Source organism: Clarias gariepinus, chromosome 5 (genome assembly GCF_024256425.1).
Source record: "Clarias gariepinus isolate MV-2021 ecotype Netherlands chromosome 5, CGAR_prim_01v2, whole genome shotgun sequence".
Classification (NCBI taxonomy): domain Eukaryota; kingdom Metazoa; phylum Chordata; class Actinopteri; order Siluriformes; family Clariidae; genus Clarias; species Clarias gariepinus.
In genome coordinates, this window is record NC_071104.1 from 34,124,773 (window position 1) to 34,268,951 (window position 144,179).

The window sequence follows — 144,179 nt, forward strand, 5'->3', positions numbered from 1 at the left end:
AAAAATTCATTCGGGATTTAAACACTGACTGCTACGCTCTGTGTGCTGGACTATTTGTCTAGCAGGAAGTGGTTTGGGGATCGTAAATGACTTCATACCCTGTGCAGTGTCCTTAAGTATGAAGTATGAAATAGGGAGTTGTTTAGGATTGAACCAGTGACTTCTGGACTCTAGACTTCTATAATACTTATATTGTGCATTTTATAGGAAGCTGTTCAGCATACAACCCATGTCTTCTAGACTCTATGAAATGCATGTATATTCCTAAAAAGGAGCTATACGGGATGCCCCAGGATGCATAGTTTATGTCTAATAGGAAGCTATTTAAAATGAAGAAGATTGAAGATGTAGTGCACTATGAGTAAGCAGAAGTAGCTACTATATATTTTGTAGAGTAGTTACTATATACTCACGGGTTCAACAAGTGTTTGTTAGACTCTATTAAATGCATTATATTTTTAATAATAAAAGGAAATGTCCTAAATGCAATAAAAGGCCCCCACTAAAAACATTGTCACCCAGACCAGATCTGGCATCCCCTTATTAGTAAAGTCAGTCAACGAAATGACGACATCTGAAATAGTAGGTACAAACATATAATAATAGGCGGTAAGTCCCAGGATGGGCTCAACCACTTTTGGCCTAAGGTCTCAGGTAAGCCACAATTGCTGCTTTTATTAGTTAATGCCATCCCTTAGGGGATGCATTTGCTCTTAGGCCACATGGACACTTATACTGTATACAGTACTTCATCCTTTTCAATAGGAATTGTTTGGGTTTGCTGTGAGTCCCAGTCATGTCAAAAAAAATTGGGACAGCCCTCAGACTTTGCAAATGCTGCTGCCTATGATTGGTATAAATCATGATCTAATTATTAAGTGGCATAGGCATTGTGGGAGAGCAAGATTTTGATTGTTGGATATTAAAATGTCACTGGGGTTCCAAACAACTTTTGATTGACAGAAGGCTGTTTTTGCTTGGATGGAATTAATTTGCAAACACCCTTGGTGGAATCTAGTAACAAATAAAATCGAGATGAACCTCACCAAGCATCAGACACATAGCATTGACTTTTTTTTAAAAGTCCACACAGAACCGGACTGTCCGGCCAGTCTTGGGCACCAAGACCACAGGCCTGATCCAATCATTGTGGGACTCGCCAATTATAACCATATTAAGCATTGCCTTAAATTCTTGCCAAAATACATTTACTTTTCAGATAACTGTTATTTACAGCTGTGTACGACAACCCCTGAAGGGTTCTCAGTGGCATGCCTTGTGAATTTTGTGTGACCAGGTAGAGCCAAATTTCTAAATAAACTCATCCTTCAATTTGGCAACCTGTGTTTGGTGAGAGGTGGTCTCCACAGGGCACTGGGATAAATTGGGCCACGTTTTTTCAATTTACCTCTTGTCCAAGCTCCTGTCACTCTAAAACCACCTCTTGGCACCACAGTAGGTTGACGTGATAAATCTGAAGTGGACTGCCTCTATCCATTTGCCTAACATTAAACTCAACATCTCATTTGACGTGTGACCTTAAAGGGCCCAAGCCTCTTCCCAAGGAATTTACAGCCTGATGTCAGTAGCAAAAAAAAAAAAACACTTTAGTTCTCAGGTTTCCCAATGCATCTGCAAACCTCCCTGGGCTTTTGTGACATTCTTGGTAGGAATGGAATGTTCTACCCATGTAGAGAGAAAGAAGGCTAAAGGAAAAATCTGTGATATATAAGAAAATTGAGAAGGCAATACCAAGGGTTAGGGAACCAGTTTTGGCAGGATAGACTCCTGTTTCAGTGTTGAAGGGTCAGGGGAAGGCTGGGGTTAAGGGAAAGGATGCCAGGGGGGGAGAGAAAAACAGAGAGAGAGAGAACATAAAGGGGGTTTGCCTGCCTTTGGATTTGCCCAATTTGGTCCTCTTAATCAGCTTGATCACCATGTCACCTTATTCGACTAGACCCATTGTACCAAGCACAACGTTGACAACCACTTGTAACCACTTGTAACCACTTGTAACCACTTGTAGCAGGCATCGGGGAGCTGCTTATTTACAGCAAAATCACTCACTTAATTTGTTGGTGCTACAGCACCTAGTCACAGGAAACTGTTAGGCTGAGGTCCTTTTACCCTACCAGGGGCAGGTGGTCAGTTCTATTCCTTGCAGCATGCTTGAAGAGCTTTACAAAGGCTTGAAAACCCATGTTTGGAAGCAGTATGTTATCCATCTGGAATATCCGCTGCCTTGAGTAGGTTCTGAGGCACCTGCCAGCCCTCTGCATAAGCTTTAGCAAAGGCCTGGAAGCATCACTGCACATATCTCTAAGTGGGCCTTGTTGTGCCTGGTGGATGATCTCTATGAGCAGCAAGGGCACAGTTATGAATCTTCTTCTTCAATTGCCAAGTTATTGGTTGCCAGCAATATAACTCCCTCTCAAATCTGAGAAAATAAGAAAGACGGAGGCAGGCTTATGGCAACTCACATTTTTTAATAGTCATTTTTACAGTTTTAAATTATGCCTTTTCTGCAAGTTCTCTTTATTTAAATCTACAAACACATTCAGCTCTACTGTAGGTATCTCTACTGTCTCTCTGGTTACCAGGTCTCTGGAAACCCAAAGAGGTACAAATGACTAACCTTGCAGTGATCGAACACAGGTGAGAATCATTACGTTCTTCATCCACATGCAATGCATGTCCACACCTTTGTTACCACAGTGACAATTTAAGTATTTTAACTGGTTTTGAGCAATTAAAAAACTTCCGATCTTCTGGGATTTCGATGTTTTCACACAGTCTACATTTCCGCAGCATGTGCAAAAAAAAAAAAAAAAAGGCAAAAAATGTCCAGCAGGTGTTAATGAGAGCTATGAGGAGAGTAAACGCAAACTTTTTTTAACCTGTCAGAAAGGCAATTGAAATAACCAGTCGTTACTATTATGGTGGTCAGAAAAGCATCTCAGAACACACAATATGTTTAAAGGTGAGGTGGGTTGGTAACAGGAATGCGGAAAAGCTGTACAGCAGGAAAACTGATCATCTGGATGTTCCTATTAAAGTGGCCAGTTAGTGGAGATAAAATACTATAGTACAATAGAAGCCAGAATTCCTGATATGCTCCGCTAAGTGCCTACAAAGAGCCATTTGGGAGTCTAGTACACTTTAAGCGGTGCACTAACAAGAACATTGTCCATAAAGGACTCATTAGACCAATTAAGTCATGATGCTTTAAAGGATTTTAGAGCATGTGTGTGATCCAGAGCACATTTTTCTGTGTGCGAAGCAAAGTGTGTATGTGTGTAGAATGTAGTTCTAGTCTCCTGCCGTGCATGTATGGCCTTCACAGCTCAGTCTGTTAATAATCACCCTCAGTACGCTCACCGGCTCACACTCACACTCTGTCTCTCTCCTTCTCACACACACAAAGTGAAATTTATCATATTTTACACTCATAGCCAGACACAAACTCTTATCATCGCTGCTTAACACAAACCCCCACTCTATCGCACAGCACAACGCACGCACACACACATGCACGAACAAACACAGCATCCTGACAAGGCAGCAGGAAGTGACAGGCCTGAGAAAATCCTTCCTCAGTCACGTATCACCAAAGGGACATCTGAGTGGTGAAGTAATCAAGCGACAGCTGTCAGTGAACGTCGGAAAGCATATTGATGAGAGAGACAGGTGTTGCTGTGAATGAGAATGGGAATGGTACAACGTGTGTGTTATATATGTGTGTGTGTGTGTTAATGGTAGTCGGGGGGGCAATGTGAGATATGACGACACCAACTGGTTCATGCCAATTTGTCAAACCCAACCTACCCACCCGGGCCAAAAAGGTGCCAAGGTTTACACCTCGTCTCATCTCATCTTGTCTCGTCTCCTCTTTGCAAAAGACGCTCCGGCACTTTCACATCGCAGACTCCCACATGCTCGTTCTCGGCGCGTGATTTTTCACGGGAAGGTGTCAAGGTTCCCGCCGACACTCGAGCACGTTTTGCCATTAAACGCAGGCACGACGATCAGGGCGAGATCCAGTCGGAGGTGGTAATTAATGTACCAGAGCAGTTATTTATACCGTAATATGCAGAGTTTTGCTTGTCAGTCGTTTTGCATGCCTCGCTTGGCTCGAGCAAGGGGAGGAAGAACGCACGCGGGTGCCTTAAATGGATTCCGCTCTTTTGTTAATTGCACGGAGAAGCGCATTAAACGAGCTATACTACTACTACTACTACACACACACAACATCTGAAATAAAAAGGTTAGATTTTAAATGATTCCTCACCACACGTATCTGTTGGTATATAACAATTTTTCACATCCTATACCGTACACTAGATCTTCCTGAAACAAAACTGCTGAAGTTCCTACAAATGGACACATTATTCATAATGAACGGATAATATGTTGTAATACATATACAAATAACCAGATTAAATCAATAAAAAATCAACAACATCATTTTCAAATCATGATTTAATGTATTATGGGGAAAAAAGCTGTCCAAACCTACCTGGTCTTATGTGTAAAATGAAACGTAATCGCTCGATTGAAGACGTTGCTGCCAAGGGTGGCACCACCAGGTTTGAATAATCTGACTGTTCATATTTTAGCAACCTACTTAATTTAGTACAAATGTAATAGAAAGGTACAAGGTTCAGGTTTAAACCGAATGCAAGAAAACAGATACAGATGCAAAAAAAACAACAAAAAAAAAAAAAACAGCATTGCATCATACTCAAGTTTCGCATACATTGGAACCAGATGTTGTTTCTTTAGGACTGTGGAGTGCAACCCAGCTATATATCAGTACAGTATACAGAATCACACTAAAGCACAAATACATAAAAGTGCAGGAAGAGTGCAAATGTGTACAATAAATAAAAAAGGCAAATAAATGACAAGACCAGTACACGCAGAACAAATTGTCTGAAAACTGTAACCTTTTTTTTTTAACCATAATGCATTGTGACAGAGAAAAGAAAAAGTGGACGATCAGTACAGTAAAAAGTGTCCCATTATAACAGTCCATCTGTGCCACAATGTGCATAATTATATACATATTGTAGGGCATTTTGCACCCCACATGGAGCCATCTGAGATACAACTAATGACTTGGATGCCCTTTATTAGTGCACTTTATTTCTAATATGAAGCTCTCATGGATGTGACCGCCTACTTTCATTGTATTAAGAAATAACATTGAATATAAGATGTGAAACAGTACATATCATTTGCAGTGAGCATGTTTAATGGGAAGCCAGTTAGCAATAAAGTTAACTATGCAACTCTGTACAAGTATTTGCCCCTTTCTACCATTTACAGGTAGACTTTAGTATTTACTAGGGTTATCTTTGTGCAATATTAAAATTTGATTGATGTGTAACAAACGTGGCAAAAATAAATAAAATAAATACCATAAATAAAATACCTTTTTCACGGCACTGTAGTATGAGCCCTATTTGGTCATTGGGGGAAATCTATTTGGAGTGTTTAAGGGCCCTTTATGTTTTTTTTTTTATTCATAAAGACACACTGCGGATCCATCTGAATATCTAAAAATGACTAAACAGTGTTATTTTTCCTTAAAGAAAATAGGTTATTTTTTCTCTACCATGCTCTATTAACTTCTACAGCATAGTGATGCTTCATAATTAAACATACAAGCCTCTATTCAAATTTTTAATTGTATGACTCTGATCTGGTATAACATATGCTCTATGCAGGATATGCAATACTTTTTTTTGTTTGTTTGCTTAAGTGCACTACATAGGGTTTAAAAAACTAGTATAGTCAAGTGTACAGTATATTCTATGCAGGATGTTTTGCACAACAGAACAACAGCATGTTGGGTTTTGGTTGATTATCTAATCCGATGGTGTGCACTTTTATACATATTAGACAACAACAGGCCTTAAAGTACAGTACATACCCAAGAGAGTGCACCATAGTATTTTTAAAAGGATGCTGTTTGGGACTAAGATCCTATTACATTCAGTATTGCTTATTGAATAAGCTATAAAGGGTTGTTCTGTTATAGCAAGTAAAATATTAGCGTAGGGCAGCAAAGCTAGATTTGAAGCAAAACTAGCAATCACTCAAGTGCTTAGCAGCTATTAATAGTTGTTACTCCAGTTTCCCTTAACTTGAGGTTAATAGGGTCCCACCACAGTCGTAAAATGGGAATAAATACAATGCTAATCACAACTGGCCTCCACGGTCCCTAGTTGGACCACAAAGATTCCTAGATGGATGATTGGAGGCTAATAGAATAGCATAAAGTACAGTAATGTTTTTAGTGTTGTAGCAGGCAATTCAAGAATGTGCCCCAAAAAAAAAAGAGTAATTACAAGATGACTAAAATGGAATGGTGTTCAATTTTATGTGTGTTTGTGCACGTGTGCTTGACCAGTCCAGTCCCTGGATGTGGAGGAGTCTGGTGCACTTCCGTACGTGGGAAGAAAGAGTCACACAATCTGGTTGTGTGGGCCTGAATGCTTCGGTACCCTTTTCCAGATGGCAGAAGGGTAAAAAAGTGTGTTGGTGTGTCACCAATGCAGCCAATGCTGGTGGCTTTACAGATGCAATATGTGGTGCAAAAGTCTGTGATGGAAAAAAAAAAATCCAATGGTCTTCTCAGCTGTCCTCACTACATGCACTACACATGTATACCGTCTCTAAGTTCTCCAGTGTGCACGACTTTGTCCTGTACACCTACGCCTTTGCGGAGCCCCACATAAAAAATCACATGGAGTGAGATCTGGACTTCTTGGAGGCCATTCATGAGGTCTGCGTTGTCCCGGCCAACATCCTGAAAAATGCTGCAGGACGCATGAGAGGACTTGAAGGCACCGATTCAGGAGGTTCTCAGCGATATCGCTAACAACTTTCTTCAGAAGTGTGGGTATTCCATGCACGACCACTTGAGGAAACTGGTTTGAATTTAAAGATCTGCTTTGGTTTTCCTACGTAATTAAGTAAATGTACAATTTGTTTTACTAAATTTGTATTAGAAATATGGACTTTATTACCGACTTTTAATGCCTAGGTACTTTTCACCCACCCCGTACATTAGCATTTTGGCTAAATTTTGTCTGTGTGTACCAATCAGATTTGAGAATTCAATGCACTGTAAAGTAAAAAAGCAGGATTGCTACATCATATGTAATGCACTATTTAGTTAACTGAAGCGAATTGGAATTGAGACAAAGCTTGAAAAATGGGAAAGACCAAGGTTAGGAATGCACTGAGTAAGCTACAATTAAACAAAACACCAAGGAGCTAGTATATAGAAAGCTCTCCAACATAAGCAACTGATTTAGCATTAGGTAATGATATTCCCGAACTCCCTCATGTCTCAGTGCTGCTCGACAATATTCGTATGTTCTAGTTAATTCCAGCTGTGGAGAAGAGCTCTAGCTCCAGGCTCCTTCAGACTCTGAGGTCTAGTCTTTTCTCTTAGATCACATGATTATTAAAGCTGTATTAGGTAGACCACTAATTACAGAGATAATCAGCAGGACATCTAACACTGATCTTCATTTCATGTGGTCAGAAAGAAAGTTTCTGGAAGTCATCTGGAATAGTTTTCATGACTGAGCAGTTGTATCTTTAAGTCGCTTTGATTGCTAAGTGTTTACCTGCATCATCAGTGTAAGTCATTTGGCAAGAATGTTAGGAGTAAATAATACTGGAAAAATGGGACTTTTGTGTGAAACCCACAATGCAATTTCCAGCAACGAAGTGTAGAATAGTTGTGTGTGTGTGTGTGTTCCAGTTCCCTGCTGTGCTCACATGACATAATGACACATACACCATATGTAGTGCATTTTCTGTCCAAAAGGTAGGTTGGGATTTGTCCATTGCGTCATACCCAATGTAGTGCATTTATGAAAGCATTTATCATTTCAAACTGTATGTAGGGTCTAATACAAGTTCATTCGGAATTTACTATTAGCTTTGTAACCCAGGCCTACAAGAACCACAGTTTAATTCACATTGAGATTTTTGCTGCACTTCATACTCCATGTTTTAACCCTAGAGTGGATAATTATTTGTGTTTCATCCTCTGAAGTGCACTTCATTCATCACTTCATTCACATTTACAGTATATTAGGGCTTATCCACTATTAAACTGAGCTTACACTATATGTAGTGCACTACATGGTCAATATTCTTCTAATTGTTTATTATATCAAGTGGAAGACTATTTGAAATTAGCCATTTTTTCTACCCTACTTAGTGCACAACATTCCAAGTGGTTCTCTAGTGATCATGTAAAACCCTACATTGGATGGATGGATGGATGGATGGATGGATGGATGGATGGATGGATCTTATGAATCCCAAACGGAAATTGTATCGAATATCCTATATAGGGATCCTGTATACAGGGTACATACACAAAAAGTCATATGTACTGTAAGTAGTGGTATATATAAATACGCATGAAGTGTATTTTATATAAACCACCTGAATTCCCAATAGCACTGTACTCTTACAACAAGCCAATATCCTAGTCTCTCCCCATTGGCCATGTATAGTGTAAAAGACGTTGGTCTAATTTCATATAGTGCACAGCATGAACCATGGAGATCCCTGTGGATATTTCTATGTTGTGTGTGGGACATACCAAGATATTTGGGATTCAGCCAGATTCTATTTTACACCTTATATAATACACTATAGCGAAAGTGGCTCCCTATTGTCCATTTAATGCACCATATCTCCAGTGTTGAGGGTTTGATTCCTACCTCTGGTCATTGTCCATGAACTTCTCAGGTTCTTACCAGGATAGGTGGGTTTCCTCAAGGTGCAAGGACCTGCAGGTTGGTCGAATTGGCATTGCCTGTCATGTGTGAGTGAGTGTGTGCCTGCTTGTTCCCTACAATAAGCCCTGTCCAGGGATGGGAATGCAAACCAAGTGCCTTGAGTCCCCTATGGTAGGCTGCAATATCAGTATAGACATTACATTTACATTATGGCATTTGTCAGACATGTTGCCCATAAAGATTTATGGCATTGGGCAGAAGTTCTCCAAAGTGACTTTTCATTATTTATTATCTATGAGCAGTTGAGGGGTGAAGGCCTTGTTCAAGGGTCATATACATGGCAGCTTGGTGGTGTTGGGGTTTGAGCCCATAACCTTCTGATCAGTAGTTCAATGTTTCAACCACTGAGCTACCCCTGAATAGAAAATCTGTAAGAGTAAGTGAGTGAGTGAATAATTTTAATGTTTAATGATATTTCACCTTAAGACTCATTTACTCACTCATCGTCTATACCGCTTTATTCTGTATTTAGGGTCCCGTGGGGCCTGGAGCCTATCCATCTTAGGGTACACACACTACGGGCAATTTGAGAACGCCAATTAGCCTAATCTGCAGGTCTTTGGACTGTAGGAGAAAACTGGAGTACCTGGAGGGAAACCCGCCAAGCACAGGGAGACCATGCCAACTCTATACACCCAGAGACGGGAAACGACCCCGTTTAGTCAGTCTAATCACTACACCACCGTGCCGGCCACTTTAGACTATATATTTATATCATTACATTATTATAGCAAGCTGGAATTTTTAAAAATTAGTTAATATAAAAGAATATAAAGTTGGAGGGGCAAGCAGAATTTATTTGTGTTTATAGTGAACTGTATTCACTATTTTTTTATTTAACTGTTTTCACTAGTTTTTTGCATTGTGCAAATACAGTATAAAACAGAATGCCTTCAGCATAGCATTCAATTACATCAGCATTAAAAAGTACTGACATAATAACCTGCATGTGCTTAGAATAAAAAATAACAGGACTGAAGGTCAGCCAGTAGACATTATAAGAGGCTGTGTGTAATTTTTCAATTATATTTTAAAGTGAAAAATTCTGTTTGGAGACGACTTAATACGTTGCAAGTCTTGCAATTTAGATTCTACAGATTATGTTTACAGTAACTTATTAAAATAAATAAATTAATTACATTTTATCTTGATAGGTATAAAATGATTGAGTTTATCTGGATTTTATAGTCATTTGCTAAGGAGTAAATTATGGAGTTGTTTTTAATAAAAAAAACAAAGAGGTGGACACAATTCATACATGAGAACAGCATATTCACTAAAGATAAAAGGACACGTGATGATTAAGACAAACTTGCTTCTGGAAGGGATTATGTTCTGGTGCGGTGTGAATTTAAAAACCTTAGACTTGTGAGCCATTTAATTACAAGTGGGTAAGACTGTGGTGTGTTTGGTGAGGGAAATTGGCTAGGCTCTTCAGGGTGGAAGAGATGACATAATTTCTTTGGTCTGTCAATCACACTGACATCATCCAGTCATGGGTGAGTTCATGTACAGTGGTACCTTTGCATACAAATTTAATCCATTCCGGAGGATTTTTTAAGATAAAATTTCATATTGTGAAACGCATTTTCCCATAGAAAATAGTGTAAATGCAAATAATCTGTTCCAGCCACCCAAAATTATTACAGATATTACCCATTTCCAACACTATAACTATATTTTTGCAAATAGAAACAATAAAAACATTTAGAAAATATGTGTTAATGTTTTTATTTTTTTATATGAAATAAATAAACATTAAATCTCACTTAACCTTAATTTATGATTCCTCTTTAAAAAAAACTAAAAGTGGCTCCTTTTCCTTTTTGCTACCATCCTTGTTAACATTCTTGGGGCCCAGGGTACTAAGTATACACTAAATGCAGCTAAAAAAAAACAAAAAAATATGTAAACTTGGATTGCTTGGCTTTCCACTGACACAAACACATTTAAACAGCTCACTTCACACAGGCAGAGTTTGTAGGAATCAAACTTAGATCTTCTACATGGGCATGCGAATCAGTTCATTAAACCCATGAGAATGTAGCGGTTTTTATAATGTGGGTTCGTTTCATCTAGAACGTTTGTCAAATGAATGCATCATGGACTCTGACGTCGCAATCCACCGAGTCCCATGAAGCTAAGCAAGTGGACTTTATTTTCTATACATGCCACAGCCGTATGGACCCATTCTTGGAGTTCAGAGGGAGAGCATGGGGCCTGAGAGGATCTGGATGTGATATTAGTACTATGAGTTACTGGTGAAATAAAACAGGACCAGGCTGAAGTCCATGTGGCAGCCATCAGGCAGTGAGGCCTGTAATAAACTGATCAATGCTTTTTCATAGGACCCTGTGCAGTCACTCTATTTTATATTTCAGGCAGGGGATAAAATCTCAAAGTCAGTTTTGCATGAACAGCGTGACCTTGGAGTTCAAGGCAAGTCCAGGTTGCTTAAAAGCAAGCACTTCCTGTTTGTCTTTGGTTCTATTGTTTGACCTCCTTTTCCTTGTGCATTGATGTCTGTACAACCTCTATCATTGTGTTTTGATATGAGGTTGAACAATGTGCTCTGCTGCTATTGTACCCTACTTCCTGCTTCGTTCATCTTTATATAACATAGCTGATAGCTAAAAGGCTAAAATAGGACCAAAGCTTTTTGTGCCTGCTCTCGTTTTAAGCAGCTTTTTATATACAGTGCTGAAAATCGTTTTCAACATAAAAAGATTTACAGAAATATGTTCAATAAAATAGTACATAACTTTCCCTATTCACTACGGGCAATGTGAGAACACCAATCAGCGTAACCTGCATGGACTTTGCTTTGGACTGTGGAAGGAAACACACCAAGCATGGGGAAAACATGTAAATTCCATGCATACAGACCCAAGGTGGGAGTCGACCCTGAACCTGGAGGTGCAAGCCGACAGCGGTAATCACTAAGCCACCTGCACATAATGTATAATTCATCAATAAAGTCGTGAATATTGGTTCCTGGATCAATATTGAAACCTTTAAGATCCCTACTTTATCTACAGTATATACTTCTCATCCATTGTATGAAGGGGTTATTGAGGATTCAGCCTGCACACGTCTTCCCTGCTGAGCTGCTGAGACTGAAATGGAGAAAAAAGTTTGTTTCAGGCGACGCACTGCGGTTTCTTTCACAGTATAAATGTTCGACACAAAATAAATCCCATATTCTACTTTATTAATCACATCTGAAGCTATGTGGCACTCCACAAGCAGCCTGGGTCTATCAACTGTGGAGAGAGATAGAGAGAGAGAAGTATTAGTATGACGACAAGAAAAAAGTGAGAAAAGAGATAAATCGCAAAGATAAATCAAAACTCATCTTTCAGCACTGTGTGTATGTATTAAAGAGAGAGAGAGAGAGAGAGAGAGAGAGAGAGAGGAAAAGACTCAAACCACTACTTGTAAGTATGAATGCAGTCATACAGTATGACAGTCATTGCAGTGTACTGGATGTTACATAAAATATTAAAATGCATTTATAATGCATTAGGAATAATTGCGTCATACAGTTGGTGCAAGTGATGTTTCATGTTCATAAATAAATGGAAAAAGAAGAAAGCGTTGGAATAAGTGCTGAAAAAAACCTATATCAAATTATCCATCAATGTAAGCTTACTCAAATTTTAATCTTATACATCTTTTACATAAAATATAAGTTTCTCTATATTATATTTTTATTCTATTCCATAATTTATTCCTTATTGTTATCTTGATTTTAAGGTCATGAGCGGTCATACAAGCATTTCACTTCATATTGTACTGTATATGTGACAAATAAAATTTGAATTTGAATTTAAAAATATAGAATTTTAGGTATAGCCTCTCTAGAAGGGGTATGAATTCAAACTCAATGTTCTAAACTGATACAAACCCACGCATTGACTTAAATGTTTCAGAATGCTTAAGAGAAAGTTTCTGGATCTGGTAAGAAATAAAGAAACTCATGAAACTAATAAAGATGGCAGGGTCAAATTAAAATAACAACTAAATGAATAATGAAGACATTGGCCACGCCAACTTCAGATTTAATGTTTTTTCATGTCCTCATCAGAAGTTCTTTCATATAGTATGAGTTTGATGGTGGTACTTAGAATATGGTGGGTTTTCGAGTCTTACTTATTCTGCTTATCCTGTACAGGGTTGTGGGTCAGGGGATATATAATACAGTAAGTCGCCTACAAACAATCATTCGAGGTACGAATCGCTAAAGTTAGATCACATGTCCAGCATGCATTCCAGGATGTCTGGAAGCAAGCGTAAAAGCAGCCGTGATAAAGCTGGTACTGCTAAGAAGCGCCAAGCAATGCCGATATTGACAAAAGTGAAACTAATTTGGAGAATGGAGCATGGTGTAAAGATGTCAGATATTGCTTGTTCTTTTAACATGAATCGTTTAAACATCGGCACGATTTTAAAGAACACTGTACTGTAATATACTGTGTATAGGCAATTGTGTTAGCATTCTAGTACCTATATAATGTTTGTTGGACTTACAAACAAATTCGACTTAAAAACGGCCTCTTGGAATGGTACATGTTCATATATAGGGGACTTACTGTAAGCCTAATCTACATGTCTTTGGGCTGTGGGAGGCAAGAACAGAACATGCAAACTCCACGAACACAGACCCAACGGTGGGACTTGAACCCTTGACTGTGCTACCGTCTATGCCACTGTTCCCCTTCTATTTAATTTTTCTTGTTTTTGACACACTCCTGAATCAGGAAGTATGGGCTTATTGAGAAAAATCTGAGATACCAAGAGATTAACATTTTGGTGATGTTGATTATGATATTCCTAACAGGACATGAAGGCGGGATGAATGTGAATACAGATGCAGGGATTTAGAGCGGTAAACAGATACAGATGGAATTTTCGTCCACCAGACATTTCGAGCATCTGAAAGCGACAAGAAACAAAATAAACACTTTAGACAAATTACTCAAGTAAATTTGTCCCTCATGGGCCAAAAGCAACATCAGAGGCTTCGAGAAAACTCAAAGTAAACCCTAAAGATCGAGTCAGCGGCGCCTTTTTCACGAAAACCAGGCCTATGGTGTCACTGTGATATTTGAGATCAAATTAAAACAATACACACTGACAAATTACTCAAGCAGAGGCTTCACTAACACACCACGTTAAACCTCAAGACTCAGTGAAATCAGGCCGACGATGCCAGTAAGACATCGCAGTGAGGCGTCAAGGCACATCTGCTTTCATTCAGGCTGGAGTTCGTTTCCCAGTGTCACACGCCGGGTTAATGGGCTCTAAAAGTTTCCAGGGTTAGGGAAACCCCCATGGCTCGGGACAAAAGCTTGGGAGGAACACACTCCTGCCCTTATAAGGACAAGGAAAAGATTCCTCTTCCTGCAGCTCACAGAGACTTGTGGGATCCACTGGGATATGACACACTGCCTAAGCTTAGTGTGTGATTGGGGTGGGGGAGGGGGGGGTCAAGTATCCCATGAAAACGGATTTCACACTGAGGGGAAACATGATCTCTGTAAGGGAAGGCAGACACGTGGGCATGACAGTGGAATGAGTGTCTGCTCTCAAACCTCGGATGGACCAAACATGGTCACAAAAACACTCATTTAATGTATTTATTAGCACTGTTTATCATCATTTTCTCAAAGAGACTCAGGTTTAAAACACTCATGTCATGCTGTTGCTGGCCCTCTGCCTTGACAACTTTCTCATGATTTGCAAATTGACATGTAATTGTGTTGTAGAGGTGTTCGGAAAAGATCAGCGGGGTCATCATTATGCACAGCAGCAGCTCGTGACCGGAGAGTTTATTGTAGCAAACAGCATCGCTTCAAAGTAAATTGAGCAGATACAGTACTACAAGTTTATCGCTCACTACCTCGTCATCGCAGCTTTATACAGAGATTCGGGAAGCCTGGAGCCTATCCCGGGAGATTTAGGGCACGAGATGGGGGTACACCCTGGATGGGGTGCAAATCCATCGCAGGGCACACACACAGCCACTACAGGACAATTTGGGAATGCCAATTCATCTAATCTGCATGTCTTTGGACTGTGTGAGAAAACTAGAGTACCCACAGGAAACCCAACAAGCATGGGGAGAACATGCAAACTCCATGCACACGGTGGGAATCGAACTCTCAACTCTGGAGGTGCAAGGTGTCACTACGCCACGTGCCGTCTGCTACAAATTTCTATGAAGTGACAGTTATTCTTCAGAACTACCTTATTATTTATGGTGATTTAGAATCAAACAGCACACACTCAGGTCACTTTGAACAGTTTTAAACATTTAACTAGGTTTCATCTAATATCTATTATATTTTCTTATTATTTTTCAGTGTGAGATATACACCAGGCAGCACGGTCATGTAGTATTTAGCACTGTGGCCATGTACCTCCAAGGTCAAGGGTATAAGTCCTGCCTTCTGGTCTATGTTTTCGTGGAGTTTCCTCCATGTCCTCTGGATTCGTCCCACAGTCCAAAGCCATGCAGATTGGGTTATTTGGGATTCCAGTAGTGTGTGTGTGTGTGTGTGTGTGTCCTGCAGTGGATTGGCACCCCGTCCAGGGCGTACCCTGCCTCTTGTCTGAAATCTCCTGGGATAAGCTCGAGGCTTCCCGAGACCTTGTACAGGATAAGCGGAATAGACAATAAATGAGTGTTTTTTTCCTTTTAGTTTCCTTCTGCAGGATGGCTGGAATGTCTCTGGATGTCTTGAGAGATGATGAGTCCTGAATTTGCTGTAGCATAAGACAAAATGAAGAGAGAGATAGAAATAGAGAGGCTGTGCTGACACTCTGGAGACACTAATTAGGAGATAAAATAATTAGGTCCGTCCGCCGACTGACTGTATGTTTGAAGCCCTGACGAGTTGTTTCACTGTCCTTCACAGCAAGCCACTGATGGGGATCATTGTACTGTAAATCCCTCTGTGTAAACAGCGAACACCTCCATCCGAATCCAAAAGGCAAATTTAGTTGATGTCACAATATCGTTCTCAACATTTCTGCACTTTGGAGGAACATTACTTGGACTGTGGGAGGAAACCAGAGAACCCCAAGGAAACTCACCAATCACATGAAGAACATGTAAACTCCATGTACACAGACCCAAGGTAGGAATCGAATCTAGACCCTGGAGGTGCGAGGCCACAGTGCCAACTAGTCTTCCAACGTGCACTCATTCGGATGCATATGTAGCATAATTGTGTAACTTTAAGTATACAAATGACGGCATAGAAACACATATATATATATATATATATATATATATATATATATATATATATATATATATATATATAAAAACATGTGGCTTTAACATGCGTGCCGGTTGAACGGATCATACGTGGACAGAGTACATGCAGTTGTTCACAGCTGGAGTTATAAATCCATCTTCATTGGCCACTTGTGATTGGATTTCATACATCGTTTCCAGAGAAGAAAAGCTGTCATGCACATTTATTGCATCAATCTTCGACTGCTTTAATGTTAGGCAGAACTGTCCTGTAAATCATATCACATTTATCCACATGCATGGTATCAAAAGTTTTAATTGGATGGTCTGGGAAACGAGACAACGAATGATGCTAGGTAAAGCTACAGTATGTAGAGCTTTCATCTCTGCTCATATACAGTAACTTCACCATTAACTTCCATAAGCCTAACCCTAGTAGCAGAAAGCTCAACCGTTCAGCCTGATTTCCAAACAGTCTCTCAATGGTTATATATCTTCCAGCAAGGGTAATGATGCAGAAGGACAGGAAGTCCTTTACTGCTCTGTCCGGAGCACATCAAGACACATTCATGCCACGAATGTCCATATGGGTCTCACAGAACCTCTGAATTCATCACTACTCATCATTTCCATCATCCAGTTGTATTTTCTATACTCACACTTTAAGAGGCAAAGTCTAAGTTAACGAATCAGATAAATTTCACATATTCTGAACAGAAATTTAACAAATTTGATCTGAAACACATCCAAAAGTGGTTCAAAATCGGATTGAAGTGAGATTTCTGAAGCTGTATTGCAGGCTGGATGCTCTAGATTGGTCACTCGCAACCCAATGCAGAACGTCAAGTGCCCATGATCACATGGAATGGTTCATGGATCCATGACAAAAATGTATTACTATGCTTTAGGAGGTTATATGTAGAGGATCTTTTGGTGCTGTTACTGCACCATTTTTTCACAGTACTCTAGATTTAGGAACATACATGACTTATGTGAATCATAAGTAAATACACATAAGAACACCTTTCACCAATATTTGCACAAGAAGTGATCATTTTGTCTCAAAATTGGTAGTCCTGGAAAGTCCTGACCTCAACCTGATAGAACACCTTTGAGATGAATGAGAGCGGAGACTGCGAGACAGACCTTCTCACCCAACATCAGTGTCTGACCTCACAAAGTGCTTAAGGGAAGAATGATCAAAAATTCCCATAAACACACTCCTAAACTATAGGGAAAGCCGTTGGAGAAGAGTTGAAGCTGTTATAGCTGTAAAGGGGGCGGGGGCCAACATTCTATTAATAAACACTATGGATTAGTAATTACTCAAGTTCATATGCATGTGACGGCAGGCGAGCGAATACTTTTGGTGATATTGTGTGTGCACCCACAATATACAATATATAAACCTCCATATTTTACTTTGGCCTTAATTTAAATATGTTGATTTTTATCAGTGCAGTTGTGTGTGATGTTAATTAATTCAATTTAATTAATTAAATGTAACATTGTGCATTTTATTCATACATTAATTAATCCTTAGTTGACTATGTTTACATTTATTAATTCAATTAATGTGTTATCATCATTCTTCTTTTTCTTCTTCTTCTACTTATTATTATTATTATTATTATTATTATTATTGTGTTTGTGTACATTACTCACACTCCAAAACATACAGAAAAGGATGTCATTATTGTCTGATTCTAACCATGTTACAAGAGATTTTTTCATTACAAAACCATTTCATTACAAATGTGGGAGTGTTGTACTGCACCAACTGAACTTTTAGGGTGAGTGTGAACTGCCTATGCACTTATGCCTTCGTCTGGAAGTAGCTAAAACCGCCCAATAACTCACACTACTCAAACTCCTGAACTCATAACGACTGTCTTACTGAACAGAATCATGTGTTTCAGCGAAAACAGTAAGAGCCTGTTATCCAAATGCAAAAACTAATAGTGTCATCATTTCTAATAACACTGGATAAAAAAAAGAAAAATCCCAAGAAAATATGGATTCTACATTACGTTACTATGTAGTCAGAGCTCTAGGAGAAACATACAATAATACAATAAAATAACAGCTATTAAGTACTATGATCTTATATACTGTTAAAAAAACCTAACTGAAGCTTCATGCTTCATTGTTGCCAAGAGCGATATAAATTACTGTAAAAATGTACAGTGTCATTTTGCTGATAAGCAAATAATCAACCCAAGACCTACCGTAAGAGCCTAGTTTTACACAGAATGACACAAAAGTAAGTTAAATCATGGCAATTTATAAATCTTGGCCTTCCTTTGCAGCGTGCGAGGAGCTGTGGACGGGGTCCCAATACGTCGCAGGGCATACACATACACACACTCATTTACATACCGCTGAAAAATTGGAAACACCAATTAACCTAATCTGCATGTCTTTGGACTGTGGGAGGAAACCGGAGTACCCAGGGGAAACCCATGGCGTACAGGAAGAAGAAGGAATTTGTTTTGTGTTAGCTACTCAGCTAATAGGTGTCTTTAGTTAGCTAATTAGTTTCGTTAATTTATATTGTTAAATTTATGTTGTATGTATGTAGCACCTTGGTTCTGGAGGAATGTTGTTTTGTTTCACGGTGGACAAAACTGTATAGGGTTGAAATGGCAGTAAAAGCCCACTTAACTTAAAAAAAATCAATGCACACAGACCCCGAAGCGAGAATCGAACCTGGACCCTGGAGGTGCAAGGCAACGGTGCTAACCACTAAATCACCGTGCCGTCACTCTTTGTTTAATTTGTCTGAAATACAGTACTCATATAGAAGTAAAATGGAATGCTGTTATAGATAAATAATCAACAACCAGCATATGTGATGTTACTTAATGTGACATATACTCACTCTTCCAGTAACAAGATGTTTGTTCTACTTACCACAACAATTAGCAAATACAGTAGCTTAGTGTTCAACTTGTTTATAATAACATTAAACATTGCAGAATGTTTGTGAAACAAGTTCTTGTTCCTGTTCCTCACAATTACATCATAACAGCTATACAGAGTTGTTCCTTTACCAGCATCTCTTTTTTCCTCTTTCTTGTCAAAAACACAGTTTGTTGTTATCCTGGGTCACTGCAAGGTTTCTTTAGACCTTCCCATGTCAAAACACTGAGACTCTAATGTTAGTGCTTCTAAATGTTAGTGCTGACATTGGAGACTCCTTCCAAAAATACTAAATAAACGTCATCCCATAGGAAACCTCATTATAAAAGTGATATGGATAAAAGTGAGTGGATATTAATATCTTTTTAATTTGCTGGATGAACTCACACATCCAGGGTCGAGGGTTCAATTCCCATGTTCTCCTCCAGGGTTTCCTCAAGGTACTCCGGTTTCCTCCCACAATCCAAAAACATGCAGATTAGTTTGTGTGCCCTTGTGCCCATAGTCTACTGGGATAGGCTCCAGGCCTGTATCAGTATAAGTGGGTCAAAATAGGAATGAATGAATGTTAAGTGTGCACAACCATTTTTGCCATTTTTGGTTGTTTTGAAGCATAAAGTCTTTATTTGGAACATAAAAAGAATTTCATGTTTGCAATGTGAAAAGATGTGTTTCAATTTACATTTGGACAGTGGGAGGGAACCCACCAAGCACATGAATACTCAGACTGGAAGGGATGATTCAATCTCCCAATAAGGAATTGCGAGGAGACAGAGCTAAACACTAAGCCACCATTCTGGCACAAACTTAATCAAGAGGTGAAAGTTACTGTATATTGACACATTAGGCAAAAAGCCAATAGCAGGGCAGCTACAGAAACAAGACATGAACCAAAACAATATGCACATGGCAATATAAACACACAGCATCTCTTGCACCATCTAAAATTACAACAATGTTTTGTTTAAAGAGCAAAATATTGCTACAAATAGTGTTTTGTAGATAGATATTGCATAGTTGCAGTCGTAGAGATCAAATGGCACTCAGATTGCCAGGAGCAAGTTGCAGTATTCCAATCTCACAATGACAACAGATTAAACGATCATCTGAGTGGTCTGTATGCATAGAAATGAATGAATGAATGCTTTTGATGTTGTAAAGTAGAAACCAACATGAACAAGGCAGATTAGCAGTGTGAGAGGAAAAGCACACAGGCGATTACCCACAGTCAACCCAAGGTAGTGTGTAATGACCGAAGGTGAGATCATCGTGTTGTCCAGGGGAGATCAAAAAATCCTGAGAGGAGGATGAATAACCTGGGATTAAAACAGTTCCGTTCCAGCTGATGAGATGTCTGCCTGACGTGCTGAGTTCTAAGAATCTAACCTCACTTGCTCAAGCATAGAGAAAGAACAGAAGACGAACAAGTACTGAGCCTTGTGGGATACCAGTGGAGAGTCTGCATGGAATAGATGTGGATCACCTCCACATGACCTCATTGTGTCCTCATGTCTTCTAAGACTCATGAGGATAAACAAGAAAGTCTTTGGGTTGACTGTGTCAAATTCTGCTGAAAGGTCAACGAGGACAAGGACTGACTTAGCAGCATGGAGCTTCTCCATAACTTCCAAAAGAACAGACTTTGGATCTTGAAGACTTTAGGATCTTGGAGGGTGCCGCATGAGAGATAGAGTGACAGTGTATTTGAGGATTATAAAGGACAGGTAGAAGGGATACCTTACTGTAGGTCCAAATGTCTGTGGGATCTAGATTGGGTTTCTTTAGGATGGGAATAACCCTTGCTCTCTTAAATGCAGTTGGTAAATAACCAGATGTTATGAAGCTATTGATGATAGCAGTAATGAAGCAGATGATGGTCTGGAGCATTGTGGAATGGGTGGGATCCAATGGGCAGGTGTTAGAATTGCAGGATCGCAGGTAACATAACTTGAAAGACCTATTTTGTTTATAGATTCCAAAAATGTTCTGGTGAAAGTAAAGTTGAATCTTTCTTAAAGTTTGGAATGGGTTGCCAGGTTTCAGCAAAATGTGTACTAATTATCTCAAAAACTGCACAAAAAGTTTTTTGAGATAAAATCTGCTCACAATATCTGGTCAGTGGACAAGAAAGATGACGATGAGAATGTAACCATCACACAAAAGCATTTGTGTATTAAATAAATGTACACTATACAGTATACTGTCATGTACTGATGGCCAGCTTTATCTGTGGTGTGATCAGATGAGATTGAGAGGAAGGTGGAGGGATCAGAGGCTGTATTTAAAGCTGACAGGTTAAAGCAGAGAAGCAGTGTTACTCCCAGAAGCAGCTGCACTCTGTGCAAGCTTCTCGTGTCGGGCCGTGACGGCTAAACTGCCATTACAATAAACCTCCCGGAGGAGTCACTTAGCACGCCATCTGAGCTTCATCATTAAAGATAAGGTGCCGTCTGGGATGCCAATGAGCCATGGAGTGTGGAGAGAGCGCCATCTGTAGATGAAAGTTAACACAGTTGAAGTATCTTTTTTTTTTTTTATTATATCAAATGCTCTTTGATGTACAGAACATTTGCCCTGACTTTTTGAAGAGCACACAAATAAAGAAACGAAAATGTAAAGGCTTTTCCCCTACAGTATCAATTAATCACTGTAGTTAACACATTTAATGAATGTGTACAGTACAACATAATCATAATATTATTGAAATATGAAATGGACTTATTTGTCTCTTGTATTTTATACTAACCCTGTGTAAAATTAATATAATCCTATAAAAGATTTCTGAAATGTTCTAAACCAGCCTGCCTAACACTAACACCCATGTCACAGCCAAAGCCCCGTTCAAAGCCAAGGCTCTTGATCTATATCTGCATTATTTTTTGGATTGCATATGCAAGTGTAGAAATATGCATTTAAATCACGTTATTGATTTAAAGGAAAACACCATGTTATACACATCTGCTCTTGGGACATTAATATAATCTGTAGCCTTCATGGTTTTATTTATACAAAGGCATTATAGATTAATGGTGTGCTTTTCATTTATCGACTCACAATAGCACATGGTCTGATTTTTTCCATCTCAGGACTGTTTATAGCAGGGCTTTGTTTGGGGAACAGGAAATCCTGAATTTTAATAGCCAATAAAACATCCAGTACCAATAATGGCTCTGTTTTTATTAATGTACATGAACAGTGGGCTTTTCGAGTAGAAATGATAATTATAAAGTGAACAATGTCCACATGAGCAGGAAAATAAACTTGTTAAAACATCAGAAAACATAGTGTGTGATATAGTTATAATATATATAACCATTTTATACAATTGTAGTACTATACAGTAGTCTAGTGCAGTGTATATTTTAGGAAAAAATATTATAACATAAATATGTGCATTTTTATCTCATTTTCTTAAGAAAAGTCTTTGCTGGAAAAAAAAAGTGTCTGAATACCTCAGGAGCCTCTTGAAAACAAAAGTAAGCGCCTTGTAATTGAGTATATATCATGATTCATGGCACTCACCAACACACACAAACACACACTCTCACATGGCTCACTTCATCTCAATTAAGTCATTGTGCTCACCACTTGTAACAGCTTTACCGGCATGGAGACACACACACACACACACACACACACACACACTTGAACACCGCACTGAATGGTGTTCAAGTGTGTGTGTGTGTGTGTGTGTGTGTGTGTGTGGCTTTTGTCCTATTAAAGGAGGGGTTAATAGACAGAATCTCTCATGAAAAACTAACGAGAACTTAATAAAATGAGGGTAATGAGGTTAATACTGTAGATTAACAGAGAGAAAAAAAACATTAATTATTGTAAAATAACTATGAGCTTTTGGTACAGTAATTGAAACCATTTCTAAATCTTATTTACCACAAATGTATATTAAGTATCTCCTGCACTCATCCAGTTTTTACACATAAAACCTATTAAATAATAAAATGTAAGTAAGGTTAGGACTTTGGGCTTGGAAATGTTGGCTCAAAAATTTCCCCCAAGGAAGTTAAATTAAAGAGCATAAGGAGTTTAAATTTCCTCCAGGACTACAAATTTCAAATAAGTTATTTTGACCCAGAAATGTTATCTCAATTTTGATCTAAGGAACGTCTCAGGAACAACTCAGGAACAAATCAGCCCAGATACTATAGTTTAGAATTAGTTTAAAATCAGTAAGTTTACATTGAAAACTTCAGACTAGAAACTTCAGCTTTAAAAGTTAATGTCTAATCTCTAGCCAAAAGAACTTGCTGTATGAGAACTTCACATTTTCTCTAACGGAATCTTTTATAGAATCTTCATGAGTTGTGTTTCCTTCCAACTTTTTCTGTGTAAGACCCTCAACAGAGGACCAGTGTGTTTTACTCTTTTGTCGAAAGTCTTCTTGTTTAAAGCCATTGTTTAAGTTCATAGCTTTCAGGTGAAAATGAACAGAAACTCTAAGGAGAAGAAATTACAAAGGCATTAACACAGTACAACATTACAGTTTAGGTCTGATAAGGTTTATAACCACAGTCCTCAATCTATACATACTGTATAAGACCAGGAGATGAAACATACAGTACAAATTGTGGGTCAGGAACATTAAAACCAAAACTTTAGCTCAGTAGCTTAAACCCATGAACTTTACCTTAGAAACATTACGTAGTCTGGGACAGGGGTCGGCAACCTTCAACACTCAAAGAGCAGTTTGGACCTATTTCCAACAGAAAAGAAAACACCGGGAGCCTTTTGTACGGAGCGCCCCAGGGGTCATGCGGTAGAAAAATTAATACAAACCGTGCGCACTGAATACTAAACCGAGCATGCGCTTTAATTAACCGTGCCTTTCTCTGAATACGCCGTTTTCACAGGGGTGACAAGGGGGGCTAGGAAAAAAATCTCGATGGGGCAGCAAACCAAAAATGCCGTCTATGTCCGTGTGCCATCATCATTTTATCGCATGTACTGGAGCGTGATATCAGCTGTGAACCTGAATAAAACTCAAGCTCAAAAAGCTCAATAAATCGCTTGCCGGCAGGTTTTGCAAGAACCTGCAAACAAAAAACAACAAAAAAATTAGACACGTTTTATTTTAATGTCATAAGCTCACCATAATATTCAAATTTAGAATTGCATTTATACTAAAATAAAATACATTTTAATGAAATACGCATTATTTATTTTCCAAAGTTAGAGAGACCCGCAGCAGCGGGATGAAAGAGACACATGCAAGTCTGGAGCCGGAGGTTGCCGACCGCTGGTCTAGGAGATTCATTCCAAAAATATTATCCCAAGACCTTTACCTCAGGGTCATAGGCCTAGGTACTTTACTTCAGGAACTTACTGTACAGTAAGTCCAAGAACATTAACCCTTAATCTTCACATCAGTAACTTAAGCACACAAACTTCAGTCCATGAAATGATATCCAGGAACTTCAACCCAATAAACTAAGTCTAGGAACATACTTAGCTCATCAAAGTTTGCCCTGCTGTTTGTTACTATACAGAAGTTTATGTTTCTGGACCTTATCTTACGTATTTGGCTCATCTGCTGTCTTGAAGGCCAAATATAAACTTTTGCAGAACAGTCAGTCTGTTTGCCTGAGGTAACCAAATGCAACTGAAAAATGACAGAAGTGAACACAGAACACAGGGAACAGTGCCTCGATGTGTCTAATATCTCTGCTAATTAGAGAAAAATGTGAGAAGTTTAACCGAGCTGTCAGTCATGCCTCTTTGGACACTGATACAAAATGATAATTGGAATAACAGTACGTTTTGGAATCATTTTCTGTTCTGCTGCATTGGAACTGTGTTAGATCCAGATGTCTTGATGGACTGGAAGGCAGCTGGAAATATCTTTTTGAAACTTTACTGCCATCATTTACTTAATAAGAACCTTTAATACAAACCTGGTTGGTGGACTGTTATAGCTATAATCTGTGACCAAGGTGCTCATGGTTATATTTTGTACCACAACTGTTTAACATATTGTAGGTTGCAAACTAATTGCCGTTCCAAAGTGTCTGTGCATTAGTTTCCAAACAGTATGACACAGTTAGATTTCTGGAGCAGCATACGGTATAGTCGCCGGGCTAAAATATGTACAGAATCCAATAATTAAAAAGTTTTTAGGAAAGTTTTGTTTAAAGCAATACTTTATGGATTATATTCAATTGGAATGACATTATACATGGATCCATCCATTCATCTAGGAACCGTTGTAGTCCAACTAGGGACATGGTGACCATTGTATTTATTCCCATTTTTGCGATCGTGGTAGGGCCTCCGGTCAACATTACAATACACACTATATTGCCAAAAGTTTGTAAACACCTTTCCATCAGATCCATATGTTCTATTTGTACAGTGCATTCTATTCCAGATTTATTTCCTTTAGCTGTGTAATAAGCTCCATTCTTAAAATTTTGATCAATGGATATGGGGTTTTGTAAGCATTAGTGAGGTCAGGGTGAAGAGCTCTGGGGTGCAAATGATGTCCCAGGGCATTCCTATGGTGTTCAATAGGGTTTAAACCAGGGTTTTTATTTGGGACACTTCCACTGTCCCAAATAATATCTAGTTAGTTATGGTCCCTTTCTTTTAGGGGCCAGTGGTGGCTCAGTGTGTTAAGGCTCTGAGTTACGGATCAGAAGATCTGCAGTTCGAGCCCCAGCTCCGCCAGGTTGCCGCTGTTGGGCCCTTGAGCAAGGCCCTTAACCCTGTCTGCTCCAGGGGCGCCGTAAAAATGGCTGACCCTGCGCTCTGACCCCTGCCTACTAACAAGAAGCTGGGATATGTGAAGAATAAAGAATTTCACTGTGCAGTAATGTATGTGTGACAAATAAAGGCTTAACTTTTATTCATTCACCCTGGTCAGGGTCAGGAGATCCAGATCCTATCCTAAGCCCAGCAATTAGGGGGGAGTACAGCTTGTAAGTGGCACCAGACCTACAAATTATTCAAGCATTAAAAATAAATTAAGCCATGAACCAGTGAGAAACAGATGCAGATGATGACAGATGATCCGCCAATGATTAGTATAGTGGTGATGCTGAGTTGGTTGGAACAGACGAGAGGGGAAATGTGGTTGCTGCTGAGGTTGTTACACGAAAACATGTAAAAATCCACACAGACAGTAACTCAAAACTCAGCCTGGCAGTTGGGACGTGATGATACCCAATGCATCACTGTGCGTCCACATCTTTCTTGGGAAGTTTATGGTGTCTTCCCATAAAAGTCATATCTCTGTCACAGCCCTGTCCTGTCCGTTTAACCTTAGAACCTTAGAACCTTCTGCCATTTATGTGAAAGTACAACTGCTGAGTTGTAACTGCTGACAGAAGGAATGGGGCAACTCAAAAGTGAAGCAATAATAGCAACTTCCATCAAGATGTAAGATAGTCTTTGCAGAACCTTGTGTCCAAGTCAGCAGTAATGACAGTAAAAGTATAAGAGGAAGAACAGTTGTCACATACTGAGTGTGTGGAAGTGTGTGGGTGGGGAAGTTTGATAAAGTGGCTTTCAAGAAGAAACAGAATGATTTGTACTTTTTTCCTGACCTCTTAGCCAGTCAAGTCTCTTTAAGGCACTGCGTTTATTAGTGTGTGTGTGTTTGAATAAGTTATTCACGGTTGCAAGTGATAATTTGCTTGAGTCACTCATAAGCGCTAACTATCCAGAGTTTTCATTTTTCGTTCTAAAAAAAAGTAGTAACATACAAAATATAAATTGTATAACTATAAGTTTAAACTATATAACTAGAACTATATAACAGTACATTTGATGTTTATACACATCACTTATGTTTAACCGGTATTTACGTTTGATTATGTGAAGGCTTCGTACTAGCAGTGTTAATAAAGTGAGTTAACTGTACTAGCTACATACACTCTCCAGAGATGATGATTATTATTATTATTATTATTATTATTATTATTATTACTATTATTATTATTATTATTATTATCGAGTATTAATCCAAGTAATAAGGTAGTGATATATATACAGTTTATATATATATATATATCCAAGTAATTCTAATTAGTTGGATTAATACTTAATAATAATAATAATAATAATAATAATAATAATAATAATAATAATAATAGTAAGAATCATCATCAGGGGTGCTGTAAGCTTCCTGACCCTGTGCTCTGACTCCAGTTCCTTAACTGGGATTTGTGATTCCTAACTGGGATTTGCTGGGGTACACTCTGGATAAGGTGGCAACCTATTGTAGAGCATAAACACACACACACACACTCATGACCCAATCAGATATTGCTGGCAATTTGAAATTATTGGATCATACACACTGAACATCCTTGGACTGTGGCAGGGAAGCGGAGGACCTGGAGAAAACCAAGCCATGGGAAGAACATTGAAACTCCACTCACACAGGACCAGAGAGACAGGATCTGAAAGTGATATATTATAATGGTAATATGAATAATTATAATAGGAAGAATAAGAAGAATAAGCAGAAAACTATTATTATTATTATTATTATTATTATTATTATTATTATTATTATTATTATTATTATCTAGTAGTGAGGCAGAGTCCTACCTAAATACAGGGCTGTTACTGGACTGAAAGTGCTAAATGAACGTGCTGACCAGTTGATCAGGAACATGGGTGAAGCAAGAACAAAGAGAGATGGGTTTCAACATAATCAGTTAAAAATATCATGAGGAACAGAATACACTGTATGGCAGCACTTTCCTCGACCCCTCCATCATATGACTGTCATAACTTTGACAGGGCTGATGTCTCTCTCTCTCTCTCTCTCTCTCTCTCTCTCTCTCTTTCTAAACCTCATACATCTTCACCAGATGAGAAACTGGACTCCAGAAACTGGAGTCTGGCCAGTTCTGCAAAATATAAAACCATATTAACTGATTAAAGCAATAAAGCAGAACAGGTGACATTCAGATTAGGTTAATTGGTGTTACCAAATTGCCCGTAGTGTATGAGTGTGTGTAAGTGCTTTTGTGCCGTGTGATGGATTGCCACCCGTCCAGGGTGTACCTGCCTTGTCCCCCGAGTCCCCTAGGAAAGGCTCCAGACCTCTCACCTCCCTGAACAGGATAAGCAGTATAGAGAATGGGTGAGAGAGGGGCGTGTACCGGTACACCTGAGCCGAAGCTAGAGTTAAGCCGATTACACTCAATGCTTTGTCTCCCTCATGTGGTGATCCACATAGTCACTCACGTTATCCTGAGCACTTTAGAACAGTGATTCTGTCAAGAGAGAGAGTGAGAGAGAGAGAGAGTGTGTGTGTGTGTGTTTGTGTGTGTGTAATTAAATTTCTTTCGCCATGTGGTGACTGATGACTACATTTCTCATGCTTGTTTAAAGTTATTACCAGCTATACTACATCCCAGTCCAAATTCTCAGTTCTGATTGGTCAGAAGCAGTTAATTCATTTTTTGTTTGCACAAAAAAATTTTAATTCTAGGAGTCTCGCAGCTAAGATAGCAGGTCAGGTGAAGCCTAAAAAACTCAGCATAAGTTTAAATTCAAGTTGAAATTATTTTTTTTTTATGTTGAGATTACTATAAGATTAGCGAAGTCGTGAAATTCCTTATAACAAAATACTTTGAAAAATGTTACTTTATTCATTTGTTCCTTCCTTCCTCCTCTCCTTTCTTTCTTACCTGTGCTTGCTTTCTTTCTTCCTTCCTTCCTTCTTTCAGCTCCTTCTTTCCTTCATTTATATCTTGTGCTCATTTCCTTTCTTCCTTTCATGTGCCCCCCTTTTCCTTCCTTCCTTCCTTCCTTCCATGTGCACCTTTCTTTCCTTCCTTCTTTCTTTATATCTTGTGCTCCTTTCTTTCCTTTTTTCCTTGCTTGTGCCTCTCTATCTCTCTCTCTCTTTTTCTTTCTTTCCTGTGCCTCTTCCCTTCTTCCTTTCATGTACCCCTTTATTTCCTTCCTTTCTTTCTTTTTTTCTTTCTTGTGCCCCTTTCCTGTCTTCCTTCTTTGAACACTTGGAATCACGAAAAGCAGTTTGTTAGTAAGCTTTTTGACTAGTTGCTTAAATTAGATGAGTTTAATCCAAACCCCAATAACATAAAAAAAATAATACGAATAATACAAACTTAACCATAATGTGACATATCTGTTGATGGTATTATATTTCAAGAATAAGCCTGAGATTGTGGGAGAGATTGATCATAATCCTGAAAACACCAATCAGCCCGAAGATTAAAACCACCTGCCTAATGTTGTGTATGTCCCCAGTGTGCCACCAAAACAGCTCTGGGTCACCGAGGCATGGACTTCACAAGACCTCTGAAGATGTGCATGCCTGGATTGAGATCTGGAGAATTTAAAGGCCGAATCAACACCTTTTCCTCAAGCTGTTCTTGAACCATGTGTATCAGGGTCCATTATCCTGCGGAAAGAGGCCACTGCCACCAGGGAATACCGTTCAGATGAAGGGATGGAACTTGGTAAGAACAATGTTTGGGTAGGTTGTAGGTTTCAGACTAACATCCACATGAATGACAGGTCGTGAGGTTAATCAGCAAAGCATCACACTGCTGATGCCAGCTCGCCTTCTTCCTATAGTGCATCTTGGTGGCATCTCTTCCCCAAGTGATGCACACAATTAAACTCAATTACATTTTATTTGTATTTGTTTTTAACAATTGTCAGCAGAAATTATGGAAGTTTGTATGAAATGTGAATGTGTGTGAATCAAAATGATCAGATAGTTTCTGATGAACAAGTCGAGGGCGACAGCAACAGTGGCAAGGAAAAACTCCCTGAGATGGCAATGGGAAGGAACCTTGAGAGGAACCAGACTCAACAGGGAACCCATCCTCATCTGGGTAAAACAGAGAGCAGGGATTGATCTGCAGTCATACTGTGTGTTAGGAGGCTAGAAGTTGAGTATAACAGGAGATGTCTTTAAGTTAATATGGAGTCCAGTTTGTTATTGGAGGCTCAGGTAGAAAATTCCAGTCCTGAACTATCGAGCGACTGCAGTCACAGTTCCACAGAGAAGATGAGCATCAGTCAAGGCCAGGAGCATCTTTGTGGTAAAGTGGAACCATAACTAAAAGGAAGAGCCAGAAGGAAAAACAGACAAAAGCGACCAATCATTTCACCGTCAACGAACCAGAGTGATCAATGAGAGTGGGGAAGACAGCATCTAAACATATTAGTTTACCATAATACTCCATGAGTCCCCAAGATCTGCTCCTTTACCTAAGGCAAATCTATTTACAAAAATATGTGGCTAAATAAATAGGTTTTTAGACTAGACTTAAACACACGCCTGGCCATCCACACGATCAGGCCACTTTCTTCCATTGCTCCAGTTCTGATCCTCACATAGCTATTGCAGGTGGATTTGGTGGTGTATGGACATCCTGACTGGTCTGCAGCTACGCAGCTTCATACAGGCATTGCTTATTCTGACACCTTTCCATCAGAGCCAGCATTGATGTTTTTGGGTTCAGTAATTCATGCTACAGAAGCTCTTCTCTGGGATTGAACTAGACAGGCTAGCCAAGTATCAATAAGCACTGGGCAACCATGAACACAAGACCTGCTTTGGAGATTTTCTGACCCAGACATCAATCGGTCTCAATTTGGCCCTGGCGGTAAAAAACATAACAAAACAAAAACCCCATTCAGATGCTTGCTCACCTGCCCATTTGTCCTGCTTACAGCGCGTCAAGATTGAGATCTGACCGTTCACTTGCTGCCTAATACTGTATATCTCCTCCTTGACAGGTGCCACTGTAATATGATAACCAATGTTATTCACTTCACCCCTCAGTGGTTTTAATGTTCTGACTGATCAGCGTAAATCTGAACCGAATTATTTTACAGATAAAAAAAAAAAAGGTCACTGATGTTAAAAAAAAAAAAAAAAGGTAACAGAGGACAAATATCATCCCGGTTTAAGCTACTCTTCAGTGAGTTGTTTAAGCATGAGGTTTCTGTTTAAAAAGCTCAATTTAGCTGGATTCTATTCCTTCAGCACGTAATCTCAACAAGAGAGCTTCGCAATCAAACGTGACCCGTCACCTAGAGGATTTTCATCTTCAGCTGGTGTTCAGCTGTTCCGAGAAAGAAAAGAAAAATGTCACATCCATTGAGCAGAGATTGGCGATGAATCCGGGGCCGTTTCATTCCTCTGAAATGACAGCAAGGGGAAACATGAGTCTCTATATTCACAGCCAAAGGGCAAACGTCATTAAACCACGGGCCACTAGGGGGCTGTAGATATCACTCAGCAGTTACTTCTTCTCCAAGGTGTGAATGTGAGACGCACACACATACGCACACACGTTCAGGGATAATCCTGTTCTGCACAAAGGGACCAGAGACCTAGAGAGAGTGTGTGTGTGTGTGTGTGTGTGTGTGTGTTGGCAGTGACAGTCATCCAAGAAATTTGCAGAATTGTAACACAAATACATGAGAGTAACACACACACACACACACACACACACACACACACACACACACACACACACACACACACAATCCTTATTAGGGATGCAATTCAGTGCTCAGTATCAGATTGTCACGTCTCCTAATCCGTATGTTTGATTTAATTAGCTGACCGAGGATCACAGCAACCCGAAACCGCGCACGCTCACCTCACGCTGACTTTGATTGATGGCTGCTGATGTCAGTCAGGCATGCCCATGCATAAACATAAACACCCCCCTCCCCCCGCCTCACACACACACACACACCATATTCCAGAGTTGTCTTACAAAATACATAAACAACACAGAGTAGGGCAGCACGGTAGTGTATTGGTTCGCGCACTGTGGCTTTGCACCTCCAGGGTCAAGGGTTCGATTTAGGTCTGTGTGTGTATGGAGCTTGCCTTTTCTCCTTATGTCTGGTGGGTTTCCCCCAGGTACTCTGGTCTAAAGACATGCAGTTTAGGCAAACTGACGTTCCCAAATTGCCCATAGTGTGTGAGTGAGTGTGGTGGTGTGTGTACTTTATGTGTGCCATGACATGGATTGGCATTCTTTCCAGGGTGTTCCCGCGCTCGTGTCCTGGGGAAGTCTCCTGGGATAGGCTCCAGGCTTCCTGCAACCTAGTACAGGATAAACAGTGTGAAAAAAAAATGGATGGATAAACACACAGTAGTTTATTTGTAATGGTTATATGCAATGATTTTCAGCTATGAGCCTACACGGGCAATTTAAAATGGCAAAATGTGCCACCAGTGGCATAATTAAAAAAGAAAAAGTACAAACAGTCCAGAAAAGTGGGAGATTAAACTGGAATCGCACCCACAAGCAAGGAAAAGCTCCCACATGTACTGTTTTGCATCTGGCGTATGAAGGGTTTTTAAGAACGTTAAAACGTTTTTAAAAAAACGAATGGCACAATAGATTCTGCTCAGAATGTTTCAGCTCTTTGCCTCTGCAAAGAGGTTAAGCCTTGGACCTCGGATGGATATTCACTTGGCCACGGATGGATATTGTTAATAAAATAATAACCCCGAACTGTCATCCAAATTCACATGGAAATGTTTCGAGGTAAGAATAAAATGTTTTGCAATGCTTTAATGCTTCATGACAAGGTGAAACACATACTGTCAGAATTTAAGTGGACCATCCACACACAACTCAAGAAGAAAACGTGCACAGTGCCGTTATTATCTCCCCGGAGGTCACATCATTTACGTTATTTCAACGAATTTTGAAAGCAGCATTCTGTGAAAGAAACTCGATGTGTTAAATATACAGATCAGTGACAGCGATTTATCGGATTTGTTTTGAATAAAGGTGCCAAAACTTAAGGAGTTGGACAAGAGATCCATATGTCTTATGGAAGACGTCAATTCTAGCCTGGACACTGTAAAGCTGGGGTCTTTAATAGAGCCGTGTGAAGAAGCAAAACATTGTTGGACGATGCCAAATTTGATCTTTTGGACTGAGTGGCTTTATCGTGGATGCGTTTCGTCATCAAGGACTGGGAAACTGGGGAAAACTAGGGTCATTAGGAATGTGGAGTCAAACATATGGCGAACCTAGAGGAAAACCTCTTGCAGTTCAGTGAAGTGGTCCAAAACCAAGAACCTGATTGTCTTAGACTTGCTGAGTGTAAGCCCAATTCTTTATTTAATTGAAAAAAAGGTCAATGGTAAACCAAGAGTTTACCATTGAAAGAGACCATTTAATTAGGATCAGCTTCATTTTATAGAAATGTAGCAAGCCATGCTGTATGAATCACTGGGAAAAGGTCTGGCAAGAATTTTCAAATTTTTTAAAGAAAACGAAACACTGTTGATCAGCCTAAGAACAGCTTGCATACATACAGTGAAGCGTGGTGGCGGTAGCACCATGTTGGTGTATTTAACATTAGACTCTTGGTTGCTTCTCTGACTAAATCTCTCTTTACCTGGTCACTGACTTTGGTCATGGTTCTGCCAAATGCTTTTCATTCTTACTTTTAACGGATGTAACTGGGTTTTGTGAAACGTTTAAAGTTCGAAATGATGACTAAAGCCCGGATTTCTTGTTTTAAAAGCTCTTGGACTTCTTCCCTTTGTTCAGCTTTGGTATGTTCTCTAACTAACTCTACAAGTCTTCGACTGTTTACTGAGTTTAGAATATACTGGAGAAATCACATACTGTATGTATCTTCCCTGAAATCTGATATTGTCAGCTACATTTACATATGACTTAAGTGACTTGATTTTTTTCTTTAACATGACACAGATCCGATTTTTGTTTATGCCTGATGTTTTTCAGTTGGAACTGAGTCACTTTTATACACATTCATACAGGTGAAACTCAAAAAATTTGAATATAATGCAAAAGTTCATTTATTTAAGTAATGCGACTTAAAAGGTGAAACTAATATACAGTGAGGCAAAAAAGTATTTACACAGCCACCAATTGTGTTGGTTCTCCCATTTAAAATAATGAGAGGCCTGTAATTTTCATCATAGGTATACCTTAACTATAAGAGACGAAATAAGAAACAAATAAATCCAAAAAATCACATTGTAGGATTTTTTATGAATTCATTGGTAAATTCCTTGGTAAAATAAGTATTTGTTCACCTACAAAAAAAAAAACAAGATTTCTGGCTCTCACAGACCTGTAACTTCTCCTTTGAGAGACTCCTCTATCCTTCACTTGTTACCTGTATTAACGGCATATGTTTGAACTCGTTATCAGTATAAAAGACACCTGTCCACAACCTCAAACAGTCACATTCCAAACTCCACTATGGCCGCCAAGATAAAAAAGCTGTCAAAGGACACCAGAAACAAAGTTGTAGACCTGCACCAGGCTGGGAAGACTGAATCTGCAATAAGTAATCAGCTTGGTGTGAAGAAATCTACTGTGGAAGCAATTATTAGAAAATGGATGACATACAAGACGACTGATAATCTCCCTCCATCTGGGGCTTCACGGAAGATCTCACCCCGTGGGGTCAAAATGGTCACAAGAACTGTGAGCAAAAATCCCAGAACCACATGGGGGGACCTAGTGAATGACCTGCAGAGAGCTGGGACCAAAGGCTACCATCAGTAACACACTGCGCCGCCAGGGACTCAAATCCTGCAGTGCCAGACGTGTCCCTCTGCTTAAGCCAGTACATGTCCAGGCCCGTCTGACATTTGCTAGGGAGCATTTGGATGATCCAGAAGAGGATTGAGAGAATGTCATATGTTCAGATGAACCAAAATAAAACTTTTTGGTAAAAACTCAACTTGTCGTGTTTGGAGGAAAGAAAAATACCGAGTTGCATCCAAAGAACACCATACCTACTGTGAAGCATAGGGGTGGAAACATCATGCTTCGGGGCTGTTTTTCTGTAAAAGGACCAGGACGACTGACCTGTGTAAAGGAAAGAATGAATGGGCCATGTATCGTGAGATTTTGAGTGAAAGCCTACTTCCATCAGCAAGGCCGTTGAAGATGAAATGGCTGAGTCTTTCAGCATGACAATGATCCCAAACACACCACCCGGGCAATGAAGGAGTGGCTTCGTAAGAAGCATTTCAAAGTCCTGGAGTGGTCTAGTCAGTCTCCAGATCTCAACCCCATAGAAAATCTTTGGAAGGAGTTAAAAGTCTGTGTTGTCCAGCAACAGCCCCTAAACATCACTGCTCTGGGGAGATCTGCATGGAGGTTGGGAGGACTGAATCTGACGAAGTGAGATCTTCCATGACCTCTGTCATTGCTAACAAAAGGTATATGACAAAGTATTAAGATAAAATTTTGTTATTGACCAAATACTTATTTTCCACCATAACTTGCAAATAAATTTGTTAAAAATCCTACAATGCGATTTTGTCTCTCATAGTTGAGGTATACCTATGATGAAAATTAAAGGCCTCTCTCATCTTTTTAAACAGGAGAACTTGCACAATTGGTGGCTGACTAAATACTTTTTTGCCCCACTGTATGGGATAGACTCATTACATGCAAAGCAAGATAGTTTAAACTGTGATTAGTCATAATTGAGATGATTATGGCTTACAGCTCATGAAAACTCCAAATCCACAATCTTAGAAAATTAGAGAATTTTAAAAAGGTTCAATATTCTAGGCTTAAAGTGTCCCACTCTAATCAGCTAATTAAGCCATACCACCTTCAAAGGGTTCCTGAGCCTTTAAATGGTCTCTCAGTCTGGTTCAGTAGGAAGCACAATCATGGGAAAGACTGCTGACCTGACAGAAAACCATCATTGACATCCTCCATAAGAAGGTACAGCCTCAAAAGGTAATTGCAAAAGAAGTTGGATGTTCGCAAAGTGCTGTATCAAAGCACATTAATACAAAGTTATGTAAAAAGGAAAAGTGTGGAAGAAAAAGGTGCACAAGCAGCAGGGATGACCGCAGCCTGGAGAGAACTGTCAGGAAAAGGCGATTAAAAAGTTTTGGAGACTTTCACAAGGAGTGGACCGAGGCTGAAGTCAGTGCATCAAGAGCTACTACACACAGACGGATCGTGGACATGGGCTTTAAATGTCGTATTCCTCTTGTCAAGCCGCTCCTAAAAAACAAACTTCAGAAGCGTCTTACCTTGTCTAAAGAAAAAAAGAACTGGTCTGTTGTGCAGTGGTCCAAAGTCCTCTTTTCTGATGAGAGCAACTTTTCCATCTCATTTGGAAACAAAGGACCCAGAGTCTGAAGGAGTAATGGAGAGGCACACACTGCAAGATGCTTAAAGTCTAGTGTGAAGTTTCCACAGACTGTTGATTTGAGGAGCCATGTCATCCGCTGGTGTTGGTTCACTGTGCTTCATTAAATCCAGGGTCAATGCAGCCATCTACCAGGAGATTTTGGAGCACTTCATGCTTCCTTCTGTAGACCAGCTTTATGGGGATGCTGACTTCATTTTCCAGCAGGACTTGGCACCTGTCCACACTGCCAAAAGCACCAAAACCTGGTTTAATGACCGTGGGATTACTGTTCTTGATTGGGCAGGAAACTCGCCTGACCTGAACCCCATAGAGAATCTATGGGGCATTGCTAAGTGAAAAAAGAGACATGAGACCGAACAGTGCAGAGCTGAAGGCCGCTATTGAAGCATCCTGTTCTTCCATAAAACCTCAGCAGTGCTACAGGCTGATTGAGGCAGTAATTGCTGCAAAAGGGGCCCAAACCAAGTACTGAGTACATACTGTATGCATACTTATACTTTTCAGAGGTCCGATATGTTCTATGTAAAATCCTTGTTTTATTGATTGCAGTTAATATTCTAATTTTCCGAGATTGTGGATTTGGGGGTTTCAAGGCCACATTTATCTCAATTATGACAAATCACAGCTTGAACTATCTTTCTTTGCATGTAATGAGTCTATCATATATTAATTTCACATTTTAAGTTTCATTACTGAAATAAATAAACTATTTCTAATATTTTGAGTTTCACCTGTAGGTGGGATACAGTACATATCCAATATGTGCTCATGTGACTTGACTGAGAACGGGCAGAACGGAATTCATGCGACTTTTTGCGTCTGCCTATGCACAGGGTGCTGACGTCTTCAGTCAGCACCGGCACGTGCAGGGATTTCAAAAGCCATCAATGTGAGGTGTCTGGCTTTCTTCTTTCTCCTGGACCTCAACAAACACAGTTGACGTCATGAATCACAATTGAATGAATGTTAGCTGCTGGACAGATCGAAAAGGACAAATGTTCTCAGGTAAAAGTAAAAAGCAAAAAAAAAAAAAAAAAAGGCTTCCTTTACAGAGGCCTGGGACCTGTAAAGCTAACATTTTAAGCTAATTTAAATCTGCTTTATACATTTCAATGATATAAACCAGAAAACATCCTCAATCTTTAGCTCTCATGAGGTCTATTTACTGATAAAAATAGCCACATACACACCAAGGGACAGGTTATATATTTTTTTTATTGTGTATGAGGAGATATTACATCGGTGGCTCATTTTAGCCGAGCTACAAAACGGTCAATGAGCTTCTCTTCATTACAAAGTGACAAAGGTAGAACAGATTCACAACATCGGGTCATCACAGAACGGGAAACTGCTCCAGGGGCTCAGAGAAATCACATCGTCTTTAATATTCTACACCTAGATGCTTTTCTGCTTTTTTTTTCTTTCTTTTTTTTTTTTTTTTTATAACATCATACAGATAATGGTTTAGACTAAATGAACCATAATATTTGGTTGACCTTTCAGGAACAGTATCCTTAATACATCACAAAATACATTTTTTTTATATCCCAAAGAAGCAAGACTTGCGAGTAGGCATTTAAACAGAACTAAAATCTACAACTACAAAGAAAAAAAGAAAATAAAAATAATAATAATAATAATACACCGTTAGCGTTTAGCTTGGCGGGATCGCGTCTGTTTCCCCAGTCTGTGTTGGGTGAAAGAAAACAAGGCAGAATCGGGGGGGACATATATATACACAAGTCCATATTGTAAAGGCTATAAAGATTTGCTGCACGTTGTTAAGTTGTCTCTCCAGGATCTGATCGCTCCTGCATGAGATTTGAAGAGGGGTGGGTGGTCTGAGGGGGTGAGAGGGAGGGCAAATGGGTGTAAGGTGAGTGTGTGGGTGGCATTTGGGTAGGCAGAATTGGGGTTAGATGGGGGGGGAGGGTGTTGGTAGCTTGAGGACAGGAGGAAGGGTGCCAGCATCTATGTGGCGTATCTCGTGGTCCACTGTCGAGCTATCCTGTCATGTTCTGCTCTGTTGGTCAGATACTGAGTGGCTATGCTTCCCACCAGAGGGTCCGCTAAAAGAGAGAGAGAGAGAGAGAGAGAGAGAGAGAGAGAGAGAGAGAGAGAGTGTGCGTGACTCAGGTGCATTAAATCTCCATTTATGTTTTATCTCTTGAACCAATCACAGTGCACTCTTAAAAATTTTCCAGTCTGCTTCCCTATAAAATTGTTTCATGCGTAAAAATAGCTGTGGTGCTTCATGCAGGGTTTAAGTCCCACCTCACTCCCAGTGTTAAACAGGAGTAAAGCGCTTACTGAGCCCTAAATTGTGTTTTTTATTTAATCTTTACAGCAGAAGTAAAAAACTTGGAAGATGTAGGATTCTATAGTCTTTAAAATCTTTATCCTCAAAACTGGTGTTTTAGAAATTTAGAGATGATCAAAAACCACAACCTTCCATCAGTCATAGCAGGATGGAGTTTGCTTTCCTCTGACAGCTCCCCAGACGCCTCCGAGCTGGATCTGAATCTGAGGCTATCCGGGTCTGCGTTGTGAATGGCTAAGCACAACTTGAGAGCCATTTTCTGGCAAAGTTTTAATGTTGTGTCTGAAGTTCAAACAGGTTTGTTCAAACAACTGTTTCTCTGATTGAGCTCAAATGCTGCATTTGTCGAAATAAAAAACACTCCGCTTATCAGCTAATCAGCTTTTAAGAGTCACTTGACAGAGCTAGAACTGAACTTCTGTTACAAATCTTTACTGGAAGCAAAATATGAAAAAAACAAGAGATGGCTTAAGACTTTCACACAGTACTGTATATATGATCATGACTTACTTCTCTAAACAGTAAGATAGTATAAGAGTATATGGTTAGCTGGAAGTAGGCAGCGTAGAGCAGAAAGTCATGAGAACGCTACCGATTTATCTGTGCTGGAAAGCCGACTGAAGTACCAAAAGCAGAAGAATAAATAATAAGCTTCGATGTGATGAAAAATATGTGTATACTATGTTTCTGATGTGTGTATGCGTCTGTGTTTTGGACATTGTTATAAATAGAAATACTACTATAGACTTTAGCCTTCCTTATTCATCATGTTTGTGTGTTGGTGTAGCATAACATGAACTGCATTTTTTGGCTTTTGTACACATTTCTCTTAAATCACAGAAATAAAAAACAGTCTAAAATTACAAAGGAAAAATATCAGCCACACTCACACAGATATAACCACGATGTCAGAAACATAGCCAGACAGCTTGTCTAAACATAATTACTCAGCAAGGCAGATAAAACGACAAGGAATATCATTTAGTTGCTCCAGTGTAGACTTATGGTGCTATTAGTGTTTTTCCTCTCTACTTTAATGCACTGGATTTGATATAAAACAGGAGATACGGAACACAATGTTAGCTTTGATTGAAGAAAATTTCTATCAATATTGTTAATTATTCCATCACATCATTATGATTCTTGAATGATAATTTAAATAATAAACTTGTATTAAATTTTTACTTAGCAAATTTCATCATCTGGAGGTGTTTATTAGAGCTGTGCGATTTAACTGATGATCCAATTTTATAAATCTATTGTTGGTTGTTTTTTTCGAAATCGATTCAGACTTTTAAATGATTTAACTTACCATAACACACATAGCTTTTACGGAAAATACGAACTGCCTGAACCCTCCGCAAATACTCGTGTTTTGGGAGAGCATCGCTTCTTCGTTTGTGTTTATGGGTGGTTGGTGGAACAGAGCCACCTAGTGAACTGAATGATTGATTGAAATATGATCCCTCTGGTTCTCCAAAACGTTGCCACCCTCACCGGAGTAAAAAAAGATTTCCAGATTGAGAAAGTAGACGTGACCGCAAGTCGGAAAGCTCTTATAATATAAATCCAACAAATTTTTGTACAAACATGAGTGTCCAACACGAGTTGTTTTCACATTTCGACTTAAAACATAACTCGGGAATTAAAACGACCCAATGAGCATGTGAAAGTAGTAGTTACTTGCTATGCTAGCACACTAAGCTAAACATGCTTAAATTAAAATGCATAAAGCTAAATGTCCTTCAACGTGGCTGTATTTCACCTCAAAGAAATCAGCGTTACAAAAACAAATGTCTTTTAAACAAATATCAATGTCTAAAAGGGGGAAACAGGTCAGGAAACATTTGAGGACACACAAGATAAAGTTAAAAGCAGAGGGACGTAGCGTGTTTAACAGCTTGCGGACGTCAGTTGGCAGTGTGGGCGTCCCTGGCCCCAGTCAGACCAACCGTAGCAAAGTCAGAAGTGATGTTGTATTTTGCCAGATAAGGCAGATATGGTCATCTTTATGCAAAAGAATTACTGAAATCTGAAGATGGTTTTTAGCATACCAAGAATGCCAACTACTTTGCAGTTATATTATTGTACTTGGGTTAGGTAGTATGTACACTTGTTTTGTTTTTCCATATATTAATATATACTTAAAAATGTTTATATACTGTTAATTAAAAAAAAATTTTTTTAGTGAAAAGCCATTCTTTAATAGTTATCTATTATAGACCATTTTTTTTTGGCTCAAGTTTCGGTTCAGGCACAGTTCAGACACCAGTACTATGTACTGTAAGTAAGCAGTTTTATCATCACATTCAAACTCACGTAGTGTCTCTTGTGAAGAGAATAGCCAAAAACTTGACTTTACTAGCCAATAAAATGTGTACACATAAAGGACTTAATATTGTGAAGGGGTTCTTCAAAAACAGCACCCAGGACCCTTGACTTCTCAAGTGCCTGTTTAGTATTTCTAAACCAAGTATATAGACAAACATTGTGTCAAACATGGCTATTATAAAGCTGCTGGCAAGAGAACTGTCTAAAAAAAAAAAAAAACAATGCTATTACTGTCTGTTTTCTAAACATCACACACTTGGCTAAATCTTTAATTAAAACATTGAAACAGGACCAAATCACATAAGGGTTGCGATAACAAGCATGACAAATGTTTTACATGTTAAAACAGAAAACAATGCAATAGTCTGTGCATATAACAGCACTGTACACCCCATCTAATAACCTAATAAATATTTTGATTTGCACTGATTTGCAGTTTAAACTCCTGTTAATGCACTTTGGCTGATGATAATAGTACATAATCGACTGATACAACCCTCATTTACAAAACTCAGACATCACAAGTGATCTAATTTATACTGTTCGTACAAAACACACTGAAGTTAAGTTAACCTTAAGGTCTCTCGATGATGCAATTAACGCCTGTCCTGCAACAGTGCTGCAATACACGTTTGTCTGAATTGACTATAAAATGACGAGGCATTTAGCCTAAGTAGCAATGATATCACATAGACAACTATGACTGAATATATCTGAATGCAGAAGCTGTGTATCAAATGATAACAATAAATAATAAATTTAGATAAAGCACTGAGCCAAAAGCCAGGATTGGTATATTGGCAAAACCAGCATAAAACGGTGGATCAGATATCAGAGAATTCACAAGAAAAAAGAAAAAGTTTTTTAAATGGGAAATGACATTAAGATAATTGACAGGATCTATTTATACAGTGTGTATAAATTATTCTCCTAGCAATGTACGTAATGTTTGTGTGAGAGAAATATTGAAATTGGTTTTATTTTTTTGTTACATTTTTAAGCACTTAAGCAAAAAAAAAAAAAAAATTGTTATATTTTTGAGAAAATTAAATGCATGACAAAAATAATTTAAGAAAACAGTATGACATTTCTTATGACAGTATAAAAAGTTGCAATGATAAATTATTTCATAATATACACTACTGCTCAAAAGTGTGGAATCACTTGCAAATTTTTTTGTTTTTGTTTAGTGATTTATTTTCTACATTCTACAACAATACTGGGGATTTAAACTATGAAATAACACATATGCAATTGGGTAATTATGTTATATTATTACAGTCAGTTGTTTTTTTTAAGACACTGAGGTCAGCTGTTCTAGAATAGTTGTTGTAAAAACAGTATTGTGTCAAGTGCATTTGCAAAAACCCTTCAAGCAAAAACCTATCCCAAACGTTTGAGCGGTAGTGTACTTTTCCGAGATATTGCACATTTTTTTCAAGATAAAAAAACCTTATGTAAAATGCATTTATAAATTGTTACTTTTTATTATTATTATAATTTTTTTTTGTGTGTTTTTAAACTTTCTAGTGTAGTATTTTATTTATACTTTTTTGTCATATCATTCCCTTCATGTTCGCAATGATCTAATTGACATTTGGTACTTATTTTGTTAAATAATTGTCTGATTGTTTGCATGCTTACCCAATCCTTGTACTTAGTCCTTGCTTAAAAATGTGCATAGAAGGTTTATGTTATTTATGCTAAAAAGGTGCATAGAAAGCATACAGTACTCTCAATTTCTCTCATGCGCTCGCCAACATGAGAGAAACACTATGGCGTCATTTATAGAGCAGGGCCAATCAATATCCCAGGAGTCAGGGACATGCGGATGCCCAGTGGACATCAGGTACAGTCAGCTGTTCATATAATAGTTACACTTCTAAGAATGAGAGAAAGAAATGAAGCTGTACTTCATATTGTCCTTTATCAAATAAACCTTTTCGTTTGCTGTTTGTTTAAGCGTAATAGACTCGAGTTGGTTTATAATATGTTTTTTCTCAAAGCGAGGACGTGTTATAAATCATGGCAGGAATTATTTTTACTAGACGTATTAATTAGCTTTGAGTGGATGCTGGATGATATTTCCAGCATCTGTGAATATAAAAAGGCATGTGGGAACAGTGACTAAACCGAGCAAAGAAATCCACTCTAATACTTGTCATGAAAAATAGAAACTGAACACAAATCATTTCATGATATGAACTCATAGCCAAGGACTTTCTGCCTTTTTTTTTGTCAAAGGTGCAAACACTACACTCACAAGACGATAATGTAACATTCCCTCTCAGGGATGTTTGCACTTAATTACCACAGTAAGCATTTATGCTCATCATAATTTTTTGTTACAGCGATTTAGCCTAGATAACAGAACTTCTGCGGAAGCACTACTTGCTTAATGAAGTGATGATCTGCAACCCAACCCTCCCCCACCCCCATAGGTGTGATATAAAAAAGTAAATAAAGTGGTAGGTTTCCATTCTTGTGCATCGCATCGTGAAAATGCTGTCTGTCTACAAATGATGCGCTACTAAAATCACATTTTCTACAGTCAGGGCTGAAACACAGAGCAGCTGTGTGATGATTTTGTTCGTAAAGCCTAAGAGCTGACTCTGCACAGCATACACACACCCAGCTTTAACTGGGGATCTGAAACTGGAGCCTCGAGGCCAAATGCACATTGAGTTTCTGTCTGGCTGTTTTTAGTTACTGATCGCTCGGAGTCGAGGCCGCGTCTGAAATTAGATCACACAGAAGTGGTGATAAAAACAGGCCAAATGAAACACTTCCTCAAACTGTCTTGGTCCAGGTTACCTGCTAATAACGGCTTATCTTTAAAAGTGTAAAATAAAGTGTTTAAGTATTTTCAATCGTAAATATTTCAATGTGAGCCAATTGAAAATTTGGAAAGATTGGATTTTGTAATACAGCATTAACCGACAATAATAAGCTGAATATTCTGCATCATGGAGGTAAAATTGCAAATCAGCCAACCACAAAGTGCAATAGCACATGGTTTTTATCCAGGAAGGGAGTATTTATTTTCAAAGTGTTAACCCTCTGGCCTTTTCACTTAATTCAGATCGCTTTGGACTGTTTCGGTGGACAAAAATGTATGGGATATTTAATAAATCTTAGTTATTGCATATACACTTAGTTATTGAATATATACTTGACACAATTTTTACGTCATTAATGCAACTTAAACTATTAACAGTATTTATTACGGCACTTTAATTGTAACCCCTTTTTTCCCCTTCCCCATTGCCATTCTTGCAACTTTTGTTTGCCGCTTACTCGTTACATATTAGGTGTCTGTCTGTCTGTCTGTCTGTCTATCTATCTAAATACAGTGCTGTAAAAAGTATTTACTTCACTGTCGGGAAAGTTCCAATTAAGTGATTTATTGATTCAACAGGTCTGGGTGTGGCAGGGGAAATTTTTTTCGCATTTTGTATTTACTTGGGTTACTTTTGTGTAATATTAAAATTTGTTTGTCTGCGCCAAAATATACAGTACTGAAACTTGCGCATCTCAGACGCGCATTTGCATATGTCGGCGTAGCATAGCTCCATCCGTAACTGTTCTCTGTAGTGAAAAGGAAGTTGTGCTGTGCGGTTCTTGTTGAAAATGGTCTCTCAATAGAGGAAAAGTATTCATAGTATTATTTACACTCATCAGGAAGTATGTACTGTATGTTAGTTTCTTTTAAAGAGGAAGAGACTCATAGATGATAACAAGGTAATATTGTTCTTCTTTTCTTCATTTTAGTACTTTATTTTTTGACGCATACTGTTCTTTTCACATCGTGTAATGTAAGGTGAGGGAAAGGGGGCGGGACTTCCAAGAGGTGAGCCAATATTAGAAAGTTTAATACCGTCATTAGCAAAACTTTCAATCATTCCACTTAACACTTTTATTATTACTATTATTATTACTAGTATTATTAAATATCTTTATAGATACACTGTTACTTATCTAACAACTATTTACATTTTTAAATCTATTTCTGTACCTATTGTTTAGTTTTTCCTTTATGCTCTTATATCTTATTACATAAGCCCTTGCTTGCTTGGTCTCAGCAAAACTGTCATGAAAATATCTAACACACTGCCTAGTTAAACAGGTGCCAGTTCCTGGAGTGCTGAGATACACACATTAGTGTTTAGTGCTGCATTGTAATATTAACAGTGATAGTCATGTGATTTGTTTACACCCGAATTGTGACGCTGAATTATTTGCATCATAGTGAATTAAATTCAAATCCTTACATACATATTTTCGGCTTTTATGAGATCTGTGTCAATAACAACAAAAAATGCTGAGTAAAAGCATGAGTCTGCTTTGCACAGAAAAAACATTCAGTGCAGTATTTCTATGAAGACTTATATCATACTGCTTTCTTTGCTTCTGCTGCACAATTGGCGTCTGTGTGATGTTTATAGAGATGCAGTAACAGCTACTTGCTGGTGAACTCACCAGGGTTACAATCCGTCAGCAGTGAGCAGATGGACAGCAGGACCTTGGAGATGGTGAGCGCTGGACTCCAGTTGTCCTTCAGGATGTCCAGACAGATCACTCCCTGACTGTTAATGTTGCAGTGGTAGATTCGTGTCCGGAACGTCACCTGGGTGATCAGGAAAAGAGACAAGGAGGGCACAGCAGGGTCAGGGTCGCTGTAGTTCTAAACCAAACACCAAAAATATATGTCATTGTCATACAGAGACAAGACCATAAAATGAAACCACCGTATACAGTGCCAAAGTTCAACATTCTACAAACACACCAACAAGCCACAGGATTTACAAAAAACAATAAACCGCATCATTCACTATCAAATGTAAACACTGGTGCTCACCAGCAAACAAGAAATGGTTGACATCAGAGTCCACATCAAACTAAAGAACCAAAGTTTATTATTAAATAAAGCTCATCATGAAAGAAACATCAAAACATCAAAGTTTAAAGGGAAACACAATCAAATGTCAAAGTTCAATGGGAAATATTCTTAAATATCAAAGTTCAACAGGAAATACAATTAAATGTCAAAGGTCATGAATAAATACTGTCAAATGCCAAAATTGTTCATAAAAAACAACACATGTCAAAGTTTAAAGACCGCCAACAAAACACCACAAATGCCAATTTCATCATGAAACATCATCAAATGCTAAAGTACATCATTAAACACAATCAAATGTGAAATGCCAAAGATCATCAAGTCCATCGAGAAACACCATGATATGCCAAGTTTCCTATTAAATACCAACAAACATTAAAATCCAACAAAAACAAAAATTAATGCTAAAGTTCACCATCAATAATCAACAAGCACTAATATCTGCCATCAATGCAAACAACCATCAAAGTTAACATCAATTACCAACAAAACACCCTATTTCTCCATCAAACACCCACAAATGTTTACTATCAAAACGCAACAATTGCAAACTTCAATGCCAAATACATGTCAAAGTTTTCCATTACATACCATCAATCACTAGTGTTTACCACCACCATTACCAGTGCTCCCTATCAATCACCAAACTCCAGCCAGTAACAATATCATATACTGTAATATATTAACTAAAAATGTCATAAACACAACATTGTTAAACAAACAGTCTAAGAGAAGATATGTAATTAAAACAAGATATACCAGTGGGACCTTTATCACAAATAACAATCAGGAGATTTGGGTTTTTAAGCTTATAATATAAAAAAAGTTCGTACAGAAGGCAGTGTTCAGACTGCTGCCACTAAGAGCCAATTTAAACATGGATCTAGTGAATGTGAATAATACTGTGCAGCAAAATAAATACCAGGTAATAATCAGTGTGTGGAAATAGAAATAGGTCAATTGACAAATGGTTATACCAAAGCCAAAGGTGACTGTCTCATTAACAAACTTAAAGTGAAGCCTATTTATCTAATAAAATATAATCAGCTTAACCTAATCCCACTTCCATCATCATTAACTCTTACCATAGCAACGAATGAACTAACTCTGAAGATTATACTCATTTAAAAAACTGATTAACAATGAGTGCCACAACCAAACGCAACAAAAAAGAAGGAGAAAAGCGAGAAATGGAAAAATCTTCTGGATTTAGTGCTTATTAAATTATACTTTTATAATTTAAAGGGAAAAACAATCAAATGTTTAAAGTTTAAAGAGAAACACAATCAAATGTCAAAGGTCATTAATAAATACTATCAATACTGCTGATTATTTAATAATAGCAGTATTAATGTTTTAATGTGGACCTGAATGAAAATAAGGAGGAGGTTCAGCAGCTTGGGAAAGTGGGAGTCAACTCATAAAAGTGCTCATAAAAACACAGGCTAGGGTTTGTTAACTGTAGCACATTTCCACACATACTCATTTACACTTGCTTCACCATACCCACATGCCCAGACAGGCACTTAAACAACCTACTGTAACACACACACACACACACACACACACCCACACACCACTCACATGACACGGCTGTAAAAGTACCTAAATAGCCAGTGGGCTCTAAACATCACAAAAGCAGTACTGTTAGAATGAACCACGGCTCTGGTAAAAAAAAAAAAAGGGCACAGCAAAGAGAAGATGAATTCAGTAATTCTAAATACATACATGATGATGCTAAAATTAAACTCATGTTAAAGTACACCACTTTTTCAACCCTTGTGGGTGGGATTACAAAAATAAGAATTTCTACACACTTTGGTATACATTAAGTCCCCGACCTACGAACAGGTTCTGTTCCGGGATCATGTTTGTAAGTTGGATTCGTTCAGAAGTCTGACAAAGTGAGTCTTTGACACAAACATACAATGTAAAGTATAAAAAAACAAACAAACACACACCCACAGATTCAGTGTTTCGGTTCCGCATTATAGTCTCTTAAGAGACTGCACTCCAAATCGTGAGGGGAATTCTATGTCGTAGCCGAATCATCTAACCTCATTTAGAAGCAGCCCCTGGAAGATGTCTGGGGAAGACAGCGTTAGTTGTTGTTTATCTGTATGTCTTTGGATTGTGAGAGGTAACCAGAGTATCCGGAAAAAAAAACATCAAGCACGAGGAGGACATGCAAACTCCAAACACTTACGCAGAGGTGAGAATCGCACCCCTTGACCCTGGAAGTTCAAGCCCACAGTGCTTACCCCTATGTCACTGTGTAGCCAAATGCATACACATATATAACAAAATAATAATGCATGAAATACTACTAATACACCATACACCACCCTGGGAGGTATCACGTTTAATCATTACATTATTTTTCTTGGTTAATTACACCGCATTCCCAATTATTATGCAAAGTGTCAAACATTAAATGTTAAGTTTTTAAAATAAACTCATCGATGGTATTGCGTCTCAGGGCACTTTGACCTCCTCCATATGACCTCCTAATGCTGCAAATTCAACGAAAGCCCATTTTCTTTACAATCTATAACATTTGTAAAATCTGTTTTGCAAAATAATTTGAAACAGTGTGTTTCAGTTTTTCATTTTATTTTTTATAAATATTGTAATCATTAGGAGGTTTGTTCAATAAAATTCCGATTATACCTAATGGTTGATGACTGTCATTTGTATTAAATAATTATGAAAATTAGAGAAAGATATCCTTTGCGTAATAATTTGAATCGCTGTGTAAAACCTGCTTATTATTACCCTTAGAATATCTAACTTGCCCTCTACAGAAGCCCCCGTAAAGGAGATGTTACTTTACTTACATGTAAATACGTACTAGATTTAGTTCATTCACATAAACAGCTGGAATGACTGCCGGAGCTGTGTGGTTGGTAAAAAAAAATCTTCTGACCAATCAAATTTGAGAAGCTGGCATATTTGTAAAACGTCATCAAATGATAATAGAAAAACAACACAGATACACATTTTATCCACAGAGAGGCAAAGAGGAGCTAATTCACAAACAAGTCAGCACTACCAGCCTCTCTGTTTACAACCTGGCAGCTGTTCCTTCTGGCTGCCCCGGCAGTTTGCTCTCCCTCCGTCTCCTGTCCTTCTCCATCTGTTACAGCTCCTCGTCGTTACATTCAGGTCCACGAAAAAACAAAAGTTTACTAATTAAAATTACAAAATAAAAAAGTTTACCAAAGAAAGAAAACTAGTGCTACCAAAGAATTCTCCATATGATACACAGGTCGTCACAAAACAGGAAAAAAAAAACTCAGAACAGGTTTTTTCATGTGTGTCTCATTCTAACACCTTTATAATTAGAGTCTAACTGCACTCTAAGTTATATAATTTTTTATTTTATGCAAGAGATCCGAGGTTTTGTTACCAACCTAAAGTTGGTATTGTTTTTCAATACAAGCATGTTGTGTAATGTTTTTTTTTCACTCACTCATCATCTATACCGTTTCATTCCGTATACAGGGTATACTGGGGGTTGTGGAGCCTAATCTGCATGTCTTTGGACTGTGGAAGGAAACTGAAGTACCTGGAAGAAACCCACCAAGCATGGGGGGAATATGCAAACTCCACGCATATAGACCTGAGGCGGGAATCGAACCTGGACCCTGGAGGTGCAAGGCGAAGTGCCGCCCACATTTTTATTCCCCTATACCAAATTCATTTGCCAACAAATTTAAATTTTCAATTTATTTATTTACAGAACAATATCTTGTATATTTACCCCAATTAATGTTTAGGGATAAAGGCAGGGCATCAGTGAATCAGTAAAAAGTTCTTCGCCTACCATGTGAAAGGCCCAAGTTGGATTTCTACCCAGTGCCCAAACCCCTGCCACTGGATGCAGTGCTGGTCCCAAGACCAGATAAAATGGGAGGGTTCCGCCAGGAAGGGCATCCGGCATAAAACCTGTGCCAAGTTGTGTTGGGATCAGATGGTTCGTTGTGGCGACCCCTTGCCGGGAACAACCGAAAGACCAACAACATCAACTGTTTAGAATTAAAGTTGTGCAACATCTACGAAACTAATCCGCTTCTGTTATCACTTACATCATAGCAGCTGTATGTTATCACTTACATCACCAGCCTTTCTCTTCCACATTTTCAATACAATCAATACCTTTTGATCTATCAGAATTGTGACTTCCACAGAGCTGATATAATTGTTTATTAATGAAAAGCAACCCTCTTTTGACGTCTATCATAAATACATCCCAAATAAACAGCTGTTTCCCTTTTTTCTCAAAAACAAAACACTGGTTCTGTAACCCAACTAAAAACAATGTAACAATAACTGAGTAAATTAAACACACATTTTAGATTAGTAAATCTTTGGGATTTCTGTTTTGCTGTGTTAAAAATCTAATATGTTGGTGATTAATTAATAAGCCTGTGGCTACAAACTAGGAAAGATTATTGATATGAAGTGATTTTTGGGCAATGAGATTTTCAATAGATATATTTTTAATAGCATTGTTTGTTTTGTTTTGTTAGTAAACAGTTATGTAGGTAGCAATCTAGTAGGTGGCAGTATTACACCAACCTTTAATCAAACTTGAAGACACTTGAAGTGTGGGAAATTGTGGAAAATTGGCTATTTAACCTTTGAAAGTTTACCTAAATAATTTTAGGTAATCGGTGTGAACCGATTCTGGATGGAGAACTGACCCACTTATTTGATTAACTGAATCAACCAACAAAAGTTTGATTCAATTTCATTATCAGTTAAAACACACCTCCATTGGTACTGTAGCCATGAAAAACTCGACGCAAGGGAATTTCTGTATTTTTAAATAAATGAAACAACGAGAAACCAACTGACTGGAGTTTCCAACTTAACTGTACATAGATGTTGATGCGTTTACATGCTCAAAACATTTTAGCAAATCGATCATTTTGTATGTTTTGATCATGTTTCCATATTGGGAGGTTTTAGGCATCTTGGGCAAAAAGAAAGAAAAAAAAACAACAACAACAACAACTAACCTTATTTAACTTATTAGGGCTGTTTTTTTAATCAGACTGGCTGGAGTTTTAGCACTGCTTACGGAGGGTTTGCCAGTGTGATCTGGCAACCTGGTGTGACAATATTAATTTCATTAAAGAGGTAAAGTTGATAAATAAGAACCTACATCTTGTCATGGGAACAGTAATTGTTTTCGTGCTGTGCTTTTTAACTGAGCAGTAATCTCAGAAGCACATACTGCTCATGAAATTTTAAACAGGAAGCGAGTGCAGGAGGATCTTTACAAAGCATCAAGTGTGCTAAACTTATCTACACATTTTTGGGGAAAACATGAGCAGAAAGAATATATTTATTTGGACAAGGAAGAAACGATCAGATCAAGTGTTTAAATATCTAATATTTACTAAATGAAATGATTATAAAAGGTTTAAACTTCGGATCGGGTTGGATCATTTCAGATTCTTCTAATAAGGTGTTTTTTTATTCTGACTGGACTACTATTCTGATACGTAGTGGAATATTTGGGTCCATTTAAACATAGTTAAGTGATACTTAGACATGGATAAACCATTAACCCAATCATCTACGTCTCATGATGTATTTTTTTTACAGCCTCAAAATTATTTTATGGTCACAAACTGTCTAGCTACTAATGTACCTCAGCTCTGCAGCATGAAACCAAACATATGAAGTATTAAGGAATTTTAGAAGTCGTTAAAGCTTGCCCTTACACGTACCAAGAAAGAACTGCTTACCCATTTTAGGTCAACCACTATTCTGACCCTAGATGAGTTTTAATGTGCAACCGGATCGTAACTGTTCAGTATAACACATCATGCTATAGTATCTTTAATGCAGCTTACAGAAACCATTATTATGGTACATGATGGTAAAGAAGAGATAAAGATAAAACAAGAGGGAGAGAGAGTTTTCAGCAAAAACTCCACAGTAATGAAAAGACAGAGGGAAAGAAAATGAGAGAAACGGGGTAAGTGAGAGACAGAAAGGGACAGTGAGAGAACAAGACAGGTAGAAATGAAGATAAAGACAAAGAAAGGGAGAGGAACACTGTGAATCAAAAAGACAGGTTGAAAAATGACCCAGCTGCTCCTGAGATTCTCCCAACAGCCCCAGCCCTCAAGTCCCCCCACCGCCCCACCACCACCGAAACTCCCATGAGCCTCTTTGTGCTGGGCTTTGAGGGAACAAGCTGCTGAGTTTTAGGGATTTCTCTCTGTGAAATAACGATTTCACATTTCTGTACATTTCCCATCAGACCTCTATCCAGGTGAAAATCTGCAGCAAGAGTATGCATTAGTAGACCATGACCCCCGAGCAACACCTCCCATTAGAAACCACCAAATAATGACTTCATATACGTTTAAGTCTGGTTCAGATCACATAAAAAAAAGCGAAAGACGAGAATATTTCCTGTTTATCACTACTGTCGACACACAGTTTGGACCTGGAACACTGTCTACTGACGAATGATTAAACAGTGTTCCACAGAACCACACGCTGACCTTGACCTTAATAGTGGATGTGGAGGGACTGCAAATGTTACACAGCGTAAATGCCCAGAAGGTCTACAGCCACTCTTCCACTGAAAGAAACATAATTTCATTACAAGAAACTTTTCAAGAAGTTACGACACACACAGAGGCCACCACACCTACGATGTGCTATGTGTATGGTATGAGTGTGCAGAACACTGCATCCCTTAGTTTCCACCACAAGAGTTTTTTTGAAAACATTTTAGACAGTCAGGAACTTGAGGTACTTTTTGATCCTAAGAATGTTTAGCATGTTTCCACCACAGGAAGCTTTTTATGAACTCCGGAACTTCAAGAGACTTTTCAGACAGTCAGGAACCATACAGTGGACACCTTTCCAGAAACTTGAATGCTTTAGACACGTTTTCACCTAATGAATTTTGGGCATAGTTCCAATACAGGGGATTTTGGCACTTTTCCAATACTGGAACTTTAAACATAGTTCCAATACAAGAACCTTGGGCATAGTTCCACTACAGGAACTTTAGGCATAATTCCAATATATTTCCAGTTCCAACTTTGGGCACAGTTCTACTAAAGGACCTTTGGAAACATTTCCATTACAGGAACTTTAGGCATAGTTCCAATACAGGAATTTGGGCACAGATCTACTACAGGAACTTTGGAAATATTTCCACTACAAGAACTTTGGGAATAGTTCCAATAAAGGAACTTTAGGCATCGTTCCAATAAAGGAACTTTCGGTACAGTTCCACTACATAACCTTTTGAAATATTTCCACTACAGAAACTTTAGGCACAGTTCTATTACATTAACTTTAAGCACAGTTCCACTATAGGAAGTTTAGGCATATTTTCCATTACAGAAACTTCAGGCATAGTTCCAATACAGGAATTTGGGCACAGATCTACTACAGGAACTTTGGAAATATTTCCACTACAAGAACTTTGGGCATAGTTCCAATAAAGGAACTTTAGACATCGTTCCAATACAGGAACTTTCGGTACAGTTCCACTACATAACCTTTTGAAATATTTCCACTACAGAAACTTTAGGCACAGTTCTATTACATTAACTTTAAGCACAGTTCCACTATAGGATGTTTAGGCATATTTTCCATTACAGAAACTTTATACATGAATGCTGTATTTAGTATTCAAACAAATGGTAAAGGCAGCTGCACCATGGTACAACCAGCAAAATGTAACCTTATCAGTACTGCTGTAACCTCACTTACTGACAAAGTACAGATTCCTACATGAGATGTTTACCTTTGGAGGCTTGAAGGGGTAGTCTGAGGAGAAGGTGATGTCCAGGAAGAACACTCCACCCTCATAAACGGAGCCTGGTGGACCCAGGATGGTGGACCTCCACTCGTAGATGTTATCTCCTTTGGGTCCCGCACTGCAACAACACACACACAAACACAAAAGGTTATTTCCAATCTTGTTGCCCCTTTGCTCCAACAGAGCAGATCTTTTTTTCAATAAACAAAATTAATTAATTAATGCATCCCCCCCCCCCCCCTCAATTCCAACACTACACCAGTGATGACATCTCTTTTTTTTTTACTCTATCCATCTCTCAACCTTTAAAAATACATCAGACTGTCTGAGTTCTTTCTCTGAACTGACAGCCCCAGCATTTAAAAGTCAATGGCGACAGAACAGGGCTGATCCACCTTCCGGCTAAAAGCTTCTTTATGCCAGACCTCTCAATCACCATCCACACTCAAGGCACAAACTGACAAGATTTCTGGTGTGATTTTATGACATGATTTTTTTTCCTTATCTGATTGCATTAACTCTCAAACAAGCTTATTTTTTCCTTTTAATCCTGACCTGTAATCTGATGAGCACATAACCATGCATGCTATTTCTATGTTGTTTTATTTTATTTTTTTACCTTGATTTCAGCTGGAATTGAATACAACTTGTCATTTTAAGGCCTGGACAATGTCATTCACACGTTTTATTTTTACCCATATTGATATTCTTAACTCCCTCGGTGTGGGAACATGTCAGGCCAACGTGCTGTTACTATAACTGTAGCTGGTTCGATTTAATACAATACAGCTGTGAGGCTCCTGACGGTAACCTCTCTTCTACTTTTTATGTTGCTGTTTCTGCTTCCATACATTCTAATAAGTTAGAGGGTAAGTCAAAAATTATCCGCACTCTGGGTTCTATTAAAACTTCTATTAAAAGTCTTATCAGCAGCGCTTTCTGTTTAAGTCTACTGTCTCCTCAGTCACTGCTGCGCAGGACACGACCGGTTGTGATGTGGACAAAAGAAGAGCAGCATGCAGTGATTCTTTTTTCGTGGTCTGAGGGTGTACCTGGTGCAGAAACAACTCACAAAAGAGCATAAAAAGAAGTGTTTGGATTTCTGCAAACAAAATTTGGACCAATACACTAAGAAAGGCGAAAGTTTCTTTTTAAAGAGAATCATTACTGGTGATGAGACATGTATGACCAGTTAGGACTCATCACTAAGAGTCTGAGAGTAAACGGCTGATTATGGATCGGAATCATCCTTAATCGCCGACTGAGGAAAAAGTCCAAACGTCAACCATCAGCTGGAAAATCCATCAATGCTTACAGTGTTCTGGATTTCTTACGGGCCAGTATTGTGACGTTATTAGGAAAAAGGTTTAACAATCTACAGTACGGTACTCGTTACAGTGAGACGCTTATTGAAGAGTTAAAGCCTAAACTTTAGAGGACTGATATCCAAGGGCGTTGTGATCTTACATGATGATGCACATCTGCAAACTTCTGCCCAAACTGTCAACACTCTGCAAAAACCTCCACCCTATAATCCTGACACTTCACCTGTTTGGTCTCCTGAAAGCAGAACTAAAACATTTTTTTTTTTAAATGAGGGAATACGAAAGCTTTTTGACAGATAGACAAAGTGTCTTGAAAAGCACGGAGATTATGTTGAAAAATCATGTATCATGTATGTGTGTGTTTTTTTTTTTTTTTTTCAAAAAGTCCATTAAAATAAATTCTACTCTACAAGAGTGTGAATCATTTTTGGTTTGACTCACTCTCGTATTTATTTAAGCATTATTCTCTAATCAGGTGTTTTTTCATTCCTTACTGCAAACTTGGTGTAAAGACAATTGCATATTCCTCACTATATGGTCAAAAGTATACAGACACCCCCCATCACACCAGTATGTGCTTATTAAACATCCCGCTCCAGTTTTATTCTCCTTTACGGTTATAAATCAGCCACACCCTTCTTACTTTTCCACTAGATTTTGGGGCGTGGCTGTGGGTATTTGTGTTCATTCAGTTACAAGAGGAGTCCAGGGCTTTGTACATGTGGGTCATACTGGGACAGGTCTGGGCATCTTAGAGCTAGTGAGGAGAAATTACATACATGCTCCCCTCACAATTGACATTTAATTTTTTTATACTGAATGCATTCCATCAATCAATCTGCATTGTCTTTTTCTGCCTTTTGTTTTATTTTATTTAATTACCATTTCCTTATACTGTATATTACTTGTATATATGATCATTACTTATTATACTATTTAAGTGTCATTTTGGAAAACACCTCAGACGACATTTTCAATCCTGTCAAAAAAAAAACAAAAGACAAAAGACTGCCTTCCTCATTCTTCCTTGATTAAATTGGGTAAGAAGCTGCTTTAACAATTACCATGGCAAAAAAAAGAGTCTGTCTTTAATCAAGTACCTGGATAGATATTTATGCTGTAGAGAACAGAAGTTCTGCAAGTCTAATCTATTTAGGCTGTAAGCTGACATCATCTGTCAAAAAGTCTGCTGCAGTCAGAATTAAAATCTTTGTCATGTTCAGCCGATTTTAAAATGCTAGAACTTTTCCTTATGGCTGAAATGCATATAAATATGGAAAGATAATAGTTTTGGAAACTTGTCAAAAATTTATGCACGATCAGCCTTTCCACTAATACCGCCACCACTAAGGGGACTGAATAACACTGATTGTCAATCATATACCAGTAAACCTGTGATCATGGGCACTGTAGGCTCATTTATCCCAGTGGGTCCGAACACTAGCCTATCTGTTCAAATCCCCCAGATCTCAATCCAACCGAGCATCCATGGACTGCGTCGGACAAACAAGTCTGATCCGCTTGTAACTTACAGCTCTTAAAAGACCTGCTGCTGTGACGTAATGGTGCCAGACACCACAGCACACCATCAGAGGTCTACAGAGTCATGACTCAAAGGGGTCAGGGTTGTTCTGGTGGCACAAGCACAACCTACATAATATAAAATCTTAATAGTCTGATAGCAAAAATATGTTAATCACGTGAAAGGGTTCTCCTTAAACTGCTACAAATACTATTCTCTGTGGAAGTTCTTCACATAACTTCTATATACTGAGGTCACTTCCTGTTGTGCCAAAAAAAAACAAAAAAAAACAAACAAAAAAAAACTGAATTGAATAAATACACACTGTGTATAGACTCACAGTCTACAGTGAGTGTGTGTGTGTGTCTGTTTCACAGGTAATGTCAGGTAATGCTTCAGGCTATGTGGTTTAATTTTCCGAATTCCAAACTTCCAACATTTCTCTAAATCCACAAACCTCAACCAGTTAATGCTACTTTTTTCTCCCACTTGCCATATACTATAATTTACCCAAACATAAATAAGTTTATTTGATTCAGAAGATGATTGCACCCCATTGTACCAAGTACAGACGCTAGCATTCTCGCCAGGAGGAATCCAAAACCTTTAACGTCGCACTGCAAGTCTCAAATATTACAAACAATATGATGAAAGAGGAAAATAGCCATGCTCATTCAGAGCTTTTGGCAGTCTCCTAAATACGTTCACTCGGTTGATGGGATCCTCCATAGGCAGGTGCCTTAAATGATAGTGAGGGTACAGACGTAAGACTGGAGGAGAAAAAAAAAAGGAATGAATAAAACAGCTTCCAGACTGGAGGAAGAACAAGCACGGATATAAAGCGACAGGAATATGCACACAGACAGGGGAAAAATATAGCTTTGGGGTGATTATCCGTTCTCTTAAAATATTTGACCAAACCTAATTTTAACCACTAAAACAAAACAGAAGACAATACGCATTGGTCGGCAACGCTATTTTCATCCGCAACTACTAACCCTAAAACGACCACAGCTACAATTAGAACGTCATTCAGAAACGGTAAGAATGAAAAACTGCAGCACTACTGCCATGTTTCCTGACTGCGCACAAAAAAAAATAAATACATAAATTTCCTCGACACCAGGCTGAGAACATTAGCAGTTTCTGCAGGCTCTCCTCACAGAAAAACCAGACAAGCGAGACACCGTATCAATCATTCTAATGACCCTTATTCTCACTTTCAGTTACGCATCTTAAATCCAAGAATAACAATAGTGTGTTACAAACTACGCCCGTCTTTCTGTTAGTTATCCTCAACGATAAAGACTTTAAATGCTAATGATTCTCATCAATAATAAACAAAACGATTCGTTTAAACACAATACAGTCGAAATTTCTATTAGTTTAATCAGTTTTATATGGAGGTAAACATTAAAGAGGCATCAACAATATTATTAAAAATGTCTGTCTATAAAAAGTCTAGCTATAACCATGATAGGATAAGTTCCTTAATATTGACGTTTGCTACGACATAAATTGAAAATACAAAAATATATATATATATGTAAGCCCTAAAGTCTGAAAATGTATTATTTAAAAAGATGAAGATAAAATTAAATATCTGCTTGACATATACTCAAACGTCCACATTTAAATGGGATTATTATTATTTTTTGATCTCGGGATGGTTGTTGGTGCCAAATAGGATGTTTGAATAGTTAGGAATTTTTTTTACACACAACAGCAAGAATGCACAGATTGTGAAATTTCAGGCTGATACTGATACAGATGTTTAAAATTATAATTTGGACGATACTGATGACTTTTGGGCTTTCTTTTTCTTTTTTGGCTGCTACTCATTCTTCCCTTTTGTTCCATGGAAATGGAAGAAAGGAAAAAAAAAACAAAAAAAATGCGATAAGGCCAAATACGCCCCCCCCCCCCCCCCCCCCCCCCTTTTTATGATGCACTAGACACGAAGAGCAACAGAGTGCTACAGCCCTACTCTAATTAACTGCTAGGCTGAACATTATTCTACATAACAAACAATATTTAGAATGACTGTTGTATATTATATTGCAGTCATGTATGACATAATGAAAGTACTATCATGAATCCTGGACTCTCATGGATGAAGTTTGGCTCTTTCCGAATCAACTATCAGATAAATTTCGAGCTGCTTCTGGATAATTTCTGATCAACTATTGGACAATTTCTAAACTATTTGATAATTTCCGAGCAGCTATTTGATAATTTCCGAGCAGCTATTTGATAATTTCTGAGCAGCTATTGGATAGTTTCTGAGTTGCTATTTACTAATTTTTGATCAACTATTAGATGTTTTCCAAAGCTGAAGTTGGGTAAAGTTCCTGTTTTTCCAATCAGACCACAATTAACCAACACAACATTTAAACAGTTCTGTATTAAACAGATGTGACGCAACAGAAAAACATCAGCCACTGACATCGGCGGATGCCAACTTACTGCCAACAAGGTGATAGCAGTTAACAGTAGCAAATATGGGGCGATCCTGATGTACAGCCGATTAATTTATGCATCTTTACTCTTAAGGTTACACTCGCATGGCACAAAATTGGCCACAAACCCACAAAACATCTCATTGATAAGAGAGGTCCAAAGAGAATGGCCAGACTGGTCTGGGCCAAAAGAAAGGCGACGGTAGCTTAAATAACCACTTTCTCTAACTGTGATGAACACAAAAGCATTCCAGAACACCTAATGCACTGAGATCCTTGAAGTGGATGAGACACAACAGTAGAAGAACACACTAGGTTTAGCATCGTTAAAATTCAACAGCTGATAACTGGAAGATTGATCTTCGAAATACACAGACCAGTATGTCTGGCACCAACCCAAACCCCAATCTGATTTTGATGTGAAGATTAACTAAAGCTTTGCGTATGCGAAAAGTTTGATGTAAAATCAGATGGACACAAAGTAGAACATTTTACAAAAGTTACTACTGAATTAAAAACTAAATGAAATTTACATTAGTGTGAAAAACAGCTGTAAAAAAAAATCACCAAAAAAAGCCTGAAAGGTTTTTGTACTTCTATTTGAAAAAGTACACTGCAGCTGAAGTGCCCTGGAGTATGTTTTGAGCAAACAAATGATGTCTTGGACATAACTGCTCTTGACAGATAATGATCCACACATTATATATTCTGTTGCTCATTTTGGTTTCCCCTTCCCCAAGCAACTGTGAGCAATTTTAGAACATGTACTTGTGTGTTTAAATAAGAAGAAGCTTTAGGAAAGCACAATACAGAGATTTATGTAATAGCACAGACAGTAATGTAATAGTATGTAATAGCACAGACAGGAATACAATAGAGGAATAGGATGCAGTAAAGGAACAGAACGTACAGAAATGCTAACAAGAACAGGTTTAAAGAACCGTGTGTACAGAACATATGTACCTATTTAGCCACGGAACACAGACAAAAGTAAGGTTTAAGAATATTCAGTTTAATATCAGGATTAATCACAAATTAATGCATACATATAAGGGCCCTAACTAAAGAATATACAAGACATAGAGGGCCTGGGTAAGCATCCGAAGTGTACAGATAAGATATCACATATCAGTAGGCAATACTCACTGAGCAAGAACAACAGCCACAGGAAGTTCAGTAAGAGGTATAAAAGTAGTAAAGTTGTTTTGGGTGCCAACGAAAACCACAAGTTTGTGCACTGACAGACACTTTGAAATTGGTCTAAATGGCAACATCATAACAAGTTGGCAATAGATCGGCAATAAGCTCAGACCCTGCGGGCGAAGGGACATGCGGGTAAGGAGCGGGTGTGCTGCGTCGGTTGGTGGGACCGGGATTGGCATCGTCATTCTCAACGTGAATGGACCCATTCTCCTGAGGGTGCTGTGTGGGGGACTATTGACGCCCAGCCTCTGCGGCGCCCACCGAGGCTCAAACCTCGACATGGTGAAGGATGTCACTGTCCGTGGGTCATCCACCCGGAAATACAGGAGTCAGATAACGGGGTGTATGATGTAAGAACAACAAACGCTGTCTTGTTAATTTTTTTAGATCGGGCAAACGAACTTTAAAGATAATGGAAAGGAATTCGAATAAATATAAAGTTATAATGGGATAAAATGTGGGAGAAGATACCGGGAAGTGAATTGTAAGAAAAATTGGGACTATAATGGGAGTCAAAATATGACATAAAATCAAAAAAAAAAAAATCAGCTTATAATGAGGGTCAATGTTGGAAGGTAATAAAAAATAAACTGTAGGAGGTGCATGTGTGGCCCTCCCCATTTGTAAACCTGTATATAAGGAATGTGCATACACTTGTCAAGTCAGTCTGGTCTTGAAGATGCTTGAGTTTGCCACTTACTGTAAGCATTCGAGTACGGCTCATTTGGATTTTATTGCTGCAATAAATTTTGCTTACTTCAACTAGATCTACGAAGTTTTGGTTTGTTCTTTGATTCTATTATTTATTGATATACATTCGTAATGCTTGTTTAAAGTTGAACTATCCAGTATTAACATGTATGAGGAGGACCTAAAAAATCCCTGACACAACCCACCAATGATTGGCAGCACTGCATTTAAAACCGACAAACCCAATAAAAATAAGTATGTTAGACAAAATAACTGGGTAAAAAAAAAAAAAAAAAGGAAAGAGAGAAAGGAAGAGAAAAGAAATGAAGACAATGATGAGAGTAGACTCTTCAGGTTCTGAGAACCACACTGAATGGATCGCTTCCCAGAAAGAGGCGAGCCATCAGAGGGAGAAATGCACTGTGAGTGGTGTTTTGCTGGATCGGGCATGAGCTGAGTCAGCACCTAACATCCCTGCCGTAAGCAGACTGTTATCTACAGCATCGGACTTACAGCTAGCAAGGGACCAGAGGAACACGACACCGGCCTGATGAAAGAAAATGAACTGTGTTTATGCTGTCAGTGGGTGTCGTTTGTGATGAGACCTAAACAGTAAAGGGAAAAGAATTGCATCACATCACATCCTGATAATGTTTAATGATACAAAATTATAGCTGAGTGCAAATACTTAGCCAACACTTCTCCGCACTTAAACGTCATCACTTCACAATTACGGTTTGCAGAAGAATAATGGCGTATGATAACGAGTATTAGAGTGTAATGGTGTATAGTGTAACACTGGTAGTGTTTGATAACGAATACTGGTGTGTGTTGGTGGGAGATATAAAATGTTGCTTGACTGAATAGCTGTTGGTCATTGATGGGAAAAAGGAGTTTAGGGAAAAAATATTGGTTTTGTATTATTCTAAAATGCAAAATTGTTAAGATATTGCAACATGAATTTGACATGGTTACGGACACGACAGATCAATTTTAAAGGTCATATACTTCTAGAAACTTGCACCAATTTTAGTATCAATACTCCTGAATAAATATGCTAATAAAATAATTGGTATTTTATATGATTAACGTTTGAAGCGAGACAGTATAACACTAAAAAGTTTACATTTTGGGGGCACATGGAGTATAAAACAATCTCTCCAAAACAGCTGAAGTTAGAAACTCAAAATTTTTATGAAAGCAAGACTGGTCACTTTAATGTTGCATAACCTTCAGAAGTAGCTTCTTTGTCACACACATTTTCTGTATTATATGTAAAACAAAGAATAAAATCAGCACAAATACTGTGTTTTGGCCGATAGTAAATGTATTGGTATTCAAGTAAAGATATTTATTTTTGATGATTTGGTGAATTTAGGAAAATTCTAATGTTCTAATAGTAAATACTGGCATTGAATAAATGGATATTTGTGTTTGATGGTGAATTCTGGAATGTGTTGTTGTCTGATGGAAAATGATTGGTGGAGAACTGGTGGTTGATGAGAGAATGCTGGAATGTGTTAGCGTTTAAAGGAGACCTTTGGTATTGGTATTGGTATTGGAGTTCATTGGTGTTTGCTGGTAAATGCTGGTATTCAATTGAGATTTATTTGTGTGTGATGGTAAATTGTGTGTGTTGGTGTTCGATATTAACTTTTGAGGACCAAATTCAATTTAATTTTATTTTATTTGTATAACGCTTTTAACAATTGTCACTGTCGCAAAGTAGCTTTACACAATCAAAAGAAATATTTAGGTTTTGTAAAATATTTTCACAATATACAATGTTCTGAGACTGGTTTCTACCCTTTTATCTACTGCAGCACTTAGTAGCGCAGTAACTTGAAATCATGCCACCATATTTCAGAGAAATATGACATGATTCACATCAACAGCATTTTCCATCAAACATCTTCTTTCATCACACATCAGAAACACCAGCACGCAGATATCCAACTTTCAACACACACTCAAAATTATTTCATATGAATCTCAAATATTTCATCAAGCAAAGACAATAAGGCATACACACCAAGCAGTTCTTCTCTTTTCCTTCAAGCAAAGATGTCAGTTTCCACCAAGAACCACCACATTGCAGAATTCACCATCCAACACGCATATTCTCCACCAATATTTACCATCACACACACACCAAAGCAATCAAGAATTCACCATCAAACACTACATACTGTATACAACTGCTCAGCTCAGGGCTTGGATCGAATTAACATGTTTAAAGCATCTACCTAACTAATAAATACAGAATTTGTAATTAGACGCAGAACGAGAGTCAGGACTGCTGGGCAAAAACTGGAGTCTACAAATAATTGGATTACGCAAAGAGGAAAGCACCAGTGATCGATTGACAAGATGTGTTCATTATCATTAATCCCCTGAGCCAGGGGAATGATTCACAAGCACTTGGGCTGTCTGTCTCCTCACACAGCTTACACATGTACAATCTCCAGGGTAAAATATTTTCTGAACGCGGACTAAAGCCACAAAAAAAAAAAAAAAAAAAAAAGGAAATAGCTAAGGCAGTTTGCAGACTTTCTATAGAGCTCTTAAATGACAAACCAACCAGTACTTTACACCATAAAATCTACGAAAACCCCACAACAGAGTGAATCTCGCTGCTGTTTGTAATGGGGCTATCTGTGTCCTTCAGTGAAGAAAAACAACAAGAGAGCAGAGAAATCTTTTTAACTGCTTGTTTATCTGACAGGCTGACAATGCTTCGATATCATGTCAGTAAGTCTGGGAGAAAAGTGCCATGTTGCCTGATCCAGCCCTGTCTCACATACACACACACACACACACACACACACACATATAACAAATGTCAAAATCTCCAGCGAGGTAAACAGTAAAGAGACATATTCAGGAAAACGAAAACAGAAACCTCCCTGAAACACAGGACAGGGACTCGTGTTGTTCAGTGATAAAGAGCGTCCAATAATAAATTCCCATGCATTGCTTGCTCACAAGGTGCGTATCTCTGCTTCTGAGATAACTCATGCCTTCTGGATAATACTGTGACAAACTACATTTCTTTAACAAATTTGTTCTAGACGTATTTATTTTAAGCATTTCAGTAAAAAAAATAAATGTTTTATGTTAAGCAACAGACTACATGAAAGAAATCATACAAAATTTCTAATTGAAAATGGTTAAGGCTGGGTTTTTTTTTCTTTCTTTTTTCCAATGCACATCCTTGAAGAACCATGGAACAACCTGGTAGTCAGTTTTCCCATAAAACATGCCTATAATAATAAATAACTACACAAGGTTGCGCTTCCTTTTTCGTTATGGTAGAACGTACAGCAGAACATGTTGTAATGGAACAGAAGTTGTTTTGCTCCAACGCCACATTCTCCTGAGTAACAAGTGGTGCATATATGGCTAAATTCTACAGTTTATTTACAGTCGAACCTCGATTCACGAACGCCCTGCAGAGGACGAACAAATTGGTTCACGGCCAAAAAATTTGTCTCTGTGCACAAAAATTTTGGTGTTGCTAAATTAATTATAAGTATCAAATATATTTAGTTATAAGTAACTTTACCTGGTTTACATTATACATAAGTAATTTAAAACTTATTTTATTTAGGGGTGTGCGATTGCTTTGGGAAGTTAAAAGTCTCTATGGTGGCCCATCTGGAAAGCTAATCAGATGACGTAAAACTCACAAGACAATTTTTTATGCTAAAATGGCTTCACCGGTCTGGTAATTCTACGTGGTATGTGTTAAAAAGTCAAAACATTAACAATCTGCAACCTGTGTACAGTAACAAGCAAATTCCATGAAGCGGGAAGCACCCAAAGTATTTTAACACCACGAATCATCAGACACTTGAAGGTTAGTCACGTAAAAGGAATATGAGCAGTTTTCAAAGTTGGCTAGCGTTTTAAGGAGAGAGTGGGAGAGATCAGCAGCTTAAGCGCCACTCACTCAGCTGTCGGTAACAGAGAAGTTTCAAAGACAGCAAACCTACTGCAAGGACAGTAAGAAGCATAATTAAATATCAAACAAAAAATTATGAAATTCATATGGCTCGATCATCAGCTGCTTTGTATTGCGGAAGTTGAAGGGTTTCCAAAGACTCGTGTCCTTCTTGGATTCACATTACACTATGCCAGGGTGAAAATATTTCACAAACGCACTTTATTACCTGTGGTCCTTAATGTAAATAAAAAAAAAAAACTGACTTGAAAAACTGTCCTGAAATACTATTTTGCCTATAGCCTTTTTGTTGTGGTTTTTAGTCTAAAGCTAAAGTTAAAGACTCTGTTCTCCGTGTTTTTTTTTTTTTTGTTTTTTTTTTATATATAATCTACATAAAAGTTGTATCTGTTAACCTCTGAGCTAGTCCCACTTACGAAGCAGAGGCTGCTATTTTTTAAGTTGACGTTGAACATGTTGCTTGCCAATAAATACAGTTGTCAAATCATGATATTCCTCTTCTTAAATTTTTATATTTGTTGTTAAATATAGTTTAATAAATAATGCTACCTGATAAAGCTTTAAATAGACCCTATAATCGGTGATCGTTATCGGACCATACAGCTTCTAGTGATTGGAGATCAGCCACAAAAATCCTGATCAGAGCAGAGGTGATCGGAGCACCCCTAGTCATTGTCAGATAATGCTACAAGTAAATAGATAAACACATTGAATAAAGAGCTTGACCTCTCCAAAATCAGCTCTAATCCGTAGTATACTTAAAGAACGATCAATTTTGCCCCTTACTACAGTTAGAGCTAAACCTCCTATGTAGTTGAAAAACAAGATGCAGAAACTGTCATAATTTCAACTCTAGTAATGCAATAGTAATACAAGGTGCTGCCGAAATAACAAAGGGCTTGGCCTCTCCAAATCAGCGCTACCCTGTAGTACACTCATGGAAATTACCAACCTAAAGTCTTGTGTTGTGCAAGAAATAAATAACCTCCCATCATTCTCTTTCCACCATGCCTAACTGGGAAACACTGCATGGCAATTTCTGTATAGTGTTTATAAAAGGCAAATTGAGTTATCATTTCTTACAGATATAGTAATTACTCTTATTATTAGAAACTTTTAGTTTCATTATATTTAAAGTCGCCTTATCTCAACATCGTTTCTATCGCTTTTTCACACATTGCCTTGCACTTAAAGTAGCAAATGTTTCATGCAAAACACGGATATGCAAAATCCTGCACAGAATCCGAGCTTGCAAAAAAAAAAACGGAGATCCTGGAGCAAAAAGCCACACCTCCTTCGGAAAGAATGACAGGCATGGAGGTAACAAAGAGTTTTATCTGTGAAGATTCTCAGTCATCCAGGTGAGGTTATCTCAAAGATGAGTCACGTCAACTGGACTTCTTTCTTGTTAGGTAAAACCTACTTAAGATATAAAGAGTTTCATACCAAACCCAGATGCTTCTACCGATCTCAGGAAGCTCCGCGTAAACCCGCCTGTGGCTCCTGGATGCTAAAAGCTCTACATCTTTAGAGCTTAAGAAACCTCAAAAGAAACACCATGAATCATTTAATGGCAGACGTTTTGAGCTGGGTGATGATTAAATAGTTGCTTTATAGGAAAAAAAAAGAAAAAAGCTTGAACGCTTTTCTAGTATGTTTGGTTCATGCAGCAACGTGATCAATCCTGATTTGTGATCTCTCTGCCCTTTTCTAGCATGCATCGTTCGTTCTCACCTCTTTTGACTTTCTGACTACCAGTTCCCAGGGCTGTGACTACAGCAATTCAAATGCTTCTTAAAAGATAAAATAAAATAAAAAATTAAGACAAAGACAATGCACAACACATTTTTGGGGGGCTTCTACAAGTACACTAGTCGCTAATGCTAGTTTTCGCAATGATTTTTACTGTCAGAATAAATCTTAATACGCCATGCAAAAATACATTGTATCAAAGTATCAAAGCTAGTGCAAAGTCCAAATCCCTGACAGCTTTACAAAGACGATAACCACATGAGTGTGTAGCAGTTGGATTGCTGTGCATTATTGCCGTAAGTCTATTTTCAACCAAAGCCGCCAATTATTTCAGACTGCAACAGGCGACAAATTTGAACCCTCCTGCTAATAAAAATGTCGAGCTGTCTCGGGGTGTGTGTATAGGCGATTTATTTAGAAGAAACCCCTCAGGTGTTCCCGAGCCCCAGCTGGGGAAGCTGAGATCCAAATCGCATTTATGAAGCAATTACGCCTGACTCCCTGCCAGCGTTATATAAGAGAATAGATGTTGGGTGTGAGCGAGCGTGTAAGTGGCGGATTTTTGGCCGGGATCCCAGCTGCAAAACAGGTCTGACCTCTAGAAAAAGCAGAAAGCTCTCGATGTGCAGCTCCAGCAGTAAACGTGCGAAAGTACCGCGTATAATCCTGAGTTTACAGTGGGTTAGGGATGCTGTAACTTAAAATGTGCTTGAAATGTTCTCGCTTAGACATTTATACGCACTCTCACAGCCCACTCTGTTCCAGTGAGCACTTTAATAGCCATGCTAAGACTTATTAACCTTTACTGCTGGAGAGAAAACTCACAAAAAGCTTATGTCTCTGTGCAGAAAAGCATTCAGGTTCGGATGTGTTCAGTAGGAATGGATTATTCCACGGGACTGCATCAGCCCTGCTGAATAGGGGAAACATTCTCAAGAACAAGACGACAAGAAAAAAACTGCCCCAAAAACATTTTACGTATTACAGAACACAGCATTGTTATAATGCACTGCAAACCCTAGAAAAGAGGGACAATTATTAATTATGTGTCTCTCATAATGTCAGACAGTCTATATTTGTCTTTTAATCTTTAAATAACCAGTGTGCTTATTACAAAAAAACCCTAATATTAAAATATACTTGTGATTTACCCTTTCTGATTGTATTTCCTAGCCGTAACTGTAATCTACCAGTAGCAACTTGGCTAACTGTCAAACGAATGTGTGTGGTACAGTAACTCTACATAGCTCTTTAAGACAGCTCAGTTAAATAATCTTTGCTATCAATTAACTTGAGTAGGTATTTTAGTTTGCTGTCAAATTATGTTACTTCTGTAGTGACTTTAGCTAACTAATAATGTTAGCTGTGGTAAATTTAGCTAACTATTAACAAGCTCCTGTGGTAACGTTAGCTAGCTGTAGTGACTTTATCTAGATAATAATGAGCTCCTGTGGTAAATTTAGCTAGTTTTTAATGAGCATCTGTGGTAACTTTAACTAGCTGTGGTGACTTAGGTTATCTGTTCATAAGCTCCTCTGGTAACTTTAGCTAGCTATTAATAAGCTCCTGTGGTAACTTTAACTAGCCATGGTGCTATTAACGAGTTTCTGTGGTAAATTTAGCTAGCTATTAACGAGCTCCTGTGGTGACTTTAGCTAGGTATTAATGAACTCCTGTGGTGACTTTAGATAGCTATCAATGAGCTCCTATGGTAACTTAAGCTAGCTATTAATCACCTCCTATGGTAACATTAACTAGCCATCAGCTTTACCAAACAGAACTTTACCACAGCTTCTGTCTGATGTCACTGAACGTATCACTAAATATAATGTCACTTAATATAACGCCACAAAGAAAGTTATTAAGCATTTTTTGGTGTAAGTTTAAGTCATTATCATGGCTGACCCGTTTGAGATTTTTAAAATCCCTCTGCAATTTTGCGTCTTCAGTGTCTTTAGATCACATCGGCCCAGTTTGGTGACGATCGTATGAATTCCCTAGGAGGAGTATATCAAAATCCAATTGGGTCATTTTTGCGAACAACCCAAAATAACCGTCCCAATAAGCTCTAAATGTGTTCTGAGTTTTGCGCGCCTACGTGAAAGTGAGTATGAGCTATCTAGCAAAATCTCGTGTTGGGGCCCCTGAGGCCCCCGGGCCATGCGACTCTCAAGCATCTAAATGGCGCAGATTCCAACCTGCCTGCCAATTTTCATGAGTTTTTGAGCATGTTAAGACACAAAAAAGTCTTAAAATACTTAGAAAAACAAGACGGTCCTGCGCACCCTATAGTGCTTGGGCCCTAATGAATAAAGATGAAACTAGGATGTTGATTAGATGCTACTCAGTTAAGATTAACCAAATTTAAAGGACAAGTCTGTTTGTTGTTGTAATTATTATTAAAGTCCTACTGTTTTCAGTCTTTAGGGTTGATCTGCTTCCATTTGGTTCGAGCACTCTTCTCTGTGGCACCGAGGTCGAGATTATTTCATATTTATCTAGCTCATTAAGCTCTTAGAAAACAGCACACTCTGGCACACTAGACTATTTATTTACTCTACACAATATTTTGCGTTTGAGAACTATTACACTGGGTCTCGAATTATTTATTTATAAGAGGAAATAACAGCTTGAATGTCAGCACAGATGTGTTTACAGAGCATTCTGCAGTCTGATGGTCACCTCTTCTCATACAGCTGCGGCGTGATGGCCATGTTTAAAAGAGTTCGCTTTTTATGCTGTGGCTCTTGGCTTGTTGCTGGAGCTTAAATTTCGCCTTACAATGCCAAAACACACACGCGCTGTACCCATAATCCCTCAGACTGGATCAGGCTGGCTCTTGGGAGGGTCATAGAGTGGGGCTGGAGCAACTCCAGACACATGTCTGTCTTTAATGCAACCTGAAGGCCAATTATTAGGGCGCTTTCCCCAGGGTACTCGGGGCCCTGCTGAATACCCTGCTGGGGAGGGAAACTTGAAAATCCACTGTGATTGAGTGAGAGAGAGAGAGAGACAGAGAGAGAGATTTCTGGCAGTCACCTTGGAAGTCTCAGTAACTGAATCCTATATGTTACACAAGGCAGACTTAAGTAAATCCCTCCGGAGACACACTTTATACACCCTCACAGTCAGCTAGTTTCTCTTTAGGTCTCTCGCTCCCCTGGTATCTCCTTATGACTCTCTTAATCTCAAGCTGTCTTTCTTTATAGCCCTGTCAGGTTGTCTGCAATAACATTTTTTATTCTGTAATTACAATATCTATCTGTCAATTCCATGTTTCTTACAATTCCAGTCCCTTTAGGTCGGTCTAAACACAAGACTACTGTATATCTCATTATGTCTGAGACAGATGTCTTTAGGTCATTCCTAATCTTAAACAGTATTTCTTTATGTTCTTGTAATAAATATATAACACCAAGGGTGGTCCTTGTTGATCTCTTTCTGTCTGTCCCAATATCAAATGGTATTCCTCTCAGTCTCTTGAAATATTATACAACAGTTAGTTCCAACCGAGGAATCTGAATGCACAAGAGGCTTACTGTATAATAGATATTAACAAAACTGGAAGGTTTAACTACATGCATCTCTTCGCGTCCCTGGTGTCCTAATTACTAACTGTAACATTAACTGTTAATTACCCTAACTGTCAGTATGGAAGCCAAGCCAATCACGCAAGCACTTTCAGCAAAAAAAACACATTTGATAACACGATGTCATCTCAAACAACACTTCGTCTCCTTAATAACTGCTTATGAGTCGATCCGAATCGCCTGAGTGTTGTTTTATTTACATCCAAGGCGAGCTATAAAATCTATCTTCTAACACAAGGCTAAATCCAAACTCCATCTCTAATTGCTAACTGAGGACACTTCTCGTTGTGTTGAACAAACGATTATACTGTACACCATATACACCGTGCACTAGCTTTCTGTTTAACACTATTCGCGATTTAACCCCAGAAACTGGAAATCAGCTGCTGTTATTGTAAAGCAGAATAAGTGTAAATATAAAGAAAAATGGAATTTACAAAGGTGTCCGCCACCTCCATGGTTTACTCTTCTCACTTATTGGTTACATAGAACCGTAAGAGTTTACAACTACTTTGACACCTGTTAGTTACACTAACCGTTGGTCATTAGCTCCGCCAACTGCGGTTAATTAGCTTGGCCAGTCACAGAAGGATACGTGTTAATGGAGGAAAATAAGTAGTTAACTAAACAAACAAATCATAATAAATAAGATTAAATGGTGAATTTGTGTGTCTCAAATTGAAAAACAGTTCTTTAGGTCCCTTTAAATAAAGTACAGTATCTCTAACATGTATAAACTATTGCTTTAGATCTTTTCTAATCTTTTCCTGTATCTCATTATGTCTGTTTCAGTTTTAAACGATATGTCCTTAGGTCGCTCTTCATCTTCGCAACTTTCTCAATCACAACCAGTAATACTCTAGATATCTCACAATCTTGTACAGTATCTCTTTAGAGCTCTCTTAATCCTACACAGTACCTCTTCGTGTCTGACTCTATATCAACCAGCCCTACCTTAGGTTTTTCCTAATCCTATAAAATATCTATTTTTATATGCTCTTAATATTGAACTATCTATTTAGACTAATATTAATTTCAATATCTTTGTCTTTCTTAATCTAAGAGACAATCTCTTCTTCTTCTTTTAGTCCCATGTGTATTTATTTCTCTGCATGAATGTTCTGTTGATTATGTTTCACAAGGACGAAAAAAATTACTTATACATTATTACATAAATATCCACCTTCAGCAGCGTGTAAATTATAGAATAATAAGTCGATAATAAAATGTAAAATGAAATGACCAAACTTTTTCTTTCTGTCTGTAATAAAGTGATAACATTACCACTCGAGTTTGCTAAAAAGCGTGTTCTTTAAAAACTTTGACCTTGTAGTAGAAACACTCGTAGCGAGCTGTGAATAAACGTCACGGTCTGAACGCAGCGCAGTGCGATGTTGCACACTCCACCGCCACCTCCGCTTTCTCTCTGAATTCAACTAACGGCTCTGCTTGATGCTTACCGCACTCTGTCTGTCTGTCTCTCACCCTCCCACCACACACACACACACACACACATACACACAGCCATCTCTGCCTGACACTGTTATTGATCTGACAGTCAGAATAAGTGTGCAGTCGGTCTGTAATTATGATGCCGAATGAACTTTAACATGATCTCTGGAAATGTCACATTCGGCTAGTTTTATTAACACACAAGTTGCTGGTGTGTGTGTGTATGTGTGTGTGGGTTGGAATACCATCTGTTCTTAGTCTGAGATACGTACAGACGTGATAAAAAGAAACAGGGTGTATCTACTGTACACTCTCGACTTTATGCCATCACTCACTGTAATTGGACAAAGTGACAACATTATGTATGTGTGTATTATTCATTTACGCAGAGATCTGTGTGTGTGTGTGTATTTTATACTCCTTTATTGCATGGTGAGGTGATCATTGTCCATGAGCGTGATCAATAACAGCTGATGTACAGGACGATCTGTCATCATTAACCTGAGCGCCGATGAGGAATAACTAAGTGAAGAGAACATTATTGGCCATGTATAAAGCCTGATTAGCAATTTCCTTCACCCACAAAAAAAACTGATTTAGCATTCACACGCATTGAAATATATTACCGAGCTGAAAATGAGAGAGCCGCGAAATGAAAAAAAAATTCTGTCGTTTTATTCTTTCGTGATGAATATCAGAATCATCACTATTCATTTTTGCTGTTTTATTACCTACATTAATTCTACATTGTTCCTGTGACCGATATTAAACTCTAGTTCAGTTTTATTTTTATTTTTTATTTTTTTTTGGAGATTGATATAAAGTGTATATTTTTAATAGTTTTAATGTTGAATTGTTTGTTTTGCCACCAAAACAGCTCTAACCCCTCAGAGCATGACTCCATTACATTTCTAAAGGTTTAGCAGCAGATCCTTTAAGTGCCTTAAGTTGCAAGCTGGGGCCTCCATGAATCTGACTTGTTTGTCATGGACACTTGATCGAACTGACATCTGGGAATATTTAGTGGCAACTTTGAACCTATACGCAGCAGGCTGTGATGCACTGAGGGTTCTGATACCTTTCTATCACAGCAGGCATGAACTTTTTATTAGCTGTTTCCAAAGCTACATTGGCTTTTCTGTGGGATCAGACCATTTCGGCTGGTATTTGGTTTCCACACGCATAAATGAGCCCTTATGTGCCCATGGTCCTGTCACCATTTTACTGCTCATATATATGAGCAGTAAAATATATATATATATATATATATATATATATATATATATATATATATATATATATATATATAGTACCAGTCAAAAGTTTGTACACACCTTCTAATTCAGTGTTATTTGTTTAGTAAAATTACACTCCAGAACAATACTGAAGATTTCAAGACTATGAAATTACGCATATGGGATTATGTTATTAAGCAACAACTTCAACAATAACAATCAGTTTTTTTAACACATGAAGGTTCTGGAAACAGCTCTTCCAAGAACAGTCTTCTGTCGAGTGCATTTGCAAAACCCATCAAGCTCCATGATGAAACTAGACCTTCCCAGGATGAAGAACTGCAGAAAAGTTTATTTAGAGTCACCAGCCTCAGAAATCACCAGTTAACAACCAGCACCTCAGATTAGAGCCGTTATAAAGGCTTTACAGAGCAACAGAGTAACAGATGCATCTTAAAATCACCTGTTCAAAGGAGATTATTGTGTATTTAGGATAAACACCTTCAGTATTGTTTTACAGTGTAGAAAGAAAGAAAAATCAGGAAGAACCATTAGATTAGAAGGCGTGTCCAAACTTAGGTTACAAACATCTGGAATCCAAGGCAACTCGAGTGTCATTATTGACAGATTTTTGGTATAAATCGATATGGTGTCAAACTCCTGGGTTGCCGTGTCTCTAGCGTGATTTGACGACATTAGCTGAGCCGTATCGCTAAGGCAAAATACAGCGGTGCTAAGTAAATACACTGAAAAGCTGACGATTTGGTGGAGTAAGGCCACGGATAACTTATACAGAGATAAACTGTAAGACAGACTGCAGACTCTGTACAAAAAGACCTACAATACCAACAACGTTAAAGTCAAAATGTCACGATGAAAAATGCGATTCTTTAGCTCGGCATCACCAGCATCCTCACCTGCAGTACAAACACTGTGTTACACTTTCCCACAAATCCTTCGCAGCCTGAAAAGTCTTCTGCCTCAAAATGAAAGCATGTTGAATATGCCCTCAGTGTGTGTGTGTGTCTGTGTGTGTGTGTACTTATTTCTCTCTAAGAGCTCTGCAGTCTACCTCAGTAGAAACCTGAACTACTTCATTGGAGCGAGTCGGCCTGCTGTTATTTCTGCTGCATTTACATTTTTATTGTTGTATTTATCTTTGTTTTAAACCAATTTGTTATGGATGTTGAGAACTACTGAAGGAGCGTTCCCAGAGATAGGCCTGTTTGTATTTAATTTAGCCTATTTATTGGACATTTGTTTTTTCTTTTCCATGTTTCGAATACAAAATGAAACCCTGTCGTAGCACTTTACTCTGATTGAAAAGTGCTACTGGCTTTGTACATGTGTCTTTAACTTACAACTTACAACGTAGCCTAATCAAATACTACAATATTTACCTAAAAAAAAAAAAAACGCTTTTTTTTTTCTTTTGTCCATATCAAAACTTACCTTACTATAATTCATGTATCTTACTATAAGGCTCTGCAATTAGTTGAATTTTACACTAAATCACGATTTTGGCTTTCAGTGATTATTAAAAATAAAATAATTTTTGATTATTATTATTAGGAAAAAATCGTTTCTTATTATATAAACTATTATTATGCGGCATTCCATTTCAAAATGATTCTCATTTTCTTTTAGAAATCTTTCGCCTTTGTTGTTGATTGGTATAGATGACAATATATGACACCATTGACTCCCAAATTTTTATAAATTTATATATATGTTTTGGATTTAAGGAGGTAAAATGTTGCTGTTCCTCTACAATCCTACAGGTGATGCTCTAACCTATTCACACATTTGCAGGCAGCACATCACCCTGTGTGAACCAATGGTTTGCTAAGTTTGTTCAAAATTCTAAAAAAATAATAAAATTTGTATCACAATATTAATAAAACTGCGATGAATCACAATATAAACTGTATTGTCACCTGAGTATTGTGATAAATACCGTATCGGGCGCTCCCTGATGATTTCCATCCCGAAAAGGGACCCTGTCATAGTACAAGATGGAGGTTTGGGGGAGTTTTGTTCCCGATATTTTCACTCAGCCAACCGCACTCTCTCACACCACTGCTCTGTGCTCACCATGGGATTGCCAGGTAAGAAGTAATTGGGTTTCTGTTGCCAGATAATGAGGAAACCCCTCACACACACCCACACCAAAATAAAATAGATAATTTAAAAATAACATGTACATACTTGGTATTGCAGACATAGATGATAAAATTAACCCCATTACCTAGATAACTGATTTATTGACTGTATTCGTCATTGTTTAAAGGAAAGAGAGCATCTTCTTACATTAAAAATTTGAAAAATGGAAACATTTGTTTAAATCATGGAAAAAAGTTTCTTGCTGTAAATGTTATATAATCTTTTTAAGCAATAAATGGAAACCAAAAGTAGATTTTTTTTGTTGATCCCAAAATTAGTTGTGATCCATTGCACACCAACTAAAAGCCCAATCCCACTCTCAGCCAGGCTGCATCATCTCTCTCTCTCTCTCTCTTACTTATAAAACTTTTGTGTTTTGTTTTTATTAATTACATTAAAATTTTAAGAAATATCACTGTTATAAACACAACAATGTTTATAGTGCCGAGGGTTCGATTACCGCATCAGGGTCTGTATGAATGAAGTTTGCATGTCCTTCCTGGTTTTTGGTGGGTTTCCTCCGGGTTCTCCGGTTTCCTCCCACAGTCCAAAGACATGCAGATTAGGCGAATTGGCCTTTTCTAAAATTGTGTGTGAGTGTCTGGTGTGTGCCTTGCGATGGATTGGCACCCTGTCATTGCTCACTATGTTTTCTGGGATAGGCTCCATGTATAGGATGAGCGGTATAGAAAATAACTGAATGAATAATTTTTTTTTTATTTAAATGATTTTTTTTCACTGTCGTCTTGCACCTTCAGGTTCTGGATTCGATGTGCTCTATGTGTGGATGATGTAGGTGTATGTGGAATTGCTGCCGAAATACAAGCTTACGTTCGAACAAATATTTATTTCACTACAAAAGACATTTTTACTGTGTGTTTATTTTTCAGGGAATTACAGTAATGTATACACTGACAGATAATATACTCGGCAAAGCCAGAGCTACGAGTGGGACTGTAAGTCATTACCACTTCTGTACACACACACACACACACACATAATATTATATAAAAAGACAAGCTAAACCATTCATATATGTACAAAGTCAGTAGTCAGGAGCAAACTTAAGAAAACAGACAGGATACACCTTCATCATGATAATCATCATCATCACTACACCATCCTACCAGAGCTGCTATTTCTAAAGTTGAGTCTGTAGTTGTATTTGTTTTCCTTTTACTAGCGATCATTAACTGCTATCAATGTAATAAAGTTATATGACTGTAATAGAAAATAAATTAACACCTTCAGGCCAATCAGAGTCCAGATTTTACATCTCTGTAAAGTTAGCTAAAATACGCAGCTCCAGGACGGAATTAGCATGTAAGAGCCGTAGACGAGCTATTTTAATAATAACGCTCCTGAGTTTGGTCTTGTGCTTCTCCGCTCCACATTTCCTTCAGACGTCCTGCGATGGATAAAAAAACTCTGAGCTGCTTCTTTACATTTCAGTGTTTACGGCGTGTGATGGCGAAGCTGTAGAGTGTTTCACAGGCATGAGAGACAAGAGACTCGCTGATGAGCGTGCTTACTGCAGACACACACACACACACACACACACACACACACACACACACACATAAGGAGAGGACATCCTCTCTGAAAGTGCTGAGCCTAACAGACGAGCTGATGAATTAGTCATTAGAGAGAGACAAAAGTAGAGGGAGAGAGAAGGAAAGGAAGAGAGAACTTGTGAATGGTAATAGGTAGGAAATATGACCCTGTGAGAAACACACACACACACACACACACACAGACACACACACACACTTAATTTTGTAATTGTATCCGTGTGCGTTTCCATCGACTTGTGTGTGTTTCTGTAGCTGAACACACTGCTACACCTACACTCGGCTCTATCCTCCACACCCGGCCTGAAAATACACTTCTACAAGTTTTATTTTATTTTCCTATAATAAGAACATTCTGAACACAAAAAGTGCAGTGAAAGACACCCACAGTGCTGAACATACCACATACTCCTATTATTAGTGAGATAAATATACACACACACACACACACACTTGTCATACTGTATGGTGATTTCCTGCAGTGTTAGAGTGGACTGTGTTAGAAGTAAAAGTCCTCAGGCCGTGCTGTTGGAGGAAAAGAAATAACGCTGGTGACTACAGCTCACACTTACACGTGTGTTACACCAGCATCTGCTCACGTTCTCAAGCATCCTGCTGCTTTTACCTGCCAAAGTAGACGATCAGGATTATGTTAAGATTCTAATCATTTCAGAATGGTAGCTGATCGTTTCAGTTTACCATTAGCTGATCGTTTCAGTTTATTAGCTGATCGTTTCAGTTTATTAGCTGATCGTTTCAGTTTAGAATAAATTAATTACAGTTTAGTGTCCAGTCATTAAGGGTTTAGTGTTCGTTCATTTCAGTTCAGTGTCTGATCATTTCAGTTTATTAGTTGATCATTTTAGCTTAGAATCAGATCATTCCCGTTAAAAATCTAATCATTTCAGTTTAGTGAATCAGATCATTTCCGGTAAAAATCTGATTTCAGTATAGAATCAGATCATTTCATCTTAGAATCAAATAATTTCATCTTAGAATCAGATTATTTCAGTATAGAATCAGATCATTTCAGTATAGAATCAGATCATTTCAGCTTAGAATAAGATCATTTCAGTTTAGAATCAGATTATTTCAGTATAGAATCAGATCATTTTATTATAGAATTAGATCATTTCAGTATAGAATCAGATCATTTCAGCTTAGAATTAGATCATTTCAGTATAGAATTAGATCATTTCAGTTTAGTGAATCAGATCATTTTAGTTTAGTGGATCAGATCAATTTAGTTTAGAATCAGATTATTTCCGTTAAAAATCAGATAATTTCAGTATAGTGTCCAATCACTGTAGAAAAGCTACTAAAAGTCATTAGCTGTGACTTTCTCATACTACATCAGCACTGTTACCATGTGTAACAAACCGCAGAGTTGAACTGCTCTGTAGAAAGCATTACGCTTCTCTAAACTGAACAGGTCAAACTCTAAAATACCCTAAACATGTATTTGAAATTATACTGTAAATGGCAGACATTTAACCTTGCTGTAACCTTGACCTTGTTAGGATGAAATCTGAAATGTAAGTTAAGTCTTTAGGGTTTATGCGTCACATAGACAGACTTTAAGCACAAAAACAGGAAATAATCTTACTTTCATCTGTTACACGACTACTTTTAAACACTTAATTGAATTTAATAAACAGCTTTTATCCTTTTACTTAAGTACATGTCGGAGATTGGTTAGACCTAAGATTCTGTTTTATCTGAACTTTCACACAGGTTGAACTTTTCCCCTGGTTCAATGTCAATGTATACTGACTTTTTCCCCCCTTCGCAAAGCAATTCACTATAACTATTCACTATAATAAAAAATAAAATTACAAACTTCATGTTATTAAAAATGCTAAATATTAAATAAAAATAAATTGTCTTTTCAATCCAAATGTATGAATATAATATACTATATACATCTCTTAACTCCTCAACTCTCTCAGTCATTTGTGACACATTTAAAATAAGTTATTAAAATGACAGGCAGAGCAAATGAGGACATATGCAAATAAGGACAGCGGGATTTGTTTATGTGCGTGTCTTTTGTTTTTGTAAGCAAGTGCAAATAAAAAGAAAGTTTTCTTTTAAAGAGTAAACCAAAGTCAAAGTAAGAAGCTGAAGGTTCAAAGCAGTAGAGAGGCTAATCCTGAGACTTAAACTCACTCATCTTCTGGTACTCTGAACACAAGTGTAGCATTTACGATGGAGGAAAAAGTACTCATGGTAGAGTATTATTTCTGCTCCTACTGAAGCGGTCGTGAACGGGGACAGAGTTTTAAAAAAGTGGCAGAACACATTCCTTCCTGTACCCGTCATATGCCCCTGATGCCTACTTGTGGGGAATGTTAAAGGAGAGTGTGTTCAACTGTGAAGATCCGCCAAGAACCTTGTCTGCATTACACAAGCAAATTATCTCATTTTGCAGCAATCTTTGTTCTGGGAATCTGAGGTTGAGAATCTATGAGAATGCACACACACACACACACACACTTCAAACACTTAATTAAATTACGCATACCGTGGTAAATCAATATACTAATAGAGTGTATGTTAGATTCTTTCAGAAGAAATAAACAGATGACAACAAGGTGATATTGTTCGTCTTTTCATTTCAGTTCTGTACATTTTGGCACGTACTATATATATATATATATATATATATATATATATATATATATATCTTTTTATTAATTTGTAATTATATTTTTATTATCTTGTAATTACATTTCAGAGATCCAACCTACTAACTTTCCCCTCCATCTATCCCTAGGTGAAGAGTAGGACTATATATACACAAAATAAAAAAATCTTCAGTGTACAAAGATGGCATGTAGCACATAGCCCTTAAAAGCTAGAGTACCTCTCGCATTACTATGGTTTAATAAATATTTATTTACAGGGGTCAGGATTGTGTAATCTACAGTGAAATATCCTTTTTTTCAGCACAACCTTTTTTTTTTGCAATATGATAAAATGAATTTTGTTTTGTTTTAACCAACTATACAAATACGACTGAGCAAAACACTACAATGGAAGAATGGCGGGTCACATGGATTCAATAGATCACATGTTTTTATGGTTGTTTTAGATTGTTTATGTGACTAAATAAAAACAAACATATGTGCATTCTACATTCTGAGTTCTACATTTTTGTAACATCATTTGTATATTCTAGTAGCAGTAAAATTTACATTTTAAAAGTAATCATACATGGTGTCCCAAAAAATGTGACATCGTTTTATAGTTCCCAGCTAGCCAGCTAATTAGGCTTCTTAGTTAGCTAGTTAGTTTTTTTTGTAAATTTATGTTGTAAATTTATGTTGCTTGTATGTAGCACCATGGTCCTAAAGAAACGTTGTTTTGTTTCACTGTTTACTAAATTGTATATTGTTGAAGTGACAATAAAGCCGACTTGACTTCACTTGTGTAACAACACAGCAAATTCTGGATCAAATTCCTCAGTCATGAAGACAATGTGCTGTTGAATCGGCCACCACGTTCACCTGACTTGACACCTTGTGATTTTTTTTTTCCTAACTGGTCTTTACCCTCCCTCTTCCTATAAGCCTAGAAGAACTAGAGCAAATATGATTTGTCACATACACAGTCATACACAGTACGATATGCGGTGAAATGCTTATATGACCGCCTGTGACCTTAAAAAACAAAAGGTTAAAAAAATAACTATGGAATAAAATAAGAAATAGAATATAGAGAAATTTAGCTATAGAAAAGCTAACAAAAAAAATAAAAAATAAAAAAATATATATAAAATATTAAAAACTTAGCTATACAATATAGTAATTTGTAATACAGAAAACTATAGAAAACCTTAGCTGTAAACTTTGTTGTAAATATAAATATATACACATTATGTACATTGAGGGCGAAAAAAAAAATCACTGAATCACTGAATCACTGAAGTGCTGGAGAAAATGGAGCAAGTTTCGCTACAGCATGTCTGGCAGGAGCTGGACTACCGACTCACAAGTTGTGTGAATCTTAAACTTTTGTGAAGCTTTGTGAATTTGATTATAAAATCTATTTTAAAATAATAATCTGTTTAAATATATTGTTGGAATTTTAATAAATATGTATTTTTTTTTTTTTTACATGAAGCCTATTTAACGTGTAGTTACTCAGATATTCACATTTCAAATGATGTAAAAAAAAAAAAAAATTTAGACACCCTGTACTTGAGTTCTTCATGAGGACAGAAAAACCCCAAATGCAGAGTGTGATATCTGGACATCTGTAGATTTTAAGGGTTTTAATCTTCCTGTTTTTTTTTTAAAGTAGATCCTGTTTCCGCAAATGGGTTCACACAAATGTACTGGGGGAAACACTGGAGTTATTATAAATGCTACTAGACTGTACTACACAACACTACACTGTACACAACACATCAACACATACAAAAACATATTGTAATTACCGCTCCATATGGAGGTAACATCTATTTAACATGGCATATATTATATGTAATGTTTAATAATATTTAATAAAAACGTCTGTTACGGACATTTCATCAGCTCACACTGAGTCATGCGTTATTAAATTTTCAGCAGCATAGGGGGAAATGTGGAAGCCAGTTCACAGGAATGATATCAGCTATCAGAAGTGTTTTTACCAGCTAATGTAATCCCTGCCACTCTGTGTGTGTGTGTGTGTGTGTGTGTGTGTGTGTGTGTGTGTGTGTGTGTGGAGGCACCATGCTTTTAGCACACAAGGGTGCAATAAGAAGTGTGGCCTATACTATTATATATAATAGTGTGTGTGTCTGTGTGTCTCTGTGTGTGTGTGTGCATAGTATCAAATCACAGCGTTTCAACTCCCCTTCTAATGATCAGCAGTTTGTTAGTAGCAGCTGAGCGAGTTTCCAGAAGGTTATGAGAAGTCAAATAGTAAAACTGAGGCAGAGCCGCTGCTGAGCTTTAAACGAGATCTTTAACGCTTATCTGCTCAGCTCGCTGCTTGGGTTACAGCCTGAAACTGAGAGGTTAATTGTTAATCTGTTAATTACTGTTAAAGAATTTAAGTATGAATTAAAAATGTATTACTCGTTAAGGTTTTCTTTTGCATGTAGTGGCAACCCCAACAACCCGGGTGTATTATACCGTTGCCTTAGCTATACTTACTAGCCAGGTTTTTTACATGCTGGCTAATAACTTGACGAGTCGGGTCTCTGTGTGTCCTTCCGTGAACACCGGATTAACTCGACCTGCTTGTGATCTGCGTCTCCTTCCGCCATTTTTATTTTCATGGAGAGCTCAGTAGCGACATCAATTCCTGTCGTCGTAAAACACTTTCGCTAAATCGTCTGTCGCGTGTTCAAGAGCGTTTTACAAGTGATTCACTTGCACAGCTGACGTGTGTTCCTTCACAAAAAGAAGAAACTGTTTGTGTTGGTGAGAGAAGGAGAAGTTGAGTGAATTATTTTATATAGTACTAAATTATATAATAATATATAGTAAATTATATATTATATAATACTAATAATGATGATTATTATGATTATTATGTTTATTAGCTATGTGCAAAATTTATTAAACTTTTTACCTATTTTAATTGATTATTAGAAAATAAAAATTTATTATGTGGAGATCATTGATTATTATTTATGATTACTGATTTTAAACGTTTGACCATCATTTTTTTTACCAGTTTTATGAAATTTACAATTCTAGCCTGAAAGTAGAGCTGGGCGATTTGTCCTAAAAATCTCAGATTTTTTAGGACAAAAAAATAAAAATAACAATTATCTTTCTTAAAATAAATAGAAATGAAAAAAACACTAAAGGGTATAGGATTTTTTTTTTTATTTAAGCAAAAACAATATAACCAAATATGAACTGCTTATTTGGACTAAAAGTGCAAATTTACCTTTACTAACAAGTTTTGAGAAATGCCTTGTGGCATAGATAAAATCCATTTTAATTTTTTAACATTGATAAAAGAGCAGTATGTTTTGTCTTAGTTTGTAGAGAAATCTCATCAGTAAAGCATAAATGCATAGTCACTTGACAACGTCTTTCGAAAAGTGATCAAGTGTCAATAATTTCAAGGTTTAGTTTTCTTTTCTTTAAATATTTTCTTTGCTAAGCTCTTAGCTAAGTCTTGCACAACAGCTATTAAGGTAGCTCAGTGGTTAAGGTGTTTTGACTACTGATCACAAAGTCCCAGGATCAAATCCCAGTACTACCAAGTTGCCACTGTTGGGCCCTTGAGCAAGGCCATTAACCCGTAACTGCTCATGTATGAGATTTTTAAATAAGTGAGTCGCTCTGGATAAGGGGTGTCTGCCAAATGACATAAATGTATTCCAAACCAATGCTCTCCAGATATCCTTAATCAGAACCATTACACATCATGACTGCAGTAAATCTCCTCATCTAACAACTCTCAACACTTACAGAGAGCTGAAAACCATAAACAGGGAAAATACTTTCTATCAAGGGGATTTTTTTCAACATTTTCTGCAAAATTACTTCAATAAAAAAACAAACCAAGCATTATGAAAAGTGAAACCTACCAAAGCAAATTAGTTCACGCTCTGGAATTTGAAGCATTTAGACGCCTTGAATGCTATCTCAGAAAAAAAAAAAAAATGTTATCACACTGAATACTTACGGACACTCCCTGAAGGATTTGGCTGTGATATCTTCCTGATCATGAGACTATAAAAGGCGCTCTAAAACAGAAGACTATGTTCCTCTGGACACTGAGCCAGTGTGTAGTATTTGTTTAAGCCTGGGGGCGTTAAAGAAGAACCACGACATGAATATTCAGGATATGTCTAGTGATACTGGTGCTAATTTGCTGGTTGCTGCTATATTTTAAGATTAAGATTTAATTATTTGTCCCATGTACATTATAGCACAGTGAAATGGTTTTGTCACATATCTCCGTTAGGAAGTTGGGGTCTGTCTGCCAGGACACAGCGCCCCCTGGAGCAGACAGGGCTAAGGGGTCTTGCTCACATACAGTACATACAGTATAGAATGATTATAATCAGTGGGCTGAGAACTGAGCCTTGTGGGACACCAAGGATAGGACAACAGTAGCAACTTGGCAGTGCTGGGGTATAAACCTATAACTTTTTATCAGTAACCCTGAGCCTAAACCAATGCCATTTTATAAATGTATTTATCTATATGAAAAATAGCAGGCATCTTCCACACTAATGTTAGAATTAACGCCTAGATTTAACTAGCTGCATTTACACACGTCCTCTAATACGTCACTAATTATCAGGATAGAAGCCAGATAAGAATAAAACTGCCTCATGTGAACACTTCAGTCGTAACGGTCTGACCTTACCTGATTCAAGAGCCTCTTTGTTCAAGACAGAGAAAATGTCAAATTTTGCTATTTATCTGTGACATCCGATGTAGAGGAGGCAGCGTTTGGACGGGCAGCGAGTGAGAAAAAACTATGTTATTATGCATGTTAGTTATTTTGTGGGGTGATGGTGGCCAATGGTGACTAACTGGATAAAATCTAGTGGTAAGCTAGTAATAGCATTGGTGGACGTTTTAGTCGTCATCTGGATCCGTGTTTGGTGTTGTTCTCCGTGTGTAACATAAAATAGAATCCACTCTTTTGCTTTTTTTAAAGTTATCACCATATATAATCCACATGCCTTCTGTTGTATCTTTTGGTCCATTGCTAAAAATGTCAGTGTGAACGCTAAGGGTGCAAATTTATGTGTCAGGAGAGTAGATTTCACCATTTGGTGGTACTACTGAGCATGTGGACATCTAGAATGGTTATAATCATTATAATCTCAGTGGACTTGAGCCTTGAGAGACACCAGGGGAGTCTTGCAATATAGTTAAATTGATCAAATCTTAGATGGAGTAATCGATCAATTCTACTTGTATAGTGGTTTTACCAATGGACTCTTTTAAAAAGGTGCCTTTGGGAAACAAAAGTTCTGAATATATATTAGGTGAACACTTTATGTATTTACCGCTATATCAGTTTGTCCCTAATGAGCAAGCAGGAGGCGACAGTAACAAGGGAAAAACTCCCTGAGACGACTTAAGAAAGAACTCGCTAAATCTAAGTAATGTTACCTGAAATAAAATATTATAAAGTTTTAGGTTGATGCTGCTGTGTGTCATGGCACACTATAAAGCTAAAATTAGTGAAATGATTGAGCTGAAGTGATGATGGAGCTAAAGTGATTCGACAAGAAACAACTGTGAGTATGACACCACAGTATGCATCACCTCACAGTCACTAATGGAGCAAAGGTACAGACTCAACGTACAAGCACCATCTGTGACAGAGAATCGCCACCTCACTGTCTCAAAGCTGTCAGACACAAAAATTAAAAAGTGATTCCCGAGTTAATCCTCATGTCCCCTGTAGATGGCTAATGGCTTTTTTCGGGTTTGAAGCAGAAGCTGATGTGCAAATTCCCAGATAACTTGACACACACTGTGTCAAAAGCAGCGAAAAATACAGGACTAGTATTATCAGCCTCAGTTTGCCGCGACCAACGCATCATTTATCACCCTAACCCGAGAGGTTTCATTACTGCGGTTTTGCCTTAAACCCAGACTCAATGTCTTCCTTTAGGTTATTGGAGGCAATGTGTTCTTCAAACAAGGCTGCCCACAATCTTAATTTACCAAGCAAGGAAAGGTTAAAAATGGGGCTGTCAGTTTTGAGGTCCTCAGGACCTGGCTTTTTGAGAAATGTGGCGAGTGTGGTTAGTTTCAACTTGGGGGGAAAACAGAAACAGAACTAGGAGAAGCAATAAAAACCTTCATGTATAGTATAAGGAGAAAAAACATAGATATGCTTAGTCAAAAATACAAGCACAAGTTCCTGAGCGCACATAGTACCTGGACCTGCCTGCTTCACCCTGCTGCTAGAAGTCTGCTTGAAAAGTCTTTCACCTGGGAATAACTCTCAAGTTGTATGAAAATCTTTACTGGAGATTTGAAGCTAAAAACGTCCTCTGAATATCCTATAAACCCATTTAGTTGCACTATACACAATGGCATTCAAGTCAAATTAGGATTGTGCAAAATAACAAAAAGCTATGAGAGTAAAAACTCACTTTATTTCTCTATATCATTTCCTGTTACCATGATGCACTAGGTGTTGGTCAAGGTAGAAAGTTGCCTCAGCATGCCAGAGCCACAATTAGACTCCCTGCTTCACATCTGAAATGTTGGCCTCCCAGGAACCCCAATAATGGCCCAAACATGTGGAAATGTTTAAGAGTGAGGTGAGGACAGTATGAAGCCCAATACAGTTCCCAGGGCCCAATGTATCTCTTCCGCAACTCGGCAACAAGTTATCCATTGATTCTTAAGCATCAGGCGTTCCACTCGCTGAATGTTAACAGGAACGACTGCATCGAGCTCGGATTCACCTCGGCCAGGTCATTATAGCCTTATTTAAAGAGTTTGCATAATTCAAATATTTTACTGCAACTAAGAATCTCATCACCGTACTGTGCTTGAAATCTTCTTTAAATGTCAATCAGCTGTATGTCTTCATTCACAAGAAATTTCATTAAAGGTCCCAGTTTGACCTGAACACCCCTGGTAGAACAGTAATGACTTACAGGTGCATCATTGTGTATCAGACAGAAGAGGATGGGATCCTTTTTGAGTCAGATTCTTCTCAAGGTTCCGTGTTAATACTGACTTGGTAAGTAAGGATCCATATTTGCATTTGGATTTCTATAAAGCCGCTTTGTGATAACGTTATTTGTTAAAGGCACTAATTGAAGAGCTATATGAAGAGATACCTTTATCCGCCTATCCACAGATTTGCATGAATGCGTTTCCATAACAAACCAGACATGCAAAAATGGCCAAAGTCACACTCAGACTAACAGGTGACGGAGCAGAGATGAAGAAGAAGAGAAGAATGCAGGTTTTCATTTAGCAAATCAGGAGTCACGTCTGCATAACAATTAAAACAAAAGACCAACTCATCGTGAGATGATCAATCAAATGAAACGGCACACTGGTTTGGACTGGAAACAGCAGAAAATTATCAAGCGACTACTTTCTCTCAGATTTATATGTCGAAATCTTTTTACTTTTAATTCAAACTTGAGACCACCTGACAATAAGGCGAACACTTTGAACAGCTGCCCCACTTGGCTGCCCTTGAGTAATATCTCTTGAATTATTTAAACAGAGCTCAGATGGCGCTAGAGGGGAGGCTGTATGCAGTCCGTAACAATTTATTAATAACAGAGAAAAGCACTACCTGGACCATCACTCCTCCTTGTAGTGTACAACATGGACTTTTTTATGCAAGCTCACGCCTGTCAGCTCAAAAGTAAACCAAGGGGAAGGGTGAGATCACAACATTACAAGTTACAATCCGAGGGGTGAAACCTGGTTAAGTGCAGCTGGAAAGTCTTATTACAGTGGGCTTGGAGGCAGGGGAGCAAAGGTAAACCATACAGGATAGGAAAATTGGTCAAGCAGTGTTCATTAGGATAAGAGGGCCAAGGATTATACTGCAGTGGGGTTTAAAAGAAAGTCATGTATATGATCTCTTTGTACATGTGTGGAAAATTTTATTTTAGACAAGACATGTTTTAGAAAAAGAGATTACAAAGTGTTCAATAAGCAAACACCGGAGTGTTTCCTTTGGTGTAAATTTAAGTGAGGTTAAAGCACTGGGGGATAGTTTTTAAATAATTAAGTACTTAATTAAGTACTTACACAGTTCAGTACTTAAAAAAAAAAAAAAATTGGATATTTTCAGAAATAAATCATTGGACGACAAAAACATAACTAACGGAATATCGACACTAAAATCAACGTTCTATTGATCAGAAACAAAGCCTGTCGTCATGGCCTGTAGGAAATGAAAATGAAATGCCCTGACAATGCTCCTTATTTAATTGATATGCCAAAGAAAACAGGGTTTCGCAATGGGTATTTGGATTAGTAACACTCCTAGCTTGCTAAACAGGTTCTATTTAGTAAAAGCTGCAGCGAGCCTTGTGATGTAAAATTCACAGCGAGCTCGTCCCAAAGTAATACGTAATCTGAAGAGGACGCCAGACCCAACAGTTCAACCAGAAAAGTTAAAGCAGGCACCCAGATCCCACCAGAGAAGCCTAGGATGAATACAATGATAAGGTAGAGCCAAAAGCCTGACTATCCTGGCTAATTTTACAGACGGCTTAGGCTGGCCAGAGACAGATTTATGTGTGTTCAGGTCTGACTTGCTCATTTACAAACAAAGCATAAATCTGAAATTCTTTTGCCACCGACGGGAGCGTTTTAAAACCATACGGAAGCCAGAACCAGAACAAGAAAGTGGACAACAAACAAAATTATTACCTTTTCTACAGCATATTCTGGAGTTTTTTTTTTTTGTTTTTTTTTTTAGAAATTGGCTTTTACACAAAATCAATAGACGGAGCTTTTGAGAGACAAGGATACTGTCAGCAGTAAAAATGGACATTCACACTAGACAGGAGTTTTTTACAAGAGCAAAAGAGAGAAAGAGACCAGCAGCTGGCCTTAAGTATCCACACAATCTATTGTTCATGATGTGTAATAAATAAACGTCTGTCTGAGCGCTCTCTCCCTCTCTCTCTCATATAAAATTCTTAGGTGCATACAAACAACTGCTGTGGAGCAAGGACGTCTTAAAACAAAAAGTTTCTGCATTCAAATAAATACTATTAAAAAAACAGGAAACAGTAATTCATTAAACAATAGCCAATAATTGGTGTGACAACCCTTCAGTTAAATTATAGACTTGGGTAGAATTTGTGCAGTCTTATAAGAAAATTAGCAATTAGCTGCTTAGTTTAACTGAAACATCCTGCAGAACCAGGCACGGTCCTTCTGAGGACTTTTTTCCATGCATGCAAAACCCAGAAGCTTTCTTTTCTTTTTGTTTTTTTTGTTGCTTTCTCTTCTGGCCTACAGATGTTTTCCTGTAAGATCTGACTTAATAATAATTAGTAATCATAAAATAAACATGTATAACAAAGTTTGTAAAAAAAAATAAAACACAAACACAAACACACAGACTTTTTCACAAAACTACTCTATACACTCCTGAACCCCAATTCATATTAAAATTTTATTTGTCACATACACATTTATATGTCACACATAAAATCTACAATTTTGTTACAATAAAATATAATAAAGTAAAAAGTAGAAATATGTTAAGTATATAAGCTGTAAGAATGTAAAAAGTGAGGATTTTAGGGGCCAAATTTTAACTGTTTTTATAACGTATCCAGACTGACCCATTTACGCTGGAAGTGTAGGCACAAGAAACTTTTATTTTATTTTATTTCATTATCTGATACTAATGACTAAATCGTGACTCTGGTTAACTCGGTTGACAGCTGATGTACTGTATGTAAAGGTCTGGACGGGCAAAGAAAGTCTGCGCTTTTTCATTTAGCCATTTAGTTTACTTGTCAGTTGTCCACATTTCTTGACTAACGCTAGCTAACACTGGCTAGCTAGCCAGCTAAGCTACATCACAACCATTATTTAGAATGACACGGGAGTTACAAAAGCTGCCAAGATTAAAAAAAAGTAAAAATTTAGAGTCAGTATTAAATTTAAAGGGAAATCATTACCAAAATAAATGTTAAATTAATCACTTTGCAATTCATTTCACATGCTGCTTTTCAAGTACAATAATAGTACAGGAGCGGACATGACAGTACAGTAGGGTGGCGTTTTCCAGCGAGATCGCTTGTAAAAAGTTCACGAATGTATGATTGTCTCATGACAACTGTACTACATTTACATTCAGACGTTTGGCAGACGCCCTTATCCAGGCCTACATTTTTATCCCATTAAATATCTGAGCAGTTGAGGGTTAAAGGCCTTGCTTAAGGGCCTAACAGTGGCAACCTGGTGGTCATGGGGTTCGAATCTGGGACCTTCCGAACCGTAGTCCAATGATTTAACCACTGGGCTACCCCCGGCTTACAGTAACATAATATCGCATGTTACTCACATGGTTCTTTACATATCACTTATTTAAAAGGAGCCTTGCACTGTTAGCTATAAATAGTGATGTTACAATTCTTAATCAAACTTTCACCTAGATACCTAGACACAGGAATGTCCTCTTAGAAGGAATTTCTATGGCCAGGTTTTATGGCCAGGTTGTCACAGTTTACAAGTTCATATGTTTGTCAGACAGAAAAGTAAACAAAGCTGACAGTCTGAAAAAAAGCAAACAAACAAACAGCTACCTTCCGCCACTGCTGAAGAATTTTTTTTTTAAAGCCTTGAGCGTTGATTCACACAAACTGAAGGAATTATCCTGAAGCGATCATTTTAACATTTCTTTATTTATACAGCTCTTTTGAGACTACTTCATTGTAGAGGAGAATGCCTCCTTACTCAAGGAGAGTATATGGAATTAGTTGCATTTGGTATTGAAAGCAGGAAGAAAACAGTCTTAAAAACATACACAAGCAATGCAGTTAACAATATATGATACACTGATGTATCATCAGGTTTATAATGGGGTTATAAAGTAATGGAGGTGTATAGCACAATTATAAAGGTGTAAAGTAAGGTAATGGAAGTGAATAGTGAGGTTATGGAGGTGAAAAGCGTGGATATGGCAGTGTACAGTGAGGTAATGGTTGTGTCTAGTGAGCTTATAATTGTGTATAATGAGGTAATGGAGATTTATGGCAAGGTAATGGAGTTGTTTAGTGAGTTTTTGGAGGCATATGGAAGGATTATGTCTGTTTATAGTGGGCTTATGGACATGTACAGCGAGGTGATGGAGCTAATGGAGATGTATAGTGTGGTAATAGAGGTGTACAGAGAGATAATAGTTGCTTTTAGCGAGGCTATGGAGGTGTATAATAAGGTTGTAGGGGTATACAGTGAGGTAATAGAGGTGTATAGTAAAGTATTGGAGGTGTATAGTGAGGTATTAGAGGTGTATATTAGAGGTGTATAGTGGAGGTAATGGAGGTGTATAGTGGAGGTAATGGAGGTGTATAGTGGAGGTAATGGAGGTGTATAATAAGGTTATGGAGGTGTATAGTGATGTAATGTAAGTGTGAGGTGAAGGAGGTGTATATTGAGGTAATAGAGGTGTATAAAAAGGTTATGAAGGTATACAGTGTGGTGTGTAGAGTGATGTAGTAGAGATTTACAGTGACGTACATTAACACACACAGCGTCATCTTTTGTCATTTAGCGAACTAATGCTCAGAGTAACAGTGTGAGTAAAAGCAGTACGCCAAAAATTACTAATAAACAAGTTTAACGAGTAAAAGCTAATGTGTGTGTGTTTTTCAAGCCACATATTCATACCCAAACAAACAAAACAAACAGACATGCACAAGTGCTTTAAACACACACACACACACACACACACAGTTTAGACTGTTTAGAAACACTAGCCCTTTCCAAGAAAAAAACACATTTTCAAAAGTGATTTCAGGAAAAAGGAAACGTAACATTTAAACGGGACATAGAGAGAAAATGACTTCAGTGTGTAAAGGAAAGTCTGTCTGTGTGTGTGTGTGTGTGTGTGTGAGAGGAATAGATTCGTTGGATCCATTTGTCAGTGTGTCAATGCGGTTATCTTTAAAGCAGGCCAAACGCCACACCATCACACGGCGTTCCTGCTCCTTATCTGAGGCTGGTAATGTGATGGGGGTCAGCGGCTTGAGAGAAACACACATCTAACACGGAACACAGGACGCTGGAGCGGCTTATCACACACACACACACACACACACATTACCTTTATCAACCGCCCCTGTTCCCTCACAGAAAAGTGCATACACTGATAATGAATAGATGTAATCGGGGAATGGGAGCGGATGCCATCGATCCTGCGTTGAAAAACGTCTAAAATGATTCTCTCTGTAAATCCACATTTCCTGTTACATCAACTGAGATTTTTACTGACGTTATTATTGTTCCGTACACAAGATTAACATTTACATTTAGGCATTGGGCAGACGCGTTTATCCAGAGCGACTTACATTTATTTTATCTCATTACACATCTGAGTAGTTGAGGGTTAAGGGCCTTGCTCAAGGGCACAACAGTGGCAACTTGGTGGTTGTGGGGTTTGAACCTGTCACTCTTAGTCTCAGTGAAGGGTGTGTGGCCACTCTTAGTGTCAGTGCAGGACGTGTGGCCACTCTTAGTCTCAGTGCAGGAGGTGTGGCCACTCTTAGTCTCAGTGCAGGAGGTGTGGCCACTCTTAGTCTCAGTGAAGGGGGTGTGGCCACTCTTAGTCTCAGTGGAGGAGGTGTGGCCACTCTTAGTCTCAGTGAAGGGGGTGTGGCCACTCTTAGTCTCAGTGCAGGAGGTGTGAGGAAATGTTTTACCCTAGGCAGGTAAGACTGAGCCTAGGCAACTGACCCAGTCGTCTAGCCATCATAACTCGGCCCTTATAAAAGTCACTCAGATCTGTACACTTGCCCATTTGTTCTGCTTCTAACAAATAAACTTAGAGAACTATCAGTCCACATGCTGTTAACGCTGTAAATCCTGGCCCATGACAGGTGCCACTGTAACGAGATAATCAATGCTAGTCACTTCCCTGTACGCTGGTTATAATGGTATAGCTGATCAGTGTACTGTATATACATAACACACAGAAAACAAAACAGATATGTATCACACCTTACACACACACACACACACACATATACTTCTGCCAGAAGCCTGCTACGACACACCCGATGCTGTTTTTGCACTAATCAACTGACTGAACAGCACCTGTTTCACAAATGATTAACTTATAATGTGGTTATTGAGCATAAACATAATCATATTTTCTTCTCCTTTTTTTTCATCTAAAGGCAACAAAACAGGATCAATACTACATCTCCCCCTCTCCCCCCCCACTCCCCCCTCTCTTCCATCTGTCTTTAATCACAATTGGGTTTCCGCTGCATCGTGCTACATTCGTCCTCCTGCACACGGCCTGAATTTTAATCGATTGCTCCAACCCTCACATGGTGGATAAAAAGTGCATCTCGAGAGGAAATGAGCAGTAAATCATACACTACACTCGCATTAGAGGTTTTTGAAGAGGCACAAATCTGCAAGGGTGTTTCTCCTTTTTTTTTCCTCCCCTGAGTAAAAAAAAAAAAAATCCTTTCAAATCATATCTGGGCTGCTTAATATCTGATGCATACTGTATCCGATACACGGTTTTAGTGACAACACTTCAACAGGAATCATTTTTTTTCTACAACTGCTGTATCCTGTCCTCCACACACACACACACCTTCCAGCAGATTAGTGTCACGAAAAACTGCAAAAACAGCAAAATCTCCTTGCTGAGGCCTTTGTGGGGGATTTTACACCCTGATTATAGGAATTTGCCCTCCAGAACAGATCAGAACAGAACTGCTAGTTTGCTCGTTCCGTCAGCGCTGCGATGATGGACTGATTCACACTTTCTGCTGATGTTAATGAGACGATTATGTACTCTAACAAACGCCAGTATAAATGTCAACCAACAAACACAACACATCAACACCATGTTACTGCCTCAAGACTAAACACTCCAAACCTTGTGTGGATTTTCAACATTATCGTGAGAGCCGATTTATACTTCTGAGAGTGTTGTGCGGAGAACAGACTTGTGTCATCATGTGTGTTATTTCGCTTCCAAAATATCAACATCACACATTATAAAGACAAAATCAGATGTTTGATTGACGTTATTTAATATCTCAGGATGTCTCTAATATTACTGTTGCACTTTTTTTCACGCTGCAAAACTTTGCTTGACATTTATTGTAGATTGAACCAGGGAAGGGAATGGGGTCCTATTACTTTTTTTTTTCTCTAAGTAATCAGATCAATGGTTTTCAGTTCCAAAATGTTTTTTAATACTTTTACCTACTGATCCTTTTTTTTTCAAATTTAAAATTACGCAGTCAAACCTCCCGCAATTTTGCGCGCACACACACACACACACACACACACACACACACACACACACACACACACACATATGTTATATATCAAAACATTTGGCCGTGTCTCCCAATGCACCAATTTTTAGTTAGAGGAGTTTGTTTTAAAATTTCTTTTATTTTGGATCTTGGATCAAAAAAGCCAATTCCTACTAACACCTACTGTATGCGCTGTTCCGCACAGTAGCCATAAGTACGGTCCATCGCAATTAACAGCGAGTTTTGGCACAGTGGTTACGTTTCTAATCTTTCCACGCAAACACCACGTCTCACCGACTTAAACACGTAGGTGAGAGAGTTGTAAGCTCCAAATTCTCTCCATTGAAAATAATTGTGATTCTACAGTAAGGAGAAAAAACTCTACCTCAATCTCTCTTTCTTCCCAAATCTCATTTTAATTTACACCCTAGCCAGGTTTCCAGAATGCCCTGAAAAAAAAATGGAGAAGACTGATCTAACCGCTTTAAGAGACATTAAGGTTTGTTTGGGACATGAGACAAAACTGAAATCCACATAGGAATGAATTGACTTTACCAGTCGACCATTTTTTTTCACAGACTAAACCACTTTGGAAAAACTGCCATCATGACCACAATTTTTTAAATAAACACGCTAAACTCGGCTTCCTGCACAATTCAAGGCTTCTTTCTGGAAAAGCAAAAAAATGAGCACTCTAGGACTAACATTTCCCGAGATATCCGGCAGAGAACCAGCACAGGCACTTTCACTTGATTGAGTGTATGATATGAGATTACATTGTCTCAGTGTGGAGTCAGTCGTGCGGTGAAGACGACCAGGCTAAAGCACACCACACTCATGAGCACACAAACACACACACACACATAGACGTGACCAGAATAGGTGAATGGCCCTATCTCAGGAACCCTCTGGCCTACAAATGAGCCATTTTAACAGTTTTTCCACATGAAAATCATCAGAGCTTCCATGCTTTACACAACTGCAAAGATTTGCGTCGGTGTTTTAAACCCTCCCATATTACCAGACCTGCCTTCCTAGAAGCTCTGCCCCCCCATCTGTCTCATACACATGGCCTCAGTTTTCATCAAGGTACATGCAGAATGCTTTGTGTTCATTAACGTGAACTAAAATCCATTAGAGTATATTCACTTTAACATTAAACAATTACAGAATGGCAAGAATCAACAGTTACTTTACAGAGTAAAGTACCTTGAACCACAGCCGTTTTTTCCTTATATGACATTTGCTATGTTTCTTTTTATTTCAGAGGCAAGATGGCTTCGAAACTAAGAACTAAATCTAACACGACTCGGCTTTTTTCTTCATTCTCATCTGAAGCCGGTGAACTGTCAAAATTGACCCAGAACTATCACTGCACTACTGAAGGAGGAAATCATCTCTGCATGGAACAACATCCACTCTGATACATTAAAAAGCGAAGTTCCTATATACAGTGTATAAAGACCTTTCGGTATAAATTTAGTATTTATTGGGGATGTGAGAAAAGTTTGAAGGTCAAAACCAGGCAAGAGAAATTGATAAAAAGGGCCTTGAATGAAGCATCAGACCTAACTGTATTTTTAAATAATGTTAACGCTGATCATAATTTAAAAAGCAGATAGGGTCATTATAACATGATTTCCTTTACACTGAGCAGCACCGAGTGTTTTAGAAACCTTGGGTCAGGTTAAAGAGAAATGCGTTGTGCTTATTTATTTTTCACCTGCAGAATCACTTAAATAACCATCTGGATATGTTTTCAGGACCATTAAGCAGACATGTTTCTTTTTTTTATCCCATTCTCATAACACACTAAAAATCATTGTGGTGTACGCTTCACATCCGATCTCATAACCTATAAATCATGGTGTACGCTTCATGTCCGATCTCATGCCCTATAAATCATCGTGTACGCTCCACATCCAAACTTACGCCCTATAAATCATGCTGTAAGCTTCATATCCGATCTCACGCCCTATAAATCATGCTGTACGCTTTATATCCAATCTCATGCCCTGTAAAATCATGGTGTACCCTTTATATCCAATCTCATGCCCTATAAATTATCGTGTATGCTTCATATCCGATCTCATGCTGTATGCTTTATATCCAATCTTATGCCCTGTAAAATCATGGTGTACGCTTTATATCCAATCTCATGCCCTATAAATCATTGTGTACGCTTCATATCCAATCCAATGCCCTATAAATCATGCTGTACGCTTCATATCCGATCTCATGCCCTATAAATCATCGTGTACGCTTTATATCCGATCTCAAGCCCAATCTCATGCCCTATAAATCATGGTGTACGCTTTATATCCAATCTCATGCCCTATAAATTATGATGTACGCTTTATATGGATCTCATGCCCTATAAATCATGGTGTACACTTTATATCCGATCTCATGTCCTATAAATCATGCTGTATGCCTCATATCAGATCTCATACAATATAAATCATGGTGTACGCTTTATATCCGATTTCATACAATATAAAATTGTGCAAATGCTTTTTTTCTTTTTTTTTTGGACGATTAAATTACTCTTTGTGATATTTAATTAAACACAAAAAAAAAATTAGCATCACTAGCACAGCACCGGCACGGACGCACTTCATACTTCATACGCACTTCATAATGTGATCAGAGTTTATTAAAAGCAGACAGTGAGAAAGAGCCAAAACAAAGGAGAGTTCTGTGTGTTACAGTAAAAATAATAAACCGGAATGCAACATGAATCTCATTTTGCTTTCGAAAAGTGTCGTGTGATCAAGAACCCAAGTGTGTTCAGCAAAATCAAGCGGCTCTTGTTTCAAAGCAAGTGTTTAAATCCACAGTTCTGGCTCTTTCAGTATGACAGATGCTTGAAATGTGTTGTAATTAAGTTGCTGTGGTTTTCATCATCTACAGCGAGTCTTTTTTTTGAGTCTGGAAAAAAAAGAAAGGAAGAAAAATGCTCGAGTCTGAAGGATTAAATATGATGTTGTAATGAGCTACAGCTATGGTTATAAAGCCCTACACTTTATCTTCACATTCACACGTGCCATGAGATCATGAGTTTAATTCCCTGTACATAAATCTATTATACAGTGCAGCATCATAAGAGCATCATAGGAGAAAAATAAAATGCTGTACACTTTATATCTGATCTCATGCCCTGTAAATCAAGGTGCACGCTTTATATCCGATCTCATACACTATGTAATTATAACTATGTAACTATGTACTATTTGCATGTAACTATGTAAATAATAGTGTACACTGGAAACTTTTAGTTTAATCTCATATGATATAAATGATACCGTACACTTTTAATCCGATCTCATATCAATCATGATAAACACATTATATCCGATCTCACATAATATAAATCACATTGTACGCTTTATATTCAATTTCACCTGATATCTCTCATGCTGTACACTTTATATCCGATCTCATGTCCTATAAATCATGGTGTACACTTTATATCCAATCTCATACCATAGAAATCATGCTGAACACTTTATATCTGATCTCATTCCGTATAAATCCTTCTGTACACTTCATGTCCGATCTTATACCCTAGAAGTCATGGTGTACACTACACATCCAATCTTAAACCCTATAAATCATGCTGTACGCTTCACATCCGATCTTAAGCCCTATAAATCATGGTGTACACTTAATTACCAATCTCATTCCCTATAAATCATGCTGTACTTCATATCTGATCTCATACACTATAAATCGTGCTGTACACTTCATATCTATTCTCATACACTATAAATCATGGTTTACACTTTATATCCGATCTCATACACTATAAATCGTGCTGTACACTTCATATACGATCTCACTGCCTGTAAATCATGGTGTACACTTTATATCCGATCTCATACACTATAAATCATGGTGTACACTTTATATCCGATCTCATGCACTATAAATCATGGTGTACGCTTTATATCCGTTCTCATACACTATAAATCATGGTTTACACTTTATATCCGATCTCATACACTATAAATCATGGTGTACACTTTATATCCGATCTCATACACTATAAATCATGGTGTACACTTCATATCCGATCTCATACACTATAAATCGTGCTGTACACTTCATATCCGCTCTCATTCCCTGTAAATCATGGTGTACACTTTATATCCGATCTCATACACTATAAATCATGGTGTACACTTTATATCCGATCTCATACACTATAAATCATGGTATACACTTCATATCCAATCTCATGCCCTGTAAAATCATTGTGTACGCTTTATATCCGATCTTCTGACCTATAAATCATGGTGTACACTTTATACCCGATGTCGTGCCCTACAAATCATGGTGTACACTTTATATCCGATCTCATTACATATCAATCATACTGTACAGTTTATATCTTTTTAATTGTTTATTTATTTTTTCAGCACATGGATTGTATTTCGCAGTGTTTCTACACCTGTGTATATGTATTAAAGAAATGAGCAGCTCTGAATTAATTAGGCTTAGTAATGCTGGCAATGTCACTCTTAATAAATTAGTAAGAAGCAGCTACACAGCTGTTTTCCAGAGAGAGAGAGAGAAAGAGAGAGAGAGAGAGAGAGAGAGAGAGAGAGAGAGAGAGAGAGAGAGAAATCAGACTTAAACAGATGCCGCTCTGTTAAATTCAAAAACATATGACTTTAATATGCGGGTCTTCTCATCCTCATCGCTTTGTTTTTCCTGGCTACAATAACAGTTTCCCATGATGTCCACATCTGTCTGCTCGGCTCAACCTGTATCTACATTTACAAATAAACAAAGCAGAATCGCTGTGAAAATTGGATGGAGAGCTTGAGAGGGAAAAAAAACGTTCTTTCATTTCGACTTTATTCAAGCGGGTGCATTAGAGACAGACAGACAGGCAAACCGAGAGATAAAGAGAGGAGCTGACAAAGGGAGAGACAGGCATTAAGACAGACAGACAAAAAAGAGAAAGAGAAAGACAGAGACACAGAGCAAGACAAATAGATTCCGAAATGGCAAAGAGACAAAGACAAAAGAATAAGGGAGAGACCGAAGAAGACACAAAAAGAACAAGAGAAAGAAAGAGAGAGAAGCAGAGGCAAAGACAAAAAGAGAGACAGCGAGAAAAACAGAATGAGGCAGAGACAGAAGATTCTTTATTAAGAAATAAAGATTAAATAGATAGAGAGAGAAACAGAAAGAGAAATAAAAAGAGAGATGCAAAGAAAGAGAGACAGACAGATAAACAGAACGAGAGGAAGAGAGTGAGACAGGGACTAAGATAGAGGAAAAGAAAAAAGATAACCAGAAAGCAAGAGAGAGAAGCAATGATAAATACAAAAAAAGACAGAGAGAAAAAAAATGAGCGAGACAGAAACAAAGACAGAGAGAACAAGAGAGAGAGAGAAAGAGAGAGAGAGAGAGAGAGAGAGAGAGAGAAGCATAGGCAAAGACAGAAGGAGAGAGAGAGATAAACAGAATTAGGCAGAGAGAGAAGAGAGATAACATAAGTAAAGAGAAAGAAAGACAGAGAGAAATAAAACGCGGGGAGGAAAGGGAGGCAAAGATAGACAATGAGAGAGACAGAGAGAAAAACAGAATGATGGAGAGACAGAAGAGAGAAAAAAAACAAAAAGAGAGAAGGAGAGAGAGGAGCAGAGGCAAAGACAAAGAGTGAGAGAGCGAGAGAGATGAAAAACAGAGAAAGAGTTCCCTATTCTAGTCTCAGTTTCGTCTTCATGCTGCTTGTGGAAGATTTTTCTTTCGTGTCATCGCCCTCGGCTCGTCCAGTTCTGTCTGCATCAATATAAAAACATAACAGAGCACATGGTGGGAAATCAGGGCAAGTTTGTTTACTTCCTGGGGAGACAGCGAGGTGGACGGGAGTGTGGACATCCAATAAGACGCAGACTCGTGATGCCGTGAAGTCGAGTGTGTGTAGTGGGTGATCGATCCCAAGCAGCTGTATCGGGGATTGACGAGGACCCTAATGAGGAGCGCTTCATGCATGTTGCTGACGGTGTGTGTGTGTGTTTGTGTGTGTGTGTGTGTGTGTGTGTGTGTGTTGACAGCAGTGCAGGATTTGTCAGGCGTGCTGCGTGCTGCCTGTGTTTCTGATAAGCTTGTGTAGAAGGATGGGGATGACGTGTGATAGCGCCCCGCTAGTGTTTCCAGACAATATGGACGCCGTGTGAATATAATGTTTCCTGTAGCCGCCTGAAGGCAGGAATTCTGAACAGGAACGGCAGCCGAACGTGAAGACGGATTAAACCCACAATTAGGATAAAACAGATACTGCGAGGTCTCTCGCTCTCTCCTCAACGCTGCGCAGACGTGTCGAGAATAACGACAGGATGAACGCAGGTTTTAACGAAGGATTAAGACGGAAGGTCGTGTGTCACTCCAGGTTTTTTTCTGATTAGGACCACACCCACTTCGCACGCTTATTGTATACAACAGCAATGCAATGAAAAAAAAAAACAATGAATTCATGGTATCTCGCGGTTTCTTTTAGTTGCGTCTACAATGACCTGCATAAGTAATAGCCCCTTTTTATATATTTGTTTTTTTTTTAACACTCCAATAAAGCACTTGGAAAAATATTGATATTCTGATAAACCTTTTTCTGAGCTTTCTGTGATGTTTCTCAGATTTTTTTACTTGTTTGTTTTTCGTACATTAACTATTTAATTGTCACCTCACATGGTTCGGAGGAAACACGTGATAGTCTTGCAGCCCTCCCGACTAAGTGGTCGTAGTGGGGCCTTAATGGGGAGCCACCAGTGGTGGAGAGGAATTGGACACGACTAAATTAGGGGGAAAAAGTCGGCGAAATCCTAGAAAAATTACGATTTTAAAAAAAAATTAAGCTGTAATATTTCTTTTTTGTTTAAGATCTTAAGATATAGGAAAATATTGTATATATATATATATAGATAGATAGATACTAATTTATATATAATATATAAAAATTTATAAATAAATATGTTTTGAGACAGAGTTCCATGCAAGACCTGTTTGCCTAGAGCCAGGCAAAGAGCTACACACAAGCTTCTGCTCTGTGTTTAACGCCGTTATCTCAGATAAACTAAATCCGGCGCCACCTTACAGTAACTCACCAGCTTCCTGACAAACAAACAGACAGACAGACAGACAGACAGACAGACAACGGTGACAACTCTGCAGCCCCAAATGTTAGTGGCAGCTTGACTTTTTTTTTTCTAAGGGCTGAAGTTCTTTTCTTGAATTAATGAGAAGATTACACAGCTGGACTGCGCAAGAGTGAATTCCATATCCATAGGACAGACTATTAAAAACTATGAAATGAGGGAAAAAAGTAAAACATAAGCCAATTATAGCAAAAGAATGTGGAAAGAAATGACACACGGACAGAGGCACAGGACGACCTGCCACTCGCGCCGACACCCAGAGCTTAGCCGAGCTATCTCTATGGCCCCTTCTGTAGAAAACTCCTGCACGGCCTGGTCTCTTTCACATTTTATCATTCAGCATAATGCCTTCAAGTGGTCTGTATGAATTATTTATATTAATATTTAAAAAGGGCCAAATTAGCCTTTCCTGGTAACCAACCACATCATGCGCTGATGAATGAGTCTTTTGATTAGACAGGTTTATCACGAGTCTCTGAGTCCACAGGTCATGTTCAGTACACTTCATGCAAAACTCCACATGAATGACTGACTGCGCAGACATTACCTCTAATAAATTGCACCTTTTTGTGATCAGATAATAACTGCACGGGTTCATACTGAGATTTCAATTTCCCTAGAAATTTTCGCCAAAAGTTTTGGTTACAGGTTGTCCCCAAATTACGAACAAATAAGCATGTCCGTAAGCTCGATTTGTTCTTAAGTCAAACAGAATAAGTCTTGACACGAATCTACAAAATAAAACATACCAATCCACTTGAACAAATCTCTGTCCCCTTTTCCCACACTGCTATCATGTGGTAAGGAAATTAATCTCATACAAATGTAATCGTGCCATTATGACTCTCTTTTCCTGTTGAGGATTTTCCAAAATTAGGATTATTTACCATCAAGACAGCTTTACTGGACAGGCATTTTCTATCATCGTGCTCCCGGACTGATTCGTTAAAACCCGTGAGGCAGACTCATTTCTCCCACATGCCCACATACAATATACCGGACTTTATACATTTTATACATTCACTTACACACTGAAAGTATTGCGTATGATTGTTAAATATTGGTATCTGATGCACTGCAGGGTATTTATTTCTCGCACAACACAAGACTTTTGGTTGGCAATTCTGGTAAACTTTTATTTCTGCAGCACCTTGCCTAATGCATGGCCATAGCTGAAAATATGCAATTTGTTGATTTTTTTATAAAAAAATTTTGTGTGTGTGTTGTGGGTGGGTTGGTGTAGCTCCCGATTTTCTCCCTAATTTAGTCGTATCCAGTTCCTCTCCGTCACTAGGGGGCTTCCACATTAAGCCGCATCTTTTTGAACTGCTCGCTCACGCACTATTGGGGACGGCGTAACACACTCGGAGGACAGCGCTATACGCTCCTTTCGCTTGCATGACCTCACAGACATGTTCTCAGACATGTTCTCCAGCCCCTGATTGGCCGATAGGCCAATCAGCTCTCTCTAGGCCTCCAGCTGCAAGAAGTTACAGCATCACTCGCGAATCGAACTTGCGATCTGCGGATTATAGGGCGAGCACTTTACCACTGCGCCACTCAGTGTTTGTATTCTATTATTTAGTTTTTTACATCTATATAGGAGGTTTAACTCTAAGCTTATTTTTTTTAGTAACGAGATAGTGAGGTAGCTAATCAGAGGCATTCTCACAAAAAGAAGTCTTCCTCTGTCCACGCATCCAGGTGTACTCTACCCCGACAAAAGCAAGTGTGTTCTATGTTGTGATGTCATTTTATATTATCGTGTAGCCACATTAAAAGTCAGAAATTGTAGCAATGTGGTGCAGTAAAGTACTGTATATTGGATAATACTAGATAAAAAAAAGAAAAAAAATGGTCTGTTGTGCCATGTCTGTACTTTTGCTAGAGAAATACTGGATTTCTACACCATTAATTATGCAGCAATATTAGAGACTGCTGTATAAAGCATCTTGATATGGAACAGCGATTGCCCCAGGAGAAGCCAAAAGCCTTTCAGCGTGTGGTGAAAAGAGTCCATTGCCACAGGACAATTACAAAAAAAAAAAAAAAAAAAAAAAACATGCAAACGGCAAAACATATCATCAAAGTCGTGTCTCGCCCTAATCATGGTCTGTTTACCTACTTCGCATCGGGCAGGCGCTACAGGTGCCTCGGCGCCTGCACAAACAGAGCGAGAAATAGCTTCCTCCCTGTGGCTGTTTCCATACCGAAAAGCTGATCACTGATTCAATAACCGCTGCGCTGTCTCTGTTTACTTATCCTGCACCGCTTTATCCACTACGCTTCTCTGCACCACACAAAACACTTATAACACTACCAATGCACCATTGTATATTTCACCCGTATCTGCTCTACATATAAAACTCGCAAACATGCTTGTGTGTATATTCTGTTCAGCATGATATCTTTGTGACGTGTCATTACCTCAAAGATCATCTGCACTTTGGCTGATTTTAAGAAAAATTTTATAAAAGACCAGTATATTAATTTTTGACATAATCTCTTTACTTTTCAATACACTTTGTCCATTTGTCATTCCATTGTAAAAAAAATGTTTACGGCTAAGCTGCGAGCCACGAATGCACCGCTATCTTCACTTCTTCATCAGAAGTGTATCTTCGTCCTCGTAGGTCTGCTTTTAGGATACGGTAAAAGATCAGGACTATAGGGAGGATGCTTTAACGCCTTAAAGCAAAGTTTTTGCAAAGTATCGACAGTGTGGGCAGAAGTATGTGGACATGCATCACCATGCAAGATCTCGACGCCCTCTGATAGCAGTCCTTTAGGTTTAGGTTTCAGCTCTTCAATAAGCGTCTCGCTGTAACGAGCGCTGTAGATTGTTGAGGCTTTTTTCTGATAACGTCCCGGTACTGGATTTTGAGAAATCCAGAAAACTGTAAGCACTGATGGATTTTCCAGCTGATGGTCGACTTCTGGACTTTTTCTCAGTCGGCGACTGAGGATGCTTCTGTTCCATAATCTGCCGCTTACTCTGAGACTCGTAGTGATGAATTCTCATCTCATCACCAGTAATGATTCTCAGTAAAGGGTCCAAAATTTGTTAGCAGAAATTCTAACTCTTCTATGAGTTATTTCGGCACCAGGTACACCCTTAGACCACAAAAAAAAAAAAAAAAAACATCACTACTACGCTGCTTTTCCTTCGTGCAAATCACAAGCGGGGCGCCCATCTCTGCTCGCACTGCAGTTGACACCTGCACAGCCGTGACCGGGGGGACAGTAGCCTTGAACGGAAAGCGCTGATAAGACAGGAGATTTTATAAACTTAAGTGTGGATCATTTTTGACCCTTCCTCATATCTTGGCCACATACATTTATTTTATAATTAAACCTACTGCACCTCCTGTATGCAAGAATATATTACAGGAATATATACATATATTATGTGTATAAACCTACTTATTCAACCTGCACCTTATAAGCTGCAAAATGGCAATATTTACACTGATGTACACACACACTATGCTCAACTGCATTTCCTTGCTGAGTATCTGTACAATGTAATGACAAAGTTCTATCTATCCATCTATCTATCTTAACCTTGTTATTTATTGTAAATACACCACTTATGCGTTTCTGTTTGGACGCTAACTGCATTTTCGGTAGCTTTGTACATGCACTTCGCACAATGACAATAAAGTCGAAGCACATCTAATCTTATTTTTCTTCTTTAAAGCTCCTGTGGCCAATAAAGCTCTCTCATATTTCTGATGCTGATGATAAAATTCTTTACTTGTAATAAACATTTTACTACTACTTATAACTGTTATATATTTTTGAAATCCTTTTCATAACAGCTTGTGGGCAAATCTTCCCATCCTAAATCACCCAAATGCTTCTGAGAGCCATGCCACGATTTTTTTTCCACAGCACCTGGAACAGAAGTGGCTTTACCTGAGATCTTTATCATTTTTTATTTATTTATTTATTTATTTTTACCTGTTGGGACACATAAATTTAGTTAAATTAAAAGTCAGAGCTTCTCATTAAGAAAGAAAGAAAAACACACACACACACACACACACATACACACACCCACACACATTCAGTGTGAAAGCAGCTATAATTATCTCCATAGACACGGCACAGCCTTGTCAAACAACACCTAAGGGAAAATGAGCGCATACAAAAAAAAAACACACACAGCCAAATTGTTTTTAAATAAAGTGTTGCGAGTCCTTACTTAGCATGCAAATCAAACCCAGGTACTGTACTAGTCATTAACACAACAGCCAGTGCGATGATAAAAAAAATTAATAAATACAACCTCTGCATATAATACACGATGCGGCGGAGCGAGCGATTCATAATTGTGGACGCGAGCCTCAAAAAACAGCTCTAATGCAGGAAATAAGTCTCGAGAAGAAAAAAAACAAAAACAACACGAAAATAAATAAAGAAATAAACAAATAAATAAATCACCGAAAGCCCTGCAGGCAGCTGGGTTAGAAATAAATAAACAAATAAATCTGAAACACTCTTGCTCTCTGAGATTTCTTTTCTAAAAACCCAGACTGTGTTAGAGAGCGATTTACGGCGAGGAAAGGCACAAATTAATGCTATCAGGCGCAACAAAGTTCACGTACGTATATATATATGGACAGGAATTGACTTTTGGATATACACACTACCCGTCATAAAGTTTAGACATGCCTACTAATTTCCAATTTTTTTTTTTTTTTTATATACAATATATGAGATTGTGTTCTCTGTAAAGGCATTATAACTGCTCTAATTAGAGTCGCTGTTTGTTAAGTGGTGATTTACGAGGATTCCTCTGAGGGCGTTTTTACATCAGGCATGACCGAGTTGTACCGTGCCCAGAAGTTTGTTGTGTGTACACACACAAACACAAATTTCGGAAGAGAGTGACGTGACATCCAAACAGCGATCTCGAGTGCGATCAGTTCCATATCCGATTCGATTTGTACATATCTGAATCTAGACAATCGTTCCACGCAGTTCCTGACTTACAAACAAGTTCTGTGTTCGTAAGTCTGATTTGTTTATAAGTCAGACAAAGTGAGTCTTATATGCCTTTGACATGAATACACATAAAGCATACCAATTAACTTGGCTAAATCTCTGTCCCCCTTCCCCACATTGCTATCATTTAGCCGAAACCCATCATTATGCATAAGGAAATTAATCTCATAGTAAAATCTTGTCGCTGCGCTTTTTCGTGTCTGCAGAAATCCGTGCCTCGAATGTTCTTAAGTCGGGGACATGCCCAAGCATGGAACGATTGTGTTCTCACTGATCAAAATTAACCAAGCATCAAGTGTTATGGTCTAGTGTTATTTGCAAAAGATGACCAGACCCCAATGTGAATCCGCCCTAAATGCAGCAGAAGTAACTCCAAAGAGGTTTTGCAAACGCACTAGACAATACTGTGCTTGCAGGAACTGTTACAAAACGGTTGACCTTTATGTCTTAAAATATCGACTGTTCTTTATGTTGTTGCTGCTTAATTACTTAATGCCATATGGTGTTCTTTCATAGTTTTGAATGTATAAAATAAATCACTAAACAAAGCACAAACAAAAAAAAAAAAACACTAAATTATCAGATGGTATGTTCAAGCTTTTAACTGGTGCTGTATATCATTAACCTTATCATCATCATCATCATCATCATCATCATCTGCATCCCAACTGTTCGCCATGACAGAAAAGTTGCACAAGACACATCAGCGAGTCTTAATTTGAAGAAAGACACAATGTGACCTTTGATAAAAAGGTTTTCTGTTACTTTCCAACTAAAGAATAACCACCAAACCACAAGCGGATGCTTTCCATTTGATTTCCATACACGTGCATCTTACTGCTTAAACCATCGTCTACGGATGATGATGGAAATCATAAAATATAATTTACTGCATCACCCGAAACACTTCCATCCATCAACAGCAAGCAATTTGATGACGACAATAATAACAACGAGACAACTTAACACATTCGGAAACCTGAGAGGATGAAAATAAAACCCTGCGGAGTCTCTCATCTCTCATGTGGAGTTTCAAAAAGCCACAGCAGCAGTTTGGCGTTTAATGGAAATGCTTCTCTTACGGCTTCTAGAACGCAAAAAGTGTTGGGAAAAGCAATAAAGTGCCTACCTGCAGTTGGGTGGAGGATCCAGAGTGATCTCGGCCAGCTCCTTCTGGATTCTGCATGAGAGACAGGGAGGAAGGGAGACAGGAGCAGGGGACAGAAGGAGACAGAGGGAGGGGATGAAAAAGAGAGAGAGAGAGACAAGAGAGGAGGAGGGGGAGAGAGAGGGGGAGAGAAAGAGAAGGGGGGGGATGAGTGAGATCCGTGTGTGCATGTGCGTGTGTGTGTGTGTGTGTGTGTGTGTGTGTGTGTGTGAGCAGCCGCGAGAATTCGAGTGCCCTCTACCAGAGCAGCGCTAACTGCACGCTTCGCTCCAGCTAACATGGCTGCTGCCTCTTTGTTCTCGCAGGCCCGAGTCCAATCTGAAGGGGGGGAAAAAAATTCGCAAAAGAACTTATGACTCAAAGGCCACGCCCCCTCACCCCAGGCCACGCCCCTGGTCGTTCCACTCACTTTAACGCACAAAAGGTTGGTTTTAAAAGCTTACATTCAAATGAGGCACGGAAGGGAATGGAGGTGAGGGGTGTGTGTGTGTGTGTGTGTGTGTGTGTGTGTGTGTGTGTGTGTGTGTGTGTGTGTGTGTGTGTGAGGCTGAATTGGAGTATTTGACAGGAGCTCTGAGAGACTGTCATGAAAGCATTAGCGGCACAGCGAGGAGTGCGCGAGGGCAGGATTTGGGCTGTTTTCAGCATGAGGAAACGCGCTTTAATCGCCCTATCTTCCCACACATGAAGAGCCTGCGAGCTTTCTGAGACGAGAGCGTGCTCTCTTCTTTCCTTTTGGAAAAGAAATGATGAGTGGCTCCGCAATGCGATGCGATACGATGCGATACGAAGCGGCATTAGAGCTTAGATCTAATCGGCCATAATAATAATAATAATAATAATATTCTTTTTTTTTTGTGGATCGAGAGCTGGAAAATAAAGCGATTTGGAAATACTAGTTCAAAAAAAAAGTACTGACACACGAGGTGGCCGAAAGTATGTGGACGCCTGATCGAGCAGTTCGTTCCACAAAATCTTTCAAGAAACTTGGAAGCACATTATTGATTGTAGGCGGCAAAGTGGTGAAGCACTGTGGACAACTCGTAACCTCCAGGGTCGAGGGATCGATTCCCACCTTGGTGTTCTCCTCTCCGTGCTCGGTGGGTTTGGAAACTTCAAAGTGTCCATTGTGAGAATGCAGTAAGCGAGCACCATGAAGACGTGGTGTGTTAAGACAATGTGTGAATAGGAAGAACTCGAGCCTCGTATCTTAACATCAGTGTCTGACCTCAGTCAACCTCTTCCAGCTCACAAATCTCCATAAAATCTAGTGAAAAAAGTGCTTATTATTATTATTATATTATACCAGCAAAGTGGGACTAATCCTGGAAAACAGTACATGCTTTAACAAGCACATGAGAGTAATGCTGAGGTGTCCACGTGTCAGCTTGTGGAGCTTGTGGTTTAACACACCAGACACCAGACATGATGTTCTGTTATCAGGAAATACATAGTTATTCTCTACTGGGTTTTTTTCATCTTCAGACGTTTTATTCTTTTTAAACTACAGCAATTAACGTTAATGATCTATTAGAGAGCGTTTTATGTCTGTGTCCATTACACTGCTGATATATAAAGTCATTCCCGTCGGTTTGTGCACATTTAAATCTGATCCAACGACACTGACACTGGAGACTCCTTCCAAAACACCGGCTCTACCAAAAACATTGCGGTTTTTCGGTTTGCTCCTCCTGTGTACGAGCTGTTACTATGGAAACGATGAGGTATTATATTTACACAATCATTGCACTCGGCACTCCTTTAAAATCTTCTGTTACAGAACATTGATCTGCGTACGAAGCGATAAAATGCACCCGCCACAATCGAGGTTTGAAATAAAACTCCTGTTTTTTTGTTTTTTGGTTATTTTTATAAGATCCAAACTGTGTCTAATACTTTACCAAGCACAAAATCTGTTTCGAGCTGTGTTTAAGAGAGAGAGAGAGAGTGTGTGTGTGTGTGTGTGTGTGTGTGTGTGTGTGTGTGTGTGTGTGTGTGTGTGTGAACGTTTGGATAGAAATGAGATTCTCTGAGACTTTTTTAGATCCTGTCAGTCTAGATTACGCTGATAAAAATAATCCGTCTGTGGATCAGATCAAAAAAACGTGACGTCTGAACTCTGATCTAAATTTATTTACTACATTAACAATACTATATTTAAAAAAAAAAAAAGGCTATCAAGCAGAATCTTTTTTTTTTTAAATGTAAAATTTTTTTTTACGATTAATGGAGTGGAGGCGACGTTTCCTGCACGCGAACTCGATGTCATCTTCAGTCCGCAGCCGCGGCGTAATGAGTTACACATTTACCACGTCTTAGTGCGCTCATGCACTCACTAATGAGCCTGATAATCGCTTTGAGTATTGCCCTGGTTAATGAATAAACCCGCTCAAGAACCTGCGCCGTACATCAGGCTTTCTGAAGATTCTCAGAGGACGAGGACCGGCTCGGTGATCGCCCCGAGATGTAGTATGTGGAAAGAAATGCTTACCTTTTGGCGCTGGAGGACAGCTTGGCCGGAGTTTTGCTGGACTGTTTCGATGCTTTCTTCTGCTGCTGCTGTGGAGGTGTGGGCTGCTTCCTCTCTTCCTGCTCCTCGGGCTCTGCGACCGGAGGATCTCTCTGATCGGCGTCTGAACTGCCGCTGCTGGTGCTGGGACTCTCGTCGTCCGACCTCTGCCTTTCTCCGGACATTTTTTTCCCCACCTCGGATAAAAAAAGAGAGAAAGGTTATAAGCCTCGGAGCAGCTCTGTGGAATTACCGCGTGTTAAAGTTAGCAGTAAGTAAAGAAAAACCGGCTTACAACCAAAAACAAACTGAGAAAATAACCATAGTGTTTAATTTAATTTAATTTTTTTATGCTTTCAACCTGTCCACACTATTGTAAAATAAAAAAACCTGAGATATTTAAAAAATCTAACCTGTAAACCTAAAATAAAGCTAAGCTTTAAAGGTCCCAAATTTTATTTTTATTTCTTCGACAGGTCAACACAGGTCTCGGCTCACCCGCAAAGTGCATGTCTCTGTGTGTGTGTGTGTGTGTGTGTGTGTGTCTGTGTGTGTGTGTGTGTTTATGCCACAGCTGAAGAAATTTATACCAGGGCTTTAATTCTTTCTTCCATCTTTATTTCACTCCTCTTCCGAACGCACCATTTTAGTGTCTATGTAAAGTAGCTAATGCTAAGCCACACCCCTACAGAAGATCTGAGCAATGAGCCGGAGGAGGGGCTCTTCTTATATGAGGTCACAATATAGGAGGAAAAATATCTATTTTGAGGGGAATAAAAAAAGGCAAAAACAAAAAAAAAGTTAAAAAATAAATGTATTTTTTTTTATGATTCTTGTTTGTATACGCTCACTGGAGAGCTTATCTGGAAGTCTTAAAAACATATCTATATATATATATATATATATATATATATATATAATTGTATATATATAATTGTATTATATACAATTATATATATATATATATATATATATATATAATCAAAATTAATTTAGATTAATTAAAAATAATAAAAGTATTGTACTTAAACAACATTTATTCTTGACAATTAATATTAAAAATACATTAAGCAACTTTCTGTTGCTACGATACCTTATACTGTTGCCATTATTATTATTGTTATTAATATTATTATCATTACACTATAATATACCATAGAGATATCTTAAGCTAGTTTTGATACAGTTCTTTTTATTGACTTATGATATCAGACCCAGCATTTTCAGCTTATAATAATGTCCCTGTTACTGAACATGTAATAAACAATGTCATAAACAATGTAAAAAGTCTACACTTTTTTTTTTTTTTTGGTTTATCCCTCCATGAATGAGAACCATGCAGTGTCTGAGGTAAAAACCCTACAAAAGAATGTTTGTAAATCCGAACGAACCCGCTTATAAAGCGAACCCTCGAGAAAGCTTGAGGGGGCCTTAAGTAAGACGAGGTGACGATGTGGTTCGTGTTATGAATAACGCTTGTCTGTGAGTCGTCCTACAACAACAACAACAACAACACGCTCTGCTGTTACTGTAAGTAGCCGAATGACTGGATGGTAAAATGTTATCTTGTTCTCTCTCTCTCTCTCTCTCTCTTGTTAGAGCTGGAAATTGCTCTTAAGATTGCTCTAATGGCTTTTCGCTGAAGAAGGCTGACAGTTTGGGGAACACAACCAGAATATCGTTATCATAGCAGTTTATATTTTAACAATACAAAACAGGCTGAATAAATCTCCCCTCGCCAGTACCCCGAGTCCCCTCTTAGGCTGTACAGGATAAGTGCTATAGAGAATGTGTGAGAATGAGCGAGATGGAATAAAACTAGTGCTGTCAATCACTACAAAATTGAATTTAGTTATTCATAATTAATTAATTGCATTTTTTAAATACTTGTACTATAAACGTGCAATATTGGAATAAAGAAATGCATGACAAACTGGTGAGAATAAACAGATCACACTGTTTCTCAAACATTAACGTATAACAAAAACGTTCAATTAACTGGAGACTCTTTGCAGCGCATATGCACAAACTTCTGTTTTACCCAAACTTTCTTCCACCTTGCAACAAAAAATAAACTTTAAGGCACACCGGGTGATGTTTCCTCACTCATCGTATTATCTGCATTAAACATGCCATTATTACACAGATCCGAGTAAAACATGATGCGATTACTGGAAGCCATCAGGGTCAAACGTTTAAGGTCGTTAGGTTAATTTACGTTCACAAAAATTCCAATTTTAATGTTATCAGTCACACACACAAACATACACAGTATGACATGCAGTAAAATGCGTACACGACTGACTGACTGTGAACTGAAATGGAAAAACAGAAAAAAAAAAATCTGTGTATATTAAAACAGCGGGTGTCGCTCACCATTTAACAGTACACAGTGTCATTAAATGTAACAGTAGACGTCCACACTTTTATGTCAGACTATTAGGTAATAATGTATCTGCCCAAACATTGGAGCAGCGTGAGGAGTGGCAGCGAGTTGACCGCACACACTCCATTCATGCAGGCGTCAGGAATAGTTGCACACAGTACTCTCTAGGAAAATAAATTAAATTTCTTATTTTTTATTGGATTTTAGAATTTTCAATAAAAAGAAAAAATAGAAATAAAAAAATGCAAATTTAGGTTGGAATATATGGTATGACTGATACATAAAGTATGAAATGAAATGTTTGTCAAATAGTTCCGCGTTAACATTTTTAGATTAATCACACGTGTTAACTCGATAACACTGACAGTCCTAGATAAAACATAAGATTTAAGATGACATCAAAACCATGACATCCAATCTTTAGCTTTCCAAATATCATCAAAACATTTACAAAAAAAATGCTTTGAACGTGATCAAATAATCATAATGTGATAAATAAATGTCCTAGCCCTGCAGCATACACCCACTTTCAGACGTAGAAGCAAACACCATAAGACCTACCGTGTATCGTGCATCATAAAAACATCATTATACAGTAGAAGGAAAATCCATCCGGCGTGAAATAAATCTCCAGAAACACCTATACAGGTGTGAGCTCATGACTGACATTTCACTCATTTAGACTCATCATGTGTTGCTGAAGCACTCAAGCATTATTGAGATTATTATTATCATCATCATTATCTGTCTGCTCTCAATCTGGCACGCGTCGTCACTTGCATTCAACCTCCACGGTGTGCAAACTTCATTCCGTCTGTCAAAAAAAAGTGTGACGTGACCAGCAGGATCCACCAAACTGTTGTCATCATCATTATGCTCTCTTCTGCAAGGGCATGACGACGACAATGATGATGATGATGATGATGCGTGCACGTCTCGATCTGATCGTACCCTGCTTCAAGCGTGCATGCATGCATGCACGCACATGGGTAGTTTGTCCAATCAGAGCTGATGGAATGGCCTTCAAGAACTCCAAGTCCATGCAACATTTAGATACAAGCGTCGCTCACATGGGGCATGATAGTCCAGAAAGAGAGAGAGAGAGAGCGAGAGAGGGAGAGAGAGCTGGAGCACATTGTCTGTCCAGATCTGTTTTAAAGGGAAACACTTTCTCTTCAATGGGAAACAATATTCACACATGCACTAAGCAAAGCAGAAGAAGAGAAGGGGAGAAATGGATGGGATGGTGTGGGGGGGGGGGTGTTTTAAGGATTGAAGAGGTGCACAGGAAGAAATGAAAATTAAAGATTTAGGAAAGGGGGGGGGTCGAGACGCACAAGCACATGCATTGAGGATATGAAGCGTTTGCGCGGACTTGAGCGCTGAACACGCACAGATAGCACCAGGATTAAGCAATCTATCACGCATTAATGTTATTATGATTGCGCTCGTGCGGGAGGCGCGAGCGCGAGGTTTGTTTATGCTCCACTATCAGCAACTGATGCGTGAAGTCAGTTTCTCTCTCTCTCTCTCTTTCTCTCTCTCTCTCTCCACTCTTACACCCCCCTCCATTCTCTCTCTCTCTCTCTCTGTCGCGCTCGCGCTGCTGCTTCTTCTTCTTCTTCTTCTTCTCCTTCTTCAGCAACCTAAATAAATAAAGACAGCACGCAGTTTTCGGTCTCGGCTCGAACCCCGGAGCTTCCCGTTTACCTTAGACGCGGTCGTGTCCTGATCCGGGGCGGTTAAGAGGATGAAAAATCCCGTCGAAATGGAGCCGGAGGAGGAGAAGGACGACGAACATTGGAGAGCAGGAAGAAGGAGGAAGCGCTGCGCTTCCGGGATCCGACCGGAAGAGGGCGCTGAACGGCGTGCGCGCGCGCGCGCGCTCTCGCTCGCTCACTCACGGGCGCGCGGGCTGGCGCGCGTGAGAGAGAGAGAGAGAAACGAGAGTTAGCATGTTGTTAAACACTGTTTATCTGTCTGGACAAGGTTAAGATTTCGATTTATCCAAGCGTTTTAGCGGATTAATCATAAGTTTTAGTCATATTTGAGTTACGTAGATACCTAGTTATTTACATTTGAGCATTTGTTAGACACCCTTGTCCAGAGCGACTTACATTTTATCTCTTTTTTTTTTTCTCCATCTGAACAATTGAGGGTCAAGGGCCCAATGGTTTAGGGATTGAACCCATGACCTTCCGATCAGTAGTTCAACACCTTAACCACTGAGCTACCCCGTATCACCAATGTACTTGATGTAATTCAAGTTTAGGAAACAAGTAACAATAAAATGAATTAAAGCCCTTGTATAAACCATTTGCAGGAAAACAGTTTAATTTCTATAAATTTCCCTGAACCCTAGACTAAGGGGTCGTAACAAAGATCTACTTTGGACCAAAAAAAACAGCCCTGAGTCCTGGAGCTTGTGTCATGGTTTTATACCGAATCTGACCTAGTCTGTCTATCTATCTATCTATACCAGTTGGCCCCGGTCGTTGACAGGAAAAGTTAAAAGGTTAAAGCTAAAAATAATCTGATCAACTTTAAAGTAGTCAGTGATTTTTTATTTCAGGGTAAAGCCCACATACTGTATATGTTTGCCTGTCTTTCTGTACGGCAGAACCTCTGTCTAAATTATTATTACAAAGAAAAAAAATTCAGAAAAATCTTCAGCTGAGTATCTTACGCCTTGTTTACGCTAAGTTGTACTTCTTTCATCCTCAGCCAAATACACTCCCTGTTTGGTAAACAGAGAGTAAAAAACAGATGAGAAATAAAAAAATTAGATCGGATAAATATTAAGTTTAGTCTTAAAACAACTCCAGTTTGTTAAATTTCATTTATACCGCTTTTCTAATTAAGGTCTATCGGTGCAAGTTTTGGTTTACGTTCAGCTATTAGTAGTTTATCTTAAAGTAGATTATTAAAAACAGTACATAACAACCCTTTAACTCAACATTTAGATTTTGCATATAGTGCAGGTTAAACTTCAGGCAAATATCCAAGTATTGCCAAAGATTCATTAAATTCTGTTCAGCGGTCGCTTTAAGACGCGTCCCCAGTCTGACGCATGTCAACTTCTATTGTACTCACAATTTTGATTTAATTTATGGTGCAAGTTTAACTTCAGGCAAATCCTAAAAGACTGGCAAAGTCCAATTAATTTCCGTCTAGCCAGTCCACAGGTGTTTATGTCATGTTTGTACAGGGAGGTAGTAGGCAGTGTCATCATCAACATTAATATCATAATGTGATATAATATCACAGGCGTTCCTCACTGGCTGTAACAGCAGGCACCATCATCAACAACAGGTGGCAGGATCTGCAGATCGGCAGAGCCACCAGTAACTAATCCATACGTATATAAAACGGAAATTCTGTTTGGCCTGCCACCAGTGGCGGGAGTTTGGGTGCCTGGTGTAGTGGAGGCCCTTACTGTGTAACATAGAGTGGGCAGTGTCACAGAATGTAAGTGCAGTCATCACTTTTATGTCATAATGTCAGGTAATAATGTATCAAGACCAGAACCGCCATAGTAACAACAAAGTGGATGCTAACCATTGCCAGTTTTCAGTAACTTCATTAAACATGTGGACAGTTTGACCTTTGATGGCCTGCTTATTTCTTGTATTTGTACAAACGATACAAACGTTTTTTGTAGTTTAAATATTATGCCTAGAGTACGTAGGCTACACTGTACACCACTAGCTATCTCCAGGTGACAGTGGCTGTCTAATGAGATTTAAATTTTTTTCTGTGACATGTGATGACAGTCTATATAAAAAATAATAATGAAACTGGTTTCAAATCAGACTCTGATAAACTGAGACGCCAAAAAGCTATGACATTAAATTATCTTACATTTAGGAATTAAATTAAGAATTATTGATTAAACGTTGTACAGAGACCTAAATAATAAAAAAAAAAAAAAGATTTTTTAAATTATTGTCCATGTTGACCCTGTACACATAGGCAACGCCAAAAAGGGGCTTGGTGATAGCCATAGCACACCCCTAGCATCCATAATAAATGTCTGGTTTATTTAGAGAGTTAAAGGTGTGAATACTGTACTTTATAATAATAATAATAATACATTGGCTGTTCAAGGGAAACCAAGGCTTGTGATTAAATCTGTCGTAAATAAAGGTGTAAAACTGATTAACATTTCCAGAAGAACTCAAGCAGAGAACAGTGATGCAGTAATCCATTTGAATGGTGCAAATATTTTAATGAAGGCTGTACTGTACGTCTGTGTGATTGGTGATCCCGGCTGAGGTGGCTCTGAGCCCACTGCAGTCGTCCCTATAAAACATTCAGCCAGTGTTATACCTGATCCTTGAAAATCGATGGATAACTTGTCACCAATTTGCAAAAGAGACGCATCTGTCTGTGGGAACTGTACGCACAATCATTCATCAACACCACTTGCTCATTACAGGAACTTTACAGGAAGTTATTGCCATATCCGACGTACAGTCCTGACCATGCTCTAAGCCATCTCGACATCTTTGGGGTTCCTGGTAGACCAGCCTTTCAGACATGAAGTAGACAGTCTAATGGCTGAGAAAACATACTGAGAAAACACTGGGATGAGTGTATTAGAGTAGCAGGGGATTATATAGAGAAATGAAAGTTTTTAATCTCATAATTGTACTCTGTTATTCTGCACAATCAAAAGTCCCTTGACTTGAACACCCTTTCTAAGTAAATAGATAGGTTAATAAAATAGCTGTGCATAAACCTTTGACTGTGTGTGTGTGTCTCTGTCTGTCCGTTTGACTCGATTCTTGTGTGAAACCCCTTGTCTGGGGCATACTCATCCAAAATTTTATATTATACAGGTGTGCTTACATAGGCTGTCTCGTGAAACTTGATTCTATGTACTATGAGCTGAATATCTCGCAGTGTGTTTAACACTGAACGACACTGTAAATGTCACCGAGTGGGTTTATTCGTATATGTGCATGTGGGCTGGGGTACGGCAACAGAAATTAAACTGTCCCGAGTGCACCCTCACTGAAAAGTCAAGCACCACACATACTGTAGCACCAGAAAAAACTAAATCTCTTGCACTGCGGCTGCACAAATTGAGCTCCATGAAGACATGGCTTGCCAGGGTTGGTGAATAGAAAAAACTCGAGTGTCCTGCACCGGGCCCTGACCTCAATCCCATTGAACACTTTTGGAGCACCAAATGTGCTTCAGGCCTCCTCGTCCGACATCAGTGTCTGACCTTACTAATGCTCTTGTGGTGAATGGACACGCATCCCCATGGGCACATTCTGATTTCTAGTGGAAAGCCTTTCCCAAAAGGGTGGAGGTTACTATAAAGCGAAAAGAGAAATGATCAGGAATGGGATGGTTGTTATGGAAAAGTGTAAACTTTCGGCCATAAACGTTGCCATCGTACAGTATATATTTATAAAATAATCTAGCCATATAGTGTAGTATTTACTTATTGTTTTTATTTGCTATAAAAGAGATGAAAGGCCGGAAGTGAAGCCTCTTTATATTAGACTATACTACTATTATACTATATTATACTACTATTACTACCTTTTATACCTCTATTTCACTATTTTGCCCTTATTTTGCATTGCAAATAGCACAGCCTACAGTCTTCTGTCTTTTGCTCACCTTTTTTTCCCCCACATTCAGCATGACATATTACAAACCACATAGACATTACACAAAGTTGCCAAAACGTTACTGTTTATTACATCATGTTCTCTCAGTTTTATTCAGCGTACAAAATTTGTCATACTCTGTCCCATATTTTGTAGTTTGCATGTAAGATTTATGGAAATAGAATTACATTCGACATACAGTACAGATTGTGATACAAATTTGAAGTAGCAGACAGGCTGCACCATTGGACTGCACAACACTACGCTCGGCTGTATGCACTCTACATACCCGTATGTCGCATCATATGTCTGCATGAATTGTTATGGTCTAGTATTGTGTACTGTTCAAACATCAAACTTGAATCAAATGGAATGTTACATTATAGACAACCAGTTCACTTATAAAACAGTATAAAGTGTACATGCATTTTTAAAAGGCTAAAGGTTGTCACGATTTCAAATACTGACTTTATTTTTTACTACTGTTTACTGTGATTTAGAGAAGATTGTTTATTTTTTTAAAGCATCTCTGCCTCACAGCCTTTATTTACACCTGTCCAAGCTTATGTACAGTAGCAATACACTTAATATGCTATTTACTGTATATGTGTAGATACCATATACCGTATATGTTCCATGAAACATGACATTTAACACTTAGTCACAATTTATGTTATAAAGTCAAGTAGATCAGGTGTTCAAGTCAAACCGGGACTTTGGTTTTGTGCAGAATAACAGAACCCAGTTATGAGAGTAAAAACTCACCTCATTTCTCTATATAATCCGCTGCTAAACTAAGTGTGTTAGTGTTTCACTAGCGTGTTTCACTAGCGCTTGGATACCATCATGGTGGAAAATGTTCTCAGTACCCCGGAGCCATGGACAGACTGCCTGCTGAAGCGCTGGCCTCCCGGGAACTCCTTTAACATGTGGAAATGGCTTGGAGCGAGGTCAGGACTGTACAGAGGATGCGGAAATAACTCCAAGCCGAGTTCCTGTAGCATGCACGTGGTGCGGTTGGCAATATGAGGACATGAATTGTCCTGCAGAAACAGAAAGCTTTTGGTGATTAAAGCAGGCAGGTTTTTTCCCCCTGAGAGCGTTCTAATCACTGAATGCTCACAGAAACAAGTGCAGTGTGCTCTAAGCCACCTCGGCCAGGATCATAATTCGTGGATTCCTTGTTTAGGAATATGTTTGCACTATTCACATTTTACTGCGGTTTAGAGTCTAACCCCTTTACTGTGCATTAAGTCTCCTGTAAATGTCAATCGGTTTTATACCTTTATTTATAAGAAAGTTGAAAGTGTAATATAATGTCAATAAAAGTCTTATTTCTAACCATTGAAATTTCTACCTGGCATCAGTACTATGTGTGTGTGTGTGTTTGCAGTTAGAATTTGACCAATTTGATTATTCTGTAAAATCAATTCCTTGTTACCGTATATAATTTTATGCATGTGTTTTCTTTTAGAACTTTTTTTTCCCCAACAAATTCACCTAATTAAGCTGAATCTCCAGTGGCTTACTGTTCATAATGGAAATCATCATAGTGCTCTGTCTGCATAAATGAATTCAATTTAAGATTCTTCCACGGTTTATTTAAGAAAAAGCACTGATAGGAGTTTGTTTGAAACGAACTAATTACATTGAGCATCATTTTTATTTCAGGATACATATTTGTTTTGCTTTTTTGGAGTTGATTAGTAGAAAAGTACACAATTAACAACGTGTGACAGCATGAAGGCTCTGTATTGACTCACATCTCTTTTCATGCCTCTAGTGATGATACTCGTTTATGCAAAAATTTTAAGACGGCAACTACTGTATTTCGCTTTATTTTAATTACAGGACGTAGATTGTGTGATCACTGCAATGTGATCTTATTGCATAAACATTATGACAGCACTAATATTTTTATATTTTTTTTAAATAAAGATTTTAACATTTAAAATAGGAATTTAAACATTGATTCATTTTCTTACTTACGGTAAGGGGTGCTTTTCTTGGAATTAAAAGGTAACATTCCTAGAGATTCTTGTCTCTAAAAGCCTGTTGTGTTATGTGACCTGCATTTGCATATTAGTCCCTGATTGGCTCCTAGGTTTTATGATGTAATAACCCTTATCCGTTACACAATCAATACTGACTCCATTTGTTCTTTAATGAGATTTTTTAGTTCCCAGTGATTCGTAAAAGAGCTCACCGGAGTGAAAATGCAGGGAATGCTTGTACGTTACAACAATCAATAGTTTATATTGTTTAAATCTATATTTGATAAAGTTTATTCCTGACTTTACATTCCTCAGCATCAGCATAAGTGCATTGGTTGTTGCATATTTTAACTCTCACACAAACATAAATGATTAGCTGTGGCTCTTGTTACTGTATGTGTTTAGTTTGGACCTTTATGCCCTTTATTTCCAAGATGCTTTGGATAAAAAAAAAAATTCCATTCATTTAACAGCAGGTCAATGAATAAAGGCCATTCAACACTATAGAAGATTACTAACTGAATTTCACATACTTGAGCCTCATCAAGCCATTGTTTGCTTAAATAACGCAGGAAATCCTGGTAATCCTCCCGCGTGTATTTTGTTCTCTTCTCGGCATGTTTGGAAAATCCTCTGACCTGTAGCCTCAAGGAATCACTGGAGAAACATAAACATTTCTATTATGCATTTTTTATCATAGGCTCCCTCCAGCTGCTAGAAAATTGAAATCCAAGAGCTGCTCTTGGCCTCGATATGAATCAAATATAAGAGACGGGGATCAAGAGCTTTAATGTGCCTGTAGAGGAAAGAAATGGAGATATGAAGGGCATTAAGTAACGCTTTTGGCTCGCTGTGTGAAGAGGAAATTTGTAATGGTGTTAGTGATCAATGGTACAAGTTCAGTGTACTCAGTGTTAAACCGATTTAACTTAATGTAATTAAGCGAGCACGGCACTGTAACACAGTATTGTCCTAAAGACCAGGAGGTTGTGAGGTCAAATTCCAGGATGTTTAAAATAACAAAGACATTTGGCTTTTGTTCTTTTTTTTATCCCGCAGCTACCAAGCAGTGAGGATGAAGGCTGAAACATGCTTCCTGCTCTGACTGTTCCGCAGAGCCGCTTAACACATTCAAAGGAAAGCGCTATCCACCCTCTTCTACATGCATGAGCTAACGGATGCACACAATTGGTCAGGGTTTTTGTGATTGACAAGGCAGAACAGGTATGCCCCTCCCATCCAGAACGTCAGTACCATGTCCTGTTTTGCTTTCTCGGATGCTCCAATGAATTTATAGACACCTGGGTGGAAGATTTTTTTCGTTGCGCCAGTCGGGAGTTAATATTTAATATTATTTCTAGGGCTAAAATGCCTAATTAGTATGTTTTCTGTAAAGCCTGTATTAACCCTGTAACTTTATACCATTTCAGCTTGTTACATTTACATTTAGCAGACGCTCTTATCCAGAGCGACTTACATTTTTATCTCATTATACATCTGAGCAGTTGAGGGTTAAGGGCCGTTCTCAAGGGCCCAACAGTGGCAACTTGGTGGTTGTGGGGTTTGAACCTGGGATCTTCCGAACCGTAGTCCAATGCCTTAACCACTGAGCTACCCCTGGCCCTTTTTTTAGTCATTCTGATGAACTTTATACCATTTCCAGCTCTTTGATTCTTTTATCTGGATTTTTTTCAGATTGCGATGCAAAAAAATTGTACTTTCCTGTTTCAAATGTCAAAGCACATTTCGTGAGTCAGTTTCTGTGTTCTGATTGATTGTGAAATTGTGTTTCCATAAGGGCATTCAACGGTAGTTTATTTAAGACTTCTGAAACAACATGTGTAAAACATTTATCGTATTTTAGTGGGGAAATTAACAGGCAGAATTTGAAGACCTTTAAGACTTACATTAATTTGTTTGAGAAGGAGCATAAATGATGAGCCTTAAAAAATTTGATAATGTGAAATATGTTTTTAAAGATGATTATGTGTGCCGGCGAATTAAAATAAACATTAAAAACTTCAGACACCAAACATGTCTGGTGCAATTGTCTTTATTTGCAAAAAATCAATAAATGGTCTATATTGTTTGTAAACATAAGCCAAAATGAAGTTGATGTATAGTTGTTTACATTTGGCAGACGCCCTGATCCAGAGCCACTTCTACTTTTATCTCATTACACACTTGAGGGTTAAGGGCCTTGTGCAAGGGTCTGACAGTGGCAACTTGGCAGTGCTGGGGTTTGAACCTAAGACCTTCTGAACTGTATGCCAATGGCTTAACCACTGAGCTTACCTCTACCCCACTAAATTGCCTTGAGTCATGTGATTATCAGGACATAATAATTTTCACTATATGACTCATAGTGGTTTGGACGTAGCTCAAGCAGCTTCATGAGCCACTGAATACTGTGTCATTTCATAGAAAGTCATTTATTCATGCATTATGGTTACAGAATGGATATTTATAAAAGCGGAACATCAACCGTGCAATGATCAGTGAACACACACACACACACACACACACACAGTCTCTAGGATCTGAACATCTGCTCGGGTCTCCAGTAAAAGCTTTTATCTGGATTGGGGTCACAGTGAATCCTAACACAGCAACACTGAGTGTGAGGCAGGAATACACCCAGGATATGATGCCAGTGCATGTCTAGAAACACATTCATCAGACAGCACAGAACAATTAGAAATAAAGACATGCATGGCCTTTTTTCATCACATCAGTATGATGTTCGACTGCTTCAGATTCTCTCGTCACTGTATTTCCAGAGCAGCCACCTGTTCATGAGAGGTGCTCTAAAAATAAAGCTGCTTCCTTCCTGTGCGGCGTGTGTGTGTGTGTGTGTGTGTGTGTGTGTGTCGGAGACATGAACGCGAGCTGTGTGTTTCCTGCACTTTGATTCATGGTTGGTGATTTGGGTGCGGCCGTGTCTCAGAGCCGTGCAGACGTGTTTGCGGGTGTTAAGCAGCACCCCGTGTGACGAGAAACAAATCATATCGAATATCGGCTACTGTTTATCCATCCGATATACCGTACGATGGAATAATACACACAGCGGCACGCTGCTATTGAGTAGAGCAGTAAAGATGGTAGGTAAAGGAAAGAACACGGCGAGGAAGGTGGGTCATTGAATCAGTATTAGGTGCTAGTCGTTAAAACACACTTTCTCTGATAATAAATAAATAAATAAATAAATAAATAAATAAATAAAACAGCTCTCAGAAGGAAAAATCAGTCAGTTCGAGGATTTGGAGAGTGATGTAATTTTGCGCCTCTTGTTACACACACAGGAAAGCAATTCATCAAGATTCGTCATCCATAAGAGCGCTCCTAAGTGTTATGCAGGAGCTCGAGAGGTGTTCTAGTAAATCAAGATTGGGGGGAAAAAAAAGCAAAGCAGGCCCATTTCATCACACGAGAAATTAATTTAAACTGGATAAAAAAGATTACATTACCCACGCAGCGTAACGTGGTTTTACACGTTGGAGTCATGTTGCAATTTCCAAGTTTTATGAGAACAGAAATGATCATTTTTAAGTAGTTGATGTCATATTTGTCGTTTGTGAGAAACCAAATAGCAAGCTAAATATTAAGTTACGGCTTTATTCGTCACATACACAGTATATTACTGCACAGTGAAATTCTTTATTCTTTTGCATAGCCCACTTTTGTTAGTAAGCTGGGGTCAGAGTGCACCGTCACTCTGACCCCAGCGGCACTCCTGGAGCAGATGGGGTTAAGGGCCTCGCTCAAGGGCCCAACCTGGAGGAGCTGGGGCTCGAACAGCCGACCTTCCGATCAGTAATTCAGAGCCTTCACATACTGAGCGACCACTTCCAACATACACTACCGTTCAAAACTTTTAGAACGCTTGCAAATTTCTTTTTTTGTTTTTTTTTGTTTAGTGATTTATTTTCTACATTCTACAACAATACTGGGGATTTCAAAACTATAACATAACACATATGGAATTAAGTAATTACGTAACAACAAGAAAAACAACAGTTAGTTGTTATTTTAAGACACAGAGGTCAGCCTTTCTGTAATAGTTCTTGCAAGAACAGTATTGTCAAGTGCATTTGCGAAATCCGTCAAGCACCATAATGAAACTGGCTCTCGTGAAGGCCATCCCAGGAGGACGAGACCAAAACCTACCTCTGCCGCAGACGAGAAGTTCATTTAGAGTTATCAGCCTGAAAAATGACCAATTAACAGCACATCAGATTAGAGGCGTTATGAAGTCTTTACAGAGCAGAAGTAGCAGAAACATCTCATCATTAACTGTTCAAATGAGATTAATGCATTTTTTGGACGCCTTCAGCATTCCTTTACAATGTAGAAAGAAATAAAAATCAGGAACCATCGTGGAGTTAGAAAGTGTTCTAAAACTTTTGAACGGTAGTGTATAATGAATGATGATGTACACGTTATAGTCAAAAGTTTGTGGACACCTGACCATAACTCCATGGGTGCTTGTTATACATCTTATTCCAAAGGACGTAAGACGGATCTGTTTCTGCAATATTTGGACTAATCCCTCCCAAACCAAAAAAAATAAAATAATCCTCCTTCCAACTGTTGTGTTTGACTGATGGCTCTTAGTTAGTAACCTAGTAACCCAGTGTAAGTTCTCTATCCAGTGATGTAAACTTCAAAGCACTTTTTGTAAATCGCTCTGGATAAAAGCATCTGCCAAATGCCTAAATGTAAATGTATATGCAAAGGTGGATGCAATCTTGTTGTTATAATAAGATCTTTTCAGCCAAAGTGATAGATTTAGCAAAGTCTAAACCTAAAAAAAAAGTTTTAATCACACCCGAGTAACACACTATATTTAATACAGTATAACCGAATTAAAAATAAAGAAGTGCTACTTTTCTGTTCTGCTGATGCTGTGAGCAACCATGCTGATTCAATGCCATGTGTTATGGGGTTGAGGAGACAAGAGTCCAGAGTTTTAGAGTGGGAATTTCGAGCTGAGCTGAGAAAGGATTTCCTTTGATCTTTCCTGGTTGGAGGTCAGAGTTCCGTGTTTAATGGGATGCAGCGGGGAACATTGCGTATCGTGGTGTTAAGGGAAAAGAATTAAGTGATGTGAGATGTGATCTGAATATAGAATTTGACACTGGTACTGTTTAAGCAATACTTACAGCTCACACTTCCATCCAGATCATTCAACCGAAAATAATAATCAATCTGCCCTTCGTGCTTGTGAACGTTCTAGTGCTCATCTGGAATTGAAGTGACGATTCAAGCGACAAGAAAATGAACCAGTGTACTGTATATACAATATATATATATATAATTGCATGTTCTCCCCATGCTTGATGGGTTTCCTCTGGGTACTCCGGTTTCCTCCCACAGTCCAAAGACATGCAGATTAGACTAACTGGTGTTCCCAGATTGGCCGTAGTGGGTAAATGACTGTGTGCATGCGTGACCTGTGATGGACTGACACTCTATCCTGGGTGTACCCCACCTCATGCCCTAAGTCTCCTGGGATAGGCTCCAGGCCCCCCACGACCCTTTATACAATTTCCCTTTGGGATTAATAAAGTATCTATCTATCTATACAGGATAAAATGGTATAGACCATGAGCGAGTGAGTGAGTGAGTGAGTGAAGAGAAATGTGCGAATGTAAATATTTGGAATATAGACCAATTTACCTAGTATTTTACTGTATGACCAGTTTGACAGCAGAATGCATTAAACCCCATTCTTTGACTTTTACTCATTCTTGGCTAATTATTCCTTGATGACACACAAGGTCATCTATAACAAAAAGTTACATCAAAAATGCTCTTTTATTTTCAAAGGTTCCAGATTTTAAGAAAAACTCGAAATTTGCTCAGAAAAAGCAATTTTGCAGAAGGCCATGCATCTGTCAAGCCAGTTGCATCGTTCTTTATGTCAGTTGATCAGTGAAAACTACTGTAGATACTTCCTGTGCTACACAGCGGTAGCCCAGAGTGGTTTGGAATGTGCTTTTGGAGGTTGCTTAGGCCAAGAAAAGCAGGTTTACACTCCTGCCTGCCATTGCAGCGATTAAAGCAGTTATAAACTACATGTATATGTCACTCATCACTCTGCAATACATTCGGTGAAATACATTACAAATGTTGTTTTAGCACAAATTAGCACATATTATACACTTAATAAAACTGTGTGTGATACTGTAGTGTAAACGCTGTGGTGTGGCAGAGAAATAATGTTGTACAAAACAACGTTACAAATATATGCACAAGCGACTTTTATACCAGAGATATGAGATCAGTATGTGACAAAAACCCACTAATGGTGTCTCCATGTGGTCGCCTAAACCTCTAATGGCTGCGGTGCAGCGTCATCTACGTAGAAATTCTTCGCTGCTTTATTTAAAGGATTCTTGGTATGAACACAAACTGATAACACAGAACACATCTACCACCATGCATATACAGTGCAGACCCGTAATATGACAAGGAGCTGTCACCCAATGTGCTAAGGTGAAACTGAAACTAAAAGAGGCCGAGGCTGATGATGCTGTAAATTTACATTTACATTTACATTTAGGCATTTGGCAGACGCTCTTATCCAGAGCGACTTACAAAAAGTGCTTTAATGTTTACAACATTGGATACATACTTACACTGGGTTAACTAAGTTAATAACTAAGTACCATTAGTCCAACACAACTGAGTTTTTTTTTTTTTTTTTTTTTTTTTGTGGGGGAGGGGGGTTAGTCCAAGTACTGGAGAAACAGATGAGTCTTAAGTCGTCGTTTAAAGATAGTCAAAGTCTCTGATGTACGGACATCTAGAGGAAGTTCATTCCACCATCTAGGTGCCAGAACAGAAAAGAGCCTGGATGAATGCCGCCCTCGATCCCTGAGAGATGGTGGGATGAGGCGAGCAGTGCTGGAGGATCGGAGGCAACGTGGTGCAGTGCGTGGTGTAATTAGCGCAGAGAGGTAAGTGGGTGCTGGGCCATTTTTGGCTTTGTAGGCAAGCATCAGTGTTTTGAATTTGATGCGGGCAGCTACAGGAAGCCAGTGCAGGGAGCGGAGGAGTGGGGTGGTGTGGGAGAACTTGGGAAGGTTAAAAACGAGTCGTGCTGCTGCATTCTGGATCAGTTGCAGAGGACGAATCGTGGACAGAGGCAGGCCTGCCAGGAGTGAGTTGCAGTAGTCCAGTCTTGAAATAACAAGGGACTGAACAAGCACCTGAGTAGCCTGTGAAGAAAGAAATGGGCGAATTCTTCTGATATTGTAAAGAAGAAATCGACAAGAGCGAGTAAGGTTAGCGATGTGTGGGGAAAATGACAGATGATTGTCCACGGTTACCCCAAGATTGCGGGCGGTGGTTGAGGGAGTGATTTGGTTGTTGTCCATGGATATCACAAGGTCTTGACCTGGAGATGAGTCACAAGGGATAAACAACAGTTCGGTTTTACTGAGATTGAGCTTCAGCTGATGAGCAGCCATCCAAAATGAGATGTCTGCCAGACATGCTGAGATCCGGGTGGAAACCTGAGTGTCAGAGGGAGGAAAGGAGAGGACAAGTTGTGTGTCGTCTGCATAACAGTGGTATGAGAATCCATGCGATGATATGACCTTACCAAGAGACCGGGTATAGAGGGAGAACAGAAGAGGACCAAGTACTGAGCCCTGCGGGACACCAGTAGAGAGTCTACGTGGGGCAGATGTAGATCCCCTCCATGTTACCTCATATGACCTATCTTTAAGGTAAGAAGCAAACCATTGCCACGCTGTTCCACAAATTCCAAGGCTTGTAAGAATAGTAAATTAAATGTTATTATTGTTTCTAATGTTTCTGAGGATCTTCAACAATCTTTGTAATTTTAAAGGTTTTGTTAGGTTTTTTTCTTCCTTTTATTTAATTTGCTGCCACTAAATTCTGTTTGACTGACTGCAAAATTATCAAAGCAAGAGTTTGCTATATTTTTTTATTCGAACTCAACCAACATATTATTGAAAATAAATTGCATACTTAATTTATCCCCAAATCTGTGCGAGATGGAGTTATAGTGTTTTGAAAAATGACAAAAAATCCATATTTATATAAGGCAAAATATTTTGCCATTTGTGCTTTTTAACACCCATATGACTCAAGAGACAAGAGACTTAGGACACAAGGCAGGGTACAGCCTGGACAGGGTGCCAATAAATTGGCACATAAACACTACGGGCAATTTAGAAATGCCATTTAGCCTAATCTGTATGTCTTTAGACTGTGGGATCAAACCGTAGAACCCGGAGGAAACCCACCAAGCATGGTGAGAACATGCAAACCCAATACACACAGACCCGAGGCGGGAATCAAACCCGGACCCTGCAGGTGTGAGGTGTCAGTGCTAACCACCAAGCTGCCTCACCACCTATTGTGTTCATTAACAAACAAATACATTCTTCTGACACTGCTCAGGTACAGGGCCTGGACTGAAAATGAGAGCCAAAAAAAGTCCTTCAGGAAGCCTAGAGAACTATTCCTCAAGATTACATTAAAAATACAAGAAAGTCTGACTCTTTGGAAGCAAACGATGAAGAATTGAGGGTGACTCAAGACACTTCTTTTAATATCGTTACAGTAAATCAAATCTAAGATTATTAAACACAACTATTAACTTCTACACACTGTTTTCCCCTTTTCAACCTGAAATATTCTTGTTCAACTGGTAGATAATTTTGCTAATTGTAAGCATTTATCTCAAGGTCGAGGGCAAAACCATCTGTCAAGAGTTTCTACATGAAAAAGAACTAAAGCTTAAAATGAGTGGAAAAGGTTAGAAATATGTTGAATAATCTTGTAGTTGATTTAATGCAATCTTATTTTAGCTAATATTTGATGTACGAAACAAATTATGAGTGACAGTTTTTCATTTTAGAACTTTAACGATCCCTTAATATAGAATGAAAAATCAGAATCATAAAAGGATTCATTTTAAGTGATGTTCTAAACGTTTTTGTCTGAATTTTTTAAAACCATGGTTATGGTTGGATAAGCCTGACCCAGATAAAGTGCTTACTGAGGACGAATGTTCTGCCATGATGTAATAATATATGACTACACTTCTGATCAATAAAAGCAATTGGAATGCCTTAGTGCTGTTATGTTCTGATTGCGTTATGACTATGGATGTTGGATTTATGGTGTGCTGTGGGTAACATTATAATAAACTATCAGCAGAATATAAATTGTCCACTGGGGATTAAAGAATATGGTAGCACTTTCTACCCAACTATCTACTGAAGAAGCTCAGCAAGGGCCATAGAATGTGATATTAGGAGGTGAATATACATCCAGAAAGCTGCTGGCCCAGATGGAATTTAAAACCAGTACCCCAGATGTTCATCCTACTAACTTTAACTTAATTTTATAGTTAGAATGGATGTATCTGAGCACTTGGGGTGAAGGACCTTGATCAATTATCCAACAATGGCAACCCAGCAGCATAGGGGCTTAAACTGGGGACCCCCTGGTCAGGAGTCCAACACCGTAACCACTGGAGCCACAGTGGTTTTTTGAAGCATCTCATTGATGCCTCAAAAGGTTAGTCAAGAACTTCTTCCAATACTTCATACCAAAAGTCTGCACCTTCTGCAGTTTCTTTTGCAATAACATTTCCATTGGCTAAGCAACATTCCATGTTCTGAACCTTGTCACATCTAAAGAAGATTCAAGGAAACTATGTAAGAATGGTATTCATCAATATTACTAATGCATCTAACACCATAGACCTATCCAGGCTGATTAAAAATCATACAGACTTTGATCTAGATTCAATGCTGCTAGAAATATTTTATATTTTAAACATAAATAGACATAAATTTGACCTGAAATCTGATTACACCTTCTATTCAAGTTTAGATTTTCATCTTTGGACTATGACATGGCCATTATAAATGGTCACATTCCTTTTTCTTGTGTGCTTCGGGCAGTTTTCTTGCTGCATGACCCTCTTATGGTCAAGCTCCAGTTAACAGACAGATACCCTGACATTCTCCTGTGCAAGTTTTAGATATAATCCAGAGTTTATAGGTCCATCAAAAATGGCAAGCATTGGAATGGGGTCCGTCTGCTGAAGCTGTTGCTGCTGGCCAAAACAGAAAGTTCAAGAAGGGTCATGGAGTGTGTATAATGTGTCTTTTCTCTTTATGCACTGCAATTGAGAGTATCACTGCAGGAATTATACTGTAAAGTATCAATCCATCCATCCATCAATCCGTCCAACTAGGAACCTCTGTAGTCCAACTAGAGATCCTGGAGGCCCATGTTGAACGTTTATAAAGTTTTATGACTATGGAGTCAACATTCAAATAACAATTTTGTTATACCAGTACACAGTATGATATGAAGAGAAATGCTTATACAACTGCTGATGACCTAAAAAGTATTAGTACAGTATAACTACACGATGTGCAGAATAATGTGCAAAGCCACAGTTCTGTGGTGTGTAAATGTGCCATATGTAATGTGTGATGAGTATCATGGTGGGTAGTGAGATTGTTTGTGAGAAAGCAGATCAGAGTGTTAAGTCCTATGTGGCATTGTGATTGAGAGTCCGTATGGCCTGCGGGAAGAAACTCCTCCTCATCTCTGTGTTGGCCTTCAGGGAGTGGAAGCGCTTTCCTGACTGCAACAGAAAGAACAAACACAAGTGGAAGGAAACTCAACTCACCAAGAACGAGGAGAACAAGCAAACTCCATGCGCACAGACCCCGAGGCAGAAATCAAACCCGGACCCTGGAGGTCCGAGGCAACAGTGCTAACCGCTACTCCACTATAAAGTATGGCTTTTCATAATTGACCAATAAATATTGTAAAAAAACATTTTAACTCTGCAAAATGTATTTAATTTAAAGTGATAACACATAAGAACAAAGACCAGAATGACATACAAACACACACTAGATAAGCATGAAATCCACAAGCACGTGGCATACAAGAACTCACATTGACGCTGTACTCAATTATGACACATGACAAATATTTGCTCAACAAACATGACTTAAATGCTACTGATCATTAAACTAAACAGTCATGTGACACAATCGTCACGCTTTTAGAAGAGATTCCGTGGCTGATTCCTGTGCCATATTCAGCATAACCCTAGCATTTTTGTTTTAAAATAAAATAAATCAATAAAATTACGTTCAGAAGTTTCCATACGCTCATCGTGAACGTGAAGGTCATGACTGCATCGGGCTTGTAACAGAGTTTTTTGAACTGGGTATTGTCTGGGCAAGAGTGATTGTACAGCAAACACAAACGTTTAAATTTGTCACACCTATTAGTTGATTGAATGTCCCTTAGCAAATTTTATTGTTAATGTATTGTTTTGATAGCCTTTAACAAGCAAAATTCTGGTTGGATATTTGACCGTTCTTGGCAGGAATTGGAAATGTTCAGTTTAATGTAGTTTAATGGTTTCCTGGTACAAACCTGACCTTTAAGCAGTCGGTGCATTAGCAATACAACCAAGGCGCCGAAGGCTTAAGTTTAGCTTGTTTTATTCATTCCACAACCAGCTTTGAGGTCACCGTCCTATTGGATTACTACAAATTTCAATCATCTAGCTGATGATTTTGAGATTTAACGTTTTCCTAAAGACTTCTAAGGTAGTCCCATTTGCTTCTTCATTATTCCATCCACTTCCTGTAATGCACCATTTCCACTGGTAGTAAAACAGCCTAAGGGCATGATGCTACCACCACCGTGCTCAACATCATAGGCTCTATCACAAACGATGCATGTGATCCCAACTCTCACATCCTCTTTGAAAATCCACTTTGTCGTTGTTGATTGTTTAAAGTTCTCCATTCATCTTGTCAATAGTGCCATCTCTGTGAACATTCTGTGGTGCAGTGGGAGACCATCAAATGCGACTAAACGGATTTACAACGAGGATTTGAGAGTTGGGTTGAACGATGGTGTAAATGCATGGTTTGTGATGGAGAATATGTTGAGTAGTAGTTTTGTTCAGAGGAAAAGTCTCTCTACCAAGATGTACAATATGAACCAAATCAACATGCCCATTTTTCCATTATTTTCGATATAGCTCTTGACATTGTACGTATTATTTTGTAAAATTCTATATTGTTAACAGAAAACTTAAAATATTCTCGGGGTTTTCTCTTCTTAAAGACGTTGTACAATCATTCTGCCCCCCCCCAAAAAAGCAATCAAGGCAAATCCAATATGTCATAATGTTTATAATGATTATGATAGGTCAACTTCTGACTGCACCTGTGTGTGTGTGTGTGTAAATATAAACCGTGTGTTTGTATATGTTCATATATTATCCACACAATATATGCACATAATGACTGATATAAAAGCATCTTTGTTCACGAGCACCGTATCCACATAAACACCGATAAAATGTGAATATGTGCAAATATTTGGAGTTCAAATCACCACAGTGAACCATCTAGTGCATGTAATCTGATTGTGTGTATGTGTGCGTGTTTATATGCTTTTAATCGTGCTTTATCGCTTTTTGGCGATTGGCGAATGCAATGGCTGTAATCTTGACTAATGGATTGGGACAGTTACGGGTACAAATCTCTCTGAAGTTCCCATGCTGCGTCTTCGCTCTGCTTCATGCAAATATTTCATGAATTCCAAAGAGTTGGCAAAGAAAGGGAACTGTTGTATTTTTCACATGGTGTCTCTTCGACTATTCACACACACACACACACACACACACCAGAGACACGGCATTGCCGGAGAAAGACCTGAACACACACAACATGTTTTTATCAGCCTTTTATCTCACCTGCTCTTTATCCTTACATCAGCTTTTACAGAATATTTACTATGTATACACGTTTGGATTTATTGTTTTTCCACTGGGATTTTCTTTGTGCAGAACATGCAAACTCCATGCACACAGACCCGAGACAGAATACAAACCTTCTTGTAACTCAAACATGTTTGATTTCTCCTATAACCTAATTCTTACCAAAATCTGTGTACATCTTACACTTCACTTAAAAGATGTGAAACCAGTCTCAAACAACAAGCATTGAAAAAAGATGACTGTTTTCTTTTTCTTGGTATTTGCATTGGAAATGAGGTCACCACGGTGTGTCTGTGTATCTGATGTACAGCTATCATCCACTCCTTAATCCCCCTTTGACTCTCTGAGGTTTTGCAACATAGAGCAACAGAAATGCTTTTTAACATCCTGGACACAAAAACACAATCTTTACACTAGCCCGCCCCCCCTACAAAAAATTCACATGTGTAGGGTCACATATACAGTAGGGTCAGGATATTCAAGGGAAACTGAGGGTACAAGGTGAGGTACATTTATAGACATATTTGAATATTTTCTTAATCCAAATTTATTGTTCTGTTTGCTTTTTTTTTTTGGAGAACTGATTGCACAAATTTAGCAAAATTGTCACCCAAAAGAACAAGAAATAATCTTTTAAAAAGTTGTAAATGATTCACAAAAATAAGGTTATTTATTATTAGATCTGTCTTACTGTAATCTTATCCTCAGAAATTGTAATAAATTTTATTGTAGATAGATTTGCTTAGATTCAAGATATTTTCACTATGCTATTTATTTATTTATTTATTTATTTATTCATTCATTCGTTTTTGCAGTGGTTGTCCTGTCAAACCTCACATTAACTATCCTGTCTGCTGTTACAGTACATTGTGTATAAAGCAAGGATGTGGCAGCGTGATTCCTGCCCCAGTGTGCCTCTAATACTGCTTGTTGCACTTCTGATTTTTCACCACTAGGTGCAATAATAACTACACAGCTAGAAAGATCATCAACTAAATATTAATTTTTTTCTTCACTCAAAAGAGATGATTAATATTTGACGCTCTCATTCTACCACACATTCTGTACAGGGTCATGCGGGTCCTGGAGAATATCCCAGGGGACTCAGAGGGCGTGAGACAGGGTACATTGTGGATGGGTGTTTATTACTGGATGTATATGCACACACACACACACACACACACACACATACATAGACAAAATGGGCAATTGGGAAACACCATTCAACCTAACCTGCATGTCTTTGGACTGTGGGAGGAAACCAAAGTAACCAGAGGAAACCCACCGAGCACACAGACGCAAGATGTGACTTAAACACTCAACCCTGGCAATACAAACCATTACGTCGTCGTGCCCCTAATTAGTATTTCATGAGAAATGTAAAACGTATGCAGTTAAGACTTGAGACTTGACAACATCTACAGTAATACGGTATTTCTCCGGAGAAACAATCCGTAAGAGTTTTTGCTGTTGGGGATCATGATGTAACAACGTTTCTTTATGTTATCACTTATCAAAAGATATAAACATTCATTCACTTCTTTTTTCTTTAGGAAAGAATAAAGTGCATTGCCTTGAAACATCACTCCTCTCAGCTCGTCGTGTAATCCGAAGACATTTCCTTATTTTCCTGTAATCCAGCAGCAGAATGGCAGGAGGAAACAGATAACTAGTAATTAGTGTTATTGTCTTCTTATTGTTTTCTCTGCGGATACTGTGTGTGTGTGTGTGTGTGTGTGTGTGTTTACAGATTAGTTGAGGCAATTTGCATACTTGGAATGAGGCCAAAAGGCAGCAGTGTAGATAAGCTCTCACTGATTGACAATATTTATGCAGCTAGTTCCCTGTGTGTGTGTGTGTGTTTGTGTGTGTGTGTGTGTGTGTGTGTGTGTGTGTGACATTACAGATGCCATAGGAACGTCTTTTTCCATTTGTATTTTTAGCCACAAGCTAAGTTTTATTATATAGTTAAATAAAGTGCCCACATTGTAGCGTAGCGATGGTTCGCATCCCAAGTAAGTAAATAAGCGAGGATGTTAGAAGGAGAGTGGAGGAATGATACAAAGGCTCGTCATTATCAGCCTTGCACAGCTCTGGCTGCCTTCCAGCATTGCCTTTAACATACCCTTGTTGACTTCCCTTCAGTGCTCCTCCTTGTGGGAATGTCCTTTACCATCTTAAGGCCTTGTTCTATCACTTTATCAGCCCAAGCGCCGTCTATGTGATTTGCTGTTAAAGGCCAGAGGAAATGAGCCAACATGGCTATAAACCTAAGGGACCATATTTTAGTTTTTGAAAGAGAACACACTATGTAAATTAAGAAACAGGGCTGAACTAATTCATGCATTCTTTGTTATAAAATTTTAATAAAAATTCACTAATCTTTTTTTTATTAAAATAACATTGATTTTAAATATTGATTGTAACACAACAGCAAAAAAAAATTAAACAGAAGCAAAAACAGAACAGTTAATTAAAAAAAAGCACAACACAAAAGAAAATAAACACAATAGCAACCAAAATAAAATAAAAACACAACATCGATTTAAAAAAAATTCAAAGGCAAACGTGTAACTAAAACAGCAAAAGCAAAACACACAACAGCAAAAACACAAACCCAAGAGCAAAAACAACACAACAGGCAAATACAGCAATGTCAAAAACACAACAGCAGAAGCAAAAAACACTGCAGAAAATTTAAAAAACATGACAGCAAAAGCAAGAAAAAACAACAAATTAAAAAACACAAAAGCAAAAACACAACAGCAAATCACACCAAAGTCTAAAACAAAACACAACTACAAAAAACAACAGCAAATTCAAAATCACGACAGCAACAGCAAAAACACAAAAGCAAAACACCACAGCAAAAACAAAACACAACTACAAAAAGATAAAAAAAACAGTAACTTTAAAAACACAACAACAAAATAAAAAAACAACATCAAAAGCAAAAAACAACAGCAAAAAAAAAAAAAAAAAAGTCAAAAACTGAATAGCAAAAGCAAAAACATTACAGTGAAAGTGAAATACAGTTCATCATTATTTAATGTTACAAACTTGAGCCTTTTCCGCTCACCACAGTTGTACAGAGTGATTTATTAAATTTCCATAGACTTCCTGATCCAGTCTGACCCTTCTCCTCTCAGCTCTCTCATCAACAGGGTGTTTCTACCCAAAGAATCGCTGCTCAGTGAATTATTTACTTTTCTGTATAAACGCTAAAGACTGTTGTTTGCTAAACCCTCAAACAACACACCTATATCAATGCCACGCATCAACACGACCATCTTGTTTACAGACACTAAGGTGCGTAACTGTAAACTCACTAATCAGATATAAGCACTGTAAGAAGGCGAAAGTAAAAAAAAAAAAAAAAAAATTTAATGTAAATTTACATTTAAACGTTTGTCAGACACCTTTATTTATAGCGACTTAAATAAGTGCTTTCCATCACTGAATATATCCTTGAGGACTAGGACTAAATCTGTCATATAAAATTAGAACAACTTTAGTCGTCCCAACTGTAAAACATAGATTGACATAGAGAGAGGCTGGACAGAGGTTTCCATCAAACCTGAGCAGACACACAGTTGCAACTGTGATGAGAACATTTTGACAAGGTCACAGATGAGAAAGCTTTTCTTTACTGCCTGCAGTAAGATCAGTACAATATGATCTAGTACAAAATATTATTACGATATTTTTCCGTAATCAGTCTTTTGCATTTCATGTTTGAAACAATGCCTCGTATGCTGATCTATGACATATTTCATTAAATGTATTTTGATTGGTCTACATAAGATTGAGAGGGACAGTGTTGATGACGACGTGCCCCAATATTCTCTGAGGCGTAAGAGAGCTATTGTCAACCTAATTTTACCCAATAATGCAATATGCCTCAGAGAGATTAAGACACACGTCTTGAATGCAAACTCCATCTTTAATAAGTCCATCAGGTGTCTTTTTCATCACTGGGATGAATCCTAAAAAAGAATAAAATATCGATGAAGCGCCTTCGTCAAGCTCCTTTTTGACATAGGTCCAGAAAAAACAGATTTTTACATGAATATAAAGAGGTAAGTAATGTCACTATAAGTGCTGTGCACTGCACAGAGAGCCATCATACATGAAAATGTACTGTCCAGTATAGTGGGACAATATAGAACTGCACAATACAGCGATACCTCAGCATACGAGTTCTTAAGGCGAAATTTCGTAGTGTGAAACAGATTTTCACATAGGAAATAATGTAAATGCAGATAATCTGTTCCAGCCACCCAAAAATATTGCCAATTGTCAGAAACTAACCGGTGTTGACCAGAAGCCATAGCAGTTAGCAGTTAGCCCTTTGTAGCACTGGTGGTAAACTCAAATATGGAAGTAGCACGACTAGGCAGGATAACCATTCAAGTTATTTTAAGGACTATCTCCGTAAAGAGCAAGAGCAAGGGAAAAACACAATTTAACCCACATCCTATTGACACTGACATCTGGAAGTAAACCCAAGAAAGTGAGTACTCACGAAAAAGCTGGCAAAGCGTCAGAAATTTCATGGGCGATGTGCCGCGCCATCTTGTCTCCTTCTATGCTTTCTGTTTCTGCCCTGAGGACACAAGTCGAGGATCTGCCACACAGTGTATGCGGGACCGCTGATGATGAATTGGGGAGGAGGAGCAGGGAGGGTGGGTGCAACCATAGGTGAGGTAGTGAAGGGTTTTGTGATGTATGAAATATTGGATGGATTCGGAGCGCTGCAGGCAGCTGGAGCCGGTAGGTGACAGGGTTGATCCGTAGAGTGATGCCGTATGGGCCGATGAACCTGGGTAAGAGTTTTTGTGATTCTGTGTGTAGACGTAGGATTTTTGTTGATAGCCATACCTTGTCAGCTAATTTGTACAACCGTCCCGGCGATGCTGGGCTATGTAATTGGTGTTGGCACGTTGGATGGCGGTGTTGGCCTGGTCCCATAGCAGTGTACACCTAAAGACCAACTGTTGGGCCGATGGTACATCAAAAGCATACCTCAAATAGGCTTAAGTTAGTGGCAGTGGAAACGTGGAGGTTATGGGATAGTTCTGCCCATGTGAAGTAACGGGTTCAGGAGCGCTGACGATCAGCAACAAAACATCTCAGGTAGGGCGCCAGCTGTTGGTTGGTCTGTTCCGTCTGACCATTGGTCTGGGGGTGGTATCCGGAGGTGGAATTGATCAAACGGCAGAAGGCCTTCCAGAACCGGGTGGTAACCGGGTGGAACCCATGCAGGCGGACTGCGTGTTCTAAGATCAACTCAGTGGTGTTTTTTGCTGATGGGAGTCCGGTGAGGGCCACCAGGGGCACTGCCTTGGAGAACCGGTCGACATAGTCATTATGATGTTCTTACCTTCGGAAGCCGGCAGGCCCATGATAAAATCTAGGGCAATGTGCGTCCAGGGCCGTCGAGAATCAGGAAGTGGTTGGAGTTCACACTGGGCATGCCTGGACGAACTCTTTGACATCCTTCATCATGGAAGGCCACCAGAAGGCACGTCTGATGAACTGAATGGTGTGATGGTTTGCGGGATGTCCTGTGATGGGCGAGGAGTGGCCCCACTGGATGACCTCTGATCTTATGGCCTGGGGCACATAGAGTCGTCCAGGCGGCACACCTGCCGGCCCGGCCTCCGCAGCCTCTGCCTGGCGAACCCTCGTCTCCAAGTCCCAGTGGAGGGGTGCTATGACCCGGGATGGTGGGATGACAGGCGCGGGGTCCACCTGGGGGACGTCTTTCTCATATTGTTGGGAGAGGGCGCCAGCCTTGGTGTTCTTGAATCCCGGGCAGTATGACAGGTGGAAATCGTATTTCTTCGAAGAACAGTGCCCACTGCGTCTGCCGTGGGGTAAGTTGTTTAAGATTACGAATGGTTATTAGGTTCTGGTGATTGGCTCGCTGGCGCCCTGAAGCCAGTGACGCCATTCCTCCAAGGCCCACTTTATGCGCAGCAGCTCGCAGTCCCCTACCCTGTTTCGCTGCTGAGTGGGGTCAAATTTCTTGGAGAAGAAACCACAGGGGTGTAGCTTCTGGTCTTGTCCTTGCTGGGAGTGAACAGCGCTGGTGCTCATGTCCGACGCATCCACCTCCACAACAAACGGTTTGCTGCCATCTGGATGGAGAAGAATAGGAGCTGTGGTGAAACGGCAGCAGAGTTCTCGAAAAGTGGAGATGGCGGCTGGATTGAGTTGAAAGGTATGAGATGATGTTCGCGTCAGGGTGGTTAAAAGGCCAGCAACTGTACTGTAGCCCCGGATAAAGTGACGATAGAAGTTCGCATACCTGAGAAACTGTTGAAGCTGCTTGAGGGTCTTGGGTAGGGGCCAATGACGTACAACTTCTAGCTTCTGCGGGTCCATGGCCAAACCCTGAAAGTGGTGGAGTGCTTGTAAAAAGCACATTTCTCCAGCTTACAATACAGTTGGTGGGCGAGCAATCTCTTGAGAACCGCCCGGACGTGTTGAATGTGCTCTTCGGTGGTTCGTGAATATATAAGAATATCATCTAAATAGACGAACACCCACCGGCCTAGCACGTCTCTCAGAACATCATTGATGAATTTTTGGAAGGCCAAGGGTGCGTTACAAAGTCTAAAGCGGATGACCAGGCCCTCGTAATGTCAGGTGGGGGTGATGAAAGCTGTCTTCCACTCATTGCCCTCTCTGATACGTGCCAAGTTGTAGGCGCTCCGGAGGTCCAACTTTGTGAAAATGGCGGCAGAAGAGAGGGTGTCCAGGGCTGAATTGGTAAGCGGCAACGGGTGTCATTTTTTTAACAGTGATCTTGTTGAGCCACCAATAGTTGACACAAGGGCAAAGTTTGCATCCTTTTTTCTTCACAAAGAAGAACCCCGCAGCGGCTGACAAGGAGGAGGGCCGAATGGTACCTTGGCGAAGAGAGCTGGAGATGTATTCCTCCATCACCTGCTTCTCGGTGGCCGACAGCATGTAGAGATGGCCGCAGGGGGGAAAGGAGCCTGGCTTAAGATCTATTACCGGATCATAGGAGCGATGAGGAGGAAGGTGGGTGGCGAGTTTCTTGCAAAACACTTCAGCCAGGTCCCAATACGCGGTGGGGATGGTAACTGCTAACTGCGTTGGTGTCGACGTCGGGGCCTCAGACTCCTTGGAATGCGTCCAAAGTTCTCGCAGGCAAAGTTCGGTGCAGATCAGCCCCCACTGTAGGATCCGGTTCTGTGTCCAGCAGATGAGGGGGTTGTGTTGGTGTAACCATGGGTAGCCAAGTAGGATGGGAGGTGATGAGATAGAAGTGAGGTGAAATTGGAGTTGTTCACGATGTTGGTCGATGAGGAGAGTAATGGGTTGAGTTTGGTGGGTGATGGGCCTTAAAAACAGAGGTCGACCGTCAACAGATGTAATTCGAACTGGCTGGGATAACGCCTCAATTTTTACCCCCAGTTCCTAGGCATAAGTAGAGTCAATGAAGTTACCTGCGGCACCAAAATCGATGAGCAGACGGCCGCATTCTCCTGCGGAAGCTCCGCCACCTCACGGCGCAAGGCCGCAACATCTTGGACGCTCTGGCGAAGAGTCGTGATCTCTCCGGTTAGCTTATCGATTAGCTCAGCATACCGGTTCACCACGTTGTAGAAGTGCGAGTGATACGCTGGGTTCACCCCGGACCCTGGAGGTGCAAGGCCACAGTGCTAACCACTATGCCACCCAAAAAAAAAAACACTATGCTGCCAAAAAAAACTGTAATTAATGACAGTAACTAATATGTTAAACCATTTAATCGAGTAACTTTCATGATAAATGTTACTGAAACTCTTCATATTGTAGGCCTGTAAGTAATTAAACCCAAATGACTGCTTCCAAAAGAGATTGTGCTTCCACTGCACACACTTTTATACACACTCCTATACACAAGTGCCACAACTGGACATTTCCCAATTGATATGCCAAGACAATGAAAGCCTGAGCATTAATAACATTTTAATTGATATTTAATGAGGCCACTGATGCCAAATATCCCATGTGCCATCACAAATCCTCAATTTCACTCACATAAACACTGTGACGATTCAATGGGATTTACTGCTGATACACAGAGGATGGTGGCAAATGGAGCACAGAGGAGATATGAGTCTTTATTTGCTGCTCTGTCACAGTGAAACTATTACACACTCACACACACACACACGCACACCCAGACACACACACACGCACGCGCGCGCTCCATCTCCCTCGACGCCCTTTTCTTTTTCCTCTGCTCCGTAAACCCCATTGTTCTTTGACAGCACAATTGTTCAACTCAGAAGAATGTAGAATTAATATCTCTGGCTGCTAATAGCAGGAGAACCCTGGGCTGACTGGAATAAAGATAACTGCGCAGTTCTCTTCTCTCACGCTGAGACGATATGTTGCAATAATTAATCTGGTTATTGTGCATGTTATCATCACCGGACCTGCGTTTCACTTAGTTACATCAGGTAATGTTATGCATCATGTTTTTAGTCAGCACACATTTGCTAGGAAATAAATTGGCGATGAAGTAAGAGCAGAAATACGCTGCATGGGGAACATTTCTGGCTACTTGTTTTATTCGTTTTTGTAAAAGAAAATCCTTTTTTTTAATGAAGCAGACTGACAACTACACTTAAACAATAATAATAATAATAAAAAACATTTTAATTACAGATGTGGATAAAAAAATAATGAGAATCATTACGAACAATACAAAATCATACATTTCCAGCACCATCAGTCACTTTATCAAGGGTATAAAGGGTACAGGTACGTATGCATCGTATATCGTTCCTTTGTAGGTCATAGTTACAGTATATCATACAGTAGTCAGAAATACTGCTGGAGAACAAGATAAGCAGATATTACCAGACGCAGCAGCTCCCTATACACAGTGTGGGTAACTCGGCCGTTTGGAAACAAAGCTTGTGATTCTTTTAAGTGTTTTAGTCGTAACTCCCTGCTTAATTTTCTTTTAAAGTATTAAAGTGGCTACAGTAGTACAATCAGCTAGGTTTTTCTTATTTTTTTTAATATTTTATATTTTGTCTTATCTTCTACAGTACAGTTCCCGTACTCGGTGCACTCCATGTTGAGGTAACAGCAGTTGCGGTAAAATGTCAGTGGTACATGTCCTCTTTTTTTTTTGGCTACAACATTTTCCAAAAATCCACTGAACACATTTATTTCGCACACAGCAGCTGGAGTTTTGCACACCATGTAGTTTAACTTCACTGATCATGTGGCCGAAAAAACGATTGACTTAACCATTGTCTATACCACTTAATCCTGTATACAGGGTGCTGAAGCCGATCCCAAGAGACTTTGGGTACAAGGCAGGGCACACACTACAGGCAATCTGGGAACGCCAATTAGCCTAACCTGGACGTCTTTGGACTGTACACAGAGGAAACCCACCAAACACAGAGAGACCATGCAAACTCCAGCCACACAGAGATGGTAATCGAACCCAGAACCCAGAGGTGCAAGTGCTAACCTCTAAGCCATTGTGCCACCTATATGATTGGCTGTTGCTCTGAAAGGCAAAAATGTTTTGTTATAGACAGGTTTTTGTGCCAGAGGGAAAAAAAAGCCAAAATAAGTAAAGGTCTAAATAAAAGTTTTATCGTGTTCTTTTGTTTTATCACACTGTGATATCATACTTTTGATTTAGCTAGCTGGTATTACATAAAGAGGATGAAGCATAAAAGTATTACACACATAAATAATGCTATTATAAAATGTCATTAAAATGCTCAGCTATTGCTTAGACTGCTTTTCATTTGTTTCACAAATGCTTCGGACTGACAGTCCACACTCTTATTCAATAGTGATCAGTTCGGATTTGGCTCTGTTTAGATTGGCAGCCCAAATCCGATACACTGTTGATCCACATGCATTGCTTGCTGAGGCAATGACGCCCAAGGCTCATGTAAAATGTAATATTCCCCCTTTTTATATTTCGCTCTTTTTATGTACATTTACCTTTGCCTATATATTGAGGGCTATCAGACATTTCACTCCGTCCTCTCTCCATGATTATTGTCATCCATTTCCATACCGTGGTTTAGCCAGACCACGGCTAATTTAGCTGAATGGAAATTTCAAGGGCGCGGCTTTTATATACTTAGCAATAATAGCACCTCCATGACCTCCTAAAGCATAGCAACTTAACTTTGTACAACATTGTATTTTTTCATTATCCCCTGCTTGTTTTTTCAATGCATTTTCAACCATGGATACTACGTGGTAGCTCAGTTGTCTGGGGTAGCTTGGTGGTTAAAACAATAGACTATGGTTTACAAGGACCCAGGTTCAAATCCCATGACTGACAGCATGTACCTGTTAAACCCATGAGCAAGGCCCTTAACTCTCAGATGTATAATGAGGTAAAAATGTATGGCGCTCTGGATAAAGGCGGCTGCCAAAGCACTAAATGTAAATACTATATGATTGTGTGGACTTGAACTTCCATTCCAGATTGCAAGGGCCAAAGGGGAACAGTTTGAAGATTAATTGGAGTGGGTAGAGTGTCAAGAAACATCTTCATTAATCCGATCAGAATCTAACTTTAAACCTCAGGATGTGGTTTAAATCGGATTTGGAAAAAAATGGATTCAATGTGTTTTTTACTGTTCAGACTAAATGAAAGCATTCCAAACTGAAAGCAAATCCAAATCTGATTCCAAACTGATGCGAATGTGGATATGCCAAAAATCTGATTTGGGCTGACAGTCTGAAGAAGACCTAAGTGTAGCCAAAGATTCCCAGTTCCACAGAAAAAAATTGACTGAAATTATTATGGATCAAGCAGGGACTTTGTCTTAAATAACTTGGTTTTAAAGGATTGGTTTCCTTGTTGGAAACCAGTGCACATTCTGTATGGCAATATACACAGTAATGCTAAAAGCCAATTGATCGCAACCTATAAGAAACCATGTGAGCATTCCATTTACCTCACCAGCTTGTCTAAACGCCTACATAAATCGGCTCATGAAATTTAAACATGCATACTAAATGATTAGAGCTTCTTATGTAAAGTGAATTCTTGCTCTCGATAATAAGTAATTCCTGCACAGTGTGATGGCATTTTGGCAAAAAGCTTTGTTGGAGCTTTGAATTCGACTGAGCTTCAATGAAGCCCATCTGGGAAAAGTCACCTCATCAAGAGTGTAATGCTGTTGAATTGCTTGCAAGAGCCTGGCATCTACACTTCCTCTATCTGATGTGAAAATGGCCTGTTTTAAAGCTTGTTTTTAATTAGTGCGGTGTGTGTGTGGCTTCCACATCCCTGCCTCATGGTTTTTTTTTTGGTGAGAATTAAACAATTCAGTAATTCATACGTCAGTTAAGATAGTTCCTTGTTTATCGAGGTCAGAGAAACCCAGCACCAAATATGCTGCCTATCTAAAATGGATTGGCAGATATAGAACAATGATGCTACACTATTTGGACAAAAGTGTTTGGCCAAACCCGCAATAACATTGTACCCAAATACATATTCTTCAATATGGAGTCGGTCCCCCTTTTGCAGCTATAACAGCTTCCACTCTTCTTGGAAGGCTGTCCACAAGATTTTGGAGTGTTTCTGTGGGAATTAGTGCCAATGGATTCTGTAGAGCATTTATGAGTTCAGACACTGATGTTGGATGAGAAGACCTGGCTCGCAATCACTGTTCCGGTTCATCCCGAAGGTGCTTGATGGGGTTGAGCTCAATCAAGGCTCTTCTACACTGAACCAATCAAACCATGTCTTTATAGTCCAGTCGAGTCAGAGATATAGTCATGTTGGAATAGAAAAGGGCTTACACTGTTGCCACAAAGTTGGAAGTATAGCATTGTCTGAGATGTCTTGATATGCTAAAGCATTAATATGCATCAAGAAGCATCTTCACTGGAGATAAGGGTCCTGATTGAAACACATCAATTCAATAATGAGCAGGTTTTGGCAATTACTTTTGTCCGTATAGTGTGTGTTGTACTATTCTTTAAAAAAGACTGGGCTCAATTATTTGCTTAAAGCCTGCTACGGTTTGCTACCAGTTTACAATGACCAGATAAACGATTAATTTTTAGTTTTATTGGATATTTTATAATAAA

At 38.7% G+C, this 144,179-nt stretch overlaps 1 protein-coding gene across 1 annotated transcript; it reads right to left on the bottom strand.

The window, feature by feature from the left end:
* Positions 1–37,368: 37,368 nt before the first annotated feature.
* ube2e3 (ubiquitin-conjugating enzyme E2E 3 (UBC4/5 homolog, yeast)) lies at positions 37,369–113,460 on the bottom strand. The gene is made up of 6 exons (XM_053496946.1): positions 113,338–113,460; positions 109,224–109,438; positions 106,694–106,744; positions 53,512–53,644; positions 45,302–45,449; positions 37,369–38,240 (listed from the first exon to the last, which is right to left on the bottom strand). Exons 2-6 carry the CDS (start codon positions 109,424–109,426, stop codon positions 38,143–38,145), a joined length of 633 nt encoding a protein of 210 aa, XP_053352921.1. The 5' UTR covers positions 109,427–109,438; positions 113,338–113,460; the 3' UTR covers positions 37,369–38,142.
* Positions 113,461–144,179: the final 30,719 nt, after the last annotated feature.

Bases quoted from the DNA above. Each gene is read 5' to 3' on its own strand.
- ube2e3 (XM_053496946.1), bottom strand. From the start codon at position 109,426: ATGTCCGGAGAAAGGCAGAGGTCGGACGACGAGAGTCCCAGCACCAGC. The intron at 53,645-106,693 runs GTAGGCACTTTA...GTGTTGTTGCAG, and splicing joins GATCCTCCACCCAACTGCAG to TGCGGGACCCAAAGGAGATA. The intron at 38,241-45,301 runs GTGAGTTCACCA...TCTCTCTTTTAG, and splicing joins GCTGACGGATTGTAACCCTG to CGGACCCTCTGGTGGGAAGC.